This window comes from Lepeophtheirus salmonis, chromosome 4 (genome assembly GCF_016086655.4).
Source record: "Lepeophtheirus salmonis chromosome 4, UVic_Lsal_1.4, whole genome shotgun sequence".
Lineage (NCBI taxonomy): Eukaryota > Metazoa > Arthropoda > Copepoda > Siphonostomatoida > Caligidae > Lepeophtheirus > Lepeophtheirus salmonis.
Window position 1 is genome coordinate 37,990,188 of NC_052134.2, and position 140,044 is coordinate 38,130,231.

General features: G+C 29.8%; 2 protein-coding genes across 7 annotated transcripts; one reads left to right on the forward strand and one right to left on the reverse strand.

Moving 5' to 3' along the window:
• The first annotated feature begins 53,438 nt into the window (after positions 1-53,438).
• On the forward strand, positions 53,439-92,895 carry spz6 (Spaetzle domain-containing protein 6). The gene is made up of 7 exons (XM_040710065.2): positions 53,439-53,716; positions 72,259-72,536; positions 72,986-73,138; positions 82,135-82,351; positions 92,117-92,319; positions 92,383-92,536; positions 92,593-92,895. Exons 1-7 carry the CDS (start codon positions 53,699-53,701, stop codon positions 92,785-92,787), a joined length of 1,218 nt encoding a protein of 405 aa, XP_040565999.1. The 5' UTR covers positions 53,439-53,698; the 3' UTR covers positions 92,788-92,895.
• LOC121115893 (sodium/potassium/calcium exchanger Nckx30C) lies at positions 92,560-113,636 on the reverse strand. Of its 6 annotated transcripts, none has more exons than XM_071887889.1 (11): positions 113,223-113,636; positions 110,133-110,304; positions 109,870-110,063; positions 109,604-109,805; positions 102,850-102,949; positions 102,596-102,661; positions 100,822-101,024; positions 100,625-100,690; positions 100,109-100,277; positions 99,005-99,257; positions 92,560-93,213 (listed from the first exon to the last, which is right to left on the reverse strand). In XM_071887889.1, the coding sequence occupies exons 1-11, from the start codon at positions 113,423-113,425 to the stop codon at positions 92,973-92,975; spliced, it is 1,869 nt and encodes a 622-aa protein (XP_071743990.1). In that variant the 5' UTR covers positions 113,426-113,636; the 3' UTR covers positions 92,560-92,972. The 6 variants fall into 6 exon arrangements, with proteins under 6 accessions (XP_071743990.1, XP_071743992.1, XP_040566000.1 ...); XM_071887891.1 differs by lacking the exon at positions 92,560-93,213 and adding an exon at positions 97,084-97,271; XM_040710066.2 differs by lacking the exon at positions 92,560-93,213 and adding an exon at positions 98,069-98,835.
• Positions 113,637-140,044: the final 26,408 nt, after the last annotated feature.

Sequence of the window (140,044 nt, forward strand, 5' to 3'; positions counted from 1 at the left end):
TATCCTTTTTATTTACATTTTACTAGACTATGAAATTACGTAAAAAAATAATAGATTTATATGGTTGATCTTTTGTAAACGCTTCGTTATTTATTATCCCTCTTTTTTTTTTAAATATACCTAGGCCTGATTTTGTATACATGGTATTTACCATGGTGGGCCTCGTGGATAACTATGGTCTTAAATACAATAGTTATATACTTTCTTTAACTCAAACTTATAATGAAAGAAAAGAAATTAATAAATGATTTATTTATATAATTGATTATATAAACCTTCAGGAATTACACTTTAAAAAAATTATAATTAAAAAATATGTCAAACTTAGACATGTGATATCTTCTCACTTGAGAAACTGCAAGCCTATATATCTTCTAAAAATTCACGTGCTGGATTTAGTACAAATGTGAATATAAAAAGACTATAAAACTAAAAAAAAAAATGATTGACCATATTCCAAATAAAGGTTATTCTAGAAATAAAAAGATACATTATTTCTTAAGAGAAACATCATTTGATAAATATCATAAAATATATATATGTTTGTAGAATTGCTATTCATTGTGAAATCCTAGGGGGTAACAGGACGAGGAGGGGGACTCTCGTCGGTAGTCCATGGAGTAGGAGATTAATCATGGATTGTGCATATGGGTTTTGTTTCGAAACAACTAAACAATGTGTATTTAGATACAAGGCCTAATTCAATTGAACTCTTTTTCCTTCAACATCCCTTTTATATTAAATCAAGGGATCTTCTCATTAAACATAATTAATTTGATATATTGCAGAGAAAATGTTTTCATTATTTGAAATTAAAAAAAGAATCAATGAAGCATTTTGGTACTACTAATATATATTGCCGGTTGTAGTCTGTTGAGCCTTTGCTTGCTTGCAGCTCCATTCTTTCATTTAATATGCAATCATATGGACCATACCAAATGCTTCATTATAATGAGCTTTTTATGCAATATGTGATGCATGCATACAATATATTATTAAAATTAATATTTCCCATTTTGACTCGTTCTTTTTTCTTCTTCCAAATTTACAGACATTCAGTTACTAATTTTTATTTCAACTAATTAATTTATTCACTTTTTTTAAGTTAAAAAAGAGAAATAACTTTATTGAACATTGCTTGTAAATTATTTTGTGAGTGAGACTAAGTCATTTGAAGGAGTAATATCGATGATCTAGGGGAGTTGTAGGCCACCAGGGGGGTTTTATGGCGAGGGGGCTTGTGGCGAAGACCCTCGTGCAGGGCATTTTTCTTTCTTTTCTTAATTAAAATTTGACTCTTATTTCAGAAAAGAAAAAAATATTTTGAGCAGCCTTTTTCGGGAAAATGTTTTGCGTCCAATTTTCCTAGAACCCTCAAAACTATACCAATCCACTTAATCAAAACTTTTAACGTGTTTTCTTGCGTATCATCAAAAGAAACATACTCTCGTATTCAACTTCTTTGTGCTACTTTGCACTCTTAAGAAAATTAAATTTAAGTAATTGAATATTCTTTTCACAAAAGAAGAATAAATAATTTTTTTTATTTAGTTTTTATTTATATTATGAAGAAAAAATGATATATTATTTTATGTCTTTGTAAGGAATTTATTATTAATTTAAGGATATATTATGTACATACAATGTGAAGTGTACATACATACATTACACATATAAGAATAATGAATACTCACGACTCTGAAGTTCAAGCAAGGAAATTTTATGTGTAAGAACGACAATGGAAAGACAAATTGGTAAGGTTATACTTCAAGATTTAAAGTAAAGTAGCGAAACGCGCCTTTTAGCTTGAGGAGATACATGGTCGTGGAGTTTTTTGTTTCCAACGCAAGATATCCCTTTCAGTATGGCATAGTTGCATCTCCGTTTATTTAAGTAACGTTAATTTTCTGTGATTTTCAACTGAGAAATATACAATTGATTCGGGCGAGCTTTTTTTATCGTAATTCATTTCAGCAACATTTTCATATAGCAAATAATACAAGATGAATGATTTCATTATTAGAAGTAATTACTGTCATGGAAGAAATCAAGCATGAGTAACTGGGGCTCTTACCGGATTTTGTCTCTACACATTTTGGAGGGCTGATTTTACAAAACTTATTGTGTGGGATGGCATTCAAACATTTCCATAGTTAGGTACTTGTGAAGTAGGAATTGTCAGATGTTATGATAGTAAACCTTTGATTCATGAGACATTTTTGACTGTGCTCAACACTATACGTATTTTTTTTTTTTTTAGGAATAGGCTTCAGGGAGTTGGGACGGATCTTTTTGGGTTCTCCTTTATCACTCCGTTAGTTTCATGAAACAATATTAAGCATCTTGAAAGTACAAAATAAACTAAAAATAGTCCCTGTGGTCTATAGCTACTCTTGGTTTACTATATAAAAATCTTGGGGGAAAATTTGGCCCAAATAAATACTTGCTCTAATGAATGTTGCTAAGACGACGCCCACTGAAACTACTGTTGCCCAAATGAATTCACACCTAACAAATGAAGTTTAATGATAATTTGCTTCGTTTCCCCTCATGACGTATACAACTTCTTATTCCCCTTGCAGAATTTACCTATTTTATTCAGTTAAAAGGGTAAACTAATAAATTATGTATAGTATACAACACACATAGCGGGGAAAAAAAGCGTCACTTGGACCCCTACTTTGTACAAATATTGATTACGTGGCCTTCGTTTTGTTACCTTGTTTTAAAGATTTTGATGAACTTATATTCAGATGATACATAAACATCATAAGATTATTCCGTGATGCACCGGCAATTCCACGCAAATTCAATTTATCCCCATTACAATTAAATTTTTTATTGATATAAAATATACAGGGTGCCGCAACATAACCTCCTTTTTATGATGCGTGGCAATCAGGCATAAGAAGTAGTGGCAGGGTGGGTAAGATTCTAACCTTTTTTTTGGAAGTACAGTACGTTGGTTAATGCATTGCTGACATGAGGATCATGCGTTTGCCCTATAAGATAAATATTTTTAAACAATGGTTCGACAGAATATTAAAAAAAGAAAAATAATAATGAAACTAATTATGAAAATCAGTCAACAGCTTCAATTTCTGGTTTACAAAAAAAGATTTTTTTAATGATTTAAAATTTACAAAATTATTGGAACACAAATAACTCCACGGGCAATTATAGTAAATAACTACAACTTTGTCCATCAATGTTATCATTATTATCTAGATATTTCACAGATTTCAAATCAAAATGCGTCCATAACAATACCTTTTTTGGACGATTATAGGTTATTTTCTTGTTTAGATGAATAAAATACAAATAAAAATATCCTGCCATACCAAATTCCGAGGTTTTGTCAAGTAGACACATAGATCTATGTATAATAATTTATTTCAAAGAATTTTACTTTTTATAATCTTCAAACCTCAACAAGTATATCTTTAAAAATGAAGAGTTCCATGATTTAAAAGGTGTTTTATATGTAGGAAAGATAAATTAACTCTTGGAAGCACGAAAATGAGTAACGCACCATCTTTTTTCCCCCAAACAAAAAAACAAAAAAAATATTTTTTTTTTCCTTTCTAAAAAGTTAATTTTTGATAAGACTATCTTAAAATTTATTATTTTTTCTGAAAATAGGGAAAGAAAAGACCTAAACTTAGTCACCTAGAAAGACTACTTTTTTTCATGCTGATTTTCAGTAATTGTAACAGCGTTAGAAAACATTCTTTTCTATTTTACGACTACTCATAATTATTAATAAATATTTAGTCTAATATTCGTTACGTCAATAGGGTTTGACAATGATGAAGTCACTTAGGCAAAAAGAATAAACAATCAGCGGATATTAATACCGAAGTTTAGTTTATACAGTGTATGGAGGATGGAAGACGTCACCTATCTGATATGATTTTAAGAACTTTATTTTTAAATGAGTACTATCCTTATGAAATAAAAATAACACTTTTGAGGAGTGTCCGCAGAGTGTGCCCTTGAGAGGCTGTAGCCCCCCTTCAAAAGGAATTTTGCATTTTAACAGGGGAAAACAACCTAATATATTAAAATGCATCATGCAGTACATAAATACATCAAAATGCTAATTATTAACATGATAATCTGGATCGTTCAAAGTACACCAACGGTCATTACAATACCCATGATTCCCCATAGTATCATTCTATTCGTGAATTTAGTAGAGGAAACATGCTTGCAGATATCTTCAATGCTTTTGAATCCGAAGAAACTGTGATTGGGTGCCTTCAAGCCCGAGGACTCTTTCACTCGTTCGTTATTTGTTCGTGCGGCAGGAATAGTAAGGAAATATTGCGTGCAGGTTTCAACGGTTTCTACTACTGAAGACTAAATCAGCCTTTCTAAACGTATATTTGTAGATTGGTATAATTTTTTGCGTGAAATTTGTAATAAAAAAAATTTGAAAATCATCCTGTAAGGTTAGGTGGGCCTGGTACATTGTTGAGATCGAAGAGTCCAAGTTCGGAAAGACAAAGTATCATAGAGGTATGCATCAACTAAGGCACTTGTTTTTTGGTGGGTTGATAGAGACAGTGGGGATTGTTTCATGGTTGAGGTTGAAGACCAAACAGCGGCTACTCTGTTGTCATTCATCGCAATGCACATCGAACCAGGAACTACTGTCATGTCTGACGATTGAGAGTCCCATAGGTGGATACATTCCTAAGGTATGCAACACTTTACTGTGGTGCATAAGATAAATTATGTGTGCCCCTTGACTGGAGCTCATACTCAGACTATTGAGTCTTTCTTGGAGTTGAGTCAATACGTAAGCTAGGAGTTTTAAACACTTTAAGATATCTCTTTCCCACCTATCTCCCAAAGTATATGTGACGAAAGAAATTCTCAAAGGATAAAGTTTTTGATCACATTTTGGATCATACTATTGAGCTATATCCACTACAAGTGTCGGTTCGAGTAAAGTGATTGAAGAGAAAATACAGATTAGTAACTTGCTATTAGTATTGCTTCTCTGAACCTCTGATAAACAGACAAAAAATATAAGGAGTTGAATATTGGATAATTAAAAGGTAAGAATAAATCATGTTATTGCTTTACAAAGATTATATATTTTTTATCTCTACATATAGGTGAAGTATATTGGATATTTGTCAGAAGTGGACTTAAAGATATTAAAAAAAAATCTCCTTGTTATTACGGATATATATTTTAAACGTTTATCTTACTTTACTTATTTAATTTAAATATTATGATATAAATAAAACTTATATATATATATATCAAAAATTGTTATTTTATTTATATCAGGGTGGTGAAAGGGGTTGTTAAAAATATCTTGGGTTTATATTGAAAATATATAAATTAGTATCTTTCATTCTTAGCTACTTCATTGATTCATACTCATTCAGATAAAAATGAGAGAATTTGCGGTATTTAATTAATTAATACAAGGTTACCGTGTCCATGGCAAAATGGCTTTTGATGACATTTCGTCTACGATCCAACTATTTAAAATAGATTATATTGTCAGGAAAGTGAAGTTAATGTATTCAACGTTGTGTATTGAAATAGGTCCAGGATATCTCTGGGCCTTGACAGAATCGGAGATCGAACATTGGACATCTTGGCAGTGTTCGACGAAACAAGGGTTGAGACTTATGAGTGGGATATGTTGATTTTGTTTATAATCACTATGTAAGATCTACAGGAATTTATTAAGGGAGGTATTAATTAGCGCTCGCTTGCCTACACTTTTTCCTTATTTTTTTTTCTTTTAGAAACAAAACAATTCATATTTAGATAACTGTGTATTCTTTTAACATATATTTTACTTATCGATATAATATATTTCTAAAAAGTTTAATTTTTTTATTATATAAAATCATCATAATTATATTACGGTACTTAATTTATGATATCCTATATAATTAAAATAATTTATTGGTGTGTGTCTCACTTTTGAAAAACAATGATAAAAATGAATTTTTTTCTAAAACGGAGACAGAAACATTGCATAAAAGTTGTTCAGAATTTTGAGTTATGTTCGTAAGGCTATGTTTAATTCTGACCAATTCCTTGGCTCTGTATAGCAAGTTTGATTTTTCGCTAATAAGTTGATATTTTCATAAAACAAGATCTATTCCCCGTCTCCCAAAGTTTTTTTTAAGGTATGGGTTCTAGATTCGAAAATTCTCCAAAAAAATAAAAAATCCCAAAACGAATTATGTAACAAATTGAAAAGAGAGATAATTTATATTACATACGAATAAGAAAAGGAGATTATGTCTATGGGTACGGCACAGGAAGGAGGGGATTAACAAGTTAATCTTAGTATGTATGTTCCGTCTTCATTATGGGTGAAGAAAGAACATGGCAAGCTAGCAATGCCAATGACAATAAATAAATTGCGAGGTCAAACATTTGAAAAAATTACTTTATAATTACCAAAATCAGTATTTGCACATGGTGAATTATATGTTGCTTGTTTCAATAGTGTCAAAAGGGGCTGCAAGTTTGATTATATTTACATCGAATGGACAAAAACAACAAAAAATGTTGTATACAAATGGATTTTACAATATAAATTTACCTCCTATATAATTATAGTTTATAGTAGGTCTTTTTAGTTTAGAATTTTCACATACACAAGCTAAATATAAATAACATCTTTTTAATTTGCTATCTTTAAGATAGAGTCTGCGCGCTGATTCTTTTATCATTGCTATATCCAAGTAAGATAATAAATTCTATCAATAATATTAATAAAAAAAATACCAACTAGAAAAGGAAAAACGGTTGAAATGTGTGCTCTTTCTTCTGTTCTCGTTCAATATTTAATAAGTAATGGTGAAGAAGTAGTAAACATCTTCCTTTAAAAGAAGAATTCCCGAATATCTTTACTGTAAATTGATTTAAAAATGATTAATAAAAAAGAGATATATGAAATTATATATATTTTTATTCGTGTGCAGAACAATGTCCTGGAAAAAATTAACATGGAGGAAAATTCTCCTGGAGAAAATTGCCCATATTTTTTAAAAACTTATTTATGAATAATCAAACATTACAAATTCACTTAATATTATTTATGACAAATATCTAAACATATTTGGATGTTCCATCCCTAAGGGAGTACCTTCAAGTGTGAGTAATATTATTGCAATATATAGAGGGGGGGAATAAATAGCTTAGGGTATCTTAAAATATGTTGGAATACTCCTCCTCCCCCAGATTGGCCAGGGGGCTGTGGGATTTTTAAAAACCACCGCCAATAGATACAAGGATGTTTTTAGCAATCCTACACTACCTCCGGCCCAATCTGGGGGCAGAGGGGTATTCAACCATATTTTAAGAGGACCTACGCTATTTATCCTCCCCTTACCAATCCTCTCGATCCATTTTTGAAAATTGGATTAATTTAAAAAACTGCAAAAAAATTGTATTGCAATAATATTACTCACACTTGAAGGTACTCCCTTGATGGATGGAACAAACAAATATGTTTAGACATTTATCATAAATAATATTAAACGAAGTTATAATGTGCTATTATTCATTATGAAGTTTGAACAAAATAGAGGCCATTTTTCTAACTGGCAATTTTCCTCAGGGCAGTTTTCCTAGTACCATTTTTATGATAATAATTTCAGTGCACTATATTCTATTTTAAATGAAGAAAGTTCTCCTCTTTATAGCCTTAACTGGTTTTCTTCCACCAAAATCATATATCAGTATGCTGATATTAACAAGGGTATTCATTCAGTAATACCATATATCTCACTCCTTCCTTCTCTTGGCGCTTTTACACAAATCTCACTTCTGCTTATACCATCTGATTCAAGATGGTGTTGCAACCACCCTTGGCTACAGATGCTCCATTGGTCTGTTATAAGAATGATAAATTTTATCTTCTTTTATAATTAAAGCATTTTAAAGAAGGATACTAAATACAAATATCCCTACAACATATGCTTGATTTTTAAATTCTTGTCATCTGTTGATTTATTAACTCATACTTGACATTAGTGCACGAAATGTTGGTCTGCTGAAGTCAAATGATTTATTCTTAAATAGTAGTGAACATTCCCTACTAAATAATATTTATAAATAAAGCAAAGTGTGTCTGTCTTTGGGTGACTCATTTTTGAGTATGTACAAATATTTTAGAACTGTGTGACCATTTGATCAAAGAAATAACTATGTAGCAACGAGCGTGTAGACCCCTCAACGTATCCTGTTAAAAATAATAATAATAAAAAGTCATGGTCATCAAATACGTTGGATAGTAAAATGGGTTTATATATCTTAATGTAAGACGGAAGTACTAAAAATATTGTTTAAAAAGAACTATTTTAATATCTGTGTTTGACAATTTTGAATAACTATTTCGAATTTTATATTAACTATTTTTTCATATCCTTTAAAAAAATTTAATTTTTAAATAAATGTTTTATCTTAAACTTGGTCATAAATATTCATAGATATAAAAAGTGAAATTTTTCCAATGACGACATGTGGGTAAACAATACGTTGAAAGACTTTTTGTTTTAATTTAAGAAATAACTCTTAACAATGGCAAGTACATCCGCTAGTTAGTAATAATCACTAGTATATCAATTGAATCCACTGATTTTGGGACTTTTTCTCCTTTTCTTTCTTAGAGAAAAGATTTAGAGATGCAATGCAAATGACCAGTGATGAAAATAAAGTATAGGATGGGCAACTTAAAAAAAGAGACCGAAAATCAACATGGTTACTCTAAAAAATTAAAGAAGGTTCTGGACGAGAAAAGAATAATGGTAATGGCGTTTCATTAGATTAGCTACAATCAACTGTGACGAGGGAAGAAGAAGAAAAGAATATAAACAATGACATTTGCTAAAATTACTCTGATGTCGATCCTCAATTTTACTCTGATTTCAACAAGGACATACATTTATAACTCAGCAACAAATCGGTAGGGGTATGTTCCGTCCTTTATGAGTACTCACAAATGTTTAAACAGGTTTTGAATTTGATTGAATCTATTTAGGAAAGTATGTTCATGCTAAGGAATTAAATAATAATGACAACTGGGACGGAAAAGAAAATTCATTCTTCTGATTACCAATTGCAAAAAAATGGACCAGCTAAATAATACATCGGATTTTTATCACTGCAAATGACTATATGACATGAATAAATGATATCAATTGAAAGCTCAATTTCAACTCATTTGCAAATGGTTAATATTGTAGCGGACGCTCAACATATTGTTCATTTGTTTTTCCTCTGTTTATGGGAAGCATCAACCATTTGTTTTATTCTTTTAAAAGATATTTTAACAAATATAGTACATCTTGTTTGTTTCTTGGGCTGGCTTTGACACCTTCACACTTTTCCGTTCATTCGCTAACTTCTTCAACAAAATAAATATCAGATAATTTAGTTTTGAAAAAAAAAAAAAACTATTTCCCTCTAGTACCAGAGATGACGTCACTTTATTATTTTCTCTTTATATATGCAATTTTCCCTTCCTTTTACAAAATTGACCTTGTAAATTTATGGAGTTTCCTGGTACCCTCAGCCCCCTAGCGGGGGAAATATATTATTTCAGCCAACAAATCATACTTCATAATTATTCCAAAGTGGTCTGGGTAATTTTCTATATATTTGTGGGAAAACAATTGTTATCAAGAATAAATTCATATACTTCTTGTTATTATACATATATAAGCCTGTAAATGATTTTGAAGATATCTGCTTGATATAATATATGTATATATATATTATACCATTAGGAAAAAATCAAGAGAACCTCTTGGAAAAAATAAAATTAATGGGTAGCCATTAAATGGAGATAAAAGGGAGACATCCTATCAATTCATACTCATAGGCCTATCATATTATATATATTTTGATATATCTGTACTTTCAATCCTTAATCGCATTTCATCACTCAAATTCATATGGATTATAATTTGAGTAAAATGTAATATTCTTATTATTAATTTAAAAAAGATGTCCGTATAAATACAACTGAACAATAATGAAAGGTTAAATTCAATTATAGTGATGTATTAAAAACCAAACATGGATTGAGCCTCTAATTTGACATGACAGAGAAATAATAACGGCCACATACATATTTCTGTTTTTCTTGATATCCCTTTGCCATTTTATGATCTTTTTGTAGGTCTTAAGAAATATTTTAATGGGGATTACTTCAAGAATCAGTCTGGTTTTTTTTTTTTTTTTCCTACTCTGTTGAAATTTTAAGATCTGTTTGTTATTCGAGGGTTGGGAAATTGTTGGAAAACTCGCAATAATTAATATCTTCATAACTGTCTTAGTGATGATGTACTTATAATTGTTCTCTCTATAATATTTACAAAAAGCAAACTTATTAGCCAGGAAGAAGGACTATGGTTAATGATAAAAATCCAGTGAAGAATGGGCATGTTAAAAAAAAAAGAAAACAAAAATCAACATGGTAACCCTGACAATTTGAAGAATGTTTTGGAGAAGAGAAAGAAAGGGAGGAAGGAGCAAAGGATATAACAAGGAAATTTGCAATAATTACTCCAATGTCGATCCCAAATTCAACTCTGAGTCCAACAAGGACTTACAATTATAACTCCACAACAAATCTTCATTATCCTCTTTTATGAGAACACACAAATGTTCATTCTGGTTTTGAATATAATTGAATCTATTTAGGAAAGGATGTTCACTACTCAGGAATTAAATATTAGGGACACCTGCTAAGGAAAAAAAATTACTTCTTTATACTACGAATTACAAATTAACAGGCCAGCTAAAAAACACACCGGATTCACATAGTTAACTATGGTGATCTCTGTCAGTAGCCTACATAATATACGAGTATAGATATACAAAGTTTTATATTTTAGCAAAGGACTAGTGGTTTTCCAACTGTTATTTGACTTCCACCACGCTTTTTAATAGTGACGTGAAAGAGTATAGCTGTTACAAAGAAGAGCTATACATATATCACATGTCTTAACTTTTACTTTACCCTTCTTATACTCTAGTTACTAAGAGGAGCTTTTTATTTCCTTCATTAACTGTTACTGTTGAGTACCGTAGTTCTACTCTAAAGCGTCAAAATCTTTCTGTCTTGCCCAAAAGTCGGTACAGTACATCAAATTGAAAATTATAGCGAACCCAATTAAATGAAGGTTTAATCTTGTATTTCTATTAATCTTAGAATATTCCATTTTTTTACATCTTCCTCACATGTTTTGTAAACTCTTCATCTTATTTTTTGTTAGCAACTTGTACAATTTACATTTACAAGTTACAAATATAGTATTATACACCATTATGTATATTAATATGATGTGTACAAGCTGATATTTTATACAAGCTGGTTGTGTGTGTTACAAATCAACAAATTGTATGAAGTACATGAAAGGAATAATAATTTACTCTTGATAAAAATTATAATTTGCGAGAGTTGAATTTCCATTGAATTTTTGTTATATTAATTTATTTCTTGTTAAAATTTATATTTAAATTTCTAGTGGCGTAGATAGTGGAGAGGGGGTGGAGGAAATAGATCCTGTCTGATCTCAGAGTTCAAAGAAGCAATCTAATTTGATTTTTCTTCCATAAATATTACTCCAATTTCATCAATATCCTATACTAAATTACGTAAAAAATATTAATTTACATCTTAAAATTTCATAATATGTAGTCAGACATTTTACTTCAGTAGGAACAAATCATTTCATTCGAATGCTCAACAGTTTTTCCCCATTTTCGTTGTTCGTTTTTATACTCTAAAAGTAGCTCCTATTTACATAGGACACTGTTGAAATGTTGCATCTGTGACATTAAATCATACAATAACCATGCCCTAAATTAATTAAGTGTCTCTTTTTATGGCATTTGCTCAGGCGTGGTTTTTACTCTCAACACAATTTTCACATTCCTAGTAATTATAACTTAACAAGAGCTGAAAATAGCAAAAAAAACAACTGTTTTCTCACATCAGTAAGCTAACGTCAATTACCAATTCAGTCTAATTAGAGATATTTACCTCAAAGAAAATCGTTTCAACTTTCTTTTCATGCTCCGAAAAAGGTCCTACTATACGCCTCAGTTCCTTTACATAATTAAATAAAAATAAAGAATGTCGTAATCACACGAGAATCTTACAACATATTTCTTTAATTTTTTTTACTCCTTATCAACATAATCGGAATTGTTTCTACTTTGATCTTCAAATTCAAACAATTTTCTATTTGAAAATAGTTAGGTTTTGTTATCACAACTGTTGCACGTTTACAGAAGGAATTGCCTCGTTAGAGACTGACTAATAGTAGGTACATTACAATTTTTCAGTTCGTTTCGTAGTATTCTTGTTTAGTCTCAGTTCTTAAGATTGATTTCTTCTACGTTTTATCAAATTTGTCTCGTCCAGTCTTGTTTCGTTGGACTTTTTTATCTCATTTTGGTTTGTTAAATTCAATCTCATTTTAGTTTGTCAAATTTAATCTCATATTTGTTTTGTCATATTTCGACTTGTATATATGTATATATATATGTAATTCGTCAAGAAGATAAAATAATTATTTGTACATATATTTGTATGAATTATAAATGTAGCCATGCATTTAGTTAAAATTTTTGTCTGATAATAACGTCAGTAGTACCTTGGAAATCCTTAAACCTTGAAGTAGTATTATTCTGGCCTAATAATATTCGTCAGTCCTAGGACCGCTTATAATCGATCTTTTATGGAAACTACAATAGCTGTTACCAATAGCATGACTAGAACTTATTATTTAACGTTGATTATTTTCTTGGTTTTTACATTCTTCAATCCAAGCTAGGAGTGAAGAAAATAAAAAGATAGCTAGGAGTGTAGTACTGAAAGGCCGATGTATCGGTCCTTAGGACCTTTGAACTGTAAAAAAGATCGGATCGTTAAAAAAAGGACTGGAAAGTTGGCGGTGGAAAGACTAATTAACAAATTAGTCCTAGGACCAATCCAACACTATGTACTGATTAAGTATAATTAAAAATTATCATGTATTTTTTCGAGCAGCATTAATTTCAGCGAGTGTCATCTTAGTAATATTCAATAAGCAAATATTTATTTATGTGAACTTCTTTTCATCGTCGTTCATTACAGCGACATTTTCATATTGTAAACAAAGAGTAGCTGTAGACTAACACATAGGGAATATTTATAGTTTATTTTGTCTTTTAAGAATGCTGAATATTTCATCATATAATGAATCTAACAGAATAATAAACGAGAACACGAAATAATCCGTTCCAACTCCCTTGAAGTATTTTTCTAAAAAAAAGTAAATAAATATAGCTTTAAACATAGTCAAAGATGGATCATGAATCAAAGGTAACATTTGAGAACGAAAATGATGGGAGAATGTACATTCTTTTTTAAAGATCCTACTCCACAAGTACCTATCTATTGAAAGTATTTGAATGCTATCCCACTCAATACGTTTTGTAAATTCATCACAAGCATGCAGAGTTGAGAAGAAACCCGAGAAAAAGCCACAGTTGCTCCTGCTAGATTTCTTCCATTTGAATTTAAACACTGTTCTGTCTTTTAAGAATCATCTTGTATTTTTTACAATATGAAAATGTCGCTGAAAAAAAAAATCGCCCAAATAGGTTATTGTTCAAATGAATGTTGTTTAAATGACACTTGCTAGAATTAACGTTAAAGGACACAGTCAAAATTATAGTATTAAATTTACTAAATTTTACCTAGGAATTGTCTTTGAAGTCCATATGTATATATAAATAATATTTTCTTCTTTAAGAACGACCGAGACACAAACCTTCGTACATTGAGCTCCAGAGCACTTTGTCTTTAGATCCCGGATTTTGACCTTTTCACATTTCTGTTTGTAATTTTCTTTCAATTTTGGGGTAATGTTTATTTGGTTCACTATTAGAGAGTTAAAGTTGAGTATTCCCTGTCTATTACCACCACTTTCCTTTTTGAATCCCAATTGCTCTTCTCCTTCCCTCTTTCAAACTCTTTTTCTATAAATCAAGAACTACTCGTGCATTTCTCTCCATGGACTCAACGGGATAATAAATATTTATTTTTTACCAATAAATAGAAGCATAGAATTGGACGTACTTAATTAAAACTAGGGAATCTATTCAATATAAAACTGAAATTTTGTGCAGATACTTTCCATTCATTAGACTTCATTTATTTTATTTATAGCTGTCGAAATTATAATTGCTGCGAAATAAATAATTGAATCAAATAATGGTAAAATTACAATAGACATACGAGAAAAAATTCTCCTTTCCTTAAATAGATACTTTCATATTTCAAAATCATAATGACTGTAATTAATATAATTATATATTTTCCAAATAAATAAACTGAATTACCTCTTAATACAAATATTATTCCTAGAAGTAATTTTGCTAGGGAATATAGCAACGATTGAGATAATTTCGATTAATTTCAATATAAAAAACATTCCAATACGTCATCATTTTCACTTGATCCATCTTCTTTTGGATTGTTTTAGCTCAAATGGATCTTAATACTTAATTCAAAAATTGATATATCCTATATTTTCATATTCTTCTTAGAACATTGATCTATGAAACTCTAATTATATTTTGCAAATATATCGTCTATTAGATAAAAAATAGTCTAACATTTGGGAAAGATGTTGTGACGTAATTAACATACTTCCCACATATTGCGGACGTTCTAAATTATAATGGAAATATTAGGAGAATTGCATATAATAGATTTTTGCTTAAAAATCAGAAATTTTAACTGGTCTTTTTTTGTTTAGAAACTGAGTGAAATGAGACACACACTAATAACTGACCAAACTAAATTTTGTAGACCCTATTTCACTTATTTTAGACGTAATATAATAAAACTGATATTAAGACTTGACTGACCTGTATTTTTGGGAATAAAAATAGGCCATAACAAATTAATCAACCGTTTTTTTAATTATCCCTTGAAAATTTTAGAGTAATAATCACATGAACGTTTGAGCATCGACACTTCAAAAATATTTCATCACAATATTAATATTCCTTAAAGATTTTGAGACATCCTAAAGAGTGGGGACCTAAAACTTGAAGTATTAAGAAAAATTTGATTTTAATGGAATCAAGAAAATATATATACATAATTTATATATATTTTCTATTCAATTTTTCTATTCAATATATCCTCCCTCCTTCACAAGAAATAACAGCCTCAATACGCCGACAAAACAGATTTGGAGATGTTACACCATGCTATCATGATGGAGGCTTGGGCAGAATCCAAATTTGTATGAGAGGTGTAGCAGACATTCTTCTCTATGTGTCTTTAAACAGCAAAATCCAGGGGATTGAGGTCAGGGATGGAAGAGGGAGACCAGAAGTAAGCTATATTGTTGATGCAGAAGTTTTGGTTCTTCTTGGCTGTACAGGGCTGTAATTGATTTTTTGATGTCGTAAGAAGTCCGAATGGAGATGCTAACGGTGTCTGTACCCTTTTTAGTACTCACAACAGTGCAAAGGAGATTGCACACATGTTACCTTTTTTTTTGTTGCTCCGATATTTTTTCACTTATACACATTGGATAAAACCAAAATTTAATAATTTTGGTTTTGATTAGGTAATAAAATCTAGCAATTGAAAACAAAGGTGATAAAATCGAAATTAAATGCAACTACAAGTTTTTTATTTCTTTCGAAAAAAGGCTATTTCTAAATTTGAGGAGAAAATTGCAAAAAAAAATATTTTGAAATAATTTTGCAAATAGCAATTATTGAATTTGTAAAGAAGATCACAAAATTACAAATATTTTTTTTCCTTTTTTTGAAAAACAAAAAAGTTATGGAAAATAATGTCGTTGAAAAATTATCCCTCGATAACTCGTTCATTTTTGTAAATATTGCAAAAAATTGTAATAAAAAGTTTGGAAATTGCAAATACTATATTGACAGTTGGAGATTAAAATTTTATGTCCAAAAGGCATCATCGTATTGTGGCATTTCTTTTTTAAAAATTGAAAATTGACGTTCGATGAAAAAAATGAGAAAAAAAAAATAAATTATAAAATGACAGATATTAAAGTTAAACAAAATGTTTATGTAATTTATTCATGTAAAAACGAATTTCCAGACAAATTTCTACAAACATTATTTCTTCTACAAATCCAATATTCCATTGAAAATCTATTGAAACTGCAATTTTGACCAATTTATTTTTTTTGCCCATAACTTTTTTTGATGTTGAATAAATTTAAAAAATGGCCGTAGTCATATATAATATGTATATATATATTTTTAAACACCAGTCACTTTTTTATTAAGATTTCAACCCTTATCGAATCTCCTTGAGCTCCAAAAAACAGTTTTGGTGGGTATAGAATAAGCCACCCTTATATGACCCCCTTCCGAAATTGACACCCCGTCTTAGCCTGACCAGGTTCAAAATTGGCACCCATGCAAAATTTTAGCCTCCTAGGTTAAACAGTGTGGGCACTCAAAAAGGTCACTCACAAATGCAAATTCTATCTTAAATATATACATATAATGATCAAGATACAGGGTATATTTTTTTGGCGGGTATATAGGGGGAAAATACTCTGTCTCTGTCCATGATTATAAAAAATAAGGCCCTTGTGCAGGCTAGATTAAAATAAAAAAATCTATCGCTTCCTGGAAAATGCCTTTTTCTAAAAAAAGGTCATACAAATATTATGTTTCCCCAAAAAAGGTCTTCAGAAAAATTAAAAACAGGGACTTTTTAGAAGTCCTGTAGAGATGTGCCAAACGCATTTAAAAATATTTATTTATTCCTCTAAGAATTTGAAATTCTTTAATCACATTCTGCATTATTTGTCTAATTAGACGCAAAAAAATTTATATATATTGCAATTTTCAATATGAAGTGGAAAGTTATTAATAAGATAATTAGAATATATATCCTACTATGATTTCTAACTTCTCTTTTACTTCATCTCCTACCACATTATTTTTTGTTCTTTGGTTGTAAAAGAAATGCATTGAAACGGGAACCACGAATATTTATGGTTGACCTACTAACTTCCTCTATCTACCTATGTCGATTCATTTAGTTTCTTATCCTACTTCATAGCTACCTTAAGGATATTTACAATTTGACTTTGAGAAGGGAAAACTACAGTTATAAATTGAATTTAATGAGTGAATTGGAATCATGTGATAGAAAGTTGTTTTTCTATTTCCTCCTATTAATGTATATTAATGAAGCATTTTGTAGGTTGATTCTTGGCGTTGTGGATTTCTAAGAAATTCATTTATTTTCAAAAGTGATTCAATATTTATGTCATTTTGTAATTCTAAGAATCTCTTTTTTTTTTAACCACTTTGGAAAGTACTTTTAATGCAAGCAAGATATTAAACTTTCATTGGATGTTATAAAGAGAAGTTTACATCACATAAGAGAAAATGGGGTTAGTTGTCATATTTTTTAATATTTTCAATGACTATGACCAATAGTTTTTTTGTATACCGCTACTATAGCCCTACCAGAGTATTCACATATTTAAAACGCAACTATATTAAATTGATATTACAGTGTCATAACAAATTAAAAAGTTATTCCTCCGAAAAGACCCCCCTCCCTAAAACAACAATATACGATAATAGTACTTTATGACGTCAACAAATTTCTGAACTGACTTCTACTACCATGCCTTACAAAAATTCTAAGGACACCTCTGTAAATGCATACACGACATTTTTACCTCCACTAAAGAAGATGAACAGAGTTAAGGTTTCCCCCTCTGTTTGTATGTTGGTCTCCAGGATTAAGTCCAAAGTTATAAATCGATTTTGATTCAACTTGGTACGAACTCTATATATGCACAGAGTAAGACACCATTAAACCTTGAGAGGTCAGGGTAGCATAAATCGTTAAACATGCAACACTGTTCAATGAAATGAAGGTCTTGGAGCGCCCTGAGGCTAAAACCAACATTTATTATTGTTATTTAAGATGTAGAATATGGAAATTACCATTAAAACTTTCAACCTCTACAAGTTTGGCCTTCACATAAATGCAAATATTTCAGAATTTGAAAAATGAATCACTTATTACTATATCTTCATTAGAAAAATGTATATAACCACCAAGTAATTGAGTAAAAAGAAGGAACCTTACTTAGAAGCTAATATCTTTTTTTTTCTTCAAGTGCTTTATATCTTAGCTGAAGTTATAGAATAGACCTTACATTTCAATTTAAAAAAATACCTTTAAAGAAGAAGAATTTTGCCACAAACATTATAAAATGAATCTTCCTTATTTTTACACATTTTAGATGCCATGTTTTACTAATGTATAATTATTCACAATAAGTGAATACTAACCAAATAATTTGAATATGAAGTATCTATAAACTTGCTTCAATCCCTTTGTATCTAAATAATTGATTTCTAAGATAGTTATAAACTTCTAAGCGATTCCATTCCCCCCCCCCGGAATATTATTGTAATCTGTATTCAACACAACCTAACCAGCTAGTTTCATTTTATTTCTTAATAAATATTAAAAACTAAAGTGACCAAAAATTAATCAAAATCCACATTTTTTAATGGTTTTTAAAAAAAATTGAAATATAAGGTCATCTAAGTAAGTATTATTTATTTTACTCGATTTTTTTGGTGGTTATATACATTTTTTAAATTCTAATCAAGATAAAGAAATAAATAATGAAATGCTGAAATGTTTGTTTAAATTTGTTAGTTTTGATTTTCATGTATATGGTTCTTTCATGTTGAAATATGGCACTGAATCGTAGTGAAACCCTAGAAACTTGATTTTTTACAACGGGTTTAAATGCCAAACCTGTATCAGTTGAAGTTTTAATGGCCATTTTTGTGTTTTGCGGGTGAATTAATAAAAATAAATTTGGGTTTCAGCCTGTGGCCAAAAATGCTGTTGCATGGGATAATCGACAATAAATTTAGAACATTTTGAGGTATAGAGCTAAAATTGAAATCATGATGTAGATTTAAAAAAAATAGATCATATAGCAAAAAGTCCAATGTGAAAGACTCAATATCAAACATCATATTTTAATTCAACATGTTAAAAATTGCACATTTTTTCTTTAACATAGGAAATAAATGATTTTTGATTTAGAAAAATGACGATAGGCGAAGGTTTGTTTTCTATTGAGTGACCATTCTAGTTGTTTTCTATTTTTAGTAAAAAAAAAAGTATTGAAATATTAGCACCCGTATCAACATAATTTTGATACGATATTTAACTCATAGTCAGTGAAACTTCAAAGTTTTGTCAATTGAAATTTGAAAATATATCAATGAACCATGTGACCCTTCAAAATAATTAAAACCAAGTTACAATGAATGATGTTAACAGAAGCGCAAATCCTAACTTACATAAGAAACTATGGAATTCACATGCAATAAATGGAATTTCTTACCCTCTTGCCAGACAGTTATAGTATCTTAGTTACAGGATGTGAATTCATCTTTAATTCTTGAGCAGATGATTAGTCTTAGACTCAAAATAAGAATAAATCAACTTTTATGGAATTGTTGACCTCACTTTTCAAGATTCTATGACATAAAGAGCTTGAATACCTATTGGAAATATGATAAATCTATAAATGACATTTCCAGATAGAACTATAATACATAAAAAACTGTTAAACTTATAGAAAGGATATACCAAACTTGAAAAATAGAAGAATGTTTAAGTTTGAAGTTCATAGGAAAAAATAAACTGAAATGATTTTTGTTGGTCAAAACCATTTACTTAAAAAAATTTTAAAGGCTAAAAATAAAGCTATATACTCGTACATAATTTATTAAAGTTTCTCGTTCATAAGTGGTTTCACATAATTAAAAAATGTCATTACCCATCTGTACAGGTATATAAGGAGACCGTGTTTCCCGTAGGCCTTTCCGGTATACCACCAAAAACCCTCTTTAAAATGAACCCAGTATCTTCTAACTACATATTTACTTAGATGATAGGTTGAGCGATATTTAAGATAAGAAAAAACTAGAGCTAACCAGACGAAATATGCTCATAGTAGGTTTTTTTTGAGAGGCAACTGCCTATGAATCAATTAGCCTTTATTGTATTCTTTCATTTGAGAACACATCATATGGATTGATATACCATAAGTATTGAGTAGTTACGTGTGAATGTGCTCATGAAAAACGAAGAGTAACACTCAGGATTTCTTGGGGATTTATCTTTTTTATTATTGAAGTAAAATCTATCTTTTAGTTGACGCCTAATAAATCTGGGGAATGGTAAATACTACCACCAGTATATAATAAACATATAATGTAATTTGGTGTTTTCCTAAAATTCACTATGCTAACATTTCTGTTGCTCACACTGTACATACATATAGTTTAAGCGATCAAATCTACTCTGTTAAAGAAGAACATTATTTGAGAATTTGAGGCGCACATATATTATGTATGCTTACATAATACATATATGTATTCGTATGTACATACGTGGTGAATGTCAGATATATCAATAATAAGACTTTATAGCAATAGAAAATGCCAAGGATCAGATTTGTCATGGATGAGTAACATCATCATAAAAAGAGGATAATAATTAATTAATGAACCATAAAGAGTAGTGTTAGATCGGTCTAAAAAACTAAAAAAACACTGTATTCCTATCAGTTCTCTCCTAATAAAAATTTCCAGTCCTTATCTGTCTTTTATGCTAACTAAAATAGCTGAAATGACCTAGTTACTAAACATGTCTTTTCAGTCTTTCGACATAAACTATTTCAAGGTACAAGATAGCTGAAGTTTAAAGTAGAAGGTGTGTGGCTAGAACTAGCTGTCATTTATTATTCTCTTCGTTTTTATTTGATCCATTAATAATAAAGAATCAAGGAAATAATAAAATAATGATTAAATATATTCACTTGCGAATTAAATAGTTTTTTTTGGAAAAAGATATGATAAATTTGAGAGCAATGCAAAGGCACAACTTACAACTCCCAAGCTGTAGTACATGTATACACATTTTGTTCTATGATGCCTCTCTTTCTTTCTCCCATGTTTACATTTCCCGTGAGTCTCTTTATACAAAAAATATGTTTTAAATGAATATGTAACTTTTTCTTAATAAAAAAGTTATAAAAATAAAACGGGGAAGGGGAAGTAAAAGGTATGTTGCAAGCAGAAAATTTCTTGAAGTACCCAAAATTCAGTCATTTTTTTTTACCAGTATAGTACCTAATAAATAAAGAAAAAGTTTAAACTTTTTGAATTTAATGGCCTCTACAATTATGAACCTAGATATTTTTCCAGGAAAAGTTCTAATCAGGGGTATCTGCAAGATAATATTTTGAGTGGGCCTTACTGTTTTTTGAAAAAAAAAAAAATTAAAAATTAAAACTTTCTGAAAAAAATTTCTAAATTTAAATTTTTTGGTAAAAAACTAATTCAAAAATCGAAAGCTATTTCCAAAAAAATTCAAAAATCCAAAACTGTACCAAAAAACTTTCAAAAATCCATAGATATTAAGTTTTAAGGAAAAAAAATTGAAATTAAATTATATTTTAATTTGAAAAAAAAAAATTAACATAATAAATTTTCTAGGATGAATTCAAAATTCCTTAAATTGGGGGGGGGGTAGATCAGCTATAATTTACCTATGAGCTGAGCTCATTGAAGGACTCAATTGGCAATTTTCTTTTTTTTACGTTTTTTAAATTTTTTATTTGCGTCACTTTATCTGTGAACGTCGTGTCTAACGGCCTCACTTTTAACGTGAACTAGAATTTGATTGCTTTTTGCACACTCATTGACTATTCCAGACTTTTTTTGTCCACTGGGGGTAAATTAGAGGGGTGGTAGACGCCATCCAAATTAAGGAATGTTTGTTTTTTTACTAGAAAATTTAATATTTGAAATTCGATTTAATTTTTCAAATTCTCCAAAAAATTTAGTTCATACTTTTCAAAAAATGTTATATTTACAAATTAAGTTACGAATTTTTTTTTCGTAAATAGCTATGAGTTTTCAAATTTTTCTCCGAAACATTAATATTTAACTGTCTGTGAGTAGTCGTAGATTTTCCAAAATATTTAATATTTCAAAATTTCCCCCTAAAATATTTAATATTTCAAAATTGTTTCAAAAAATTTTTAATTCTAAATTTTTTTCCAAAAAAATTATTATTTTGAGAACTGTGGAGTTTTGAATTTTTTATCCCAAAAATTACATTGTCTGTGAATAACAGTGGTTTGAAAAAAATTAGAAAAAAAAGAATATTTGAAATTTAAATTTTAAAACTATTTTCTAAAAAATTAAATTGTGTGTAAAAAATTTTGGAGTTTTGAAATTTTGAAAAAAACCACACACACACAGAAACAATAAACAAAAAATAAATGAATTGATATCACATTGTTATAGTTGAACTTTATATAATTAAAATTGCATGTTATTGATATAATCCAAACTCACCAAGATTATGAGAAGATTAAACATTCATATTAATGCCAAAGAGATCAATGCCTGTAGTCTTACAATTACTTTTTAGGCCACACGAAGTGTTTAACATGTTCCTTTAAAACTATATAGTAGCTCGTGTCTAGAGAAAGTCCTTCCAATCCTCTCTCCAAACCTATTTCTACAGAATACAATTATTTTATGACGGAATACGTGTGGGATAACTTTGTTTTGTTGCATTCTGGACAAACAGAATGTGACTCTTTAAAGTGTTTTCCTGTAAAAAATACCACCGACACTGTTCTATTTTTAGATACATTTGGTTTGAACTAAGAAGAGGACCCGAAACGGACTTAGGTAATGAAGAACCTTGTTGTTTTTTAATTTTGTATCCACAAACTTTTCCCTAAATTTTCTTTAACATTCATTCTCAAATTCAAAATGTTATATGGATTTCCTCGGATAAGTCTTGGGTTAAAGGAGTATTGTTGAAGGGAATTTTTAAGTATGTGTAAGATGTTGTTATTTGTTCCTTCGTTAGTCCTGGTTGGAAGAGCATGAGTATTCCCTAAGGTTAAAAATATATGAAATTTGAAAATGCACTCTTATTGTAATTCTGGAAATAATATTTTATTTACCAAAGCTCTTATCATTATTCTTATGAGGACACGATAAGTATAAAATAATCACAAGTGCGTGAAAGAGGTAACTTTGATGATTTATTGTTGAGTTATAAGTGAATGTCTTGGTTGAACTCGTAGTATAATTGAGGATCAAAATCGCCAAAGTTCCAACCTATGTCAATGCTAGATACGGAGTGGGGCTTGTGTCTCCTCCAAGACATTCTTCTGATTGTCAGAGTGACTACATTCATTTTTTGTTTCTTTTTTTAAATTATACCGACATCGCCTTTGTCTAATGTAATATTTAACTATTTAACATGGTCACATAAATAATTGTATTAATTTAACAGGTCGATTTGAAGGATAGATGCTATATATTAATGTATATTTATATTATGTCTTGATTTCTCTGATAAAATATATACACTTATTAGTGATATTACGATAGATTGAGTTGTAAATTAAATTATTAAACCTTAATGTACAAGTAAAAGATTGATTGGTGAGAAGATGTTGCATTATGTATTAAAAGAAACTATCATAAAAACATTGCAGGCGGTTATTTTTCATCCCAAAGATACCATTGAGTTTTCAAAAACAAAGGTTAGTTTGAAAAGGCTTCAGTTTCATGTAAAATTGAGTTTTCCTATCATAATTTTCTAAGGTCCAAGTATTTCAAGTTATTGTCTTGGATTGGTCAGAAATATGTTTTTATCATATTTGATTATTTGTTAGATGGTCAGGAGTTGATAGTAAATATCTTAACGTAAGATGGAAGTACTACACATATTGGTTAAAAAAAGTCCTTTGGGGTCTGTGTTTGCAATTTTTAATAATTTTGAAGAATTATATATTAAATATTTTTTTTAAAGTTCCATTAAATATTAATTTTTAAATACGTTTAATGTAAACCTGGGCATAGTTATTCATATATGTATAAATTTCAAGTTTTTCAAATTGACTAACAGTATTATGCATGTTGTTAAAAAGGGTGTTATATTTTAAAAAATAACTCTGAGAATGCTCCTGCTAGTATTTATAATTTAAACTTAAATGTCATAAGATAAAACCTTTTATCTTCTTTATATTTGGGTACAAAACACCATGTCAATAGAACCTTTTAAAATTTTGAAAAAATGAAAATGTGTTGACTTGTATTGTCTTATGTTTTTGTTTGATGTCCTGTTAATGCATTAAGCCAGATAAGTCATAATAGTATGTGTCACAAATTAATTCATTCTTATTGTTTTTACTTTGGGTATCAGATTTTTTCTAGAGTGAAAAAAGTATAAGAGGTACATTAAGTATGCAATGTAGAAAAAAGAAAAGAAAAATTAATTGGAATAATAAAAAAAATGTGCCCCCCCCCCCTTTTTACTACTAATTGAAACATTTAATCTTCCTGTAGTAAAAAAAAAAAATACAAGCTAAAGACAGAATATAGTTAAAAGCATATAATGTAGTTATATTGATCATTTAACTGCACAAATAATTTAAAATGATATATGTAGCTTTGACATTAGTACATGTATGTTCTCACAAAAAATCAATACATGAGTTGCATGTTACCGAACTATTTATAAACATTCTAAAAAACCCTGGGAGTTTGCACTTTTAAAATTTACAGTATTCTTTTTTCTGAACAAAGCTTTTTTTTCATCAAAGTTTATTTGGCCGGGTTTTTCCATGCTAAGATAATTAATAAAAGACTCAAACTACTGGAAGTGTGACTGAAAATCGAGTGTGTTATTTTTTTATTTATATTAACAAACTAAGACCTAGTTTAACAATATTATATTTAACAAGAGAAAATGTGGCTTAGAAAAGTGTATTTTTAAAAGTTCATGGTGATATACAAGTCATTTGCCTTTGTTTACATGCAAGGCTACAAAAACATTTATAAGGACTCTGTTGTAAGTCCTTCTATAGACCATTAAGAAAAGATCCTAAAAAAGTTAAAAATGCCTGAGTGCTATTCCAGTTGATGGAAGAAACTATACACCAAAAGTGAGTTTAAGACTAGAGACTAGTGCTGAATCAGTCTAAAAAATTAAAAAGACTACAGTTCTATCAGTCCTTATCAGTCTTTTATAGTAACAGCAACAGCTTAAATGATGTATATAGTTACTATCTACGTTATTTCAGCTGTTGAAGTTTTATCGTAACCTATTTTGACGAAATAACTTAGGCTAAAGTGTTAAGTGTCTGGCTAGAACGTATGATACTCAAGTATTATACTTAAAAAAGAGATCTCTGTAAAGAAAAATCTAAGTTTAGTGATTAAAGAAGGAAAAAAGGTAGTTATGTGTGTGCTCCTTCTTCGTTTTTTGTTTGTTATTTAATAGGTCGTTGTCGATCTAGTCAGTTCTAGTACCGATAATCCAAAGGACCAACGGTCTCAATGACCAGTCTCAAGGACTGATAAGACTGGTCCTAAGCCTAGATTGGACCGAGTAAATAAGGATGATGGATTGATGAATGGTAAAAAATACGGAACCGATTGGAAAAAAAGACTAAAAGAGGAAAAACAGGCGCATAAAGAAGGATAGGATAGATCCATCACTCACTTCTGACGACTCATGTTATGACTACATCACAAGGGAAAGCCCGTAATAAAGGAAAATAACTATGGAAGGGTATTTGACCACATTTTGAAGCGTGATCTCAAAACTAATGTCAGTTTACATTCTACATCACTAAAATAAAATATTACTTAATTAAGCTGTTTTTTTATTTCAAAGTTTATTAATTTATCTCATAAAGCTCATTGAATTATAAAAAAATAGAACAAAAATAAAAACATAAATATTGTATATACGATATAATATACACATTATACATGCACTCACACGCATACCGCATAAATACACAGGAGAGCTAATCCCATAATATAATTACCAACAAACAAAAAAATGATCCCTTACATAAAAATACATACACAGAAATAATCATAATATAAAAAAATTGATAGCACAGCTTATCCTTAAAATCTTCTTTAAAACTCATTCTCGAATTAGAAATATTATATGGATTTCTTCGGTTTAGTTTTGGTTTAATGGAGTATTGTTGAAGGGAATTTTTAAGCATGTTTAAGATGTTGTTATTTTTTCCTTCGTTAGTCCTGGCTGGAAGAGCAAGGGGTTAAAAATATATGAAATCTGAAAACGCTCTTTTATATTATTTGAATATCTGATTATGCATGTCACATTCAGCGGTTTGCGTTGACAGCAAAAACGCTCATATACCGTTTCTCAGAAAAAAATAATCCGTTCATTTGTATAGTTACGTCAAGTTTTTGACTAAAGATGATTATCAATTCAATAAAAGAAAAATTGTCTTAAATTTAAATCTAATACCTGTCAACCTTTCAAATATTTTCTTTTTTTATCAATTTCATTGGGAATACATGAAAACTATTTCTTTAAATACTTTCATAAAAATGCGACGTATTTATTAAAAATTTAGTTCATATGCACATAGTTTTACATTTTAAGTAGAAACTAAGTAACAAATTAAACAAGAATAATGTTCAGATCATTTTTATCTCAACTATCAGTGCTTGAGCACTTGTTCTACACACAACAAAAGTAAGAGTGAGTTTGTAAAACTTGTTTAGTACACACTTACATTTGAGTTATTTACACAATAAAACTAAATAAACATGAAGTAAGTCTGATTAAAAATTGATCCTAGGATCCTTTACATTTAATTTAAAAAGACAAAAATCTGTCGATAATAGTTAATTCGAAATTTTGATTTTTCTTTTTACTTTGTATGAGTTCGGTCCTTTTGAAAAATGATTTAATTATTTCATTATGGACGCCAATTAATTGTGGTCAAAAACATGTTGACCCTCCATCTCACTAGTATTATGTCTTTAATTCATCGATGAAATATCATATTGGTATTGAGTGAAAATGATTGTGTTGCTAAAATTGCAATGCTCCAATATAAAATTTGAATGGGCGTTTGGTAGAGCGCAAACCTCCACCTGTGGTCATTTTCCTTAATGAAATATTATTTCTTCTCTTGCTATTAATGTAAAAAATGAGCGATGTTGAACATGTTGAATTTATTGAAATTCAATATCCATTACATTCATGTAGGTATACGAGTAAATATATTCATACAGGTATATATATATAGTCATAAAAATACAGTCATATATATATATGTATTATAAACTAAAAGAGATTATTTCAGCTCTCTATCTTAATTATATAGGAATAATCTTTATTAAACCTACACGAGGGCACAAATTTGAGCTCTGTACCTCAATATGTTTCAAAAGGTTAGGCCCATTATGTATTTGTAACGTTTTGCACTACCTTGACCTCTCAAAATCTAATGGCCTCTTACCTTTAATAAATATAATCTTTTTACCAAGTTAAATCAAAATTGATCTGTAACTTTTTCCGTAATCCTGGTCACCAACAGACAAACAAATAGAGACGAAAATAAAACGTTCAACTTCGTTGACGGAGGTAATGATAAAAGTCCATCAATGAAAGCTTCTCATAATACAATTTTCACCATGTCTGAATATGTTGATCTTTTAAGCAATGAGTTGATTATGAGCAATGATAGTCAAATTTACTAATTTAAATTCCATACGTATATGTTACTATGGTATACGAGGCTGGTCTGAAAAGTTTCTGACTTAACAAATATATCTTATGAAAATATCTTTTCAGAAATAACTTTTTGTACTGTATTTTTGTTTCAGGCCTATAATGGTGTATCCAAGTTTCAACTAAAGTAATTATTCGGTGCCAAAACTCGAATTTATTGCGTTTAAACTGTGCCAATAGAGTTATACTCAATTTTATCCATTTTCACAAGAACACTCCCATTAGCTCATTCAATGACTGTTATATAACAATTGCATGTCCTAAATGGGTTAGATGTGACTAGCTTTTATTTACGAGTGCTCCCATCTTGACGCTGATGTTGGAAACTTTTCAAACTACCCGCGTATCAGAAATCAGATTGGATACCAAAAAGCTAATTACAAATCCATGATCAGTAGGTAAAGTTCCACTAGAATTCAATATTAAATTTAATTTTTGTGAATATGTTCTTTTTTCTCATAAGTTCCATATGTCACGTAGTTTTTTCTTCACTCACTTCCAAGAACTATGTGTTTTTTGTTGCCCCGCACTCCTTAAACGTAAATTTTACCACAGATTTTATTTAATGACGGTTTTTATAAAATATTATTGCATATGTCGTCATTGACACGTTATTCAAGTCTATGTGCTTTTAAGTTAGCGCCCTCCTTCCCAAGGAGGATTGATCCAAAAAAATATATAAACAAACAGAAAAGCCAAGGGTTAGCTGAATGAAAGGAGTGAGCAACAGAAAAAAGAAGACATTCTATAAATGAAAGTAGATAGTTTTTAATAATTGTAATTGTAAGTCCTTGTTGGACTCAGACTAGAATTGAGGATCTACATCAGAGCCTTTTTTTATTTCCTTCTTCCCCTTTTCCCCCGTCACAGCTGAATGTTGCTGATCTAATGAAGCGTCATGACAGCTAAGCTGCTCTCCTCCAAAATATTCTATCAATTGTCAGGGTAACTATGTTGATTTTTGCTTTCTTTTTTTAGCATGCCCAACATACACACGACTTTCAACACTCAGTATAAACACTATTAATCGTATAAAAAGTAATTCTCGTCCAATAACATTTTGACATAGATTTATTCACGAGATATATCAACATATGTATTCGAATATACATTTGTCTACATATTTTGATTCGTAGAAAGACTGACATTCAAACACAAAAAGAATGATTAATAGTCAATATTTCTTCATCATTCATCATAATTTACAAATTATGCATGCTATTAATTTTAGTAAATGGCTTAATAGCTCTTTAAAATGAAGGAAGGAAGAAGAGAGAGAGAGAGAGAATAAGCAAGGAATGATTAATTAATTCTTAAATGTATCATTTTTTTTAAAGTGAGAGTATCCAAACCAACCCGGCATGTTCCTATTCTTTTGCAGATACGAGTACAATCTTTCACGACAACATCTGTGTTAAAGATATTTAATATTATATATCAATAGAGGGGCGTCTACAGAATTATATTTTAGGGGCACAAAAAATTTCAAAAATCACCAACTATTCCCAAAAACTTATTTTTTTGGGAAATAAAATTCATAAATCAATAAAGCTGGTCACATAAAATTTAATTTTTTGGAAAAGAGATTAAAAATGAAATTTTAAATTTTAATTTTCTGAAAAATATTTTAGAACCCACATTTATTAACCAAAAAATTTCAAAAAATAAATTTTTAATTTACTTTTTAAAAGGAAAAATTCCTTAATTTGGGAGGGGCTGACAGCCCCTCCAGCCTACCTTCTACAGACCCTCCTGCAATGTATATTAGTGACTTTATACCTTTATTTCTCTGGATGTAAATGATGTCTTGCAGATTTTGTAAGGGGAAACTGAAATTTTCCATAAATTAACAGGGAGTTTGTGTTGTAGTTCAGGTCATGAACAGTCAGTATATTAACAGTTGTTGCCTCCATTCCTAAGTCCCTAAAATTTTCTATACCCTCGAAAAAATATTGTTTGCATTCCTTTAGTCTCACGATATCCACTGTTGACGTAGAATCAAAGACAGGCTGGCTCATATAATTCTTAGTAAACTGCACAAGTTTGAAGATGGACTCAAAAAACTGAACACTTTATCTCATTGTCAGCTATTCCCTGCTTTTTTTCCTCATATCAGTTGTCTAATTAATGATTGAGTTTGATTTATCTCTTCTTAAGCTGTAAACAATTCCTCATTTAAAAAAAATATATATATATTTTCATTTTTGGACTACTACTGATTTTGGGCCTTTTGTCTGTTTCTTATTTGAAGAAAGGTTGCCATATTCAGGATGCGGCAACATGACTTCCTTGTCCCAAGAGGCAATAAAGAAGGTTTTAAGAATCAGAAATATTTGGGTTTAAACAGTTTTGAAAATCATATCAGATGGATGACGTTTCCCACTGTCCAACTACCAAACTTCTGTACTTTCAAACCCCACGATCTTTTTTTTCCTACTTAGAATAATTTTCATTTACAGGATTTATTGGGATAATTATAAAATACAACAAGATCCATAGTTTAATTACCAACATATCTAATATTTAAATTGTGGATTTAATAATGATTTATTGGCGATTTCGTAAAGGTCTTAAAAATGTTAGTTTTTCCGAAATACATCTGTTTCCCCTTCCCTTGATTTGGACAAGCTGCACCAAATAAAAAATCCTTGTATGGCAAAAATTAATAGTATCAATTTAAGCTCCTCAGTGGAGTTATTTGTATTAAAATAGTTTTGCAAAATTACAAATGATGAAAATGAATTGAAATAATAGTTTTTGTATGTTATAAATTGAAATAACTAACTGATTTTCATAAATCGTATCAATTAAAACTGAGGAGCCGAATTCCAATTAATTATATTATTTTTCCAAACCCTTGTCGATAATATTTATTTTCGATGGCAAACGCCCGTTCCTCATTATTCCAAAGCATGGATGAGACCAACTGTAGTTTTTGAATATACAATCTTGAATAGCAATGTACTAATTTCAAGATATTTTATATAAACACCTTAAAATAGAAAAAATAATCTTGTTTTGGATATGAAAAAACCCTTGGATGTTGAGGGTGTACTTTTTGTTATATTTCTTCGGATGAAGCCATAAATTTATTTATTGGTGGAACGATAATGCGTCAAAATTTGATGAGCAAAAAAGTAACAAGACGCAGATGACACAAAATGTTATATTGGCAACAAAATGGAACGTCACAAAATAGAATGAGATTAGACAATATGCGACAAAATAAATTGTGATATGAAGAAATGTGTCTAAAGGAATATGATACCATATCTGACAAACAAGACTAGACGAAGAAGTTCCGAAATTGAATTTTATATGGAAGAGACGGAATGTGACAAATTTGAGGAGATGAAAGGAAATGTGACACATTTGAGGACATGAAACGAAATGTGACAAATGAAATGTGCACTAATGCAAGACAAAGAAGAGACGAAATGTGATGAAATGAATATGAATGCAAGACGAAATATGACAGAACTTTATGAAGAAGAAACGAATCGTCACAAAACTAGATGAAGACGAGACAAAATTTTACGAAACGAGACTTAACAAAGACGGTCTAAACTTAATGTAATATAAAGAAGACAAAATGTGACAAAAAAAGACGAATACGAGTCGAATTTTGACAAAGTAGACAAAGATGAGACATGAAAGCGACAGATCTAGATGAAGTAAATGAATATTGAAATGAAACAATGTAAAACGAATCAAATTGAAACATAAATGACAAAAATTAACATAGCAATAATCATCTAACCTTTTCCATTCGTCTAAAAAAACACTATTCATGAAATGAAAGCAAGTAATTGATAGTCAACAAACTGAACAAAGTTTAAATGTATGTATCTATTATAACAAAAGCAAAAACAAAAATCCTCTTTTGTTCAAACTTTCAAAACAAAACAATAACTTTGTTTTTGTTTCATGACAAATTAATTATACATATGGCTCTCGAAATGTCAGTTCCTCGTATACATATTTACTATACCTATAATGACGACAACTATTGTAAAATTAATTAAAATGGAAACGGGTATATTTTCATGCATTGTTTGATGGGTACTAGAGCACTGACCTATTTAAAATTATATTGATATTTGAGCCGATAATTGCAGCTCCATTAAGTTAAAAAATAAAATAATAACCCACCTATGACGTAACCCCTCCAATTGTTGACCCTCTTTATACACAACAACAACTGTGCATAACAAAAAATTGCTCGAATTTCTGAGCTATACTCCACCCACATCAAAGTCCTAGGGAGGCCCCGTTAACTGCTTGCTAATTACTAGTGATGGGACGATTAATCTGAATCCGAAAATCGGGTGTTTTTTCTGGAATCGGGAAAATAATTTTTAATTTGCAAATCCGATTTGTATTAATAATTATTTATTACTTTTCTAAAAAAAAATAAATAAAGAGTTGTTGCTTTTTACTAGAAAATTTAATATTTAAACCTTTTTTCAAAAAATTCAATACTTGAAATGAATTTAATTTCTCAAAAAAATTTGGAAATAATTTAATTTTTGGATTTTTTTCAAAAATTTGAAACACACCCCTTCCCCCAACCCCCACCCACCCAAAAAAAATAATTATATATATAATACTGTGGACGTTCCTGATAGCAAAATTGCGTTTTTAACTATTTAAAATATTAAAGAATCAGAATTGGCATTCGGAATTTTCACTAGAATAACATCTGAATCGGCATCTAAAATTTTTTCGAATCGTCCCATCATTACTAAACACCTTAACGATGTATTTTTTTCTAGAAGGTATTTAATCATACACATTATAAATATACATACATATACAAATAAAAAAGAAATTTGCATTGATATACGAAATAAGTAAGCATTTTAAAGCTTACATTTAAAATTTTTGTTTTATATTATTAGTCAAAAAGTCTCAAGATATTGATACTTTTATCGGTAATAGTACAAGAATAATGTTATCGTTACAACACTTTACAGAATATTCCATAATATATTTTTCAAAAGGAATCTTTGCCTTTTTTAACCAAAATAAAGAGAAAGTTGCTTGTTCAGAAAGAGAAAGCTTGAAGAAGTTTATAATCTTTTGTAAGCTTTTTTAAAAATGTTTTAGATATCTTGATAGAAATAAAACGATACAAATACTTACTTTAATAGAATTATTTTTGTCTTCCTGATTGCATTACCAAGAAGCAACCATAAAGAAAGCAAGTACATTTTGTTCATATCATGTAAACATGACTAATGTTATGTATGTAATTTGAAAGATTTTCTAATTAAACAATGCAGAATATCCCAATAACATGTCATAACCAATTAAAGATAATTCAATATCTAAATTATGAAAATAACATCTAAAGTTGTTTATTATGATTATTTTTAAGGCCCATAGAAAACCCTGGATTACCTTACATAACCTGATTGATATAAATGTAATTAGTATATGTAGTACAAAAAATTATGTAATTTCCTCTCCATCGTTATTATCATAGTAAGATAATTAGAATTATCAGGATCTTTTTCGATAACAACAAAACATTCATATTACATTTATTAATATATAAAAATAATAGAATTATTTTTCAATTTTTTTCAATTATTGTGACTATTGTCAATGTGATTTCCTTCTCCCTCCTTGGCCCGAGCAACACCAGGTAATGTTTTGCTTCTAAAAAAAATAATGAGTATACTTATAAAAGAAAAACTGTATTAAATGAATTAAATCTCGGAAGCGTTTAGTTCCACTCATATTAATAAAGGAACAAATAGTGGGAAGTACTTTACATAAAAAAATAAATAAAATGAATGTGACTTTAGACGAAGTTAGCAACTCCCTGGCTCATCAAATATTATCATTTTTTTTTTCTCATGCTGTTGTTATCATTATTTATTCTTGACGAAAGAACGTCTAAGTTTTGAGTAAGAACAACGTGTGAGTGTGCTCGTGAAAACCGGAGAGTAAACCAAGGATTTCTTGTGGAGTTACCTTCCAAAATATTAAAAAAATGTTATTATTTACTTTTTTTATTCTTTTTCTTTTCTTCATATCAATGATCAACCTACAATGAGTAAGAAAAAAAAATCTTTATAAACTAAACCGGAACCTTCTAAAGTTCTCCCTATTATGGCTGTAAGCAAATAGATTTTTAAAAGATGAGATTGGGTTGTAAGTTATAAAATATGTGCGTTGTAGGTATGCAAAAAAGAAAAAAGAGGGAAATAAATACAAACGTTTTGTATGAACCTCTTGAGTGAGGAAGTAATATAGATTTCTCATTAATTTTTTTTGTTTTATTTACATTCACCTGGAAGAAGTTTTTATTCATGTCTCTGATTACCAAAATTTGTTAAAAGGTTGGAAATAACCAAAACGAGCGCCATTTTATTTTTTGTCATTCCTGATTGGTTTAAACTGTCAGATACTGCAAATTTCTTATGATTCAAGTGTACAAGTATGGTTCGTAGTTTTCTATTTAATAAAGCATTTGTGTAAATATTAATAAGATACTTTTTATTTATTTGTCATTTTTTGGGATGTTACGAAAAGAGGAACGCAAAATTAAGCAAAAGAGTAGAGAGAAAAAAAAAAGTAACTTCTAATTAAGTTGTTAAAAGTTTACTTAAAATTGTTTTGACTATGATATAAATAAAGCAATTAAATTTATATGTCAACTTTTTTTCTCTTCGATATTCTTAATTACATAGATTTTATCTTTTAAGCACTTATGCAAATTATATGTTGTACACGATGAATAAAAACAAAATCAAAATTCAATGATGGTATCCATTAATAGACGGTAATTGGAATGACGAATTTTGTAATTAAATGACTCCTTTTAAGACGAAGAAATTGGAACTTGTACAGAACTAATTAATTATTAATAAAACATGAAAATAAATTTTGAAGGAAATTTTTTTAATTGCTAAATTACATTAATAACCAGATAACTAAAGAGTTAAGTCACTCTATGAAGATCGGAACCTTTTTTTAAATTTTATTATTAAATTATAAGTTACATAACATATATCTTTTAGTGATGTAAAATCATACACATTTTTAAATAAGATATACTGTATTTTTAAATATGGTGATATTTCAGTTCACTGTTACACTTTTAAAGTATATAAGCGGGAGTAATTTTGAACTTGTTGAATTGATTAATATGTGGATATTAATTTTAAAAACATTTGAAGAACAAGTGTAATATAATTGCAGAATAACTATATATGAAAAAAGATAACTGGAACCAAATTAAGTCAACAGTAGATCAAAAAATAAACCTCTGGACGAGGTTAAATATATAAAAAGAATAGAACTATACAACACTTGTGTTAGTCCTGCAGTGTTTTTTTAGCTAAAGCAAGTCCTTTAGTTGCATAAAAGGCGATTATGGAGAAAGTCTTTTCTTTAAAAACTACATCATGGCCATAAAAAGACCAAAATCTCATCTGAGGGAGGTATAGCCCATTTATCAATTATCCTTCCGTGAATATACTCTAACATTTTTGTAGACATGTTGGGGTATCCCTTACTGGAATAGAGATGGACAATGATCTGAAACCAGAATATATAAAACCCTTATGATGGGAACCAATCTTACCAATGATGTAACCACGGCACTACCTCAAGTGTGGGATGCGGCTCAACAAGTTGTCTGGACTAATGATCCTGTCTTTAATGAAGACTCAGCAGTAGATATTGTTCAGAAAAATCTCAGTTAGAATTTTTTTTTAGGAAATTAAAGGATCCATCTATTTTAGAAAAACATACTATTAGCAACGGCATTTTAGCTAGGCATGATATTCACTCCTCCGATCTATTCAATGACTGGAGATTCAAGTTTCCTCTTGAGAGTAATCCAGGTCTCTATATTATGCCATGCCCTTGGCATTTGAAAATAGCGTTGCCTAATTTTGAAGGTGGGACGGATATATTATGTGATCTACATAGGAAACGATTGAGTCTCCCTGAAAACTGGAAGAGCAGAATCAAGTCCTCGTTGAGAGGAATTAATGACGGAAAAAAATTCAAAGTCCAATTACAGATCTCCACTAATTCTATTTTTTCTCGAGACCGTATAAGGACTGTGGTAAGATATTCAATGACAGTTCATGCATTTGTAGATTGTCCGTCTTTAACCATTCTGGAACAAATTATAAAATAAAATGTAAAAGGTTTGATGGGTGGAGATGAAAAGTTTCAGAAAGTGATTGTACTGTTTGGACTCTCACGGAGAAAAAAAGGAGCTTCATCCGAAAAACTGCAATTGACTTTGCTCTGCTAAACTAAACAGCTCTTATTGCAAGCAGGCTGACGTCATATGAACTGATTGTTGAGGAAGAAGTGAGGGGTATAATTTTGGCCGCATCTGCGAATATTTGTGACCTTATCGCAGAAAATTCAAAACATAGGAACGGATACATGTACCACAGCATCAGAAGTCATCAAGTTTGTTCCATTTATGGGATCCAACAAGGGAAGAGTTTTTAACAGAATAATCAAGAATTTTAGGAAAACCTTGTCATAGTATTGTAATTTTATCATTTTAATTTTATGTACTACATTTAATTTGGAAATTTTAAATCATTTGATGAATTTGTTCTGCATGTAAAATTATAGTAGATGTGGTTCAACTCCGGGGCACTAAATTTAAACTATAATCTTTTTTATGTATCTTTACGTAATTGCCCTGGACTTTATTATTATTATATTTATATTATATTTTTTGTTTATTTATATAATAATATGAAGGAACCGAATAATAAAAATAAATAAATAATTTGTACGATCTGATTTTTAAGCACGTGTCGTAATCTTATGTAGATAAATTTAAATCATATGACATAGGACATTCGTTTTAAATTACGCAATTACCAACCAGAATGTTTTTAATAAAGATTTAATATTGTCTCCTATATATCTTTATATTTGATTGAAAAATTAATTCAATCATCTTAATGACCCACAATATTTATTAAGTCATCTTTCTTTGAAGGAAAAATTTCTTTGGAACTTTATTTTTTCAAACTCAATCAGCCTCAAATAAAGTAATTTTATAAATAAAAGGATTAAGGATACCATATAAAAACTTTGCACAATTGGTACAAATAATTAGAAAGGTTCACACTGTACTTAAATATTCTATTTGTTAATCATGACGAAGACAGTTTTTACGTGGTCTGGACACATATAAATGATTGACATGATTATGAAGAGTGATATAGAGTATTCGGAGTTAACAAAACTGAACGATATGATTAGTATTTATCTAAACTCCAAAAGTGTTTTTAAATGGAGCATTTAGTGATACAAATATAATTCCGTATTCTAGACAGATTCTGAAGGAAGAGTCAATGAAGATAAATAAATATATTTTGTATACAATCTGACAAGTCAGATGTTCTAAAAACCTTTTTTATCCCTGTAGAAATAATTTTTTCTTGTAAATCTATTCATCAAAGTTATGAATTTAGGATTTAGTAGTAGAAGTGAGTTACTGAAACGGAAGAGGCTGGAGGAAAAAAATGTAAAGTTCGAGAAGAAAAGAAAGTATATACATACATTTTATGGGATGAAAAATATATAATAAGTAGAAGTTTTGAGGGGAAAAAATATTCACAAGAAAAGTGCCAAACTAAAGCTTTTGAAGACTTTGATAAATTATCTTGAAAAAGAAGGAAGAGCTATTGTGGTAAAGATTGTAAAAAAAAAATATATATGTCATTCCTATAAAGTTATAAATCCTCCTCTGGGATGGTTTGTTCTATATTTACAATCAGAGTTCGGACTATTTTCCCAGTTATATGGCAGCTGGTCCAACACGTGCGTCACCTTTTGGTAAAATGTGCATACAACTGAATCAGGTGACGATGTCACCAGCATACATATCAAATACCTCTCAGCAACTAAGATTAAGGGATTATTAGGTATCACTAAGAGATCAATCTCAATATATGTGACTGTGACGAGTTACAGCGTTTCTCGACCAGTTTTTCTGCCGAAATTTTATGCACCCCTAATGAAGATTATCCTAACAGAAGAAGGGGTGATAGAGCACATTACAATGAAGAAAAAAGGCATTGGGGACCAATATGAACATGGGCGAATAATGTAGTGAGACAGCATTAATTATAGGATGAATCATGAAATTTCTGAGAAAAATTTCTCTGTGAAAGTCTGTGCATTTCGCTAACTGAGGTAATCTTGAGTTCACTAACAAGTTTGTACCTCATACCCAATTTGATTTGGTTTGATACTGACATTTCCTAGCAATAATTGTCAATGTTTCCAAGTACTTGATTAAATTCATATTATAAATCAACTTGGTACCCCTTTCTCGAAGAAATGTTTCCTTTAGCCTTTGTTTTTTTGATATCATAACAATATTGACTCACTGAGTTTCCAGTAATTTTTAGATCTATAATTATACCTTAATGTAGGGACTCGCATGATTTTGTTTGAGGGGACGAAGCTAGCTCATAAAATGTATTATTAAAAATATGAAAAAAGTCCAAATTACGGTATGTGAAAAAAACAAAAAACAAACAAACATGCCCGATATAATGTCATAAAAATATGATAACTCTGAGAAACATCATAACTGATAAAGATTATAAACTGTAGTTCCCCTTGTTTGAATATTTTTTTAAAAAAAGGAAAGGAATATTAATTCACTTAGTGTTGTGACTTTTGTTGAGATGAGTGAGATTGACCACAATTGCTATTTAATTTCTTCGTTTAATTTCTTGAGATATTTGTTATTGAGAATTAACAGTAAACACTGCTGATAGAACTAATTCCCGTACTCGTACCAACTGTTCTCCCATTAAACTCATATTTTTCTCAACAAAAGTTACAGCCCCAACTATAAGGTATTGAAGGTAATAATTCAACATCTTGAAAATTATAGTTCATTTAATTATTAAATAATACACTTTGATCTACTTATCATAAATTTTTATTTGAAGTTTAGTTGATTTCTAAATTATTATTCCCTTACAACTCACATGGAGTTTGTACAGAAACAAATGACTGATTTAATCATTAAAAAACTTTGACAATAAATATAATGCAAAAACATTGTGGTTTACCCTTTGACATGTCAGATTAACTACCAGTAATTGAGGGGGGAGGGGGAATAAAATTATATGGTCCCCGAGTCCCATCATATGTATGTGTGTGTACATAATGAAGGCTGTAAATGGTTCATAAATATTTAATTGAATTTTGTTTACTCAAATACCTTACATTATTACTTGAATTATTTTTTGACCATTTTTCTCGTAAGTGTCTACATATTATTAAAAGTATTCAAACATTCATACTCATGTACTTTGTTAAGTCTACGTTTATTTACCGTCTTGTTAGGAAACTTTTTCTTAACTGTTTCAAATAAACTATATATCATTCAAAGAAAAACTATTAATCTTCATATATTTATAAATTAAAATAATATATCTACTGGTTACATATGTGACTGGAAACAATTTATAGGCATACTTTAATCAATTTTCTTATATACCTACATATGTAGTTACCTGGATAAATATGAAAAATTAAACACTTATACAATTCAAAATTATGTGGTTATAAGTTACTGATTTTTATTGTTGTAATAATGTTCTTTTAATTTGTCACATAGAGTTGCACTGATTAAGTATAATTAAACAACATATTATTACATTCACTCCATCCGACCTAGGAAATGTATTTCAAGTCCATATACATTGTGTATATTTCATTTTCTATTAACAACCAAGTATCAAACCTAAGAGAAATTGAGTTCAAGAGAATAATTACTACATGAGCGCGTTGTCCATTGAGCTACGTCGTTCCCTACTAATATTTGTTATTTTTTTATAGAGCTATGTATGACATCAAATAAAGGTATCAAGACCTATATTGTGGGTCACACTACATTTGAGATTTTAAACATATGCCAGAAACACAGTAAATTCTGTAAAAAAGAAGTTTGAAAGAGGATGGCAAAATTGAAAGGAAGGAAGGATCACCCAGTAGAGCAATCGTTCTGCCCCAACTTCCCTTGATCTTGGTAGCAATTTTTATATTCTTGATGTTTGATATACTGAGGTTAAATCTGGAATTTTATAAAAATGGGTAAATATCCGGCAATTTTATAAAAAAATATTTTGTACAATAACAAAGGATCATTAGCATCGTTAATCTACTAATCAGTTAGTACAGAATAGAAATATGGAGTGCTAAGCCAAAAGACGAATGAAGAGCATGTATATCTTCAAATCAAAGTTACATACTTATAACGAAGTTTTGTATGCTATTTATCAAGCATTAAACGACTTAAAGTTGAAAACCTCCCTTTAATGTGCAAAAATAGGAAATATCAATAAGCCCAACGTGTTACGACTAAGATTCAACATTTCTATAGTGAATAAAAAAAAATGTTCATCCATAAAAAAACAAAAAAAAACAAATGACAATTACTAAATTTTTTTTTCTTAAAACTCCTATTTATATATGATTAACTCACTAGAAAGGTTTTGTGTTTCTATGAAAAATTAAACGCAACTATATCATTCTTCCCTAGTAATGCCAAGGAAGTTACGTTGAACAGTCTGAAGAAGAAAATAATACTCAAGATATGAAGACGAAAAGAACATTTACCTTTGAACAAAAAGACAAACTTTGTGAAGTTATCTTCATATACCTAGAATAAGAAGAAAAATGGAAACTCCAGGTAATGAAATTTTCACTCTAGAGACAAGTTTTGAAGTTATACTATTCAAGAAAAGACAAAACAGACTTAATTCAGCTCAAACACATTTATCTAGGAAGTAACTCTGAATTTTTAAAAAATCCAAGACCTGGAGCTCTTCACAATGCTCAGTGGATAGCAAAAATGTTATACTCAATTAAAATAATACTAGGTATTATCAAGTCAAATATATTTTTTGGCCCAAGAAACTGTGTTTTACCCTGGCAAATGGAAAGATAAATCAATTTGTATAATATTATATTTTTAGGTGGTTAAATGTGCAATTTTGAACGTTTGCTCCTATAAATGGTTGAAATCTAATTCATACTGTCCAAGAATATAAAATGTACAATAGGGTGTCCCAAGACAAGATTTTTTCTTTCAAAAGTATTTGATCTCAGTTACTCAAATATGTATAAGAAATTCTCTTAGACAACGATAACATGCCGACGAGAGCTTAAAGTCAATTCGACTACTTGATCGTAGGGTGGACCAATAAATTTACATTCAAATAGAGATTACTCAAAAAGTACTCATCATAAAGGTACTTTAACTCCTTGGACTATTAGTATATAGATGTATGTCTGTTGGGTCATAATTTGGTCTGTCTAATTTGGGGTATCTTCAAGTAATTCATTAAAATGGGTTTCAACTTTCTTCGGTCCATCCAAATGAGGTTTTACACATTACATTTTAAATTTCAAATGTGATATATGTTATGACTCGGTTTATACTTAACTTTGAAAGGTAATTACAGACTAGGAACACCAAGATAACATACAATCTGTTAAATTTTTTTCCGAATTTATATCCAAATAAGTATAAACTAATTTCACATGAATTGGAGTATATTAACTTACGTTTAAACATGGGTTTACTTGATTAATTAAAAAGTACTCTACAATGGCTGGTGTATAATTTGTGATTTGGATTGTATTCAAATTGTTGGATTGTTTGCGCATTGTCATTACATATGGAAATAAAGAAAAAATTATTGCTGTTCCAAGGTTGGATGGTTCAAAAATAAGAAAAGAAGAGACACGAGTTGTCTGGAAACCAATCTTAGACTGGAAACTCAAAGGAAATGTGCAAGTTCTATACTGTGATACAACAGCTTCAAATACTGGTCGTATTAATGGTACCAATATGCTACTGGAGCAAAAATTTAAAAGAGAAATGGTTTTATTTGTTTGTCATTATCATCTTCATTCATTAATTTTAAAAAGTGTTTTTGAAGTGAAAATCAAACATGCAGAAACAAGTCCAAATATATGTCTCTTTCAAAAATTAAAAGATTAGTGGAAAAACATAGATTCTTTGAAAATAGACTCCCTATAATCATTAGTAAAAGTAACCTATCAGTTTCGGAAATTGCAAATTTATTATAATATTATTGCAGTGAGCTATTAAAAGAAATTGTGAGAGATGATTACATGGAGCTTATATAACTATGAATTATATTTTTAGGTGGAGATAACTCCCGGTGCCATACACCAAGCTCGTTGGATGGCCGGACAAATATATTCTCTGAAAATATACTGATTAAGTTCCAAGTTTAAAAATAATTGAAGACGATAAAATAGCGTTATTATATAAATGTTAATTTATTGTAACAATGTACGTTAAGCCTTTGCTTTAATTTATTTTAGAAGTCAAAGCACCATATAATGAGTAATCCTTGTTAAAATTATTGAAAATTTACTAAAAAAATGGATCAAACAATATCAGAAGCTCCTTTAAAATCTTAGTTATTATTTATGGTATTTGACTTATGAAGCTGCTGCTCTTTCATTCTTTGATGATGATGTCGATCAAGAAACTTGAAAAAAAAGGGTCGTCAATTTGACTAATAAAAATATCTGGGTACATGGTAAAAGATACGATGCATCGAATTGAGAATTTGATTGTTCTTTGTTTGGTACGTGAATGTTTTTAAATCTAGTGATAAATTTATTTATTATTTCATTAACAACTCGTATATCATTATATGAAATTTGATTTCAGATAAAAAAATATGTAACTTCATATCGGTCAAAAGCATGTTACTGTTTCCCCGTTTAAAAATTGATGATTCTTTTCTCTGTAAAGCTCCGTATTTATGGGATACTAATTCATTTATTGTCTTATTAATTAAAAATAATTCAAATATATGAAATAGAGTCTTATTATATATCAATTCTGAAAGATAAACTTAACATCATCTCTTTATATAGAGTAGGTTGGACCGGGAAAAGTTTAAACACGTGATACTGAATTACTTGAAGATGCTTCAAATTAGACCGATCAAATTCTTACCCAATAGACATACATCTATTTAATAATAGTCAAACGAGTTGAAATACAATTATGATAAGTGCTTTTTGTGTAATCTTTATTTGAATGTAAATTTCTCGGTCCACCCTATAATCAAGTCATCGAATTGACTTTAAGCTCTCGCCAGAACTTGTTATTGATGTGCTAGAGAATTTTTTTTCTTCATATTTGAGTGGCTGAGATGAAATCGAAAAAAAAGTGGGTATGTTGTTTTGAAAAATTACTTTTGATTTTATGGGACATCTTCATGTACACCCTAAATTGTTAGGAGTGGCTATCCAATCAATGGGGTTAGATTTTTAGTTTTTGAAAGAAGAATGGGTTCCATTATCATTATCGAGTCAGTTTATTGATAGAGTGGCAAAATTAAGGATTATGAGCAAAATTCTCAAAATAGAAGACCCTTTGAAATGCTGAAATAGATATGGAACTGGATGTGGAAAACCAAAAATTTTTACATGTACATAACAAAATTCGACTGAATGGAAATTAAATAGTAGCTATATTACTATAAAATTAATCCTGGAAAACCTAAGCGTTGTTAATGATGCTGCAGAGAAGCTGTGCAATGACTATCTAGGCACCTCACTTACAAAACCAGCGAGAAAATCAATCTGATAATAAAAGATGGTATCTAGCCCTATGTGATTAGAACCTATATTGAAAGAAATTTTCTATTAGTCAGATTTTTTAATAATAAAATGGAAATATTCCAATATGTTAAATCCAAATATGCCAATTTTGAAGAATTTTTCTAAAGGTTAAGTCTCAAGACCAGAACAAAGCCCCATCACATCCCGAGGCTTTTTGAAAAAACAGGGTATAGTGATCACCAAGTCTTGGCTAAAAGATACAATTACTGGGAGAAATCAATGTGGCCACCCTATAGCCCGGATGCAAATCCTCTTAATTATTCATTCTGACACAAATTGGAAAGGAGATATATCGAGAACGTCATGGAATTGTAGAGTCAATGAAGCACCGGCATCGGAATGTAAATCGAGTGGATGGGCCAAATTATAACTGATAACTAAACTAAGGATTTTTGAGCCATCGCTAAAAAATTGCTCACTTTGACTTTCTTGGGAAAAACTACTCATTTGCCCTCTTTTTGTGTGAAAATTCCTAATTTTTCTAAACTCGTATCAAATAAAAAAAAAAAAATTGAGTTCTAGTTAGTTTACAGAACTGCTTTTGATGATATTTTACGGTGGAAAATCTACTTGCAAAAACCCTCCTTCAATAGGCTCTCTTTTTAAGGGGGAAAAAAAAAATTAAATAATGATATCAGGGTTATGATTACATGATCGGATATGAAAGGGAACTAGATTCCGAGAACAACCAATTAGGGGAAAGACAAAATTGACTATTGAATTATCCTTTTGAATCTTGCAACAAAAGGAAAAATACTTTTTTGCCAAATTGCAAAATCCTTATGATCCATTTATGCAAAAGGTTGGACGTATAATCAGTCGTGGTGATGATGAGATTCCTCCATCTAACAAGACTCCTGAAGATCACGCCAACTTCAAATTTGCTCTTACTACTAATGTGCAATTGAACGGTCTTTTAGTATGTTTAAAACTACCAATACTCACCCAAGGCAAAAATTATTGGAAGAAAATCTTTATAAAATCTTGATTTGTTGAAATAAGATAGCAAAATTTATGAATAAATTAACATAAGTATAAAACGACACTAATTACTTTGAATTACTCTAATAAAACTATATTTTTCTTTAAATATTTATTGCTTTACTAAATCTTGTTTTCAGATGAGACCCCTTTAAGCATTGGGGAAATGTTTGCTAATTGCACTGGTTACTACCTGCCTCAGTCTAAGGGTTCCTGGGATGATGATGTTGTCTATGTCTGTACGGAACACCACTTCGACAATCTCGAGGTGCTTGCTGTCGTTGGATCTAATGGACAAAAGTGCGACCCAATCTTTTTGGAGTGCAATGAGAGGCTTAATGGTGATACGTATTTCAAGTCAAGTACCTGAATAAGAAAGTGTTTTGGTGGGCTTGCCACACATTCCATAATTCCTGCTGGTAGCAGCAGGATGATTCTTGGTCTCTGCAAAGTCCCAACTGCTCCCCCTTGAACTTTTGTATTTTTGGGCACCTTTAGGGGAAGCTTTTGGGAGTTCAATTCACAACAAAGGACCAATTGAAGGCCCCCATCATCACTTCTAGAGCCAAGCTATGAAAAGAACTGCTGTGCAAATTTCCAAACCAGGCTGGAACTTGTCATTAAGGTAAAATGCGGCTAGATTGATTGAGAATTTTCAAAAATTTGATGATATTTTGCAAATTATATTAATTTTTGTATTTTTTAAAATGTGTTGGATTTTAGACTGTATATGTCGTCATATTTCTTTCACAAACATAAATATGAATATTTTAATTTATACTTTAAAAAAATAAAAGAATGTAGTCTCCTCTCTAATGATTTACTTAACTCTACCCCCAACCGATACAAGATATAAGGAACTTCTATTGATCCACCGGTACTATCATAAAATAAGCAATAACCACAAAATTTATTTACATTACAATTGCATAAGATAATGGGGATTATTATTTTTTAAAAATGAATAATTTTTGTTTACTTTTCTTTGAGAGATTGAATAAAAGCTGTTTTTTTGGGGTGAAATAAGTAATTTTTGGGAGAGAAATATTTTGATAGGGAAATGTGGTCAGTTTTTCATTATTTTTGCAATAACTGATATTATTTCAATTTTTCAATCTTTTGCTAACAGTTTGCTAACAATTTATCAAAATTAAAGCTCACTCATTTAGGAGAAATGTCATATATTGTTATGCACAGTATAACGGTTTAGTAGGAGCAAGTGATCAAATTTTCCTTGTATTCTTAATTCTTCTATACTATTTCATTTATTCAAGCATGTGCCAAAGTTGGGCTCTGAAGCGGTTTGTGTGAGTGAATTTCTTTGATTTATAATACAAATACGTGATTAACCCCTATTACGTTAATAACATTCAAGTAGAGATTTTAGTATTTCCCTATACCTTGGAAAGGCCCTGTTTACTTGCTTTTATTTTAAGGCAATTTGCACTTTCAAGTAAGCTATTCTGGCCTTCTATGATTTTGCTACCAACCTTGTATGTGGATGAATATTCCATATATTAAATATGCTCTTTTTTACTTATTTGAATCAAAAGAAAAATCAGTGTAGAAAATCTACCATTCTGATATCAAGATTTTGATGAAGGCCTCTTCGGTTCTATAATGAACTTTTACTGACATTATTAATCTTTCTCTTTATAACTTCAAAACCATTAAATGTGACCCTTGATAATCTGAAAGAATAATAAATCATAAAAAAAAGAATAATAAAAGGATATTTTTATCTGTATGTTTTAATCAGGAATTAATGGAGTTACAATAATCTTATAGATATAAGATTTAGTTTAATGAAAGTCTACAAATAGAAATATCACAAAATTTTAAAAACATGTTATATTTTTTCCTTGTCTTTTGGTGGACAAAGTATTCATTGTTGTTGATGGATTAAGCATCTTTCCAACATTAGATAGAAACTTAGATCACACAGTCTATTTCGTTTGTATTATGTACGCCTTGCAAGCTTGAACAATAACATGCATAGGTATAAAAAATATACATGATTTATGAATATATTGGGAATGGGTCTTACAGATGAGGTTTATTGAGGTTCTATAAGGAATGGGTAAATACTCCAGAGTTCATGATCGGAGTCTTTAAAGACTCATGGAATACAGGCAACGTAGGTTTTCATCAAATGTTTATTAAAGCTTTAATGAATTTATCTATCTTATCTTACAAATCATTATTATATGGAAAAATTATTGAAAGGAGACTCACTTAAAATAAGGAGACACGATCAAAAAAATCAAAGAAACTGAGTGTTATCTATTAATCATTTATAATGAATTCGCCAAACATTTTTGAATTGATTAAGGATTTAATGTGAAGAAGTCAGCAAACTTTTTAATAGAAGTGTCACGCTAAGGAAATTGAAATGTTTAAATTACCGCATTCAGAAAAACATAGTCTTTGTAGTTATATTTAAAAAAATGATAATATGTGAAAAACCAAATATAATATTTATAAAAAAAATTGATTTGAAACAATGTTGTATCCTCAAAATCATCAACTACTACAATCTTTTTGATTTTTTGTCAACTGTTGACTTTCTCCTTTTTCTTATTTGTGTTTACTAAGTCGCTGTTGTTAAACTTTGAAAATTTATCTACTATGTATTCAAAATGAAGAATAGTCTCCCTTTAGGAATGAATTGGCTATCTAATAGGTCATTTTAAATTTTGAGTAACTACTTGCGAGTGTGCTCACGAAAAACGGAGAGTAACACCCAAGATTTATTGGGGACTTATCTTCTACAGTAATAAAGCAAATTTGCAATGACTAAAAACATGGGGCAAGTGAAACTAGACGGTGTTAATAAAAGAGGAAAGGGTGGGATAAATTATAGATTCAGGTCCGCCACCAAGTTTGTCGTGACCCTTTAATATGATAATTATAATATTTCTTAAGCCAGTGCTTACCAAACTTCCCTATGTCAAGCCCCCCTACACTAATACATATTTTTAGCTTTATCCAAAAAATTTGTAGTATGTATGTGTAGGCCGAAAGCAATGCTCAATTCTCCATCTTCCTGCGTCCCCTCCCTAACCTCCCATTACATCCTTACATTGAAAACCATTATCTTAAGCAACCTTAGTTTTAGGAGCCCTTGTTGGAACTTGGGGCATTATGCATTCTGTGTATAAGATAGCTGCCGTCCTGTCTGTATCTAATATAATTCACTGGGTCCGAATTTTCTAGCAACGGATCTTGTTTTAAGTGCATGATACCAAACTGAGCCTGTATAAAAAAGAACCAAGACCAAAACTGTTTGAATGAAGGAACTGAGACTGGGACCAATAGACCAGATGCACATAAACTGGGTAAAACCTTGATAATGAGGAGTATCAATGGATAATTGTGTCCTAAACATCGTCATAATATTAAAATGCCGTTTGCACATCATGTGACATACTTCATTCTATATATTTTTGTCTTTTTATATTTTAATAGCAATAATTTAAAGTGAAACCCATTAAAACAAAAAAATATTTTTGTTATATGTTTGTGTGTAGCATACATACAAACATAGAATGAGGCGTTCTTCGTGTGTGCTATTAATTTATTTTTGTTGTTCTTGCTTTTGCTATTAAAAAAATGCAATATATAAGCAAATTTAGAAAGAAGAAAAAGTAAGAAAGCAACACAACCAAACTAATTAATATTCAAAACCAAACTTTACATTAATTTATATCTATGTATATGTATGTATGTAACTTTCTTCAAACACATAAAGAGTGTAAACGGACTATGAAGGAACGTGGGAGCCACGCTTTTATTATGAAGAAATGATGTGTTGAAATATTCATTATCAATAGTGTTGGGTTTCGGTTGTTTGTTTAAATTCAAACTAGTTTAGTTCAAATTGGTATACAGAATGGGTAGTCCAAACTTCCAGTAGTAGGTAAATACGATTTTTTCCCCTCCTAGACTTGACAGTTTTGGGTGTCTTGGAGAAGAATGTATGTTTCATATAAATTTGGATTATCTCCTAGCTCCCAACATGACCTTCATTGCCACGAGCTGCTAAACTGTTTGCAGGGATATCGAGGCTGTTATTGCTCGTGAACGGCATATTCCATAAAAAATATATCTAAATATAGTATTGAAACATATCACTAATTTGGCATAAGTTGTATCTTGTTGATTCCATCAAAATTACGTTTATTTGTCATTTAGTCATGCTTCTGCAAGTTTTGGGTCCCCACTCTGGAAACAAAATAAAAATAACTATTTCTTAATAAAGACAAAAAAAGCTGTAGTTTTAGACGGTCTAGAAAAAATCACTTAAGATACAACAGAGAAAAATCCGTCTCCAACCAAGTCTCAACACTAATGATTATAAAAGATACAAAAAATATTACCGTTGCAATGTATAAGTAGTTGATGATATATTTTCAAAATGGCGACTCCTTCTGCATATCCTTACATGATTTGCATAACTTATCTTTCAAATATAATTTTTCTTTTTAGTAATAAACCTATATACTTTCACTACATAACATACTAAAAATAAATTTATCTTTAATTAAATAGAGCTCAAATGCAAGGAGTTTTTACATCCTTAGAACTGAAAATGAATTAGCTCATCCATCAATTGCCTGTTGTAGGTTACTTACATACAAACCATACATTAAAATTGCCTCAGAAAAGTAATGATGCATCGATTTGTATGATTCCTTAAATAGAATTCAAATGATAACATTCCGATTACTATGAGCTAAATGCATTTCTATGAATAGGTCTTAACTAAAGTTAAGTATAAATTAGGGTTGTATCGGTTCTAATTTAAAATCCATCCTTGAAAAACGTCTCAACATTAGAACATCATTTTTTCTCATATTATAATAAAGCATTTACAGGATTGCTGATATATATCTAGACAAAATTCAAAAGTGTCTTTCCAAAATTGTAAACTAGATAGAGATGTAAGCAATAAAACAATAATTATTTGTTTGACATTTATTTATTATTTTATTCAATGTGACTGCCCTCAGCGGCAATCCCTTCCTCGATCCTGGCCCTGAAGATCTCGCAGGCATTTTTCATCATCATCTACAGCCAAGATTCTCACCCAATCCTTATTCATGGTTGTCCTCAGGATGTCCACACTGTTGTGGTGCTTTTAGCAGACCTCCCTCTCCAACTTTCCATAGAAAGAAGTAATCCAACAGATTGCAATCAGGAGAGTTGGAGATTGCTAAGGAATAATTCACTATGAACTGCTCAAATTGGGAAAAAATTTCCACTTATACTGACAACAACTGACCAGATTGAAGCAAGTGATCGACCAGAAGTGGCCAATGTAAAGGGTGTTGTATTCCATCAAGATCATGCCAGGACACACACATTTTTAACGACGCGCTAAAAGCTCTGAGATCTTGGATGGGAGGTTCAATCACTTCTGCCGTATAGTCTAGGCCTGGTACCAAGCAATTATCAACTTTTCAAGCATTTTGCAAAATTTTCTTGATGCTATAAAAGTAATCTTAATAGAGGCTTGTGAAAATGAGATGGCTTAGTTTTTTACCAATAGAGACAAAGACTTCTTCAATCGCAGAATTATGAAATTGCCTTCAAAATTGAAAAAAAGTTATACAACAAAACGGCCCATATTTGATCTAAATCCGATAATCCTAACTTTGTTAATTTTATTGTCAAAATAAATCTAAAAAACACTCAGAACTTTTTACTTCACATATTATTAATTCTATTTGTACAATAACTTTCAACACTACACAGTGGTGTTTTGTTCAATATTACTATATTCGAGACCAAGGCTATGAAGAATCAAGACTCTAAAAAGTATTGATCTTGCTTTTTCTTCATAAAAAAAAAAAGGAAAATTGTTATATATTTCTTTGATTTTGGAAAATTATATTTGGGTTTTTATTCAACTAAAGAATCTATGAGTTTAATAAAAGACAAAATATAACATTTAACATATGTTATGTGAGAGCTCACATCAGTGATCCCATCAAACCAATGGTAATAATTGGTAATTAATTAATCAAAAATAACTGATAAATTAAGATATCACTGGAATGGGCACTCGGTAGAGCGCAAAACCTCCACCTAAAATCAAATTGATTTATATATCTCAATTTCTTCTAAATTTATGGTCGATTATGCATTTTTTACGTTTTGTGTTACCTTGACCTTTGAACTCAATATCTCAAAATTTAATGACCTCTTATTGTGACCATATATAATCTTCTTACTAAGTAACATCAAAATTGATCATTAACTTTTTCCCTAAACGTTGTGACTAATAAAAAGAACTAACAATCAAACAGAGGCAAAAATATAGCCTCCGTTTAACTTCATTGAAGAGATTAAAAAATCGTTTATAATATATTTATGCTAAGTTCAGCAGTACCCTCATTTCCAATATTCTTGGCTCAGTAGTTATCATTGATAAATAATGAAAGAAAGTAATGGTATTTATCTGTAAAATAGAAATAAAATTTCCATTAACAAAAAATATGTTTTTTAAATAATTAGATTAACTAATAAACATATATTATATAAATATAAGAAGATAGACAATAAATAATGAATGAAACACAAATAATTATTAATTCAGATAAAAATATCTGTTAAAATCAAATAAGGCCTTATACTTTATGTAGAGACATCCAATACTTAAAACATGCAGTTCATATGAAAAGACATTAAATATTTTTAAGGGTTTGGTTTGGAAATAAAGAGTTTTTTATTATGAACGCCTCATTTTTTTTCGTTATGGAAAAAACGACGCCAAATTAATTTTCTTTGTTTGACACATAGAGCAATATACACTTGATCAGCGATTGCAAACTATCCAAATTTATTATCAAAATAACTATTCAATGTTGATCCTGATTTTCATTACAAAATCATCTTATGTGATGAAGCTCATTTTTGCCTCAATGGCTTTGTTAATAAGCAAAATATGCGTTATTGGTCAGATAGCAATTCAAAAATGCTTTACGATACATCATTGCATCAAAAAAAAATTACTGTTTGGCGTGGATTTCATACTGGAGGAAGCATTTGGCCATATTTTTTTCGTTGATGATGATAATTGTTTTTTTTTTGTATTTTACCCCAATTGTAAGGTATACATGTGGTTTCAACAAGACGATACTACGGCAGACGTTACAACAGATTTATTATTATAAAGCAAATTTGGTGAGTATATTATTTCGAGAAATGGACCAGATGATTGTGCGATTTAAAGCCTTTAGCTTATTTTCTTTGGGGTTACGTGAAGTCATTGATCTACACCAATAATCAAGTGATGCTAAAAGAGCTCAGAAAAAATATCAAATGCAAAATTGCTGCAGTATCGTTCAATTTATTGGAAAAAGTAGTGAAAAAATGAGGTCACGCTAGAGAAATCGATTTTCATACATAAATGTATATGTTCATAATTTGTACTGAAAAAATAAATTTGGCAAACTCTTTCACCCATTGTGGTTTATTAATAAAAAAAGTTGAAGTGCTCTTCATGAATAACCCTATAATAGTCCTAGATTTTTCATTTGCTTTGAAGCATAAGCAGTTTATTTTACATATAAATTATTAATGTTTTATTTAAAAATTTGGAATTTGGTTCTAATAAATCAAATTCAAAAGTAATATTGTGTTTTTTCAGTTATAATCAAACAAAATACACTCAAGATTTTTTATATGATTTTATATTACTTTTTAATACAATATAATTTATGATAACATAATTTTTTTTTTTAAATCCCCATTTTACCTCTATATATATCTACATAAAATAATCAAGGAGATTAACATACCTACATATGTGTGGCGACGACAAAAATACAGTATTTGAATAAATTAATCCTTATTAATCTTTTAATTCATAAATATATACAGCCAAATATTTCACAATCATATTTTGTTCAACTACGGACATTATATTCAAATTTCTGGGATGAAATGATGTACCCAATAATGTTTCAAATAGTTTACAAGATTTGTTTGATTTATGAAATTTTTCCTGTCAAGTAGAACCAATCATATTATATGTCTTTAACTATAACAGAGAATTTCTGCAACTTTTTTGTATAATTTACATTGTATCCAAAGGATCAATCAGAATATTATGATTTTTTGAAGAAATCGAATATAATTTGTTGAAGAATGCAAATGTAGTCGAAAAATCATTCTATTTGTTTTAATGTTGATATACAAAATATGTTTTAAATACATAGTTATCCGCAACATAATTTTTGCTTTTGTTTGTTAGTAATCAGGAGTAGGGCAAAAGTTATAGATCAATTTTGATCAAACTTGGCAATAAGATTATATATTTGAGAGGTCAGGGTTAAACAAAACGTCAATTAAAAATGCATAATCGACCACAACTTTGGAACATTATGTAGGTCTAATAAAGATGTTGCATATTGCAAAATATACAATTTTGTAAAAAAGGACCATAGGTGGAGTTTTGAACTCCACCAAATGGTCATTCTAGTTTAAATAGCTATATCCTTACACTAGGAATGACTCAAAATATCGATATGACGATTGAATAAGTCAAAGCCAAGACATAAAAAAAACCTTGGCTTGTAACAGTAATTTGTTTTTTGCCTTTTTTTACATTCCTAATGGTCTTCACTGCAACATTTTTGTTTGTAACGCCTCACTAACACTGATGAACATTCATGAATAAAACCAATTCGACTCCTCTTCCAGCATCTACATAGGTATGTCAGCTTCATAATTATATACCTACCATATAAATACACATGCATACATATGGCAACCATCATTTTTGTTTTTCCCCTTCATTTTTGTTATTCACTTTCTCCCAATCCTTAGCAGGTCTGAAGCAGGAGTTTGGATATTAAAAATAACAAAAGTATTTTTATTTATAAATTCTTATTATAACAGCTCAGTTGGTTAAAAAAAATACGTAGCAGGTACGCGAAAATCCTAGTGCTGAGCGCACGTCAGTCCACCAGCAATAATAATCATAAAAACAAATAGTGGAATATCCCCCCTCTTTTTCGACGACGACGATGAGTAGTAGTAGTAGTAGTACAACCATTTGAAACCATCATTTGAATTTTCGACTTTCTCTAATTAGGACAGAGTCCGTTTCCATTATTGTGAAATTACATTGACAATGTTTTAGTCATAGCCCGTCCCATAAAAGTGTTGATAATATTTTTCTCTGTGATCCTTGTGAATCTAAATTTATTTTTATATAAACATAATAATATTAAAATTGTAAAGTGCTTAGTCTGTCGAATTACCATTTATTAAGTGCGTAAATAGGTTTCAAATATGCGGATTTGTAACGAGGTAAGAAACATTTTCTTAACTAATAGATTTGTACAGATAGACAAATGAAGAGAAACAATTGTAGGCACCACAATCTAGCTGCTAGTTTCTTGATTTTCTCTACTTGACCTTGACACTATTTATGAGAATATAGGTGAGCCGGGTGGCTGACTTTTGTTTTTTTTTAAAGAGAGAAACATTAAAAATAATTGTAGAAGGTACATTTTAATATAGTGTATTACTACTACCTATGTGTACATAAGTATCATATATTATATAAAAGGTAAAACCGTTTCATTCCAATTCTCAAGGATGGAAATGATGTAATCTCTCTCCTTTTTATGAAGACCAACTGGTTTATTTATACATACATAAACGTATATCCTCATATGACAAAATCATTCATTTCATTCTTAAAATATGTATGATACATATATTAAAATCATTTGGAATATTATTATGACATCATCTACTGGCTGATGACCTTAAGCAAGTGGTGGTTGGTAGAAAAGGGTTTGTATGGTATATATTTTGTACATACACACATACGAGTACAGGGAGAGGAGAGAAGGGAAAAACTCTACTTAATGAATAAAATACCCTTGAAAATCAGTGCCAAAAAAGCTTTAATATTAATATGTATTTATTTATGAAAAAAATAAAAATAACAAAAAACCTTTTGAAAGTTGTAGTTGTCGACTTGTACATACATTGAATACCTAATTGTATTAAAAGTTTGTCAATTATGACTATATACATAGATGCAACAGGGCCTCTTTGTATTATGTATATTTTCTCTCTTTTAATGTACCCAACAACCAACCGAATATTTATCTCATTATATTAGAACATAATTTACCTAGCTACAAGAAATGATAACTGTATATGTATTTTTACAAAACTAAATATTTTCTATTTCTTTTCATTATGAATCGTCTATAGATATTTAATGTTCGTACACTACTGTTAGATTCTGTGTACTCAAGTCATAAATGGGCCTTTTCATCATTGTGTATCAAAAATAAAGAGAGGGGGAAAAAAGAAATCTCTGTATCTTTTTAAGTGCATTTTTACTTTTTTCTTCTCAGAGCAGTCTGACTACATAATGTATACCTTTTTGTAGCACTATCTACATATGTATATGTTTTGTACAAGTTAACACTTGTACAAGTTGTAACCCAAAAATGAGAGGAATAACTTTAAAGGAAGCATTTACAGTATACCACCTAATAAGGATTATGAATTAATTGAATGGTCGCTCCATGGATGGTCATTTACTAATTATGTAATTTTCGACTTATTGAGAAGTACATATGATGTAGCACATTTTACAGTTCAAGAGCCCACATTTATATGTATTACTTCTAAATACATTATGAATCCATTATTTTAATGGATCATAGTCAAATGATATCATCAATATACAGGAAGGTCCACATAGGATGCCCCCCCCTTTAATTGAGGAACTTTTGCTTTTACTAGAAAATTAAATATTTGAAATATTTTTTCCAAAAAATTTCATTTAATTCTTCAATTTTTTTCCAAAAAATTTAATATTAAAAATTTAATTCTAAAAAATTTAAAATTATAAATTTATTCTAAAAAAAAATATTATTATAAATTTAATTCTAAAAAAATTTTTCCAAAAAATTTAATTTTTTTTTTTTTTTTAAAGCTGCTGATTTTTGAAATTTTTGAACAAAGATATTAATTTTTGCAAATAGCCATGGATTTTTGAAAATCTTTTCGAAAAAAATTAATATTTTAATTTAAAGAAAAAAATTAAATACTTGAAATTCAATTTTCCGAACAATTTAATTTTTTGTGAATAACTGGGGATTATTGTAATTTTTTACAATAAAATTCCATAAACAAAGCTTCTCCCATAAAAAATAATATATATATATAATCTTGCTGACACCCCTGATATATGTTTAGTCGGTCATTTATATGACTCTTGATGTAACTCAATAAAGCGTAATGACACGTATAAATTATATGTTGGACACAAAATGTATTTACAAAATAGACTTATTTTTTGTCAATTTCTTTAAATATCTTAAGGAACTATTATACCTTTGAAATAAAACTATATATATATATAAATAGTATTTATACCTAAGTATGTGCGTAGAGAGGTGAAATTCATAACCCGTTTTATATTTTGTACAAAGGTATTTCATTTAATAAAAAATAAAACTTTAAATATTTTCGTCAAATTGGGTCAAAATTTCATATATATAGAAACAGAGAGGGAGAGACGTAAGACAGATGCAACACTTTTCGTTTAAGGTTCAATTACTTCAAGCTGACTTGAATTGAACTCAGTTAATCTTAACACAACTTCTTAAACATACAAAAATAAACTTTTGAATTTTCCGCCTCCTCTTCCGTTTTTTTCTGCCTAGCAACAGTTTTTGTTCTTCACTCTACTATTACAAATTCGAAGGGAGGGGAGATTGTATTAACCAATTAATTCGTCTTGGATAAACACTTATGAGAATTCAATCTGTTTAATAATTTTTCAGGTTGCATTAACCAGTTAATCCGTCTTGGGGTGCTTCTATTCAAATGAACACTTATGATAATTTATTCTATTCAATAAATTCAAATATTGATATTGTATAACTAATTTGACATATTAAATTGCTAATATTTCTTTTTGATGACTTAAGACAACATCCACTTTCTAAAGTGGATGCGGGACAAACATCACACTTTCATTATCATCCCCCATGCGTACGTGGAACGGGCAGTCTCATACTAGTACACAATACATATTTGTTTCAATATATTTAAAGGTTATACTAAATTTGAATGCGACTCATTAATTATTGCAAGTATTCCCAATGCCAGTAACGATTGCACCAGTTAAAAAGTTACACTGTCTACTATTTTTGGATCAATAAATAATTGTAATTTTGATAATATTAAATTAATTAATTACAATGTATGTATTATAGCTGATTAAGATATAATAAGATTTATATTATTGATCATAGAAGTACCAAAAGGAGCGTAAAGGACCTCACCTGACGTCTCTGGCGTTGGTCTCATTTTCAAAAGGGGGGAAAAAAGGAGAAGGGGGGGATGAAAGAAAATAATAATTTTATGTTTTAGATTTAATCAAAAATAAAACTGATTCATATTTAGCCAGGAGTGGATGGTGGAACTAAAGCCCCAAAAATCCCAAAATTAAGCAAGTTTTCCATTTTACTATAATTTTTTTTCCAAAAAATTAAATACACTTGCAATTTTGCAATTTTTGCAAACTTGTAAACTTGTGACAATAACTATAAATTTTGGATTTTTTTTCCAAAAGTTTAATATTTCTAATATAATTTTGAATTTTTTCCAAGAAGTTTTGGTTTCCTCAAATATAATCCTAGGGCGCCCTGTTAAATGAGTTGTTCTTTTTGGAATTTGAACCCATTCCATTATACACATATACCGGGTGATTAAAAATTACTTTTTTGGTATATCTATTGTAGGGCTTAAATAGGTGTAGGGCTTAAAATAGGTTGTGAGCTCCGAATGTCTATGTTAAAAATCAATGTCAGTGATATGGATAACATAAATTCATCCTCCCATCCCTCTTCAAAACCCTGTTCTGGCTATAAAAACATGTTTGATGGGAAGTATAAATAGCTATAATAATAAAAAATTCGAGTAAAGTTGCAACACTTGTTGCAAGCAACCCTTTTGTGATGAACATTACAATACCTCAAATGTTTTCCTATATTTACACGATAATCTGTGATGCAAATTTTATGGCTGTAGCTTTTTTGATGTTAGAGGGATGGTTCTCAACCTTTTTGGTGCCCTTATCTCTTGATAACATTTGCCAAGTTGCAGTTACCCTAAAGATAAAATTAGTTGGATGGAACCACCTTCCCTGAATATTTGGAGCTAACTTGACTTCTAAATTTATAAAAAATTATAGGACAATGTTTTTTATTGACAATTTTTTAATATTAGAATCATATTAATTTGATCAAAACAACAATTTGTTATATTTTAATTTTCTTCTGCAAGAAATATCCTCCTGTATTTAGATTTGATAACAAAAAAGTTTTAAACTTGCTGTTGACGTCGTTTTAAGTGGTTTGCAAAATAAATAAAAACTCATCTTCGAAACTGCCTTCATAAATAAACCTCACGTAAACCATTAACTGATAACAGCTTGCCATATCTGTTGATTCATCAAGTTGAACACTAAATATTTCAAATAGAGCTGATTTCATTTCCTCTATTACTTGCTCCATATTATCAGCAGACATGTCGTCTATTTTTCTACTGACGGTGTTATAGGATTCAATTTATAAACATATTCAGCTTCAAGCATAACTCAAACAATGTATTTAGTTGTAGGTAGCAGCAAATCCTCGGGAGTGGCTTGAGGTTTCTTGGGTTTGGCGATTTTGAGAGCGTAAAATTATGATGCTGCAATGACTGTCATATTTTGCTGTTGGTATTTGCCACCAAAATCAAGCCTGTTTCTTTTTTTTAGACAACGACCGTTTTTTTTTAAATACTAGACATACTTGCCCGCAAAGTTAGGATGTTTAGTGTCAAAATGAATTTCATTTTGCTCGGCTTCATCGATTTACCTGGCATTTCGTTGCAAATGACACATTGTTGCTTGCCATTATTTGCTTCAACTCCATACTTTAAAAAATTCTTAGTATATTTTCTTTTTCTAATACATATCTCTCGATTAATCATGGGCCATCTGATATTTTACAAAATAAACTTTAGCTTAGTTGACTATTGTAGTTAGAGAATATTGATTTTAACATGTTAATACAACAAAAGGACATTTGGTATCAAACAAAAAAGTTTTAGAACACCTTAGGCAACCCCAGGCAAGTTGTCAACAGAAAAAGGCTATGTTGCGTCACTGGTTTCCATTGTTATATGAAAGTGATTGATGGTCTATTGTAGTGGAATGTCTCCAAATCATGCTTTCTTCTAAATATAACTCCTATATGCTTCTAAGTTTGGTTGGTTCTTTGAAACAACAATTGTATTATGCTCTCACAAAAGGTCAATTTACGTGATATGTAACGAACAAGAGTTCTTTTAATGGAGCAACAAAATGGACTACAGTTGTTTGTTTCCTTTTCTTGGATCATCATTTTTTTTTTTTTTTGAAAGCTCATTCTTCATCAAAAGATCCATTTTGAATTTGTATTTATATTATGTACATATGTATGGTTTGGAGCCTTTATGTATGATACATTCACTTCCCTCTCATTACTATTTTCTAGTACAAGGCAATACGGGATATATTGTAAAGACTTTTTTATACATTAATCAACAAATGAAGAGTGTTGAAAACAGTCTTGAAAAAAACAAACTAAAATGAGTATTTCCCAATTTTTCTGTTTGACTTCTTAAATATACAACCTCCATTATTTCACTCACTTATTTCTGTCAATGATGTCCTTCGAATTCAAACCTTCATTTGATATAAGATACTTTGTTTACTTCCGATATGACATTTCATTTTATCACTTTTTTTTATAACAGATCAATCATTTTGACAATAGTATAGTGCAATTTGCGGCTCCTTTAAATAATTTATAAATAAAAATATAAGATAATTAGATTAAGTATTCAAATGTTCTCTATTCTCACTTTTGTGAAAAAATATTCTAGCTTGTTTATGTATTAATGGGTCATAAATTAGAGAGTCGAAAACTCGTAAGTATTGTTAAGAATTTAATAATAGAGACATTAATTATTATTTGGATTTTAGTAGTAGTTCATAAATATAGATACATTTAAGATACTTAAACCTACATAGAAACGACACTTTTCTTTAGACCCTTATAATTTATTCATAATACATAGTGATAAAATATATGAATAGAACAAAAATCCTTGGAGATGCATATTTTTTAAACAGATTTTTTTTTAAATTATACATTGAATATCCGTTTGTATTATGAATAAGTTATAAAAGTCTAAAGAAAGGTGTATTTTTCAGGTTAAAGATAGAAATATATCAAGTTCAGAACAATATACAGAATCAATAAAAACACTTTTTAATCATAAAAAACCCTTTTATATAAGTTTTAGAAGTCCTACTTTTAATTTGGGGATTGTTTTAAGGGTAAAAAATGACTCTGAATCATAATTTTTTCGAATTACTATAATGACAGATATTTCAGAATTCAGATGACTGAGAGAAAAACTGAGATCAGTTTTAGATTCAACACTTATAGAAAAATTCGATTATTGTCTTAAATTCATGTGTACAAAATCCCCTCCCCCCCCCCTAATTGTTCCGGTGTGTAATTGTTCTATTTTTGGTAAAGTTGTGTGATTCAAATAGATTCAGTATAGAAAAATATTGAATCAAAACGTTGACAACTCAAGTCTAATTGAAACATAGAGACATATTTTACTACAAGACTTGAATGCTAAAAACAAGAGTGTGTTTTTACACCTAAGTGCTATTCAATTTTTCTTTAATAGTTACTATTATAATTGATATATATACTATTTAAGGCTTAGCGTATACCTATTCTATTAATGAAAATCGCCATTATCCATTCACTCTTCATAATCCACAATTTTGCTTGGACTAATTGAATATTAATTTTATAGTCGTAAAATTCTATGTTAGTAATTTTTAAATATGCTGATACTATTTGCTTAGAATCAAGCCAACAATATTATGTTAATATTATGTTTATAAACTTTCTGAGGGTAATTTTTATGGATAAGTTTTCGTGAGAAAATATGAAAAATGAATAGCATTGAATATGACAAACTTTCTTAAACAATTTCAAAGCCAATGTCATTGATCTTTTTTTTCATCAGTGGTTATTGTTCATTGAAGCATAAAAACAGTATCGTTGATGAAGTTATGTATAATAACTATATTATTCTTTAAAAAGTTTATTTTATCTTCGATATAATTAATTTTATGTTTATATTAATTATTAATATCTTTAAAAATAGTACAGGTACTGCTCCAGAATATAAAACTGGATACCCGTCAAATAAAAAAAAATGATACTCATCAAAAATCCCATTACATGCCTTCTCAACTAATATAGAAATGATTAACATATGGAAAAAAACAATTCCAAGAAATTAAAGACCAGGTATTATACTTTTAGTATCAGTTACATCGAAACTCGTTATTTAAGTTAGAATTATTAATATGATTGTTACTTATTTTAATTTATTGTATCTATACACGGAAAAAACTTTGTATGGAATTTATGAACGATGATGAAACAAGGCCATTATTTTTTCCTTTCAGTCACTCAAGTAAAATTTCGTCATTGTATTTATTCTGTATACGTTGAAGGAAGTTGTATTCTTTCAAGTACACACAACACTAGCTATATTGGGAATTCTGTTTTTTTCAAATTGAAGATCCCTCATGATTTAATCCCTGATTTACTTACAAAAGACCATAAAAATATATTTCTTTCTATAGAAAAAGATTAGAGTAATCTTTTAAAATACAGATATTGTTTGTTATCGGTGAATGGAAGGTTTAGCTCATTTGAGAAGGATTTAATCACTCTACCATTTCGCTTATTGTCTCAATATATCTCAAATTGTATTAACAGTTAGAGAAAAAGAGTCAATGACACTTTTCTCATGAAACATATAAACTTTTGATATATTTCATACTTTAATAGTGTAAAAATTGTTTACCTTTTTATGTCATTCGTCTATAAGGTTAACTAAATGTCCTTCAAAGTCATCATATGGAAGACAAAAATCAATCATGGATTAATTTTTCTCTTTTTGCATTTATGACAATCAAATTGATAGGTATGCCTAGATGTTATGTAGATCCTTCAGTTGAGTGTTTGTCTTTGAAATGAGAAAAGATCAATTATTATTCACGCTTCAAATAAATCAATTTTGCTTTTAAAACGAGCCAAAACTAAAGCATCTTCTTAATCCGTAAAACTCTTTATTTTAAATTTTTTTTTGGCCTCCTTATTTTCATAGTTGTCCAATTTATGACGTCCGTCGATATTGAAAATAAGTTTATACTGTACAAAAGATAAGTACATGTTCCATTGAATTGAGTTTTTTATTTCAGAAACTGTAAAAATAATCAGTACAACTTCATCTAACCAATTAAAGGAACATTAATAATAATAAAAAAAATTAGAAACTTTGTCAGATAAAATTTAATTAATTACTGATTAGTAATCGATGCGTACTTATAAAGGCAAGATTCAACTCCATATTAGTTTTTTTAATTTTTTGTAAATTGTGTTCGATGAGTGATTCTCAAAATGTGGTATGAGTAAAGTTGTCATTTTTGTTATGAAAAAGCTACATTTAAAAAAGAAACAATAGTTATGGGCTTGCTAGTTCTCCTTTTTTGTTAATTATTCCATTATGCGTCGTGGTCTTAACTTTTCTCTCTCAAATAAGCATTGTCGCCCATCTTTGGTGTAAATTGTTTTAAAAATGTATAATAAAATAACTATATATGTAAAGGGACCGGGGATCAAATTGTCGCCAAAATATTTTTCTACAAAAAACAACACAAAATATACATTTTTTAACTTTTTTATTGAAAATCAAAACTATGACAAGCAGATAGGTATAGAGTAGCCTCTGAACCGGCTGCAGGCTCTTCTGACCATCTGATTGTCCATGTTGCCGAATACCTCCTTGATGCAGTCTATCAGGCTGGCCTTGGTGCTATGAGGATGTCTGTTGGTATGTCTCTCGACATAGCCCCAGACAAAATAATCCAAAAGATTAAGGTAGGGAGAGTTAGGAGGCCACAAGTCTTTGGCTACGACGTCATAACAGTTCTCGGTTAACCACTGCATGGATATTTTGGACACATGGCAGGGTGCTGAGTCCTGTTGCCACACCCAGGGCCTGTCTCCGGCCACCCCCGGACCTGGTAGGGTCATCCTCAACCATCTTCTTCACCTTGTCGACAAAGTCGGTGTCCCTGACCTTCTTGTCGGCGCCCTCCTCTTTGGGTGCCCTCTTTATGGCGGCATCAACATCCCAGGTGTCCTCTAGCTTCTTATGGATACGCTGAACAGTCCGTAAATTCACTCCTAAGGTTGAAGCAATCGTTGAATTGGAGATTTCATCACCTCCATTATTAACCAATGCCATGACTACGGCGGACCTCGAAAGCTCCTCGTTCCACTTATAGCTCTTTATCTCCTCATATGATGACGGCATAATGCTAACTGAACTACATATCATCAGCTGACGAGAATAGCTTTCCTATTTGGTAACCGGTTTTTTATTTGATAATGTCGTCTTCAAGTTATCAAGGTTTAAAGTAGGCGAAAATTTGATCCTGTATTTGATTATAGTTACAATATTTTCCATGCATTATTGCTAATTTAAATGTAAAAGGGTTCTCCTCCTTATAGGAGAAATTCATTTTCTCCCCCAAAATCATATAATAGACAGCTGGTATTAACAAGGATCTTAATTCAGTAGTACCATATATACAGATCCTACCCTCACTTCCAGCTCTTTTTTTCCTTTACAAAAACGTCAACTTTAAGTATTAGAGTGGGGTACGCGACCTAGTGTTATCCCGGGCCTTATTTATTTGGTCAAGTACAGTACAGTCTTAGGACCGATCCTTAACTACTGGTCATGGTAATTTTTCCTAAAAATATGAATGGCTTATTAAGCCAAATATGAGATATCTATTAAGATTATTGCACATATCTTGCTAAAAAAAAAAGGGTTTTCATTAAATTACAATATAATACGAACATATATTATTGTTCCTTAATTATATAAATTATTCTATTATTTAACGGAATAATTTAAAAAAGTAAAAACACAGTTACAGGGGGATCGATTTTTACCTTCTTTGAGGACCGAAAAGTGGGACTGGACTTCAGTACTAAATAAGGACCTACACAACACTAACGCAACGCAGCTCTCAGCTACACTTTAAATCCTGAAACTAAAACTGTAGAAGGACAAGTCTGAAGCCAGATGCTACGCTAATTCCTCTTCTAATAACGTATTTGTATTTAAACCTGTTGTGAGCAAAAATCTCATTAGTAGATTAACCCCCCCCCCATTATGAAATGGGATTAATGCCCCTTCATATGGATGAGCAACCCAATTCCGTTTGAATATGAATTAATATTAATGCTAAGAGGAAACAGTTTAATTCAAAGCAAAAATTTAAAAAAAAAACTTACATATGATTAATCTCAATTTTTTGACTTAAGATTCATATCTTTTCAAAAATCCATTCTAGGTATATACAATGTATGTAGAATGTAAATATATACATATTTGAATGTATTTGAAGGAACATTTTAAATAATGTTTATTGGAATTTTTTGTTACATATTCTTTGCAATATTGAACATATTTATTTCCTCATGCTAGAAAATAACAGCTTTTCAAAAATCAAAATGTTTAGTATGATTTTGCCTGATAACATGGTCAGAAAATATATTTTATTATATTTACTGCACATATGCATTAAAGCGAGGACTTTGGAGGCCATATGTTTTTATCGCTGCATGAATAGATTTGAATAACATTAAATAAATTTTTTGTTGAAAACCACATTTTACATGAATAACTATTTATGTAAATATTTAGATGTTAATAAACGAACTCTTATTTTTGAATTGGATTCTCTCTGGTTAAAATGTCAAATGTCTTGGATTAAATTATACCACATTCTCTTAGCTTAGTTTTAATCTAATTTATTTTTAGACAGGATACTTTTTATCTTTTTTTAATCCTTCTCTCCTTTCAGTCGTTCTCAAATATGAAAAGTTACCTAAAACCTCATTTGAGACTCGTTATATTTTATGGTTTATTTAATTAATTTTTTTCATCCTATTTCTATATAATTATCATCATTATGATAAATACGTTTTTCCATGAGGGGGAAAAGCAAGATATGGTTAAAATATCATCAAAGCTATTGTGTAATCTAACTACAATACACATTTTTTTGATTTATTTCATACCAGTTAAGAGAAATGAGGAGTTTTTCAAACACAAAACGTCAAAATCCGCGATTTCCCCCCAAAAAACCCCGACAATGAGAATTTTTTTGGGCGATTGCTCACAAGTTCCAAGTTCATTAATTACTAGTGCGTGTCTTCATGAAAGACAGAGAGTAATAAGTAGGATTGGTTGGAGTTTTATAATTGTAAGTCTTTTGTGGACTTAGAGTAGACTTGAGGGTCGACATACGAGTAATTCTTCTTTATGTCCTTGCTTGTGGGATTTATGTGTATTTCCTTCCACTCATAGCTTCTATCAGGCTATCTGATAAAGCCTCATGACAGCAAAGCTGTTCTTCTTCGAAACATTCGTCAAATTGCCAAGGTCATGTTTAGATTTCTATTACTTACTGCCAGGTCATATTTTGTACATCCCTACACACACACCACTCCAATATCAAAGGGAACGTACATCCTTGTTTGGAAATCAATCTCTGATGTTGTGTATTACTACTGTTATCATTTAATACAATGGAACATTCCGCCGCCGATGTGTCTTATTGAACCAAATGGTTATATTCAGTGATGTAAATCGTGTGTATTTTTTAGGAGGCCCGTTTTTTTAGTTGGAATGGTTAATCTGAAGAATAAATTTTATTTTCCTTCATCGTTCCTATTATTATTTTGTTTCTTGATGGTAACTTCCTTTCTTAGTAGATTCAATTATATTCAAAACATTCGTCTTTGCTCATAAAAAACGGAGAGGAATCTTGAGGATTTGTTGGGAATTTATACTTTTAAGTACTAGTGGGACTCAGAATATAATTGAGAATCAACGTCGTAGTAATTCTAAGAAATGTTGTGGCTTATTTTCTTCTCCCCCTCCTTCCATGTAACAGCTGATTGGTGCTGCTCTCTTCCAAAACATTCTTCCAATTTTCAAAGTTAGCATGTTGATTTTCAGTTTCTTTTTTTTAAGCAATCCCATTATATGTACGCACAATTTTCCTCACTAGATATGGATAACTCATGTAGCTATTGAATTCAAAAGCAAGCACATATTTAATAATTCATTTTTGCCATGATTCGTTGCAAGGCTATACACCAAGTGGTGAAACAAATATCAATAATTGTACAAAGTAGGGATTTTATCTACACTTTTTTTGTCCACTAGGAGCGTTTTGTATACTTGAATATTACAATAAAACTGTCATAACCCTGAATTCACTCTTTTAACTCAATTAACCAGGTAAATTCTGCAAAGGGAAAAAAAAGTTTGCAACGTTATAAGGGGATGGCAGAAATGTTCAAGTTTCGTCATATGAGGCATCATAAAAATCAACATCCAAAGTGGGGAAAAAGATATTAGTACGACCGCGAATATATTCAAACTTTAATTCCTTGTAGATGGAACAGGAAGCTGACAACGATATTCATATGTATATAGCAAAAGTTTAATGACTTGGGATATAACGATGCCTGTACGATATAGGTACATGAATGATTTGACTTAGCAAAACTTTTAAGGGATTGATTAATTGATGTTCTAAAATATTAATCATATAAGTTATTGATTATTTTTTAAAAGGTTTAATGAATGTTAAATACTCTTTTATGATGGAAAACATTTTAGCAGCTTTATGCAGGTTGTTTTTTTCTCAGTTAACTTTATAATGTTTGAAAATAAAATATATTTGCCTAATACACTTGATATGTATGTACTACGTACAGAGGTCAATATTTGTTTTACTCTCAATTATTCATTAAACTATCACATATCTACGTTTTCATTTAATAGAAATAGATGTTATTATACTGCAAATTTTTACATGTCCCTTTTTCTAAACAATACAATAATCTTCTAGATAAATACAATATGTTATATATTAATTAAGTTACTTTTTTATTTATAATACCCAATGAATACAAAGATGGTTTAAAAAGCTTAAAAGAATTACTCCTTATATACTAGCTATGAAAATATTGCGCAAAATAGTTTTTACCTTATCATACAATAAATATCTTAATCTGACTATTAAGTATACTTTTTGGAATAATTATATTGCCCTTTTTAAATCCATAGTTACTTAAAAGGTACACACATTGCCGATTTTAGGGAGGGGTAATTTGGCCTTACGCCTTTGATGAGAGCATTTTGAATAATATGCTATATATTTTTTGCACAATTAAATGTCCAAAAGGGAAATTAATGTTGACATTTTTTTTTAAAGGAATTCAAAATGTTTTGCAAGACTTTCTGTCAAAAATAATATATTACAAACTTTTTCAAATTTTGCATTAATGTTAAAAAAAAGGTAACGCCAAATTTATTCTCTAAAATGAAATTGTAGATTTCATTCCTATAGAAAATCTGACTGGAGAAGTACTTGTTGTCGCATTAAAAAAACTTCACATTTTCTTTTGTAGGCCACGTATATTTCACTTCAAATTATTCATAATTCATCAATACATTTATTATTTTCTTAATGGTTAGAATGAAAACTAAATTAATCCTATCCATCAAACCTAAGAAAACCATTATACTAGACTTTTCTACCAAGGATCTATTTTCTATTCTTCTGATAAAACGACAGTAACAGTTTCTTTGCCCATATTCCCTCCTTTTTTTTTTAAATTTACTTCATCCATAACTTTCCGCATGTTGTCTTTACTTTAGATTCTTTTTCATATTAAATTCAGCCCTGGGTACTCAAAACATGTCCTGCTATGTTAAGCAATATGATTTTTTCAGTATATGTAGTGAAGGGCAGTCTGCAAAAGCATGAATAACTGTGCTAAACTTTTTTCCACCGTCTTTGCAAGGAGCATTGAAGAATATATATTTATATGTATCTAGAATTGCTAAGTAAATCGCTTACCATGTTTTGTTTTAGAAATTGAACACATGATTCTCTTCTTGCACGATGTGGGAAGGTTCAATATTTTTAAGAACTTGCCGCAGATTTTGTCACCTTCCTCCTTATAATTTAATGCAAAAGACATTCTCAAATAGCATGGAATGGGCATCATGTGATTGTCTGCGGCTCTCTTTAGTGAAAAAAAAATTGAACATGGAGTCGTCGCTCAAATCATGAAAGGAAATAATACCCCTTGATAAGGCCATTATAATTATTTTGGTTCCATGAGGTTTTTAAAATACAACTTATTTTTACAGTTCTGTCGCACCACATCAATGGTGGAGGTGGATGAAAATGACGGCGTTCCTTTCTAAATAATCCTATATGCTGCTGCTAAAGATGGAGATAATTCCACCGAGTGATCATTTATAAAATCTGTTCCCAGCATAACTCATGTGGACACAGGGTGTGAGGAAATAGTAACTCGCCACTCAGTCTCTGGATGTCTTGAAAGGTAAATTTGCACTTTTTGACACACTTTTGGTAATATTCTCGGGAGCAGAGATAATCCTCCACCCATAAGAGATCTAGGTCGTTTGATTGAGGGTAAATAGATCCTATGAAAAAACATATTAAGCCAGACCCCTTCTTCTTCAATTGCCCTCTCAGCGAGCCAGGAAATAGTTGTTGCCTTATTTTGTACATTAGGAATAATTAGGAAATTTTAGAGGTTAAACCCCTTTTGAAGATTGAAACTTCTCCATTGGTAAATAGAAAACATACATACTTTTTTAAGAATGTCCAGTTTGAATAAAAGGCATCTTTTGTATCCCACTTGATTCCCAATATTTACACTCTGTCCTTAACTGAGCAGCTAGCAATTTGAATATCCTTAATTGGGCTCCATTTATCAATAGAAAAAACAACAGGTTTTTTATAATTGATCTTCAAACAGGACCTCATTTCATACTTCTCGAAGTAATTTAAAATCACTTCAATTCGTTTAGCTCATTGAGCCTCAGACTTAGCTTCCAACATCAATGTGACATTGTCGAGATACACATCAATTATATGACTCGAGGTCCCAAAATCAATTCCAAACCCCTTGAATTTCTTCATAATCGAATCTCCAAGATCTTAAAACACTGAAAGATTAAAAATTAGTCCAACTAAGACTTGTCATTAAGATTTAGAATGACAACGATTTAAAGATAACCCCAATCATTTTGATGGCTTGATAAGCTCAATTTTTTATTAAATATGATGTGCATAATATTATCATGTGCATATGTTGTGGGTTAATACAAAAACAATCCTAAACAAAAATCGAGTAATTTTAGGCTTTGTATTCCCATTTCTGGCGTGGGTTGAGATATCCAAGAATCTTGATTATTGGATAAAACTTTAATTTATTTTAGAAACTTAATTTGGACCCAATTTGGGCTTTCAAATTTAGATTTTTTAATATCTACAATTTGCAGTGTCTCTAAGGGATTAATCAGAATAATTTATTGATGGAAATTGATAATAATTGGTCGGAGATTACAAATATATTCCGAAATCAGTTTTGAGAAAAAATATTCTAGCTTGCTCTTGTATTGACGGATTATAAAAGTAAGATGTATAAAATAGACAACTCTGAACGTATGATAACGTGTTTTTCTTTCTTGCTTTTGAATAAGTAAATACCTATAGTATTTTTAAATAAAAAAATATTCTTCCTTAATAGTTTGAAGTGTAATAAATGATAAAAAGAAAGAAATCTTTATATTTTTCACCCATTTTATTTCTGAGGAGTAGCAACAAACATTTTCTTAGAGATCAATTTTTTGTTTAAGTATTTTGTTACTTCTATTTATGTACATTTTCTTCTTCGAATGCCTTAATCTTGACCAGATTTTTTATATTTTTATGGTTGAAAGCACACAAACAAAAAAAAAAGCTTTTTAAATCTTTTAGAGTTCTATGCCTTTATATATATATGTGTATATTCATGTTAATGAAGCTTTTCTGTTGAAGAGTTGACAAATAAAAATCTGTAACTTAATATATTTACCAGAAAAAAATATTTGTTATTTCTTGAAAGTTGATACCTTCTGAGCGGGTTTTGATTGTAAATATATGAAGATGAATGATTGAGATGCCGTTTGATTAGAATGGTCCAATAACAAGAATAATAAATATAATTTGATTGAAAAAGTATATAGATAGATCTAATATGCAAATAATTAATTAAATACACAATTAAAGCTACATTTCATTCAAAATAAGCTAAATATAATATATACACGTGTTTCGTCTTATAAGTCCTATAATACTCTCCTAAGAGCCCGTGTCGATTACTATTCATTAATTTATATCTAAAATAAAAACTGATAAGTCATATGAGTGACATGCAAATAAATTAAATAGTGTAAAACGGAATATAGATTAAATAAACAAAAGTGAATCATTATTAGATGCAGATTCTTAGACATTCAAAGAGAGTCGGCTTTGTATGAAAGAAGACTATACTAAATTCCAAAATCTGGCTTTAATAGATCGATTGACAAGAAGTCTGTTCGATGTTCCATGTCCAGACTAAAGGTTATGTCTAACATAGACAACACTGGAGGAGTCAGAGATGTTTTTAACAAATTTGTCATAATTTTTTTTATCAAAGCCATATTTTTAATGATCTTCTTTAAGAGAAAGGATGTTAAAAAAATGATAACAATTTATAATTTCAAATTGTGATAAAAAAAATCTTAAATTTTAACAAAAAAAAAAATCATTAACAAACACACACAATCAATGGTCACAGACGTTTGATGTACAGGTTTCCAGTAAGTCATTTTTTATTATTTTAAATGCTTAAGATTCCTTTACTAGTGATTTGATTGCATCCGTATCTTTTGATTTTGTTTGATTTTCATAATTTTCAGATATGCATAGTATTCTGTATGAACCTCAAATTTCTTTTGTAAAGGGAATTTATGAGGGATTTTAGTTTTTTTTTAACAAAATTCATACAGGTATTTAGAAATCCAGACACACCACATAAACTTAGCACACGTATTTTTTTCAGACTCTTCAAGCCTTTAATAAAGTCAGAAAATATTGATTTAGCAAATATATATCCTGTCTAGTAGAGAGTCTGATATTGATGAATTTCCCCTCCAAAAAATAATTTGGAATTGGAAACAAATTTACTGCAAAATAGAACTTTATTTTCCAGCATGTTGGAATGTTTTATAAGAGCTAAGGTTGTGAGCAGGTTCTAGAATGAGAAAAAGAACATTGGAAGCAATGTTGGAGCAATTTCAAGGTAGAAACTTTTTGTAGCTGGTGAAGTTTTAAGTATAGCTCGCTTCATATTTACAAATCTGGAATATATTTAATATACATATAGGTTTATCTCTGGTAAACAATCTCAAAATATATCTTGTATAGAATTCCTTTTTATATAGGGTTAGCATTTTTTAATTAGGAACCCTGAAGCTTTGTACATTTAATAAATATGAACATTTTTTATGGATATTTTTTTGGGACCTATTTCTGTTTGATAAGTACCATGTGCCCTCACCCCTTTACTTTGTGCACGACACCTATTGGCATTTTTTATAACTAATACATAGAAATTGCTCCTAAATATTACTCGAATCCGTAAATCAGCTCAACTCAAGAATGACAGAGGTATAAATTTTTAAAATTAGTCCAGCATGAGATTTTAAAACATACCTATTTACTTATTACTAGAGGTTTGCCGGAAGTGAGGATCATAGTTTAGGCAACCCTAGGTTTAAGACTAAGGGTTCTTGCCTGTAGGGGCATGGATAAAACTATTTTTTCTTTAATTTGAACATATAATCAGTGCAATAATAAAAGACTTGCATTCAGGTCCTTCCATTGAAAATGAAAGTCTATTCAGGAGTGCGGGCAAAATGTATGAGCCAATCAGGAATAAATTGACTCTTGAGTAAGGGGAATAACTAATTTTTAGATTATTTTAGTATCAAATTATTTACAGTTAATCTTAATCATAATTATGAATGATATATTTATGTATTTTCTTGTCAAGCCCAAATTAATAAGAAGTAAATCTTTTTGTTATTTGTTTATGTAATTTATGTATACCTGATCTTAAAAAAGGAATTGGAATTGGTATCGAAACCATTCATAAACAAGTTATTGGAATCTGAACCAGCCTAAATTTTGGCATCGGTACATCTCTGCTACTTACTCAATATCTATCACTATCCAAAAAAAGTAACCCACTTAAAATTCAATTTTGGTTTTAAAAAAAGTTAAATTAAATTTGTATTTAAGACCTTTTTGTGGAAACTATCTCTTCAAATTCAATATTAGTTCCCAAAACCCAAGGCCCTCACTTTAAATTCAAGTTTACTTTTTTTATATTTTATTATGATAAAATTGGCGAATTTCTAGCTTATTGCGATTAGTGACACTTTGGCTGTGTAATTAGTCAGACACTTAATTATAGTAAATATAAAATAAAATTTTAATTATAAGAAGACATACATCCAAAATTGAAGGTCTATTATTAAAAACTGATACAAAATGATAAATATCTTTTGTACAAAAACAGAAGAAAAAATTTAAAAAAATTTGTTAATTTCAAGATACATTTATTAATCCCTCTAAAATGTCCTTTTTTATGGAAATCAAAATAGGGCCACCTAAATATATTGTATATAGAACGTAAAAATTGTTTGTACTCATTATCGATTCCTTTTCTTCATTTCAGATATCCCTTCTTCTACTCTCAGCCTTGATTCCCCTTGCACTACCTGAGCAGTTCAATCAGTACCCACAAGGATACTATCCATTTGAGGAATCTCCAGCCAAAGTCCCTCCAAAAGTACGAAAACCTCCTTATCTTCAAACGCAAGTCCCATGTCCTGGGCAAGGACGAGGATCCTCCTCAAAAGAGCAAACTTTGGACAATCTCTGTGGAGACTTGAATAAAGGCTATCTTCCAATCAATCCCATCAGGCAAAGTGTTCAGGGGGATTCTTATCCTTTGTAAGTAGAATACATGAGCCGAGTTTTTACTTTTCTCTTTACGTGGTGTGTACAATATTTTTAGTTATTTGTTTGTTTGTTATGAATGAGAATATGAAAGTATCAAATTTCGAAAAATACACAATTTTCTGTATGTAAATATGTAGCTATAATTTCAAACAATGCTTTTAAAAAATGGTCTTTCCTTTCTTCGTCTTTAAATATAATAAATATATCTGTTGTATACATATGTACATATTATAATGTCAAATCAAGTAAAAATACAATTTGACACTGATGAATTTATACGCTTTTTATAGTTGCCCATGAATGGTGTCTTATTTTACTTCTCAGCACCCGGGTTTTCTGCCAAATATAATTTAATGCATCATAATAAGGGGGGAAATACGTGTCGTACATATGTTCAATTTACACTAACCTTGGATATTCTGTCTCTTTGTTTTTTTCAGTGATTTAATCAAGACGAAAACCCTAGAGTTCTTCAGTAAAACACTGCCCATCCTCAAAGCAGATGATACCCTACCGAAAGTGGCTAAGTTCTCGGATTCACCTAATTCCTATTCCAGTAATGGACTCAATATTCATTCAGTGGGACAAAACAAGTAAGAAAAATATTTATTCAATATGTTATATAAAAAAAATCCTCAAGCAACGGCTTACGCAGGATTATGCTTTCGGAGAGGGACTGTTTTTTGACTTTAAAAAAAAAATCGAAAAATTAAAATTTTTTGAACAAAAGTTTCAAATATTAAATTTTTTCCAATAAATCTCAAAAATCCACAGCTATTCAGACAAAAAATCAATAAAAAAAATTTCAAGTATTAAATTTTCTAGTAAAAAACAAAAATTCCCCAATTTTTTTTTTTTTTTTTGAGGGAGGGGAAAGATACAACTCCTCCAAACAGTTGCCCTTGTTGTGCTGATAATTGGTCCATTTTCTCCCTATTCGTTCCGTTCCTAAATGATTTTTTTCTAGACTAGTTTGGACGAATATTTTGATCGAGACCGCGGTATCAGATTGTGGGACGAAATTTAATGCATTTCAAATTTAATTCCCCCCTTTTATTAATGGGATTTATACATTTATAAAACACTTTAAATTTTATATGACGTCATACTGGAAAGCAAAAATGGCGTCATCAACAATTCTTTTATAAAATCAATTTAGACCGAATTTCAAAAAATATGATTTTTTATGGGACCGATCTAGACTGAGTTTTTCCCTGGAATCAATCTAGATCAAATTTTACTATGAGACCAGTCCAAACCAAGCTTCTTTAAAATAGCAAATTACTTTGATCCATGAAAAATTATTAGGGTATAAGATTGGTCTAAGATTTACAGACCAATCACTACTAATAACTACATATTCTAAGAATCCATTAGATAAATGATTCCCAAACTGAGGTATGTCGAGAAAGGTGATAAATAGGTTCAGCCTCTGTCATTATATAATCAGTTTGTTTATTTTAGAGGTATTTGGTGATTTTGAATTTTTTTCAGGTGGTACACGATTTACAAAATTTGAGAACAACTGCTTAAGATTTGATATCCTCCTATTATTTTCGATAATAAGCAAACCCTGTCAAATACTTAATACATATTATCATATAAGTACAAAAGCAAAATTGGATCTATTGCACTTTTTTAATAAATACTAATATATTCAAACATGTCTTCTCGTTAATATATATAATTAATTGGACCAATTTTCAAAAAAAGAAATCTGTGAAAATTGTAGCCATATTTTTTGAAGTGAAAAAAAAAAAAAAAAAAATGGAATATCCAATGGAACAGTAGATTCGTAGATGAAATAAAGTTTGTAGAAATCTGTCTAGAGATTCGTTTGTATACAAATATGACACAAAAAATTGAGTTTTAACGGAAATATCTTAATAGCTTTTTGCAATTTTCTTAGCGAATTTCGATTTCTCAATTTTTTGACAGCAATAAAAGATGGACTGATCATCTATACTAATTTTTTCATGCATATATGACGGTATGTTATTTGAAGCTTCTAACACATATATATATATATATATTAATTCATAATAATACATAATATATATTGTAAAGGAGACATATTGTAATGCTCGCCCCTACAGAACATTAAGAAGAAATAACATTGATCATTGTCAAAAAGGTTTTCGGCTCCCTCCTTCGCCTGAGCAAACCTTTGCTTGTATAATATAAATGCTACTTATTAATTTATTAATTCCTTTCTCCTTTTAAAATTCTAAAGTATCAGTGAGCAAGGAACACTACTGCTTATAAATATCTCTATATTTACAAATAACATGCCAGATAGTTGAATGTAATATGATCACCTTGACAATTTGAGAATTTGTGGGAGAAGAGTAGTATAGCTGTCAGACATTTGATTAAATTAGGGCGAGCAGCTATGAGACGAAGGAAATTAACACAAACAATTCACTCTGTATCTAGTAATGATTTAGACAGGAATTAATCCGATGTCGATGTTCAATACTACTACTCCAAGTCCATCAAGGACTTATTACTTTGTAACAAAAACTCAGTGTACTCTCTTTCTCTTACGCATTTGTCAATATTTTATACTTATATATTTCTTCAAGAATAAGAGGATAACAGGTTTGGTAAATAAAAAATTTAAAATTCAAATAGCAACTACAAAAATCGGTACTAGGAAAACTGCCATGGGAAAAATTGCCGGTGGAAGATTGCCTTGGAGGAAAATTGCCAGGGAGAACATTGCCCGTATTTTGATCAAACTTCATAATGAATAGTAACACATTATAAATTTGTTTAATATCATTTATGACAAATACCTAAACATATTTGTTTGATAATCCCCCAATCTTTTAATAAATGGTAAATTGATTGGTAAGGGGGGGGATAACTAGCTTACATTATGGTTGAATACTCTCCACCCTCAGATTGTCCCGGGGGTAGTGTGGGATTGTTAAAAATCAAATCACTGCCAATACATCCAAGGAACACCTCTAACACTAGAAACACTCAAAGCCCTTGGATTGGCTGGGGTCCCAGGGATAGTGTGGGATAGTTAAAAACCCCGCCAAAGCACCATATACATACAAGGCACCCCTCTGATATCAAAAAATAGTTCTAAGCTCTCGGATTACACAGAATACTTGAAGGTACCCCCGTATCCTTAAAAACCACGGTCAATGCGTCACATACATCCAAAGAACCCCTCTAATACCAAAAAACAGTTTAATTGAGTACACTCAATTTTCAATTACTTTTTTATTTTTATTTCTGGAAAGGTTAGAGTATCTAACTGATTTCTTTTTGAAAAAAATAATTTATCTAATTCTGTGTGTAAACCGTAAATGAAATAAAATTTTAAATCTTTATTGTATAAATTCTTACAAGAAATTATACAATAACTTTCTTATAATAATTTTTAAAGACCTAAAATAAATGCAAATTATATGTATGATAAATCTTTTAGGTATAAAATTTCATCATCATATTTGTCATATTTTCTAACAATATTGGGAATACGCTTATTAATTTCTTTATATTTATTATTTTGTTGAAAAATATCACCTCTATCGTGTTGTTTTAGCTTCAATCTGGACATAAATTCTTCTTTTTTAAATGTTTCAATTATATGCAAAAGATTAGGATGCGAAAATGTAACACACTTATTAATTGCACTATGGAATCCCTCCACCCCATTGTTTGTCCTGGGGTCACCATTCTTTGTTCGATCAAATACATTCCATAATTTGATGGGGTATCTTAGTGCATCTCTTCGCATGTTGTTTATTCTTCCTCTTAATTTTATTTTATTTACGGTTTACACACAGAATTAGATAAATATGTACTATCAAAGTAAATACATCGAAGTACTTGTGAGTGAAATTTCAACACTGTTTCTTTCACTTTTGATTAACTTTGCCATTTTGTAGAAATAAGTAATATGATAGTAGAGCTACCAAAAGACAAATGAATATTAATTTTTTATGATGCGTGGTAAATTAAAGGAGATTAATAACAGAGTACCAAATAAATTAATGTGTCATACGTAAAACAAAGAAAAAATCCAGTGTTGAAATTTCACTCACAAGTACTTCGATGTATTTACTTTGATAGTACATAGATAAATCCGCGGATTGTAAAACAAAGAAAAAATTAAGTACTCAGATCGCACTGAAAAGTAAATTGAAGATATTATTTATAGTTACAAACAATTATGTTTAGAAATTTATAATTACACAAGTTCTCGGATTTAGTGGGGTTATCATGACAGTCACAGGGGTTGTAAAAGGACATGTACTGAGGTAATGCCAGAGCCATCTTATGGATTACACAAAATATAGAAATACGAAAGGGACTCATGCTTTTAATCTTTAAAAAAAATTGCGTAATGATTATATTGCATATGCCATAAAGGAGGGTTAAATACAATGTCAACAATTTGTGCCTGCCGAAGTAATATTACAGAAATATGCATTGAACTAACATACCCTATAAGATTTAAAAAAAAAAAAATAGCGAATGTGAGACATGCACCTTGTTGATTCGTCCCGTGACACTTGGCTTTGAACACTACCAAGACATCTTCGCCAAGCTCGAGGTCTTGAAACTATTTTTTTTTATATTAAAGGGTTCTTTGGATGCATGTGTTGCTTTGACAGTGGTTCTTAAGGATCCAGGGTACCCTCAAGTATCCTGAGGAACCCAGGGTCATGCCACTATTTTTTGATATTAGAGGGGTTCCTCTAGAGGTTTTTTTAGCAATCCCCCACTACCCCCGGGACATTGGCCAATCTGAGGGTGGAGAGTTTTCAACCATATTTTAAGAGGGCCGAAGCTATTTATCCCCCCTTACCAATCCTCTCGATCAATTTATTAGAAGATTGGATTGAATTTCAAAAAATGCAATGAAATTGTATTGCAATCATATTACTCACACTTGAAGGTACTCCCTTGGGGTATAGCCCAAACAAATATGTTTAGATATTTGTCATAAATAATATTAAGCGAATTTATAATGTGTAATTATTCATCATAAAGTTTGATCAAAATACAAACAATTTTCTTACATGGCAATTTTCTCCATGGCAATATTCCACTGGCAATTTCCCCCAGGGCAGTTTTCCGCACAAGACAAAAATCTGGGCCCCCTTACAAAATCATATTATTATCATATTTCTATCAAAAGATATGTCGTCTCTAGGTGTAAACATATTTTTTATGACATTCTCTCAGGCGTGTTTTTTTACAATCGCCTCAATTAAGACAATATTTCCATATCGAAATACTAGAATGCTTGTAAGTGGAGGCTTAAGTGCAACCAGAACAAAAGGGCTAGAAAAACAGAGAAATTACTTGAATAAATTAAATGTGTTCAGAAGGTCAAGCATGCTCAAAATAATTTCAGGGATTTTGTCTTATTCTTTTTGGAAAGTAGTTTGAGAGACACCATGAAGATCGTTATAGACGTACCGGAAGGGACCTCTCGTGACGTCCCTGGCTTCGGTCTTAAAATGGCATCAGTTTCATTTTCAAAAGGGAAGAAAGAAAAAAAGAATTTTATGTCTTTGATTTTGTCAACAATAAAACTAATTCATATTTAACCAGAGGCATTGACAGGGGTTGGACTTGAGTGGCTGTAGCCCTTCCCCAAAATTAAGGAATTTTTGCTTCTTATTAGATTTTCTTTTCTAAAAAAAATTAATATTGCTCATTTTTTCCAAAAAAATATCCTTTTTTGTCAGTAGGTATGAATTTAACCCTCCCCCCCCCCCCCACTCAATATAATCCTGTGGACGCCCCTGTTAACTGAGCTGTTCTTTTTGTAATTTGAACACATACTCTCACACATCACCCAGGATATGTATTGTTTGGCTTAAAATAGGCTGTGACTTTCCTAATGTCAGAGCTTCGGTACGTCTTTGAAGAACTCCATCCTTACAAAATTGAAAATAATTTCCCTTTAACAATATATGTACATGTTGTGCGACTAGATATTTGACAAAGCTTCTCTTGCGATCGAAAAAAAGATTGTTCAATCAAGAAATATATTATACCAAATGAAAAAGTTACAGTATATTTTGTTCTTTTTTCTGCTATATATCAATATTTTCTTAAATATAAGTTATATGTTGTACATGTCTACAATATTTGTTCTCCAACTCTTTTGCTACATACGAATATATTTTCACACTCAAAGAATTATTTTTTAAGGTAAATATGGTTGTATGTACCATGCCTTACTATGTAAATACCCTTCTTTTCTTTTTTAAATCAACTAAATGTTCTCTAATAAAAGGTATGATGTTCGAGATACATCATATGTCTATATTAGAAATTCTAGGCCCAAATTTCCCTATGGACATTACAACGGAAAAATTTACATTTAATTTAATATTTTTCATCGAATTTTAATAAAATTTATTATTTAAATTACTCATTATTAAGAAACAAAAAAATGAAATGAAAGATCTGTAATTCAATCCAACTCTAAGTTCTGAGTTTCTTTAAGTAATGAATTTGATCAAAAATCGTTTTATATGTTTACCCTTACGCTTTTGATTTTAGTTTTTTTAAACCAGTAAACTTATAGAAAAATGTTATAAAAAAATGGTTGACCTGAACTATTTTTTTGACGATGAGTAGAGGGGACACACTCAAGTATAATTAAATAAAAATCATTTATTAGACATGTTTTTTTAATTAATATACCTTTTAGTAAATATCTGTATATAAATTTGTATTGTAAAAATTTATCCTCTTCGAGTAATTGAAAAAAATGTAAAGAATTTCCATTGTTCATTAATTCATTCTTTATGAAACTGTGGGGGGTACGGTATTATAAATAAATAATATGAAATTTGTTTTATTTTATTCACTATGATAGCATTCCAAAAGACTTCCATCTGTAAAATTGCTCGTAGACAGAGGAAAGAATGTGAGGATGAATCTATTTTGGAGACTTCGATGCTTTGTCAATTGATTAACAATCTTATAATCTTTGGAAGAATTTTTTTTTGGAAATTATTGCTACTTGTTCCATTTGAACTTTGAAAACGGGTTTTCCAATCAATTCAACACAAAATTTGCTTATATATCACAGCTACCGGCCCGTGCAAAATTTTTTACCGGTGATGTAAATATACTTTTTAAGAGGTTTTGTAGCAACCAATCTGATTGTTTCGTATTTTTACTGTTAAAATAAACAAAAATCCTTCCTGTGAGAGCGTAACAACTTCCACACGTGAGACCATGTCCAATCAGGAAACAAAGAGGATCGAAATTGCAGCCCTCCTCCGAGCGGGAGTGCCTCATAAAAACATTAAGGAACCGGTTGGGGCCTCGTTGAAGACAATTTACAACGTTTCCAATAGCTTGGAGGCTGGGGTGATCTCAAGCATTCCCCTGGAGCTGGCAGGAAGCCACTGTCTCAACAAGGCAAGTAAAGGCAGTGTTCAAGAGGACTCCCAACAGGCCCATTGCCGACATGGCCAGAAAGATGGGAACGTCGAGAACAACTGTTTCAAGCGCATTAAGAAGGGCTGGAGGAAAGTCCCTGAGGCGTACTGAACGCCCTCTGCTAACTGAACGTCAGCGAGAAGTCAGACTTGAGCGTGCCAAGAAAATCATGAATGATATCAAGAGCTCATCTAGACGCATTATCATTTTTTCAGATGAGAAAACTTTTACGGTCGATCCTGTTTTCAACAGGCAAAATGACCGTGTTGTGAGCTTTGGAGATGTGCAAGATAAGCTCCGCTATGTGGCAACAACAAAGCACCCTGCTTCGGCGATGATGTTGGGTCTCGTGGCCTCCAACGGGAAGACCATGAAGCCGGTATGGTTCCCCACTGGCTACAGATTAACAGCGGATGATTATGTGAAGATTCTGGCGTCCAAGGTCCTTCCGTGGATCAAATCCATAGTTGGCAACTCTCCTTGGGGGCTTCAACAAGATGGAGCACCCTCCCACGCTTCCAAGAAAGCTCAGGAGTGGCTCAAGGACAACATGAACTTTTGGCCCAAGGACTACTGGCCCCCTCAGAGCCCAGATCTGAACCCACTAGACTTCTCTATCTAGGAGCACGTGGAGACCAAGGCCTGCAAAAAACGACACAAGAACATAAATGCCTTAAAGGCTGCTTTCAACAAGGCCTGGGCCTCCATGGACGCCGATTACATCCAGCAAGTCTGTGGCAGCTTCAGACGTAGCCTGACCAGTGTCATTGAGTCAAATGGTGGCTACATTGATTAAATTTGATCACAAACTATTTTATTATTCTAAAAATGTATGAATAAATTATTTCTTAAGTCATTCGAAATGTCATTATTGTCCGCGATATGTTCTGAACAAAAATCGGTAAATAATTCTGCACGGCCCGGTATATAATAAAATAAATATATTCTGTATGAACATTTCAAAATTGTTCAGAAGAGGCAAAATGAAAAAAAAAAATACCGCTTTCTAAAATTTATGTTATAGCTTGTGAATTTAAAATTATCCAGGTATGTCATAATTTACAGGTTCTGCCCCTTTTTTGAAAGCGGAGGGGCCAATAACTAATTTTAAATTTTTTTTTACATCTATATATCAAATGACTAACCGTCGTCACAGCCGTCCAAGGGACTTTGTTATATATTCATGAAATGTCAAGTTTTTTTTTAAATGCTCCTTTAATTGGTTAGATGGAGTTTCATTGTTTTAGTATAAGTAAACATTATAGTATTACATTTACTACATCGAAGCTAGGAAACTTTTGGTGAAATCCATATACATAAAGTAGCATATTTTATAGAATATTAGATTCATTAAATTTTATAGAGATTTTATATTGTGAATGGACTGATGAATTTTATGTTTTTTTTTACATATAGTATTTATCTATATTGAGGTATTGTTAAAAAGTTATTTTCTTGTTGAGAGTCCATGTGGTATTTGTGACACGGTCCAGATTATAAATTTTTCAGAACGATTTGATGTAAATCCTGGGTCAGTCATGAGAACAAAATCAGTCTGCATCAGCTATATAATAATATGCTACACTGATGTAAATTTCTGTCTGAGACGATGTTTTATTTTACATATTTTAATGAAGTCAATCGTAATTTCGAATGAGCAAGTACCTTACAGTGACTCACGGTCTGATAACGTGTATTGACCAAAATATTGGTTTAGATCAGTGCAAAAAACAGTCAGAACAATTGTTAATTTACCATAATTCTACACCGGTTGTACGCATATTTTAAATTGTATCAGATAATTTAAATCGGAATGCATATATGTTATATCATAAACATTAATGCATTTACAAAATCACTTATTATCATTAATAAAATAAAATCAATAAAAATTAACAGACCGGATCAAATTGAATACGCTCCATATAATTCAATAAAATTAAAGAAATTACAAAAACAAAGTCTAATCTAATGACCATACATTTATTGGCCATTGAAAAGAAAAAATGCTTTGAGGCTTTTATCACGATGTAGTGTACGATTATTTAGTCAAGTATCAATGTGAAATGTGCTGTCCGAGTATAAAATAATATTACTATTTTTTAACTCAATACCCATTCCATGATTATAGTTTTATAATTTCCTTTCCTTTCAGAATCAACTTTTATCACCATCGAACCAAACGATCTCTGGAAACAGATGAGCCCCCTGTTCTCAAAGAGCTTCATCATGCACATCTCAAATCTGAAGAAGAAACTAAAAATGAAGAAACTCTTGCAACTGCTAAGCAAATCACTCGACAAGGGCGAGGGTGGTGCGATGACTCCTTTGGTGTTCTCTGTATGATTTTCAATGCCTTCAAAGGAGATAAGGTGGGTGGTACATGCATGTGTTACATCCAATAACATCTTGAGAGAGATTGAAGAGTTAGCATACTTATGTTGATATTCAAAATCGGTTTAAGAGGGTCATTAGAGTCATTTCCCCTGCTTTACACTTGATAATATAAATAAGGGCTCTCAAGGAGGAAAAAAAATCAATCTTTCTAAAAAAAAGTCATTTGAAAATATAAACATAAAAAAGGCCGCACTTTATTTCTTACAATGTCCCCGGAGATTCAAAATTTATTTTCTGAAAAACATAGTTTGAAACTTTAAAAAAAAAAATGAAAATAATCCCAAGAACTTTACTGTACCGTGAGACCCCTTCACAGTAAAATCAACCATGATTATGTTATTCCATTATGACATAAATTATTTAATTAATGTTATTATATAATGTTCCTCTAATTAGTCAGATGGAGTTGCCCTAATTAAGTATAAGTAAACGTTGAAAAATTACAGAGTCTTCCTATGACCTAGGAATTTTCTTTGAAGTCTATCTATATTAAGTATATTTCCTTCATTAAAAGCGATCTTGAATTGAATCTACGCACATTGAGTTCAAGAGAATATTTTCTCTCGAGCACATTTTCCATTGAGCTATGTCGTGTTCCATAACATAATTGGTGTTGTTAAGATTCATATATTTTTGTATTGGTCCACGGACCAATTTAGATATTTTTCCGTACTTCTTTGCCTAAAATATAAAGGAAAAAAAAAAAAAAAAAGATCTCTTCACAGTGACAGTACATGGATATATGTAGGATTTTTTTTCGGGGTAGTTGAAGATAGGAATTGCGCAAGCTCAGAAATTTTAATGACTTTAAAAAAAAAAATCATTCTCGTATTTATAATGAGTTTTTTTTGGAGGATGCATGGTCTAGCTATGGTCTATAGAATAAGATCTGGAGGGTAAAATAGAAATAAAAATTTTAACGTGGTGTAAGAAGTTAGGAATACATTTTTAAGGAAATCGTGCTGAGTATCAAAGAATTATTTAAGTATTTATCACAATATTTTTTCGTTATAAAATATAAATTTTAATTAATTTGTATCCTAAAAATACAAAAAAAAAAAATTATATATAAATATATTCCCAACTTCATATCCCAGTTATAATATAATAACACAGCTACATTTACTGAATAATACCAGAATATATTAAATGAATGTTAAAATATCTTTTTTTTGTTTTTGCCCATTCAATTACTAAGTTTTACTTTTATGTATACATTTTTAAGAGAGAAAATATATGTAAAGTATTTCAGCCGAATCGTAAAGCTTTCTCTTCCCCTCTCCCTTAAATACACTATTTGAAAATATAAATAAATGGTTATATAATATATAAATATATATATATATATATTATTACGATTCAAAGACTATTCGATGCGTTTTCTTTTTGCTCAAAGAAGAAAATAAAGGCATAGGAAGTCTATGCCTATTATATTATTAAACTATGCATGCAATAGTTGTTGCTTTTTTTAATAACATTTTTGTCAAGAGCATTAGGTATAAACTAAATCTTCAATACTAAATATCAATACAACACAGTGGAAGTCAGATAAGACAATCTTGAAGGGAATCATTTCTCAACAATCTGTTTTAAGTTACTTCCAAACGATGTATCTCTAAATTCTCTAATGACAAGCTCTTTTACACATTTTCTAGTAAAGTAATGATATACCCCCAAGTACGAGTAGTATCAACTATAATTATATAAAAATCTTATTTTTTTATTTTTGGTGTGTCAACATAAAAGGAATCTTGAATAAAATAAAGAAAAGGAGATATGTCCAATATATTTGATATAAATTCAGTTTTCATATATACCTATAATTCTGTCATATATACTTTTATTTAAATTTCAAGGAAAAAAATGAGAAACCCAAGAGTTGTAATTATAGTTTAGATCTTTTAATGGGTTTATGTGAGTTAATTTGGCCTCTATATGACCTTTCAAATACATAAAATATAGCAATTCCTAGTTTTTTCATTGCAAATATTAATATTTATCACTGTATTGCAATTTTCGGCGTCTCCGTAATCAAAATATATTATTGATTTAATTTGAATAAGAATACAAATATTGTTCAAAATCAATTTTGAAAAAAATAAATCATTTTTGCTTACATTTATGCTGAATGTGTGGGTGTTGTGTTTAAAATAAGAAAGTACAAAGTCTACTAAAGTTTGTTTGAGACACAATAGATCCGAAATATCACGCAACAACTTTAAATAGTATTCCCTATATATCGTGGTACTGTCAATAAATCGCTCGATTGAATAAAATAAGGAGATATATACAAATAATTGCCGACTTGGTTCATAGTGTTACATTTTTTTCTAAATTCCAATACTTTAAAAAAGCAATAGCTTTAAGTTGAATGTGTAATGCCAAAGGAAATGTTTAAAATGTATTGGCATTAAAACAATATTTATTGAGTGGTTCGTGATTTGTTTAAGTAAGAGAAAAATATAGATAGAATAACAATTTATATATATGTAAAGATATTTGAGATTAGAGAACTGGTTCTTAAGATCCAGATATTCGGATTCAAGGTGGCTGGCTTCTACTAAAGCTGAATATACTTTGATCATTTTTATAATCCATTCAAGGGGATCTCACTTAGAATCTCATTTTTCAGGGATTTATCCTAGTTTTATAACCTACGGTAAATTTCAGGGACAGTTTGTGTTTCCTTGTTAATCATGTATGTAATTATTTCATAAGTTCCATTTAAACATATATAACCCCCAAAAATTAGCTTATTCATCACTCTCAATTTGATATTTTTTTACGGGTCGGTTTGTGTTAAAGAACTCAAAAGCGGGACTTACAGCCTTAAATAAACAACTCACTCACGATTATTGATAATGACAAAATGAAAAAATATAAAATTTATTATTTTTCTTAAAAAATAAAAATAAATATTTATATTTTACAATATTTATTATTTATTAACGTGATCCCTTTATTTATTTTTTACCCTCTAGGATTCCGTTCGAAAAAAAATTCCCCGAAAATTAAAAACTGAACTAACAGATTCGGGCAATAAAGTTTGTAATTTCAGAAAATATAAATATTTCAGGCTAAATTCTATAAAGATAATATTTTCTTACACTAAACTAATTAATGTTAATCGTTATTGGAACCTTTCATTTTGAAGTTAGGATATTGACCCCATGTCTATCAGCCATACAAATCCAAAACTCATATAACTGCCATTGTTTTTTTCTACTAAACTACACAACTTGGACTATGTTGTCCATCATCCAATTAGTCTATGAAATCATAAGATGTAAAATTTATAAATACTATTTCATTTTTATTTATTCCCATAAAAATCAAACTGATTCAAATTTGTTTGAAACCCCTTGTCTAAGCTTAAATATGTACAAAGACGTTTCAAGATGTAAGTGAATTTCTAGGACCCCATTTCTCGTATGCAATCAATTTTACTCCATATTTCTTTGAGACACACTACCAAGTCAAAAGGTCATTTGATACAGAGTTGATCTTTTCCCTGGGACGTTGACTCAACAAATTGTAGCAGTATATGTAAAATGTACATAGACTCTTCATAATAGTTTGATAACCTCTAGAAAGCATTCAACAATGTTTTGTAGTCTTGTAAAGGTCTAGAAACAATATTGTCAATAGAGATATGATATCCCCATTATGTGCATATGTGGTGCATCAATATATGATAGCCTTGAACAAAAAATAACTTCAAATATTTCAAATTCATTTGTTTATGTTTTATTTGGTTATTGTTTTTGATAATGTTTTAATTTATTTTTCATTAATTAAATAATATATAAGTTTGAAATGGAGGGATAAAAAAATATGGAACAAAAATCAAGACAAATTGTGATTTTTTTTTCCTCATACATATATTTGTACAATGTACATTGTTGGTAAATGCAACCCAATATTTCAAATAAATTCTATCTAAATATTTATAACTATTCCACTGCGATTTTGATTTTTCCTAATATAAGTGCAATTTACAGCGTCTCCAAATAATGTACAAAATAATTGGTTCATAAAAAACTAGTATAATAATATAAATGTAATGTACCTAGATAAGATAAATGAAAGATAAACCATTTCTACGGGATGCATTGATAATTGCAGTCATTCATATCAAATAGTTATTCCCCAAAAAATGTTTTTTTTTGCTTGTGGATTATTTTTCTTTTTCTTACTTTTGAAGTGGTTAACTAATTTATATGGGTATATAATGTGTAATATGCATTCTTCTTATCACGTGTGAAATTTTATTTAAATATATACAGGGTAGTCCAGAATGAGATTCTCATCAAAGTAAATTACTCACAGATGAAGGCTTGTATGGGAATATGTACTTGTTTACAAGTTTAAAGTTTGTCCTACCAGTATTTCATTGAATGTGATTGCCTTGGTATCAAAAAGCTTAAGCTGTAGCTTTTTTTATGGTCTTTTTTTTCGGTCTGGCCTGGATCCCTATTATGCTGTTTGACTTGGGTAACGAAATCCCCATAAATAACACTCTTAATGTAAAGACGTTAAAGTTAATAGGACTCTAATTCGGAACCTCTCTGTATATATTGTGTTTTCGTATGTATTGTGAAGAGGGAGAAAATAGTCTGTGCTAGGAGTGCTTGCATCATGTATGTAAAGAAAATGATTATTGCATTTTAATACATACACATTTCAAAGATATAAATACATACATAGACACCACATGTGGGGGAGAAAAATCCTTGCTCTTTTTTGTGGGATTTTTTTTTTTTAATATTGTTATCAACTTTCCTTTTCAACAGGACATTCATTCCAAGAATGGTAATGATAATAATGGAAAGTAAAGAGAAAGAGCCGAAAAATGAAGAAACGAACAGAAAAAATAAATATAATAATCTATTCTTTTAAAGATTGAAAACTACACAATTCCATATATTATTAAAATAAATATTAATAACTGTTGAATAGAAAAGTAAAAAGGCATTTATACTAATGACGAGACCATTAAAATTCACTACATACTAGCATAGGCGGGGAAAAGTCCTTATACTGCAAGTTCTAGTCGAGTTTCATGTCTTTGGCCACCAGTCACAGATAAGTCTAATTCTTTGAATATTTTTTTGAAGCTCTCAGGTTTATTTTAAGCTCATTTCAAGTCCATAATTATAATATAGGATTCAAAGTGTTTAAACTTTTCTTGAGTTTAGTATGAACTAGCTTTCTAGTCATAGTCAAATATCGAGTCTTTGATTTTTAGATCAATTCTAGTCGAAAGTCTTCAAAATATGGACTCAATTCCAAGTTGAGTTCTAAGTCTGCATCTGTTGCAAAGGTATAAACTATAAGCCAACCGATGCAATGTGTCTGTTAGCCTGTGAGGATTCTTTGGCAATGTGCTTTTTATGATACCACAGATGGCGTTACTTAATCATTTTTTCATCCCACCATATGCCGTTTTTCCTTCCCTTCGCATAGCTCACCATATGTTAATTCATGGGGGTGGAGTGGATAGTAATGGAGTATGCAAGTATACTCAACACACCTATAGGACAAAAAAATTGTCGTGAAACCAACCGTATTTGCACCAATTTTGATCACCTTATCTACGTTTCACCAATGGGGTTATAACTTCGGATAATACAACTATATACGCATTATGGCAATGCATCTTAGAAAATATTAATCGGTATAAGACTGTTATACTTTTTTATAGCCGGGATCCAAAGCTATAAACCAAGAGGTGCACGTGATCAATTAATGTGCAAATTAAGTTTGCTTATGTTGGCTAACGGCTCTGAAGGTACAACTAATTACTCTATAACTAACTTTGGAACCTCTATTAACAGCAAGATAGATCTGCAAAGGGAAGGAAAATTGGATAGGTAATACGCAATAATGATAATGTAACGTCAACTGTTGTTTCTCAAAGCAACATCTTGCGAAAGAGAAGTTTTATTGTAGCCAAATAATTTTATAGCTGTAAATCGATATAAGTCGATCTTTTGACCGGTTTTACGAACAAATTTGGGTTGGATAAGTGGACTTTGGAAAAGTTTGTTCTGGCTTGGGATCATTTACAATTCAGTCAGGACCGAATTTTTATAAATTATTAATGTCGTCACTTGTGTTTTTATATGAGCAAAATATCATTACCATGATGTCAAAAAATATTTTGAAGTAGAATAAATTTTGAATTGTCATAATTTGATATTCAATGTAGTATTTTATTCTCCTTTTGTAGTCAATATTCTCAATTAAGATTCTGAGAAAACATTGGTCAACGGTCTAAGGCTGAGGTCTCAACCAAAATATCGATTTAAAAACCTCACCTAAAAATTTGATATTCTACCGAGTATTAAAACGATTTAACCTATGTGATATATTTTGAATACTTTTATAGATTATATTTTTTTTAAGGGAACAATCATATCTGAATAATTGATACCCACAATCAAAATGTTGCAAGTACGTCAAAAAATCAAATTAATGTTCTACTTACATTATTGAAATACTTTTTTTTCTTATAGTTCATATAAAGGCTATATTTTACTTACAATATCATGGATTCTTATATTCGTTTTTTCTAAATAACTTTGTAATTATATTCTTACATAAGATGAGTGTAATTAAGAAGAGAGAAAAAAAAAAAGAAGAAAAATAGTCCAAAATTATTAATTATTTCTTATTTGTGAATTTGCTACGATTTATATGCAGCTTAATTAGGATCAGAGACTCATAAAAAACCAGTTTGTTAAAAAAGGAAACTGATAATTAATGTAGTTCCCCTGACAATTTGAAGAATAATTGAGAGAAGAGGTGCTTAACGGTTATGACGTTTTATTAAATTAGCTCCGAGCAGCAATGAGATAATGAATATATATATATAAAACACTCTGATATAAGTAGTGTCTTGATGGCAGCTTTAACAAATAAAAAATCTTATTTGATAGACATTACAGAAACTGTATCCATCAAAAAATATGCTTTTTTAACTTAGGATTGTAGAATTAATTTCATAATGACTAGTTTTTGATCGGTTAAAGAAGCTGAAGAAACTGCAGTCCTATAAGTCAAAAAAATTTAATCCCATGACGGGCCCTTTTTGGTCTTTAATATTAATTACAACTGCTGAAATGACGTAGAAAATGTATCATAATACATTGTCAGGATAGACACTAAATAAATGCTGACATATGTAATTCGTTATAAACTATGGGTTGCTGATACGTTATAATTTTCAAAATATTTAATAAGAGTATACATATTTTGCTATCAACAACATATATATTTTTGTCTATTTATGCTCCGAAAAATTAAGCCATTATTCCCATTCCATATTCTAATATTTAGAGAAGGGGTTCTCAATAGAAATGAATAGATTTGCAAGAAATGTTGAAACAGTGTTGAGTTTAAGAAATAATTGGTTTTATTAGTGATTCAATCAATTCTATGAGTAGTTTTATTTATTTATTTTCAATAACAAGTAGCTCATAGAATGAGACAGAGGAACCAGAAAGCAATTGCAGGCAAGTTCATTTACCTAATCAAAACTTGAAAACGGGAAACATGAATATTTTGAGATAAAGTGGGGTGAGGAGAATTGTAACCACAGTCCATAAGTGTTGTCAAAATATTTTTATACTGGTTCCAGTACAAAAATATTAATATATTTATCGGTATTTTGATACTCATTCAACAAAAATTTCATCATCTTTTTTTGACGATTTGATGACTTTTTAATAGAATAACATTGTAATTTTGTTCGTTACATTTAATATTTTAATAACGCTTCAGATATTGACTCCAAATAAATTTGGTAGAGTAAGGTTTGAAATGCTTCAGAAATAATACCACTATAATACATATATACTGGATAACATTATAATAAGTTGAGACAGGGATTCCTCGAAGCCTTTGTGCATGGTCAAGAGATTACATAAATAAAACATTTAGTTCAGAATATTTTATATGCTATAAAGTATTATCAAAATACTATAGGGTTCTACACTGGCTAAAAAAAATTGGAAATCACTAATATAAGGTATAGTTAATCTCCGATTATTATTCAGTTAATGGTTTTTCGACAAATAAAGAAAACTTCTGGTTTAAATTCCCATAATTAAATATTTTATTTATCTGCAAATAGGTTTATTAATATTGCTTTGAATTGTAGCCTTTACCTACAATATGTTTTCCGTTTAAAGAATGTACATAGCATGCTGGGAATTTTCATTTATGTAGCAATGTAATAGGAAAATCTTATTATACATAGAGTATGTAGTGCTCTAAGACAATTGCTTAAATAACAAACATTCCAGCCATAGACATTTTATTTATTTCAAATGAATACTATTTACTTACCAAGGACTGGAGAATGGTTTCTAACCAAAAATGTAGTGAGGACCCTCTACGACACTATTGGGATTATTAAATTTATTTTCAATAAGAAAAAAAAAATATCATAAAAAATATTATAGAAAGCGAAATTATAGGGACTTATCTGCGAAAATGTTAGTATCGGTACATTTCAATAATTAACCCTAACAGTTTTTTTTTGTAATTATGTATTATTTCGATTTGTAAATTAAAGGTACAATAAAGGATATTTATTTTCTGAACCAACCTGTCGTTGTAATGTGAATAAGAATCGCAGATATTTGCTAAAGACTTGTGCCTTTCTTACTTCCACATAAGTTTATTTTATGAATATTTTTTGTAGATTGTATTATTCATAGTTGACGGTAATTGAGTGAATATTCAACATTCCTACATTTGTTGCTGGTCAACACATACACACACAAAAAAAAGTAGAATTATTTTTTTTTGTTTTTATTTCAAAACTATGTCTAGAATATATTTGTATTCTAGAACAAATAATTATCATCAACTTTTATTACAAATTCTTTGGAGACACTGCAAATTGGACTTAAAGTAGAAGAAATTCATCGTCACAATGAAATAATACGAAATTGATGAGATTAATCTGAAAGACCATATCGAGGGCAAATTAAGTCTTATAAATCAAATCTATAGTAAATGTCTAACTCATTCAAGAAATTCGAATAGAATGCCTATTATAATTGATCGAAATATGTCTACGAATGACTTCAGTAGTCTTTTTATATGATATTAAATAAATGGAGACAATTTAATTCCTTTTTAGACCCAAATAGTTGTAAATTTAAAAAAAAGGGAGACTTGACTCAACCAACACAATAAAACATAGATGTTTATAGGATCAATAACATTTAATTGATTTCGTCTCCCTTGGAGAACTCTTCAGAAATAATAATATAACAATATTCTTAAATTCTCAAGCTTTTTGTTTTTTGTTGTAAAATGTTACAAAAAAGAAATCAAATCGAAAGGACCAACAAATTTCTATGGCTACTTATCCATAAATAAAATAGGAATTGAAGAAGTGATAGTCGCATAAATATAAAAATCCAATTATTCATATTGATATCCTTTCAAATAAGTCGTGCGCAAATGCGCAATTTATACTCGTAAAAAATATACACGTTAAGATTTGTTTTTGTTTTTTCCTACAAAAATAAAAATAAGTGATATTACTTACTATATATGTATGTGCCTACGTTCAATACATTAAATGATGTTGCTTATATTACCAGAAAGCATTAACAAAATATAAATATCGTTTTTCTTTAAATGTAATGCTTTCAAGATTTTTGTAATATTTGTGTGTGTGCTTTAAATTTATATATAAATACATAAATATTCTTATTTAGTCAAGTGAAAGAGATGCTGAAGGCGGTGATATCCCCTCCCTTTCCTCTCTCAACTCCCTGGAATCTCCCATGACACCCTGCCCCTCCACAGTAGAATATGTCACTCCCGTCTTTGCAAAGAACTATCAGGGTGTTTGGAGATATGTTGTACAAATCCCTTATGAGGGCTACTTTACACAAACTGTCGAAGTTGTCAAATGCTTGTAAGTACTCTATATTTATATGAAACAGATTTTTTTGAGACTTATCATCTTTGAATGTTTTAGGAGCACAAAGTGTGCATATATGGATGGTTCCTGCCTAGCTTCTCCTCGGTGGGTGAGTCTTTTGGTAGCAGAAATCTACTATCCTGATGCAACGTTTCCAGATCCATCTGCCTCTTTTGGGCGAAAGCCGGTCAAAGGAGGCTCACCTCCTAATGTAAGATAATAATCACATTAAAATATAGAAATATTTATATATTTTCCTCCCATTAGGACTATAATAAACTATTTTCAAAGAGGTCTGGAAGCCAAACAGGCACCTCCTCCTCCCCTTCATCTTCATCCAAGTGTGATGGAAATGATGAACTAGGATGCTTTCAAGTTCGTCTCTACTACGATTGGTTTCTCATTCCCGGGAGCTGCAAATGCTGGAAAAATGACTTTTTTGAGCAGTACATGAAAAAATAAGAAATTTATTAGTCTTTTTATCTAATATATATATATATATAAATTTTAATTATGCTTTTTTAATGTATAGCTTATGTTTAACAAATCAATAAATGAACAACACTCTTACTCTATGTACAATTTTTGTAAGTTTTATCAAATAATAATTACAAAAAAGTAAAAATTGATAAGAATAAATATACTATCTAAAGTGGACAAAGAATTAGATCATATTTAAAAGCAAGTGCAATGACAACAAATCCAAGATAGTATATAACAAAAGTACTCCCAAGTCCATTTGATATCTTCAATCTGAATCCAATCAGTGTTGAATAAATCAAGATATGAAAGAATATCAGTATTGATACAGAGCAGATAGCACCCTCAGAGCGTACTTTGAAAGGAATTCCATTGATTAAACTATATACAAGCATAGGAAAAGGACGGCTGGAATAAAATAATCAAATCAATTATTGTAAGAAATATATACATACAAATATATATAAGCATGCTCAAGACTTCTTTTTCAAATAAGACAAATTACATGGACATGTGCGTTGTGTCGGTCCTTATGTAGGACTAAAGATTACAGTCCAGTCCAGTTGAGTCACGGTCTGGTCAGTTAAGTCCTATAAGCTCTTAAAGTTTGGTCCTTAATGATTTCACTCAACTTTCTCTTTTTTTAAATCAGTTCCAGCCCTGACATTCTTAAGGAATGACGATATAAAAAACCGGTCCCAAGGCCTGATCGGTCCTAAAACAGCACTAGAACAAATAAATAAGGACCAACATAACGCTAAGTATAAGTGTTACAAATTCAAATAATTAAAGTATTTGGGTTTATTGTGATTTTTTAAAATCATACATCATCATATAAAATAAGAGCAATAAATCTTAGATCTCAATGAACCTTACTTACATATTACTGTGAAAAGTATTTGGACTTTCAGAAATAATACATTGGTATTTTATGAACCTAATGTATCTATGTATATACAGGGTGTTAAAGGATTAAATTATTTGCACGGACGATTTTGTTATGATGCAGCCTTCTGATTGGCCCGCAGAAAGGTTGTAGTATCAACACACTTTATTAAGTTTTGGGCATAATGGCCATAGCTACTGCAGATATAAAGACGATTTAATTTACAAAGGAAGAACGGCGTTGCATCATGAATATGATTTTTGTCAACACGGAAATTTCAAATCGGGAGCTCTCAAATGTGATTGGTGTACCGGCCAAGACTGTTCATAAGATTTGTAAGATTCTCATGTCTCAGACGGGTTGCTGAAGTGGCTGAGTGTGAACTGCTATGAGTTAATTGGGTAGAAAATATGGCTCTCCAACAGTCCGGATCTTCATTGAATGGCTTATTTTGTCTAGTGCAACGTTAAATATAAAAAAATCGAACATAATATGCAATCAGGGACACAGGAATTGCAACCATCAAGAAGACAACCTCGTCAACGCCTCCTCCTTCTTCTGGGGTCGAATCCAGACTGTGATTGATGCTGTAGGGGGAAAAACTAAATGGGGCTATTTTTAACATTCATATGTACAATTCTAGCCAATTTTTATTTAAATATGGCGAAAAATGTGACATCATTGACGCTTAAAAGATTTTGCACCAATTTTATTTCGTCATCCTATATATGACCTACATTATAAAATGATTATTTGAAAAAATTAATAATACATTTTATAGGGTCTAACTAAGAAGCCCTTGGCTATTTTATATTTAAATTCAAAAAATAAAATATTTGCTTATCTTTGAACTTTCTCAATTAATAGACACACTATGTATATATGTACCTTGGACTGTTCAAAATTAAATTAAAGCTAGGAAGACCATACATTAATTTCTAAAAAGAGAATACTAAACGCAATCTTTTTTGTAATAAGGTGAAGGTAAATTTTTGAAAATAACATATTTTTCCAAAATACAGTACCTTGAGATGCGAGTGTCCAAAGATAACAGATTTTTTTTTTTTTTTTAGATACGAGGAGGATTTTCAGCAATAATTAGTACTGACACAAGAGTTTTATTAAGATGGCAGCTGTCTGAGAGTTGCTTCTCAATTTCCACAACATTTTGAAAATGAGAAACAAACACAACTCTTTGAACAGATTTCTGTTTAAGAGATCTGCTTCTAGAGTAAGTGTCATGTTAGTGAGGTAAAAAAAAGTCAAGAAAAGTAAAGTTATTCATAAAATGCGAAGAAAAAAAAGGTAATACAAATACAAACCCTAAGATTAGTGAATTTATTTTTTAGGATGGAACTGATTAACTTTTTTGAATTATTTTTTGCCGGTGAATCTCTTTGACGTAATAGGGTTTGATTTATGAAATCGTTTCAGGAAGAATTAAACTCCTATTTTAAGGTTTTACTATATTGTTTTCAATGGTAAAGATGCATTGTATCTTGTTGGAAGACTAACAAATTGATTTTGGTTATCAAATATTTTTATTTTTGTTTTTATTATCCGTAAACTGTTTGTCCATTAAAAAATCAGATATTTCAGGAGTTATTAAAGATTTCATTGGATTTGTAAGCATAATCTAAAAAGAGGAAACGTCTGAGGAAAACAATAGAGTTGGTCACTTCATTGGAGCCGATGTAAAAATATGAACATAAGTCCTAAATTACAGCAGAATACAGTTCAACAATTTCGTAGTAGGGTTTTTATTTCCAGCGTTTTTCTGAATTTTACATCTACGATAAATTCCTGGTGAATTATCAGTTCCAGGATATCTCGCATTTAATTATACCATAATATAAGCTTCCTTCATATAATTTATCATATAAAACTTGAATTCATATCAAAGATGCACTTGCAATACAGAGGAAATGAAGTTGCTATATGATAAAATAAATGATTTCCAACGAAGCATCTATATCCAACAAACCTACACATAAATATTTCTTCACTTTCTCATGTGGAAAATGTATAACATTCTTAAATCTGATACGTGTATATGGATAAGACTAATTTAAAATTTATGTTTTCTTATAATTTATAAATTATTTATCTGTACCCCAAAATCTAAAAATCAGTTTCCTGGGATTGTACTGAAAAACTGATTCCCAGGAAATAAAAAACCTCAGAAACCTAGACAGTGTTGAGTAATGAAGTGATTTTGGTTTGAAATGCACAATGGGATCCCAAAAAATTAACAACTTATTTTATATTATTTGGATTTGTCAATGTTTCCCTAATATTAAGGACATTCCACTCCAAAACGTAAAAGAATAAATTACATATCTTGGAATTTGTTACAGGATATAATACTACTTACATACGAAAGTTTGATATAAATAAGTTGATTTATTCCAGAGTTAGCAATATTAAATATACTTCCAAAAAGGCACAAAATTTACGTATTTTCTCATTGCAACATCAATAAGTCAATCAATTTCAGTTATGTTCAAAGTACACCTGTATATATATTAAAGCATATTAATTCCAAAAATTTTAAGTCAATGCCAGTAAAGTAAATAAATGCAGAGACATAACCCCTCCAAAATTCAAAAATACCTTGTTGTAATTTCTTGCAAAAAATTTCAAGGTCAATTTAAGCCATGTGGTGAAGCAAGGGGCAAAATAAAATTATATTTTCGTAAATAATGTATACTTAGCTACACTATGGTAAAAAATTAGTTGGAGAATCTAACCTAATGCCCCTTAATTCAAGGTCATTTTTAGTACATCTATTCGTATTCTGCACAAAAATTTATTGAACTCAAACTTAGTCTATTTAAGATATAATTATGTAATTATATCCCTCAAATATATAAAATGAAGATTAGTCCAACAGTCGGAAGTAGTGAGATTAACTATGATAACCTTTTACTTTTGGTCTTTTTTTTTGGAAGAGGAAGGTTGAGATATGAATACAACGTCCTATCAAGGGTTACCCGTACTAAAAATAACATTTGTGATGTATTGATTGTCAATTGTCGATTTTTGAAGACAAATTAGCTCTTGTTAAGCGACAGTAAACACTTCCCAAAAAAAGCGAACCTACGCACATTGAGTTAAAAAGAATAATTTATCCCTTGCTTATTGTACCCACAATGTTTCCTTATTCTGTTTTTTTTTTTTTTTTGGATAAAAGGTTGAAATATATAATAAAAATATTGACTTGGAGTAGAGCATAAAGAATTAATTAATAGTGAAGGTAATTTTTAATGGCTAAAAACACACATCATTTCTAGTTTGTTTTTCTGAAACTTTATTTTCATGAAAAATATAAATAACTGAAATATTTATAATTGTGAATATATTATTATAATATATTGAAACTTTCTTATAAATACATAGATAAATAATTATATATAATAAATTATTATGATGAAAAAATATGTTTTTTTTTAAATGGCTAAAATAAAGAAATGCCTTTCTTTTTTTTTCATTTGTTGAAGAAAAAATATATAATTATTTAATAAGTGTAATAAAAAGATAAAGATATAATTTTCTTCTCTGGACTATAAAGAATGATCATCTACAAAAAAAAAATCAATAAGTTATAAACATAAATAAATAAGAAGTATACGGTGAAAGGATTAACTTCAATCCCAAATACATACAGTTAAGTTTAGCAAAAAAATTTGTTAAAATAATTTTGATGGAAGCAATAATATATAAATATATGCGTACATATTTTTAAGGAACAAACATGAACTCAAAAAGAAAGGAATTCATTAAAAATCAGCCCTCATCTTAGATAGAATTTCCAAAAAAGTACTTAACATTAAATAAATAGAGAACTACGAATTTATTTTGAATCCCTTATCATAGTGATTCCCTACTGTGGCTTCGCAGTGCCCTAAATATGCCTTCGTTAGGTGTCATCAAGGCCATTAAAAATGTACTTTCTATTAAAAAAATATATTTTTATTTAAAAAAATGTCCTCAAAAATGTATTTTCTATGAAAAAGAAGGCATCAAAAACCGTAGATTTTGGGGAAATTTTAATTGGCTCCCCCCTCCCCCTAAAAACAAAATGCAAAACTCCTAAAATTTGATGAACTGCCTAGTAGGTAGTTTGGATTTAAAATAGCGATGCATTAAATAGTTTTTATTGAAATATTTTAGCCTATAAAGGTTGTTGTGTATGGGAAAATTTCTTTGATAAAAAATTAAAGAGTATCTATTATTTGATGAGTACAGATCCGTTGTAGGGTCCGGTCAATTGATAGAGACAAAACTAAAGTTATGTTTGTTCCTTGTATACACATAAAATGTACATATGCACTAATAGAGAAAAGTTAAGAGATTTTTGAATAATAATTGAAAATATTATTAAAATTATTATTGTAGAAAATTATAGTATTTGTTTGTTTCTAGGATATAATTTTACAAGAAAAATTGTTTTGTATTCATATGATCAAAAATTATTATTTGAATGAGAATGAATCTGCATTATTGTTAATTATATGATACTAATTAATTATTATTATATTGTTACTACAGCAGCTGATGATAAAGAAAAAATATTCAAGATAATAATAATAAATATGGTAGTTCACTATGATTTTTTAAATTTTGTGTCTTCGTTTGTAGGTATCTCTCAATTATATTTTACGGCCTTTACATATTTGCACAAGGTTCTTAATTTTTAAATTGTTAAGCAATGTTGTTAATAGTGGTAGAAGCTTTGTTTTTTGTCATTGTTATTATTGTTGAGAGAATCTACGTTGTATATATATATTTATATATCTACACTTTTATGAAAGGCGCTTTGGTGTTCCTCTGCCCTCATTTATTCTCCCATTTTTTATTCGTCTCCCGTCCTCTTCTGCTCTCTCTCTCTCTCTAGGCCTTTTTATATCGGGCAAGTAATTGTTCCATATATGAGTAAAAGAGATATTATGACAAAAAATACGTATAGGAAAAGCATAACGATCCCCATTCCTTTTGTCATCTTCCAATGGAAGGCTATGATAGATAGAAATACAAAGATAAGCATGAGGAAAAGCATGGCCACTGAGCATCCCACTCCATAACTATTGACGGTCACGGGAGATAAATAAATCATGGAATATAACAGCCATGGTAAAGGGAGGCTGGAATTATAGAAGGTAAAAAAAGAAAAGATCAACTAATTACCTATACATAACAATAGATTAATCTATTAACTCAAAATCCCAACCAAGACGAGATATTTTAATATGAAATATTACAAAGCTTAAAGCCTATCTAATTCGTAAAAAAAAAAAAAGAAAAAAAACTTACCCCACAGTAACGTCGAAGATATTTGATCCGACTGAAGAGCTGACAGCCATGTCTCCTTTACCTTGCTTTGCAACTAAAACACTGGTTATTAAATCTGGAACTGAAGTACCCGCAGCCAAGAAAGTTAAACCCATGACGGGTGGAGGTATTAGAAAAACATTTCCAGCCACGGTTGCCCACCACACCATCAAATAAGAATAGAGAGCAATCCATACTATACTTAGGACAAACGTCACAAAGAAAAACTTCTTTTCTACAAGATAAAATACCTAATGTTTATATGAACTTCAGGAAAAAAACAGTGCTTCTCAAACTTTTTATGCCCCCACCCAGATAGCCTTTGAATGTGTCCTCATTTTTTATTGAATAAATAAAATACTTTTTTTAATTATAAAAATAATTGTATTGCTAAAATTAAAGGGACTTAACATGTATAGAGTATATAATACATAGTCGTGAGACTTGTTCCGAGATAGAGATATTAATCAAATATGAATGTACACTACGGTTTTTTCTGAATTTTTTATATTTAATCCACGGATATTGAATGTGATATTTCGAACTATCGAAATAGAAAAATCATTTGATTAAAAAAAAATGGGGGCTCCTTCTACAAAATGTAATCTAAATAACACATTTCCCATAACAACAATATAATTCTAAAAAAAACGGGCATATTATATTCGATTTTATTTCGGATAATTTAAGATCTATAGAATCGAGACCATTTTTTTAAATTTCGGACTTAAGTAATTATGTTTAGACAAATTTGGATCGATATTTCTTTCGAAACGGTCGTAGACCCTCGACCGTAATATAATTGTCTTCAAATTGTATTGTTTTTGATCTCGCTTGTGCGCCGATATTCTCATTATGAATCATAATGTTATCAACAATTCATCTGTATAATAAGTCTAGACAGGAATTTTCTTAAGAACCGATATAGAATGAGCTTCTTTAGAGAACTAAATTATGTCAGACCAATGAACAATTCTAACCACTCTAGTATTTCCAGACCCAAACCTATCCCTAATCTATACGCAGCATTATTGGATGTGTACGTCGGATGCAGGGTTTGAGAAGCACTTGAATTAAGAATCTTACTCTTTGGGTCCTTTGTATCTGGAAGAGTAAGATAGAGAGGACCCATGATGGGGAAGGATACTATGTAGACAAGAATCTTCTTCCAACCCTGATCTATAGGGAAACTCATGTCAATGGGCTTCTCTTCCTCCTCTTCTTCGTTGGCGGTTGAGGCTTCTCTGGTAAGACCCTAAGAATAAGCAAAGACAAGAGTAATTTTCATGCACACATATACACTAATAATTACTATTACGACGATATAACACGACCCTTGACCATAATAAAAAAATCGAAAAAAGTTAATATAAAGATTTCACACTTAAAAAATCTCATAAAAAAATGAATGCCCTAAAATCATTGTAAAAAAAAAAAACGGAAACAAAACAATGAACATTTTATTTTTATAAATTCCCCAGTGCAAAACTGTGATGAATAAATGAGTGTGTTAAGTGATCCCCAATAAGCAACAGGAATGAGTCATTGAAAACAGGAATGACCCTCCTTTTGAGCTGAATAGGAAAACAAAATATAATTTACTTGAGACTCAGAGGGCACATCATTAGGTTTATTATGGCCATCAAAGAAATAAACCCTTGGAACCAGCTGTAAAAGTGAGAACAAATTAGGACTGGATTTTTGTCAAGTAGTTGATGGTGAGATCATGTGGGGAGGAGTTACAGGTATTTAAAGAAAAACAATTGCTTTTTTTATTTATTTTATAACTAAGAATGTACCTTATTCCGGTTGTTGCCGCTCTTTTCCAAATCAGCCAGTTCGGGATAAGGTGGAGTGGATATATTTCCTTTTGAATTCTGAAGTTCATTCTTCAATTGTGCAATTCCACCACCTCCTACACCGTCCATATTACCCGTAGAGCCCGTTCCACTCAAACTAATACCCGTTTCAGAGCCTGCTTGATTGCTCATTATCATAATACCTAAAAAGACGTATAAATTATCATTAGGAAGCCTAAATGTGATTACATAACCCTCCACATCGACGAAATCCAAATTAATATAAAATGAAAGTACGACTCATTTCCGCATATTTTAGCGTCACATTATAATTTTTAAAAGCATTTCTTAAGGTATAATTTGAAGGTCTCTCAATATTTTAAGGTCTACCCTTCCGTTTAAGATATAAAAATTTTGATGGTGATAATTAAAGTAATTGATTAAATAAGTAACCATCCAATATGAGATTTTTTTTAAACAAAGTAAATCAGATTGAACATTTCTAGAGTTGTAAAAAATATGATCTAAAAAGACTGCGAGATTTTGTTTTAATAGGGTTTTTGAGCAGTATTTTTTCTTTTAATTTTTAAAGGTGTTATCAGTATTCTTTAATTCTTGAAGAGAAAAAAAGTAAATGAATCAATTATGTTTGATACTTAGAAAAATGAAATATGGAGTAGGAACCAACACTAAAAAACTCACTCTCTATTTATGATTTAGATAAATGGTTTATAAAATATTCCATATATTCAGGAAATTTTCTTATTTTGAATATAATATGTGTTTTTTAAGCAGTATGATACATGATATTTCAAATGTTTTATATATTTTTTTAAATAACAGGATATGTATATTTTAATAATATACGATTAGACTTTTAGCCTGCAGATTGGACAGTGTATTTTACAATCCCTAGCTTCATCAAAACCAGGCTCACTATTGTTGATAATGATAAAATAAATAAAATGAGAATATATGGGTAAGACTAATTAAAAATTTATTCGCTCTTCTCAAAGTAAAACAAAAAATACTTTAATTTCCCAATTTTATTTTTTAGTAATCTAACGAGATCCCCTTAATTTCCGAGATCTACAAATTCAAAAAAAAAAAATTTGACGATAAAAGAGATAGCCTAGTAACAATTTGGTTTGTGTGCTCATGTAACACATAAGATTTGTTAGGAAGTTATAGTCATTAGTCCTCATTGTACTCTGAGTAGAATTAAGGATCCACATAAAAGTAATTTGTAACTATTACCTTGGTATAGTCGGAGTGATATTTGAATTTATTTCCTTCCTCACTCTTTAATAGCTGCTTGACACTAATATAGGTACTCATTTATGCTCCTATGATATTTTATATTTAAATAGGTGTGTTGATAATTTTTGGGGCTAACCTATCCCCCCAAAAAAAAAAAAGAGATGATGATGAAAACTAGGAACCTTCCTGCTGGAAAGTCATATGATTTACAACTCTAAAGATTTTCTTTTAATAGTAATGTTTCAATATAAGACCCAAACATCATTTTTAGAAAGATTTTGAAGTTAAAAATAAAGTGAGTCCTAAAAATTATGCCATGAAGATAGATAAAAAAAATTACGCATACCACTAATAAAGATATGTTTTAAGACTTCAAAATATAGCTTCATGTATCGATGAATGGGTGACAGTACCCATTCGTCGTTTAATATGTGCGTCTATTGATAATTGGGTTAAATAAAAAATAAAAGTATAACTCAAATAGAATAAAAATAAAAAATAAAATAAAAATTACCGGGCTTATTCATTGGAACCATCTCTTCACCTTTCTCACCCGACATATCCGTTTGCATTTTCTTCTCTGGATATGTCAATTTATTTTTTGTCAAAACACAAAATATGATTCAAAAAATAAAAGAAAAAAAAACATAAAATAAAAAAAAATTAAAAAGAAACACCAAAAATAAATGATATAAAAGATCAGAGAAAAAAAATATAAGAGCAACAAAAAAATAAAATTAAAAAAAATAACTTTTAGTAAAAACTCACCCAAAATGTCCCTATTAATAGTTTCATTCATCAAATGATACAATCCCTTTCGATTTTGTGCCTTTCGAAGAACGATTCCTTTTTCATTTGCATCTCTATCCTAGAATATAATCATTTATCATCAGTCTAAATATGTTGTCTACAAGATATAACTTTGATGATATAATACATAACTTATGTGAAGTTTATCTTTATATTAGCCCAAATTATTAAATTGATACCATTGATTAAATAAATAGCTGTCTCATTGTTAAGATCATATCACAGTGACTTTTATCTAACGTTACGTCCAATAAGTACAAAATGTTAAAAAAAGTAAAGATAATTTAGGGTCATCATAATTAACTTTATAACGTATTATATTTGATGCAGGAGTTTTTGAAATGCTCAATGTGAGCAGTTTTAAACTTTTTTTTATATACAAACTTAAGCACGCAATTGTAAATATATAACCAACGTTTCATTAAAAACAAAATGCAAAATCATTATTTATACCCTTCCAGTATTGAAAACTAAGTTTTATGGAGGCGTTATGGGAGAAAATCTTTTTTATATAAGCATCCGTTTATTGAATATAAAATTTCATTCCATAAAACACAATTTTTATTATTATTCCATTAATAAATAAATTACTAACAATTTCCTAGATACATACATGAATTTAAAGGGTATTGAAACAATCGTGAAACTGGTCAACTCAGATATTTTCGATGCTGAAATCCATTAATATCTATTTCTAAACACATATTAATACTTTTTTTTATATATATAATAAAGACTATTTTCAGAAATATTGCTCTTTAGTAACGTTATCAGAGATAGGGATAACCTAGTGGGATTATATGGTTAAGTAAAACACTAGGATTTAAGCTTTAGTTCTATGAATGTTTCAAGCTTTCATGATATCGACCCTAGACAACTCGGATAATAAACCTAAATACTATTCCATTATAAGTTGAATTTGTTACCATATTATTCTTGACCCACTCTAGTGAAAACTTAAGAAAATAGATATAAGTAACCAGCAGAGTGATAAAGAACATAAAACAAACGTTTCAGCAGAGTTTGCTTAAAATATATAAATCAGATTTGTCTGCAATGCTTGGAAAAGGGATCATAAAGATGGAAAACCCCTGATTTTTGTCCTAAGACAGTTCCAACTGTAGATTCCAACCATACCTACATATATTTTTCAAACCCAAAGTCGAATAACAAAAACCCAATATTTTTTAATATATTCTAAGACTTTCATTTGATTTATTGAACTTTATTTTGGCCCGATATGGTCTTGCAAATATAATATATAAATTTTTAATTTTGTCATTGTCACAATGAATTTTTGCTAATTTAAGTGGAATTTGTCCTTGTTTCCAAAGGATTAACAATAATAACTTGTTAATAGAAATTGCCCATAATTCGTCGAAGAATACAAATATAATCTAGACTCAATTGAAAATAAATTATGCCAATATACATAACTTTTAGAAGTATCAATAGCATGTACATTTATTTAACTCAAAAATATGATTGAAAGCTCCATCAATGAGTTGGATTCATAACCTAACATAAAATAATTAAAAATGTAAAATTCAGAAAATTGTTTATATTTGAATGTTCCTAAGAGTTTTATTAAGTTAAAAAAAACAACAACGAGGAACTGATCACATCAACACTTACTCCTATGCAAAAGGCAGTAAATACTAAAAATATGAATGAATAAACGCTTAAAGGGAAACTTTTATAATCTAGCAATAAGTGCAGTTTAATTAAAAAATCCTAAATATGTTAATTTCTTTAAAGTAACTCGGGATGAACATTTTCTAATTAAGATATTTCTTGAATTTCATGTATAATTAAATATTTTTATTATAATTAAATTGATATAACGACTGCCCTTTAAATTGTATATTAGTAAGCATTGTAATGTATTCTATGTAGAGATACTGTTTCATGCAGTTTAAAACACATTTTTTTAAATAAATATGAAGGGGTGGAGTGGGAAAAGGAAAGAAAAAAATATTTAATAAACATGATATCACTCAACACAATAGCTGACACTCTACTTTAATAACGAGTACATGTCTTGTAGTCAATGAGTCAGCTCAAAAAATGAATGGAAAACATAGAAGAACAGAATAAATAATATACGCTTTAACTATAAAAAGGCCCATTAAACGAATTCCCTTCTTTATATCGGAGCTCATATACGCTCATCATATTCAACATAAATGATCCTTTAGACAATTAAATATCCTTCTTTTATTTTTTTCTGAGAACGTGATATAATCTCAAAGGCATCCAATTTAAGTTTTTTTAAAAGTTTTTTTTTCTTTTTCAAAATAGAGAAGATTTAAAAAGTAAGACAAAAAAATGTATCAATAAAAAACAAAAAAATGAATTTATAGAAATGTAAAAAAAAAAGAAACCAGAAAATCAACATGGTAATTTAAAAAAAAATGTTTCAGATGAGAGCAACTTAGCTGTCATGTTGTTTCATTCAACATTTCATTTCAACTTCAAGTAGCTATGACGGGAATGGAAAAGGAAGGAATTAAACAAAGACATAGGCGGGAATTACTTCAATTCTATATTATTAAAGAATAATAATAAAAAATGCAAAAAAACAAAAAACCTGTTGCTAGTAAATGCTAAGGATATACATACAACTCAAGAAATGAATAAGTACCAAAAATATAGGATTTTACTGATTGTTGTCGAAATTATGTAAAATACGTAAAATAGCATATGAGTGAAAATATCTAATAAACATATAGAGTATATTCAAATTAACATAACTTTTAAAGCCGTAAGATGGCGTGGAGATCCTGAGTCTAGTAACATACATCCAAATAAATAATCCCTCATACTCTAATAAAGTTTCATTATCCTACCAAATACAAACTTGCTAATTTGTTCAATGATGTTACGAATGGAGGGTGTTAAATTAAAAATAATAGTATGCATTTTTTATTTTGCAGTCGATGCACTCAACGAGAATGGGGTAGAGGTTCACATCCTTTTCTTGATCGTAATTGACATTTTTATAACTCTGTCTTATTCATTCTTGAACAATTAAATAGTATATCGATGTAAAAAATCCATGAACTAGTCAAAAATTTGAATAATACGATAATTTTATTAAGTAAATTAGAACAGCGTTTCTTAAGGGATGGGTAGTAGAAAGCTAATCATAAATTTTCGCATCATAGCATATTGTTAAATTTCTTTCATATTTGGACAAATTAAAATTTATGAGCTAGTACAACCCCTCCCCCCATCAAAAGGCCTTGTAGCCATGTATAAACGTACAAAATCAAGATGCTTGTGCCGACTAAAGCAAAGGCTGGTTAACATTTTTTAACATTAACCCAAAACAATTTGTAGTAAAATTAATTAGCCCAAGACTAGTGCAAAGACGTCCACATGATTATATTTTTTGAAAAAAAATTTCAAAAATCCTATGATATTCCCAGAAAATTAATTTTTTGGGGAATTTTTTTTTAAATTCACAGTTATTCACAAAATTAAAATTTTGGGGAAAAATTTCTAAAATCAAATTTCAAATATTAAATTTTTGGAAAAAATTCAAAACCTATCTATTCAAATAAAATTAAATTTTTTTGGCAAAAAATGTGAAAATTTTTGTTTAGCAAAAAATTTCAAAATCCACGCTAATTCACAAAATTAAAATTTTTTGTAAAAAATTTTAAGATCAAATTTGAAATATTAAGCTTTTGGAAAAAATTCAAAAATCCAAGCTATTCACACAAAATTAAATTTTGGCGTAGAATTTTATCATCCTGACCAAAAAAAATCTATTAAGAATCAGAAATTCTTTCTTTTTTTGGAGGTAGGGGGTACAACCCGTCCAGCCCACCCCCTGCGGACGCCCTTGTAGTAGCATGTTGTCTATTTGTTTATATCATTTAACACTAGGAAAATAGTACTTCTATTACTCCTTAAATTTTCTAAATTATCCCATTGATTTTTTGAGAATAGTTACGGAATTTTGAATTTTTTTTGAAAACCTGTGCATTTTTAAATTTTTTTCCAAAAACTAATTTTTTGTAAATTACTTTGGATTTTTGAATTTTTTTTCCAAAATATTTAATACTTTAAATTTAATTTTTGAATTTTTTTCTCAAAAAAATTCCTTTTTTTGTGAATAGCTTTAGATTATTTAAATTTTTATTTATAAAAATTCAACTTTTTGTGAATAGCTACGGATTTTTGAATTTTTTTTTATGAATAGCTGTGGATTTTTGAAAATAGATTTTTTTTAAATTACTATTTAAATCTTTTCTCCAATGTTGTATTTTTGAATATCCAAAAACCAAGGCACTCCCCTAAAATATGTCCTGAGGACACCCTTGGATAAGGACTTCCACTTATAGCTTCCCAACAATTCCTTCGTCTCACTCTCCATCTTTCATAAAAACGGGCACTTGTGATTACAAGAAAACTAGCTTTTGAAAATAAAATAAAAACTGATCAGATTGCTAACTACAAATAATTTGACACAAAGGTAAGGTCATATTTTTACAACTCTATCCATAAAAAAAAATACTGTTGAATATGTGAATTAATGGATCCCTTACGTGGGCTTATATTTATAAGTATTTCCAAGGATTACGCTATTATAATCCCCTTTCAATTTTGGTGGCTCTTAAGTATCAAAATGTGCTTGGCGAAAGATCCGGTTGAAGTTGGATTCAGATTATGTAAAAAGGCATGTTCTCCTTTTTTTCCGTTAAAACTTTAATATTTAAAAATAAAATAACCCTTTTAGGTTACTCAAATGTACTCATATGAATATATATATCTACGTAGATAGATATGAAGATATAGAAAGGCTTATAGAAATAAATGATTTGTAAAGACAAATCTCAGCCCATTTGATCATATACCATACACATATGTATGTATTCATTGATGTCACTTTTATTCTATGATCATCTTTCATTTATAGAACCTTTTTTACATAAAATACTACATATGTAATTTATATCTACGTTCTATATTTATTATTCGCCTAATTTATTCGAATAAGATAAAACATTGGATCATTCAGATCTATGAATGCAGGAATATATTTTTGAATGTTTGAAAAATAGGCATATTTGAGCTACAAATAACACAAAGTCATATTGATGAAATTTTGGAATTGTTTAGCATGCTGCATCGAGAGTGAATACAGGTTGCACTGTATATTGTGCTCCCTGATGTATATCATATATAGAGCTGATGTATTTGTAATGTAAAAAGAGTGAGAGAAGGAGGTGGGACGGACATATATGCCACTCCTGAATTAAGAACATTGTTAATATCAGCTGCCTGTTATATGATTTTGGGAGTGAGAAAATGAATTACTGCTATAAAAATGTTGACCTTCTACATTTATAATAACATTTGTGAAGGAAAACTATTGCACATATATATTTACTTTATTATGGATTTTTAAGACAAGTTGCACTAATGACAGGCGATACTTCTCCTTTACGAGGGAGATGCAAACCCAAGGACGACGTACTAAATAATGAACAAAAAAGAGGAAAGAGCATACAAAACAACCTTGTCTATTTTGTAAGGGTAGTTTTTTCATTGCGAACTACTGAACTCTAATCCCATACGTATTTTTGATCTAAAAAACAAGAATGTCGTGATATTAAGGAAATCTTGCATTCGTTTGGTATGTAGAATAAAGCGTTTATGCATGGTACACTCTCTGATGTCTATCAGAAACGCATTTTTGAACAAAGACATATTAATGTAGTCATATTAATGATGCCTTTGAGGCGTTTTGCATGTAGTATCGAGTGTGTAACAGGTTTCATTGTATAGATTGCTCCCTGATGTACATTATATGTAAAAAAGAGATGTAAAATATACATTAAATATATTATACACTGTATAGTATTGCTCTCTGATGTATACCATAATTCATATACATTGACAGTATACGTTAAGAATTGTATAAAATATGCAACGTTGGAATGTAAAAATGAATCAAATCTCACAATCGTGGAATTCAACTCATATTAAAAAAGCAAAAATAGTGAAGTACTTTCTAAGGCACATAAAAATGAATGTGAATTCATATGAGGTTTAGCAACGAGGTTAAGTACCATGTGGCTCATCAAATTATATATTTTTTTAAATGGGCTCATGAAAAACAGAGAGTAACATCGATGCTTTGTTGGGGGGGAATTATTTTGTAATTTATCATCAAAGCAAAGTCGATCCTAATCACTCGGGACAATGCCGGGTACAGCTGAATGAATCTACTTGTATTTTTTATACACAAATTTAAAGCCAGATAGTATTTTTGTAAGGAATTCTCCACACGTTAATAACTATTTTGTTTTTTAATAATCCTTACCCCTATTTTACATTGTTTATAGTATTATTGATTAAATATCGTAGAATGCTATATTTCTATTATTATTAAATATTTCATGTTAATATACTTATTTGTCTCAAAACATGTGTCCACATTAACAATTTACTATTCTATACTTTAAAAGATAGGTTGAGAGATATCATAAAAAACTATTTTCATTCACGCACAACTTATTAAAAGTAATGGATTTTTTTTTTGTTTTATGAAGGAGATTTTTCATATATTTTTTTGTACGTGATTGCATTGAGGACCAAAAAATATATTTGCTTATTCATTTATTTATTTTTTTCAACAATTGCACATTAACAAATACCCCTTGCTTTCTTTTTAATACAACACAAATAAATTCCTTACCACTTTGGAAAGACGAAAAAGTGATCTTAGGCCGTCTTCCACTTTTTCATTGATAGCCATAAAGCTAACATATAAAATATACACCACGAACAAAATCAGTGACTCCCACCAGGCAATGCTATTATCTAGGAAAAATACGACCAAGAGAGTAAGAGAAAGGGAGTAAAAGAATACGTCACGGATCAAAGGCCATGCAGATAAGCTGGAAAAGAGAACACAATTATACGCATACAATTTATGTGAATATCCATATTTTAAGTAATTACCTTAGAGCCTCTTTTGCAGCAAAGGCGCATGCTGCTATAACAAAAAGAATATTAAAAACGGCAGAGCCAATAATGGTACCGATTCCCACATCGTTTTTAGCAATAAGCACACCAATTATAGAGGTAAAAAGTTCTGGTGCAGATCCTCCAGCAGCCATAAACGTTGCTCCAGCAACATCTGGACTAATACCCAACTATGTAGAATATAAAAGTTAATAATTTTTTTAAAAAATGGGTAAAAAATATAACTGAGTAGAAAATACCTTTTCACTAATTATGTCAAGGGAAGGTACAAAGTACTCATCGCAAACAAGAGCCAATGCATAGAACATATAAATTACACCAATCATGTGAAGTACAACAGCTCCATTCTTGAGCTGTTCTGCAGTGAACAAATCATCAGGTAATAGGCCATCATCATCCGTTTCTGCAGGTCTAAATGTGTAGATAAATAAAATGATTCAGAAAGTGAGAGATTACAAGTATATGCACAATTAATAGAAAATCCCACATGACGTTGTCACTGCTTCGATTATATCTACATAATTTAGAATCCCTTTTTGTTTCTTATTAATGTTCATTTCTAGGTATATGGAACAGAAGTAATAAATCTCTTAATCCATAGGTCCTATTATATAATAAATATGCACATTACAAATTGTTCCATTAAAAGCAACAATAACAAAAAAGATGACATCAATACATGTCTCCCAAAATACATGATTACTAGAGACGTCAATTTGAGTCTTTGTGTAGGAGACACTTCCTTACGGTGACGTATGTACATGGTGGCTCCCAATCATTATACAGTGTACATTATACTTTAAGTTTGTTTGAAGATCAGTGTATCAATCTCAAAATTTAAAAAGAAAAAGACACACATTAAAAGGCAACTCAATACTTTTGAAGCTCATGTAGTTTTTTCCATTGACATCTCATCATTTTTCTTTCAATTTCAACCAAATAGATTTTGATATAATTGTTATATTTAATAACTTTATTTAGTTGCATGAATACACTTAAAGTAATATTAATACCATTTTCTTCCCAAATATAATTTAAATATTTTAATGATAGGATACGAGTAGTTGAAAGGGAAAAATAGATAGCATGAACAACATTAAGGGATATCACAGGAACCCCTACATTAGTTATAGCATGTTTAGAGATCTCAAAAGTTCCGACATGTAAATTTAGAACCTTGTATTCATATGAATTTGCTCAGGAAACCGTATCCAACCCTCTTTTCTCTATTAAAGTTTATATATGAAGTAAAATAAAATAAATTAAATATTATCTCCCCCCACTCCAATTAATAAAAAAACAACCCTAACTATTTATCAAAATGACTATTTGTTATATGTTCCTAATTTTAAATCCGTCACTTCTACAGTACGATAAAAGTTAATAGATACCTTCAAATACACAAATAAATTTTGTCTAATTTTAAATCAAAAGCAAAGCTAAAGAAATTGAAAAAAAGTTTGAGTATCTAGTTTGATCTCAGATGTAAAAATAACAAGCTTTTTCCATTTCATAAGTAATATATATCTTTTTTCGTTTATTTTCTTACTAAATATAGGGGCATGCAATGTTTCTCCTGCTAAGATCGAACTTTAAAAATATATTAAATTGAAGAATTAGTCATATTTTTTTAAATAAATAGATAAGGTTTTTTTATTTATAACACAAAAAAAAGACCTCTTGATATTTCTTTTTATTTCACAAATAAACCTTTCTGGACAAAAGTAGGGAAGGGGGAAGAAAGGTGGGTTGTGTGGGAAAACAAGGAAAATTTATTTTAATGCAAGGATTTTTATTTACAATGGCGACTCTGGAGATGCCTAAACTTGTGATAGCTAATTTTTGGTTCACGTGATACCCCCTAATATACACGGTACAATATAAGTATCTTAAATAAAATTAGGGTTCTAAAAAATAGCTACAATTCTTAAATATTAGGTCAGCAGAAAAGTTTGCTGGCTGACACATATATACAATACTAAAATTACACCCTATAATTTTTAATTAGTATCAATCTTCAAGCGATACGTATACAAATTAGTCAGCTATTGGATAATTAGTTCAGAGATATCATTTTTTTTGTTCAAGATTGTTTTTATGTTGACGCTCTACAGATTGTAATCAATCTTTTTTTAAATAAATATGAACTCAATTATCAAAGTATAAAACATCTTTGGAGATGAAATGAAGGGCTTAGGAAATAAAATGAATCTAAAAAGGAACCAAGAAAAAAAAAACTTGAAATGCTAAAGTATTCGTAGTTAATCCTATATACAATTTTAAAGTTGTAACTTTTAATCCTTTATACAATTCTACTGTTTTAGTTTTTATTCCTAAAGGTATGACAGGAGAAAACTTTTTTAAATAATTTATATATATCAGATAAATTTACTTTTCGGCTAATGTTTATAGAATCGTGAAATGAAACGAAATACAATCAGTGCTGGAGTGGCGTTACGTTCACAAGAGATCAAAGTGTAAATTTTATAGTCTCTTGCTCAAAGCAGTTTTAAGGGAAGGGATTTTCGGAAGACCCCACTCTTGCTAGATTCTTATAAAAATTTAATTATGTAGACCGGGGAAAAATTACTTTAAAAAAAGACAATAAAAAGAAAAGCCCTTTTCTAAATAAAGTTCATTTTCTAAGAATTTAAATTATTATTTTGAAAAAAGGAAAAAAATAATAATAATACTTTTCGATGAACATATGCATACCATTGATAAAAAAGAGGCTGTATTAGAAATAAAATTGATATATTTTCTAAAAAAAAAAGATCATTTGAAAAACAGAGAGAAAACAGGCCCCAATTGTATTAACAAAAAAAAAAAAATCTAATTAAAAAAAAGGCCCTGAAATAACTACAAAAGAAAAATAAGGCCTCAACACTTTTATTTTTTCCCTAAGCCCCACTCACGTAATAAAAGGCCCTGCTCACAGCTTTTGCAATTATGAATTGTACCAATTTATAAAATGTAGGTAAAATTACCAGTTCTCTTTATGAGCAGTCTACTCCACAATTCCTTTATATTTATCAATAGAAGCAAACACTTGAAAAAGGAGATACAATACTTTATACAATTCTACTGTTTTAGTTTTTATTCCTAAAGGTATGACAGGAGAAAACTTTTTTAAATAATTTATATATATCAGATAAATTTACTTTTCGGCTAATGTTTATAGAATCTTGAAATGAAATGAAATACAATCAATGCTGGAGTGACATTACGTTCACAAGAGATCAAAGTGAGTTAAAAAGAAAAAAAAGTTGCTTACTTTTTAAACTAAAACCAACGTGTTTAATACTTAAAATAAGAAATAAGGAACTTACATGGGTGGAACAACATCTTTTGGTAAAGTGTCTGTTTCATTCTCAAAAGTATCGAGCTCTTCATTTCCTTCAATTTGTAGCAACTTCCGACTCCGTAATCCCAAATCAGACTCTTGGGTAAATGACTGTTGTGTTAAGTACACAAATCCAACTGCCAATACAAAAAACCCCGTTCGTAGAAGAACACTTTGTGACTTTTTCATGTTGAATGGCGAATGGGAAGAAAGAGAAGAGGAGGAAATGGGGCTTGAGAAGGGTGGTTAGGTGACGACACCGTCGCTGCGATGATGGGTTTGGACAAAGAGGAAGGGAATAGGGGCAAGACGTCCGTGGTTTCCTCTGTTGTGGATTCGTTTTTGAAGAATGGTTCCTTTGATGTTATAGCTTGGAATAGAGAAAAATAGTTATTACAAATTAATCATTATAAAACAAGTGTTATGTACAAAACATATTAAAATATTAATATGATAAAATCAAATGAATCAATTTACCGATCTCTTCAAATCATGAATTTATAATGCAAGCAAGCAAGGTTTATGTAATGAGATTTTAATAAATATATGTAAGATCAAAGGATCTTTAAATTTAAAAAAATTTATAACATATATTAGATACGGAAGATCAAACAATATCCTCTTAATATAATTAAATTTTCATTTTTTTCCATTGAGTAAACTTCTCATTCGTTATATTTTTTTGATGAAAGTCTATCTTCAAAAATCATTTAATACATTTTCCTAGACCAACTTTATAGTTTTGAAAAAAGAAAAAAATAACTTTTTAAGTTTTGTTCTTTGAATCTGCTTTAAAACATATGTAGGAATAAAAGTGTATGAAGTATGTACAATTATTGGCTTGAGATTCATTAAACTGAAGGAAAAAACTAATTAAATGCAAAAAAATAAAATATAAAATGCATTTTAAATATGTACAATAAATAAAGTCTTTTCTAAAATTCAAATTAACATTTTCAAATGTCAAAACCTGATACACAACGAAATATCCCTAAATATAATGAATGAAAAGCAATTAAGTCTCATTTAGAATAGAAATAGCTTTGCAGAACAGTCAAAAGATCTTAACTAAAGCCTATTGATTTCCAATAATCTTATCATAATAATTGAAATAATAAAACATTAATATATAATATATACAATCTGCATAGTATATATTAGTGCTAAGACTCGGTCCAAGACCGATACAGGTCAAATAAGAATAGTTTCTATTTGGTTTAAGAGTTTCAAACGGAAACCTTATACTAATATTTGTAATATACTATGCTCACAACCTATGACTTGAAGAAATGATGAATTCAGTTGGTAGTTAATCAATTCTTCTTTACTTTGAAATTATTAATAAATAATGGTTGGTAATTGTTTTCAGCTTAGTAAGAGACAATTCAACCAATCAACGTTGTCTAGAACATTGTTCAGGAGAAAATAATCAGAAACATCTACATCTCACAACAAAGTACAGAGTATATTTGTGTGATAATGATGAAAATCACGTGTATTTGGGGCATGTTAATAAAATGAAATCGAAAATCAACATGATAACCCCGGCAATTTGAAGAATGTTTTGGAAGAGAGCAGCTTAGCTGTCATGACGTTTCATTACATCAACTACAAGCAGTTGTGATAATGGGAGGGGAAGAAGGAAGTAAACAAGGGCATTGCCAAGAGTTACTACTATGTTAATCCTCAAGTCTAGCAAGAGCTTACAGTTATATATCTGCAAAGTTACTCTACGTCTCTTATAAGCATACACGAATGTTCAATCAGGTTTTAAATATAATTGAATCAAGAAGAAAATGAAATTTACTACTCAGGAGTTACATAACAACGGCTGAGAAAAATAAAATTCATTCTTTAGATTACCAATTCAAAGAAAACGGGCGAGCTACAAAAAATACCACCAATTCTCATCACTAGTTAATGAGGTACAGCCGTGTGGTATTTCCATTTGTGATGGGTCTTCAGTCAACTACAACAACTCAGCCAATTATACTACAAGTATTATATCATGTAATATTCTCAAATATCCCGCTTCATTAACGTCCTCCCTATATGAAAGAAGGGAGGACAAGTTCCAAAAATAGAATATATAATATTAATAAAAGCCTTTTGGATAATAGTGGATCATTTCCTGTCATTTGATCAGTAGAAATATTGGATATTGGTCCATAATGGAAGTCAAAATTATATATCGTCGTGAATGACACAACCATTCTTTTATTACTCCAACATATACATTAGACTGTACCGAAATGACAAAAATTAAGAATTTGGTATCAAAGGAGATTTTTTTTTTTTTCATTTTATTCTTCTGAATACTAAATTAAGCTTCAATCTTTCCAAAAAAAAGGTCCTCTATGGACGCATTTTGATTTGAAAATCTGTCAAATGTCGGAAAAAATGAAATTTTGATGTTGTTTCCTCAAAATGATCGATTTCAATCAAGTTTCAGCATTTTTACTTAATTAAGTAAAGTAGATGATACATATATATATTTTTTTTAATCATTGTATGAGTATTTTAGGTCCAATCATGTAGCCAATAAATAAATTTTCTCTTTTGGTACTGCGTATTACATGTATTTATTTTGAAGTTCAATACCAATTTATAATTTTTGACTACAAAAACTGTCTATTAAACTTCCAAAAATATAATCTTATTTATTTTCTTATTTTATTTTGAATATGTAATTCCTTTTTTTGGATAATCTTTCAAAAAGAAACGATAAATGAATAATAGGTTCTAATTGATTTTTTTTTTTTTGTTTGTTTATCAAAAACATCGGACATGATTTTAATTTTGCTCTGATATAGTTATCTTATCCATCAACTTGACCTTGGTTATTTCTTTTACTGCATGTTCACGTTCATTTTTGTGTGAAGAGAAACATCAAAATAAATGAGGGTAATACGTGGTACTAAAAGAGAATATTTATTTATTGGCAACAAGTTTGGAACTAAAGTACTCAAATAATGAGGTAAATTTGACAAAGGTTGTTTAGATATTGTTGAAAAATATATGTATCTTCTACAATACTTGATGAAATAAAAATCCTGTAACTTGATTCAAATCAATCATTTTAAAAGAAAATTACCAAAAATTTTAATTTCCTCTCTCGACATTTTACAGATATTCAAATCAAAACACGTACACAAAATACCTTCTTTCGAAGTTTAATGGTTATTTTCTAACGATAAAAGAATAAATGCGAAAATAAATCTCCTGCAATACCAAATTCCCAGCTTTTGCCATTACGGCACAGTCTAATACATACATTAAGTTCCTTTTACATTGTATGTATGTATGTACACATATTTCCCTTATAGAAACTTGAATCATAAATCTTAATATTATGACGGATTTAATGCTGAGGCATACATAAATATATGAGTATGTAAGAAAATAAATAAATAAAATCAAATGCATATTTTAAGCAAAGAAAGAAAGGAAAATAAGAAGAAAAAAAACTGTCGCTTTAAAATATAATAATAATAAATTAAAAGGGAAGGCATACAAAAGTTTTTCACGAAAAATCAATTTAGATCGTTTGTGTTTCTTGATATGAATGTAGTGTACTCGTATGTTCAGTACACAGATATTTTGTAAAATGGAGAGAGAAAGAGAGAAATTGTATCAAGATTCAAACTATTCTACTATATATGAAAGGAAAGTGAATTATTATTCATTCGAGTAAATACTACAGAAAAAGAAAGTTGATTTAATCAACAACCAAAAGACCTCTTTAGAGACGAATACAAACAAACGCTGAGCTATTTCACAAAGAGCTAATAATGGCATGCTCATTTTGACAATTTGGAAAGTCATTTGTAAATCATATTCAAATAAAGGCATGATACTAGGTGTATCTCCAAATATTCTGACATCAACTTGAAGAAAACATCACTCGTAAATAAAAACTAGTCACATCTATCTAACATTTGTTGACAGTTACTCATCAAAGTTTCAGCCATTTTGGACCCACAGTTGTTATATATATATATATCATAAATGTTATGCTTTAAGCTTTCCACATATGTTATAAAAAATATTTGTTTGCATTATTTTACAATAGAAATGCCGATTTTTTTTGACTAATTATATAATCTATTATACAATTTGTAACTGGATAATTATAAAAAAAAAGAAGATAAATAGCCTTTATTACGTCATAAGGGATCGATCGAGGGAAGTGGGTCTGAACTGGACCACGGTTCTTGATAAAGACGCACACAACACTTCTTTAAGTCGATAGATATGTCTACTATCATAGTGAACATATCTTTTATGGTCTTCTCTCTGGCGTAATTTTTACGCTAATCAGGATTCTAGCTATTTATTTTTTTATTGTTCCTTGAATTGGTTAGACGGAGGTGCACTGATGAAATATAAGTAAGCATTATAGTATAACATTTACTCCATCTAACCTCGGAATCTTCTGTGAAGTCCATATACATAAAGTGTATTTATTTCTCCAGGGATGACCTGAGCGCGAACAACCTACACAAATTGAGTTCAAGAGAACATTTTCTCCCGAGCGCGTTGTCCATGAACTACATCGATTTCATTGTTATTATTCTCTTAGATGCACCCCTAGAACTGTTTACATACTTATATACTATGTAAGCATTTCTAATGCGAATGATAAAAAACAAAAAAAACATAGGTAAGTCAGACACACAATACTTTAGAACTGTGTGTCCAATTAGTTTTTTATGGAGAGGACTGATTCCATGTGTGATGCCTCTGTTTAAATTAATAGACTTGAATCGATTTTAAAAAAATATGCTAAAAACATAAACGAAAACTACGTCAATATATTTCAACTATAAAATTATTTGCAACCTTTTTTTATTACAAACATTATGTCAAACCTCATTAAAAGTTGTATATTTAGAAAATGTTCATTTTTAGAATAGATATTTCATTAATAGAATTAAACAATTTTTTTATAGCCAAAATATGTATAAAAAAGATTTTCCTGACCTAAATATTTAAAACCAGGCCCCCATGCAAAAGGAAATGATAAGTAATGAGACTACAAACCTATATACTAGGAGAATATCCGGTAGATGTAGTTATTAATGAAACCTATTTAAACCAATGAATTTATGAAAATGAATGCTGATATAATGAATATTATTGAATAAAGAAACTGTTATTTTACTGCTTTATCTTGGAGTAGCTTTTCTTCAACTCATTCAAACTTATTAAACGAAAACTATGTAGATATCCTCTGAATGAGAGTTAAGAAAAGTTATAACATTTTAAAATATCATAATAAAAAATATTTATTATTAGTTATTATTTTTGGAGCTGTAAATAAAATAACTTGGCGTTATGTTCAAAAAGCAAGAAATCAATATGGTAACCTTGACAAATTGAAGAAAGTTTTGGAGGAGAACAGCTTAGCTGTTATGACATACTATCAAATTACCTACAAGCACCTATGCGGGGAAAAATACAAATCCACTCTGTATTTGTAGAGGAAGAATGTTGTTCCTGAATTCTACTCTGAATCCAACAAGGACTTACACATAATATTAGATTTGTAAAAAAAATATTACATTTAATGAATGCAATATTTTGTGTAGTTGGCCAACTGAACATTTTTTTTTTTTTTTAATTCTCCAAACTGTTTCATTATTGGTTCATTCTTGAGGAGGGAACATTTAACTATAAAGTACGTGTACTCATGAATGAGGGGTAATAACAAATAGGAATTGTCGAGGAGTTATAAGTGTAAGTTTAGAATTGAAGATCCACATCGGAGATATTCCTACCTACATATGTCTCTGCTAGACACGGAGTGTGTTAAGTGTTGTTCTTCTTCTTTGTATAGCTGTTTGTAGCTAATCTAAGGAAACGTCAGGACAGCTATGCTGTTTTCCTTATTTCGTATTCAATGATTACCGCGTTTCCATTTTCGATTTTTTTTTTCATATTAAAATTACATACAATTTACAACTCTAAGTATCAAATATTTAATTTATGATCATTACAGGTAGAGAAAATGCACTTATTGAGAATATTTTATGATTAAACGACTTAGCTCTTTCCTATCCTCCTTATTGACACTTTAAGCCTTTCCACCGCACATAATAATAATATAGAAAATGAACAAAAAAGATATCCCAAGAAAAATAAGTGATGACCATTTATACATTACAAGATAACCTTCAGGACATTCCATGTAATTAGTGATATATGACAGATAATTATTGGGCAATAATAAAGGAATATATGTTAAAAACTATATATTACTTAAAGAGGAAAGAGTATGGATTTTGGACAGAATCTTGATTAAGATGTGTTTTCATTTATTTATATGTGAAAAGAATGATTCAGAATCTTACCTGCCAAGATTATAAATCATTAAGTTAAGAGGGGTAGAGACGATACAAATACTTCGCAAAATTAACGTTGTGTTGAGAATACAACTTATTTATTGTCATGTTTGTTTCTTAGTTTGAGGATCGACAGTTTAGATGTCGATACTATTCTTTTAAGCCTACCATTATGCCACGATAGAAATAGTATAAAAGTTATAAATAGTGCTGCTTTACTGGTAATGAGGTCAACGATTATCAAAATCTACCTTTTGCACATAACTTAAGGGTTGATATTTTGACATTTCGAATTCAATTGATGAAATTAATAAAAAAAAAAAAAAATGTGTCATGGTAGATGTTGGTTAGCTATTTTTATATTTTTTTACAAGTCCTTTCATATTTGCCTTCAACAGCCGGGTAGATTACCTTGCTGTTCTCCCAGACGTTCTATTTACGAAAATATAAACATTTAGGTATAACTAGATAAGTTCCAGCCAAACTAACTAAAAGGTATGCACCTTTGAAATGAGACTTACGGCTATTGGTCCCTAGGTGTCACCAGTTACACATAATAAACTGGTCCAAAAATATAAATGCTTATTTCGACATGTGTCAACAATATTTAATTCATTGTTTGTATAGTTTCATTCAACAACACACTTTTTTCGCTCGTAAAAATGTCTAATTTTGTCCCTACAAACTACAATGTGCGGACATCATTGATTTTCTGTTACCAATTGAAGAAAATGCTTCTCAAGCCCATCAAATGCTTGTGAAAGCTTACGGTGGACATGTTCTAAGGAGAACGCAGTGCTCCAGGTGGCTTCAAAAATTCCAAAGTGGCGTTTTTGAAGTGAGGAATGAAGAGCGCGGCAGCCACCGAAAAAGTTTGACGACGCCGAATTGCAAGCATTGCTGGACAAAGATGATGGCCAAAAGCAAGAACAGCTCGCAAAACAATTGAATGTTGACCGTTGGACCACCATGCCGTACTCCCCCCCCCCAAAAAAAAAGCCCAAAATATGAAGCCAGACAATACAAGGTAATTTTCCTTGATGACAACGTACCAGCGTATTTAGGCATCTGCAGGCTTATTGAATCTTACAACTGTAAGCCTCTTGTTCACCAGACCTGCCACTTTCCGATTATCACTTCTTAGCATCGATGGGCCATGCACTCAATGATTTACGCTTCGATTCTCACGCTGAAGCCAAAAAATGGATTGATGGCTGGTTTGCAGTGAAAGACAAACAACTTTTTTTGGAAAGGTATCCATAAATTGCCTGACAGATGGGGAAAATGTGTGGCTAGTGAAGGCGTATACTTAGAAAATTAAATTTGTAAGCATTTTTCAACAATAAACATTGATTTTTCTTTTAAAAAGTATCATTTCATAGGTGCATACCTGGTAACATAATTGACCAGTGGGCAGAAACTTTCTTTTATAGAATACAAGGGGTCCATCAACTCTAAAGCAAGCTGACATGACTTTTCTTTAAAGTGATTACGGATTATGTTTGCATTTTTAATCCAACTATATTATATTACTATAAATGAAAGATTATGATATATCTTTTTGAGATGCTGTAAATTGCACTTCCAGATTGTAGATAATATGGATCAATAAAATGGGGAAAAAAATGTTGATTGATCGACGAAGTCCGAATATCCTATGTGGAATCTCGATCCTTGAAAATATTTGGGATCTTACTTAGTCGAAACTTTCACTTATTGATCATTGGAATCTTTTAAAATGTTTAATGAATATCTTCTTCCTTTTTCTGGAGTTTGACTAATTGATCACATTGTTCGTTGTATTTATAATCATATCTTAGTTTTTAACCATAACTATGACTTACTCGAAAATTTATCAAACTAAATGGTCATACTTTATATGAACACATAAAAGAAAACATTTGTTTTTTCTTTATATAACTGTGATAAATAAATATGATGAGTGACACCAAAGACCATTAAAACTTATTCATAAAACAAATAAATATTTTTTTCTTTTGTTCGCAAGATCCTTTTTTTCTTTGTGTCTCTACAATTTGTAACTATTTTAAAAATACAAACATACTTATGTGTACGAAAATGAAGAACTACAAGGACAAGTGGTCACTTCTCATATTTTATTTTAGAAAGCTCCCATCATAACCTAAATTTCCTTTCGCTCCTGCTACATCTTAATGTACATATTAAACCTCCAATAGAAAGATGTTTTATTTTTTATGATTCTTTAAATTCCACACAACATCCGGAACACAAAAATATTCTTTTTTGTTCAGTTAAAATAGAGAAAACTAATTACTTTGCAATTATTAATTACAAATATGATATTTTTATTCGGCAAAAAAAAGGTGCGCATTGACAAAAAAGAAAGTTGGGTAAATAATAAAGAGGGAGGTGCCGAGGTACCTCCCTAGAGCTCAAATGACAAAAATATAATGTTACAAAAATAAAAGACCTTTTAATGCTCCATTGGGTTGCTCCATAAACCCAAGTCAATATCTCAAAATTATTAAAGTCATTCGTTTCAACATATTTAAGAACCACTAGACATAATTCTAGAAACTTTGATGTACACAAATTTTACAATCCCCAATTCAAAAATTGATAGGATTTGAGATAAATAAATAAACTTATAACCGGAAATTTAGAAACACTTATTTCATAAGAGTACTTCTTGAGACAATCTTTTCACATAAAAAATTCACTTATTTTCAGCAAACTTCTATATATTTCCCTTTTGTTCCCTCTAATATTTAATTTTCTGCCTTTCTAAAAATGTTCTTCATTTTGTTAAATAATATCTTTTTCTTTTTAGAAAATGCATTACGCGGCCTTTTTATAGGGAAACTATTTTTATTTTCGAAAATTGCCTTTAATTCTATGATATGAATATTTCATTAATAAATTATATTAAATATAATTAATTTAATTCCTTTTACTTTTTTAAAATGACTTTATTAATCAACGACAATTTAACAAAAAATGATTTCCATTTCTAATTTTTTTTTCTTTTTTTGCAAAAATGGCCCCCTTTCACTTTTGATGCCCTATAACATATTTTTCGAAAAGGAACCATGGACCTCATGGCACTCCCAACACTCAACTACTGGGCGTGGGAACGTGCACAACTGTTTCATTGCATGGATTAGCTATTGTAATTGAGTGAATATAAGTATTGCCACTTCATTACAACTGAGTAGTTTAAGGGGGTCATTCAAAACTGCCTGCATTCAATCCAGCCTTCCAGGGCTGAGGCTATAGTTTATTTTAAACACTTACAGAGCCGCAATCATTAATTGCCGGTTTGTTTGTTTTTTGTGTTTTTTAAACACAATTTCTTTATGTCAATGGTTGCAATAGCTTATCCCCAAATCGACGGTACCCATTTTGGGCCGGATTATCACAAAATAAGGAAACTTGGGTTTAATATTACTTTTTTCCCATCAAGATCAATAGTACTATTTACTTCCACAGACGGTAATAGAACGATAATAACTTAGTTTCTTCCTTGCTTTCCCCTTATTAAACTAGAATTTCATAAGTTCGTGGTAATATAAATATTCTTATTTTTAATAATTCTTTCTCTTTGTACCGCAGAGATATTTTGTCTACCCACAAAAGAGTCTTTTCAATCCATATTTTCTTATTACAAGTTATATTAGAGAAAGACTTACTCCACCCTCTACTTCCAAGTCTCTTATATGAAATTCTCATTAAATTGGGTTGTCTTCTTTTCTCGTTAGTACATATATAGCATAATAATTCACAAAATGAAATGAAACAAAATAAAATGTTTAGAAAAATTGTCAATTCTAAAACGGGTTTCAATCATGTATTCTGAATAACTTTGACAAATAAAGTGAAAGCCGATTCCAAACATTTAAACAATCTACAAAATCAACAAATACAAATTTTAAATATTATTACAGTCAATAGATAATACATTTTGGATTATGCTCTACTTGTTCCAACATGTGGATCTTTCTAAAAAAGAAGAAAAATCCGTAGTCAAAATGGGACTCATAGGAGTGAGATCTAAGGGCAAAGCATCTTAAGAATAACCTGTTTTCAGCAACTATGATGTAACTATAATTTATATATATATATATAAACTCACAATACAGTGTCAAGATGGATTAAAATTTAAAAGGGGATACCAAATTAAATCAATTTACTATTATTTCATACATGGGCACAGTCAATAAAAAAACAAATGATTATTACGACTATGGGAGTTTTTAGTGAGTAATAATCATTAAATTATTTTCTTGTGCCCATTTTACGTCGTAACCTCACTCACATTAAAATTACACCTTATTTGCCTGTCAAATTTGAATTTTTCTACTTATTTCCCCCTTGTCAGTATCCTGAACGTTTATCAGTAGAATCCAAGTTAGCATTTGTGAAGCTGTGAATAAGCACCAAACAATTATTTAATAACAATTTCATAGTTGGAAATAATTGGCTCATTAATACCAAGTGATTATGGGCCCTTACCTGTTACTTTTTGGGGGAAGGGTTGGAATATACAACATTAGTAAAAGCGTTATATATATCTACCTATACAACACACAGAATGCGCAAACTTTGGCGCACTCACTTGTGCAAACGCGGGTGCTTAAGCAGCTGATTCTTTTGTTAGATATCTTGTTTAAACTTGAATCAGTTGTAAAATGGAATCAATTGACGAATTCGTGGTCCCAAATGTTTGAAAAAGGCACGGAGCCCTCCAGGGAATCCGCACCGAGAGCGACAACATACCAATTGCTCAAACTCTGGGACTCACTGAGACGTTCGTTTGAAAGGTTAGGGGTGAATTTGAGGCCTTTTAAGGGTAATTTTGAAGCAACAGCAATGCTAGAGGAGTTAACAGAACAAAAGTCATGCCATGCTTCCTCTTGTGTTCCACCAAGGGATCAGTTGACCCTGCTGCCTGGACGTGATAGAAACTAAAATGAAGCCCCGAACAGACATGGCTGCCAATGGGAGGTCTTAAATGTGGCAGCAGGACTCGGCTCCGTGCCACACCTTGAAATATCGAATGGCTCCAAGACAATTTTGATAACTTCATGTTGTCAGACTTTTGGCCTCCAAATTCGCCAGATCTAAATCCAATGGATTTTTTTTTTGTAGAATCTACCAACCGAGCCCCCTGCAATACCAAGACAAAGTTATTAGTCAGATAATGAAATAATTCAAAGATTTGGCAGGTGGCGAAGGCCTGCTTTCGCTTTCAGCCTCTTATGGATACTGTAATTGAGGCTGGAGGTGATTTTATTGAATAAAATAAATCAGAATCCATCAAGCTATCAGAAATTAGATTTATTTTTTTAATTGGATTACTGATGGAGATAAAGTTGAATTTGAAAAAAAAAAAAAATCATTTTCGCGCTACAGATAGTGTATTGAGGAACAATTTTCCATTGAAGAAGTATGCAACAAAAAGAGGGTTTGAACAAAAAAAATACACACGTTTTCCTACAACTGGGGTCCTCAAATACCCCCACAGAGGTAATGAAGAATATGAATCCAATAGGAAATTTAATCCAGAAGTATTAATATTGCGGAAAAGTACTCAACCTTTAATTTATTTCTTTTTTCACAACAGATTTCTATTGCTATCAAGGATAATGAATGACCAATAAGAGAAAGATATATTCAGAGGATATAAAGGTATATATTTTCGGCCTCTTTTCCATTGATGATGATGATAATAGAACAACTCCTTCTATTTACTATTTTACAACATTATTGCTATATATATATATATATAAACATACGCCGTGTGTGAATTATTTATGTATCTTATACATTATTTTCTAAATCATGCAATATATAATTTATGCTTATTTACTACAAGGCAACATGTTCGTTCCTCTTCTTCCTTCTCTTTTCTTCTTTTTCGAAGGAAAATAATTCTATGTTTACAACCTTTTTTTCTCCGTGTGTAGTGTAGCATTAGAGTTTTTTTTTTGCAAATTTTTATTACCTTCCGTATTATTTAGTATATATTTTTTTTGGTGGGCTACATATTTCTTTCTGAAAGTAAACTATCCTTCAGTAACAGCAATCCACCCATAAGTTAATAAAAATTTAGCTTAGATAATAATAATAATTAATTAGGTAAATCCCCCCACCTACACTAAATCTGTAGTATTTCAAAATAAATCAACCATTATTATACAGCGTACAATGTATGCAATCAATATGGAAATACAAGGGTGGTCTGAAAGGTTTTCTACTTCAACATGAAGATGGGAGCACTCGCAAGTCACATCTATCTAGCATCTATTGACAGTTACTCGTCAAAGTTTCAGTCATTTTGGACGCGCAGTTGTTATGTAAAGGTCGTTTGAGGGATTTGATGTGACTATTTTTGTAAAAATGGAAAAAATGGAGTTCGAAAATGTCATTAAATATTTCTTTTTGAAAGTGATACCTTTAAATAAATTCAAACAATAGTAGACTTAAAAAAGTTTTTTTTTATATATATATATACTTGACGCGTATAAATCAATCCAACTCGGAGTAATTGAGCCAAAAACAAATATGTCTCGTGAACAATTATTTTGCAGAACCCCCTAGTACTATTTGAACGGGTGACAGACATAAGAGCATCGCAGGGAGAAGTATGACTATGCTGAATAGTAAAAATTCAGAAAAAATGTATTTTAAGTCGGAATTTTTTCAGACTACGTTCGTCGATATTATTATAACTTTTTTACGAAATCATTAGAAGTTCGGGATAGTAAAACTATCCGAGGGATGGTTCTAAGACATTTTGCCGAAACCCTTCTAGTAAAAAGCCCCTTGGGGAATTATTATTTTGCCAAACAAAATAATAAATATATTTTACGATGATTTATGCAGGAATAGATAGATTGTAATTATGATTTTCATTCACGTTCCTCCAATTTTAAATGGTAAAATTGTTTAATTATTTAGATAGAAATTGCAAAAATGTAGTGTTCATTAAATAATTGTCTAAACCGACCATAGTTCTTATGATGGTTTTATCATTGGACGATAAACTTACACTACACAGGGAGAAAAAGTCCTTTCGAAAAGCAAAACAAATCTATTCACCTATGAAATCCAAAAATAGACAGCTGACAAAAAAATACAGTGTATACTTTTGTGTTAGCGAGGTAACGCCGTAATTTATTGGGTGATTGTCATGAGTTTTGTTTCAACGGTTCTAAAAGTAATTCGATCCAACTATTGAAGCATTCTCATAATAAAATGACTCAATTAATTACACTATACGATAGTCCGGCTAAAATCTCCATTTAATATTGTTATTTCACCCATTGAACACAAAAATGTTCATTAAATTTGCAATCGTAGTAGGATAGCCCTTTAAAGTTTTTTTTAAATCACCTTTTTGAGTATGATTTCGATTCAGAGCCATATTTTGAAAGAAAGTAAATATATACATGAAAATTAAAAGAAATAACAACTTTAAAAAACAACCCATTCTCATATTTGAAAGATAAAATATTTATTAAGCTATCTTGAATAAAGTTCCTATAAAATGTGTCTGATTATATCGAAATCCAGTAAAATTAAGGATCATATAAGGTTGGGGTAAAAAGTAATTTCCCGCCCTTTTTTTAACCCAGAATTTCTTATCATTATTGGTCATATCGACTCATACAATAAGATGTTATTACAAAGGCGTGAATTTATACTACAAACACTTTTATTCGTGAATTATTTTGAGTTAAGTATGGAGGTCTCAAAGAAAGAAATTAGCCATAATTTACATTTTTACTACCTGAAAGGAAAACCCCTCAAAAGTGACAAGGAAAATTTGCTATGTTTACAGGCCAATAGTTTTTCGGTTCGTGACGAACAACACTGGTTTGAGCATTTTTTTCCCCGCTCCATTCTGTTCTCGACTTTTCCAAGCTGACGATCGAACAAATGCACCAAGCAATGGTGAAGACAACGCCATGTCATACATATATTCGATAACGCGCCAGAATCTCCGGGACCTCGGATTGGATGTTCTTATACATCCATCCTACTGTCCAGACCTGTCATCAATGATAATTACCAAAGCCATTAAAAACAATCAAATCAAAAAGCTTGACCCAAATTATTAAAATCAAATTGCTCATCAAAAAATCTAGCCATTTAAATAGTTTCAGCAAATATGTGAGCATCTTGCGTAGATTTACAAACGTTGTTTACCTCTAATTTGTAATTCATTGCTTTCTATAAAAAACCACACACGAACATTTGTGCAATAAATCATATACTATCATAACTCAAGTTACATGTTTTTTACGTTCTTTTATTTATGTATCTTAAGAAAATAAATATTCAAAATAAATATATTCTGTGATTCAGCATTCAAGCTAGATATACATAAATCTACCACTAAATATCAGCAAACTCATCAATTTTAGGGCTCTTACCAATAATGTTCCATTCTTCAATAGAAAAAAAAAAAAAACTACTCATCAGTATATATGCTCAACAACCCAACTAATATTTATTAATACTTGAGTGATCATCATATTAGGTATTTGGTTATAAAAACAAACCTTTCCATCCTGAGAAATACGTTTTATGTTCTATAAATGAAAGAAATGATAAGAATATTTATTCTTTTGTTGAAGTTGATTTAAAAAAGGTTTTTATTATCATTGACGAGTTTTCTTTAAAGGGTGAAAGTTCAATCAAAAACGGTTATTCATTCTATGAACAAGATTACCTTAGTAAACAACAATAATCCAATGGTATGAAGGTACCACTTTTAAGTATGAATGCGGCATGTCTAAGGATTAATACAATAGTTTAATCTTCATTCAAGTCTTTCCAAAAATATTTACTAAGATTTTAACTAATTTATTATGAGGTTGCGATAATATATTTATATCAGATAAAAATATTAATACAACAATATGTCCATAAGCCATTGTCAAATGCACACATAAATTTTGGTAACTAATCTTGTTTCAATAAGATTTGAACAACACGAAATGCTTTTTTCTTGAGTCATTTTTAAAGTTAATGGATTTTTGAGGATTATGAATAATTTGTTTTGTTGATTGTTTGTTATTTTTCTACAAAGGGGATTTGTTCTAAAATCAATATATTATTGGAACCTCATGCAAATCACAAAATTTAATGCTTATTTAATCTGCCGTATTTAGTTATCGACTTTTTACAAACGAACTATTATTGCATTTTGACACAAATATTAAACTTCAATAAGGTACCCATAACTAAGGAATATCCATCTACGAGTATAGAGTGATGTTAAATGGTATACCGGTATTTTAGTGATATTGGAGCACTGACACATTTAAGCCAATATTATACTAAAATCGGGATGTAACCGGTAATTGCAGCCCCATTACCCCCATTAAAAATATTCACCTTGTGACCACTTAACCCCGCAAATTGTTTAATAAAGTTGTCCTTAATTTATATAAAAAGCAAGAATGAAAGTTGTCCTACATATATGAAAAGTCATTAATTTTGAAGGAAAATCCTACAAAGACCTCTAAAAGTGCATGTGATTACTCCGTAAGGACATTTTTGTTTTATATTTTTCATTAAAAAAGTATCGAAATACCTAAATCAATTTTGGTAACTAGAATTGATACGGAAATGTTGATATCGTGAATGAATGGTGGATTTTAGCGAATTGAAATGTTTCAAGAGACAAAGCTTCTCTACTAAAAATCCTGAAATGCAACCTATGCAACGTTAGAGGGATATATCATTATTTTCCTTTCATTTTATTTTAGTACAACAAATTATGTAGAATGGAGCTAAACCTCAATCCATGAGCTTTAAATCTGGTACTGACTGAGTCTTAAATATGTATGTGCATAGAAAAAGCAACCTTGAGCAATAATTTCACTGCTCCCATACATATGTAGAACATATGTGTATGTAATATGCAAATAAGTTTCTACCAATATCTTCAGAATTCATTCCGTATCTGACTTTCCCTTAAGCTCTGTACATATTCCCATATTTATTTGTATTTTTTAACTAGCAAGAACAAATAGGGTAAAGAAGTTATAAGAAAAATAAAATAATGTGATGATTAAATTATATGCAATGAACAACAACACAATACAACTTTTTAATAAAGAAAGAGAGTGAACCTTTCATTCGTTCGAACAAACAAACAATCATCAGCCTATTGATTAAAAAAAAAAGACTACTTGAAGTATATGACTTTGGAACATAATATAATCATAAGTAGGAGGATGATCAGAGTTGATTATTGAATTAATGTACTAACATATTACAAAACAACACGTATCATCCTCATCCTTACCATACGACGTTGATATTCATAATGAATCTCATTATGGACTAACATTAGAAAAATAGGACAATGTATAGATATTGGTTTGTTTGATTGATTGATTGACTACTGATAAAAAATCATCAGTATTAATAGATCCTTAATTTATTACATACCCAATAATGATTGGACACGATTGATGTACGTAGAGGTGTTGTTGATTTTGTTTTTGTCTCAAAGGTGAGTAGTTCATTAGACTGTCCCATTATCGTCTCATTATAGCAAATACATTTTATGGTGAGGAGAATCAAAAAACTTTTTATGGGATTTGTATGTCAAAATTGGCCAGGCCATTTGTAGACCCCTTATATCCGCTTTAAATGATGTCATGAGTGAAAACTTCTACTTTTTATTTTTTTATTCTTGGTTTATCAATAAAAAAACATTGTACATCTTGTTTTTAATAATTTAAGGTGTATAAAAGACGCTCGTTGGCTTGTTTGATCAAAAATAAAAGATACGTATGGTCGTAAAATTGAACTTTAGTTTAATTGAAGTTTAAATAAAATATCTTAATGTTGAAGGGAAAAATATTCACCGAAAATATATGTTCAAACAAATAAGTACATTTGTCCAAAAAATCCCAAAATCGAAAAATGACAAGATTCAAGGCTAAAGTCCCATTTACCATCTTTGCAAAGCATTTTATTAGAAGTATTATAACTTTTAAGGACTACTTATATCATGTACATTTAAAAAAACAAAATTACAAAACCATCCCCCTTAAAAAATACGAGAGGTTTAATCATAAAAAGTGATGGGAAATAATTTTCACAATAAATACATTTTGAAAATACATTTCAAAGTCAAAGATAAGTACCACTCCTCATCTGAACTTCTTACAAGGCTAATGTAGAGAAACAATAGCCTATTATACATTAGAATAGTAACTAAAAAATACCTTTTACAAACTTTAGATATATTTTTAGAACCATATCGAGCCCAATAGTGACCATTTTTGGGTAGTATAATGGAGGAAAGTGTGATAATATATGGATTATTTTACATATACATAATCACGTAAACTTTTGAATATTGTGCTATACTGTTTTGATTCTATTTTTTTTTTAAATACCTGATTTAAGTATTTTATGTAGTTAAATATATTTAAATTTGATACACGTGACTTCTTCATTTCTAACTTTTTTTTTTCAGGTAATGTTGAGCTCTCATAGGTAAAAAATGTGTATTTGGGTAAAAAACAATGACAGCAAATTTTGAAACTTTTTAAGAGTGCGCCTAAGCCCTTAAAATTTTGAAAATTGTAGATTTTTTCGAAATTTTTGTGTTCGTCTTTTATTATCTACCACCTACAAGCAGAAATGATTCAATATTTTTATTACTTTTTTTACATAAGTAAATTATCCTTTTAAAATTAGTATTTTAATTAGGTTCTTTGGTATTAAACAGATAGGAGTGAAGGATATGGTTTTAACCTATTACTTACAAGCGCATTATCTATCTTTCTTTTTTAATCAAACATTGAAACTTTTGAGGTAAAACTACTCTAGATTAAGAAAAGGACATTGATTCTTCATTTATGGATGGTAATTGATTATAATTAAAGAATAACTATGACGTGGATTCTAAGAGTATTTTTGGGCGATCTCTAAAACTTTTTCAAAAAATTCCCCTCATCGTTTTTTACTCAAATCATATTTTATGCCTATGAGAGCTCAACATTTCCACCAAAAAAAGTTATAAATGCACCAATCTAATGTGTATCTTACTAATCAATTCTCATACCCTAACGTTCTTATAGATAAAATATTATAATTCATTTCGTCTGCAGTTGCTTTGGCAATGATAATGACTTGTTGCATTTAATCTAACAAAGGAAATACTAATTTCATTTATGTTTTTAAAACATACATCTTCAATGTTTAATCCGTATTAATTAATTTTACAAGAATGAACCACAAGTTTGAACGGCGTTCTGAGATCATGAGACCAAAATATCCATCCAAATCGGTCTAGAACTAATCATTTAAGATGGAGTCTTAACACTTATTGCTAGGTGTTCTACTGTTACATACTTTCATTCAATTGAATTAATTACCCCCCCCCCCTTCTTAAAAAGAAAGACAACATATCTCTCTTAGTCCAAAGTTTTAATTAAATATGTATAATTACAATTTATGTGTTAAACTTGGAATTTTACTGGGAATTAAATTAAATACAAAGTCGGATTTAAAAAAGTATAACTTCACTTTACATATAATATAATGACAAAAAAAAATCGATTAAAAATTTCCTTCTCGTTTGCTTGAGAGGAAGAAGAGAAGGGCTATTAAAAGAGAGAGAAACAGACACACGGAGGAGCCCCCAAGTCATTTGGTTTAATGAAAACAAACTCTATAAATAGAATTGAGGACTCGCTTTAACACAACTCCTTGTTGGTTTTCTATATCACTATAAATCCTACCTACATATGTATATAATATTAAATTTAAGAGAACAATTCCCATGCTTTGACCTTCAGCATGACTATGCACATACATATTTTCATCACTCGCCTCCTCCTTCTCCTCAAGGTCCTAATTTTTTTAATAATTGTTTACTAAGGAGAGGTCAATACACTAACTCTATGTATAGATATAATGTTTATGTCTGATACACAATAGAACATTCATGGATTATTAAATGAAAAATACGCAGACATGTCTAAAACCATAGATAAAATGGAACAATAATGATAAAAAATCACGTCATGTCATCATCCCATTTATGAAAATCACCAACAACTATGTGCAAAAATTATCCTTTCGGAAAAAAAGGTAGTGTGATACAATGAAGGTAACGGCGTGATAAGCCAATGCCGTCAACTAATCAATATCTTGGGAGTTATTAACATCCAATAATATTAAGAATTGTAAATACTTAAAGGAAGCCTTAATTATGCATAATATATATTTTCGTGCATGAAAGATGATGAAGATTTTATTAAACGAACTGGGCAAGAGCGTTGTTTACTTATAGTAGTTTGTAAACAAAGCGACAGAGAGAGTGGCAAAATAATAAAACTCCCTGATTGATAATATAAAATATAGGTGTATGCTACTCACAAAATAGGGTGCTATGAAAATTATTTTCAGCATGTTTGCTCATGCCTTATTAAACTACTAAACTAACAAAGGTACTTTAATATTTGTGATAATCATGTCATTTACAAATACATAGATTACATTATGAAACGTTTTCCAAGTACAGAACCGACATTAAACTTCACATTAAGGACAAATATAATTCTAATTTTGATAATTATGACTCTTTTACCAAAGAAAAAACAAAAGAAGGGTATTGAAATATAAAATTCAGCTTTAATTATGTAGATCATTTTTTTATAAGAAATGGTAAAGTACTTATTTTGTTCAATTTTAAAATCCCTAACTTATTGATTTAATCACTATCTAGGAGGGCATATATTTGACAGTCGCTTAAAAATACAATATTTAAAACATCGTCTACCCCAAGGTTAATAGAAATACAAAGTTGTACCATCATGTAATCAGGCTTACTAGAATTTTCAATTTGATGCCGTACCGACTTCCAGGTAAGACAGACAGATTTTGACGTCATAGAGTATAACATCGTTACTCTAAAAGTAACAGTCAAGGAAGGCGATATATATATCTAATCTTGGTAACAGTTATAATCTACTATTACACTATTAAAAAGCATGGATGAAGTCAAACATCAGTCAGAAAAAGTTATGGTATAACATGGTATTTCTATTAATCTTGCTCTACCCTTGTCTTTATTTGTTCAGAAACTCAGATAAGATAAATGAGACGCCTATCCCAACATAACCCTTCCCTATTTCTTAATTTGGGATATTTACATGATTAATAACCTAGTCATCAGAGCTGAGAATAAGCAGTTAATCAAAGAATGTCCCTACTAAAAATTAAAGTATTAGTTAAAGAAAGAAACCAGTTGTAGGGCACTCTATTAGGGAAATATTACTAGTTCAATATGTGTGTTCCTTTCATACTAAATAGCTTCACTCACACACCTCTCTTCAAACTTTGTAATAATTATTAACTTTTCTTGTATTTTCAAGGTCACAAAAGGATTGAAACATGAAGCAATGAAGCATATTTCAGGATTTTAAATAACCAAATACGTCATTTCTTTGAAGAAGGGGGTTCGGGGGTTTCTCCTCCGTGTTTTTTTTTAATACAGTTGATTATAGTGAATATTATTATCTGTGAATATATGTATATATCCAATAAATAAATATATCTATTTATAATAAAAAGTGTGACATATGTTTTAGATGTGAACTTTTGCCGAAACGGAGACGGATACAGACTTTAGAAATTCAATGAATTTTGTCCTAAAATATGAGTTATTACGGGAGGCTATATTTTATTCTGATCATACTAGATTACTGGGACCTAAGGGCGTGTTTGCTTTTAGCTAAAAAATTGATCAATTATCCGTGTCTCAAAGTTTTTTTTAAACTATGGGCTGTTGCTTCGAACATGCACCTAAAAAATTAAAACTCCCAAAAACGTATTATTGTACTGACGGAAAAAGTGAGAACATTTTTCGAAAAGGAAATATAATTTAGGTAAATAACTAATACAACAAAAGAAAAAGAAGATGAATAAGATATTGAGATAGATCTTTTGTAAACAAGCAATTCAAACTTTCAGGCAATAAATGAATTTTACTTTTGTAACATTGATATGTGTCTTAAATTTGGTGAAGCCCAGTAAAAGGCCGCCGCCCGAAGGGCCTAGCTGGTGGAACCTGGCTAGTGTATGAACAATGAAATATTTTTTTTCAAATATAAACAACGATAGGAAATTCCTCCCTGCCGTGGTATAATTATTAATATTCAAAAGAATAATAATGATTGGAGCGACATGATACTGGCATTTTATTGTTAAGTAAGGATGGTGTGGTTGTTTTGAGTTCAGATACTCTCTGATCAGGTACCTTTACCAAGAGACTGCAGGTCTGAAATCATTTTACACCCTAATGGGACTCTCGTCAGATAAACAAAACAGTATTCCACTATTATATAACTATGAATATTTGAAGATTATATTGTACTACATCAAAACTTATCCCTTAGTCATTTTCCACTAAATAGTTAAAAATTACAGCATTAATATAATAACCATCCGTAGAATATTCGCATATTCCTATCACAAGTACTACATATTCTTCAGTTAAAAATATTTAGCTAATTTTTGGCGTAAAATTTTTCTTATACAAGTTACAACGTGAACATAAAGTAAATGCCTTAAAGCAAAGGGTTATTGATTTATTGAGTCCATTCATGTTCACAAGAGGCTTGTCAGTTGGACGGTAAGAGCCATTCAAAATTCATTAGAGTCATATATAATGAAAATTATATTATTTCATTAATAACATAGAGATCTGTAAATAGATTGAAGAATATATGTATTGTACGTTATGTTTACAAAGCACAGTTTTTCAAATTGATTTTACAGGCAAGTAAGATAGGGTTATGAATCTGTTAAGAAACTGATTTCTATTCTTGGATGATGAGCAACAAAAAAGTTTAGTGTGGCAAGTCTCTCAACAAGTGGGACACATTAAGTATCCATTGATTGTCTAAAGATCAACAAAAAAGAATGAAATCTATATGTACACAAATGAAAAGAGGTTTACTCGTTACTAATATTCTATAAGTACACATCACCACAAGGTTTATAGCCAGGAGCTTTACTATAAGATATTAAAATACATTATGCACTACAATAGTGAGTCCAGTAGTTCCTAAGTGGGGGGAATTAGAGTATCTATGTGAAAAAAAATACTATTATTACTAATAAAATACGATAATAAAATTGATAAAAAATTATTTTCCAAAAAAGCCTCCATTAAATCATGAAACATTCATTTAATTAAAGTCCATAAGGACTTTAACACACGTCAAAGTGAAAAATGTGAAAGGAAAATGCTTCATAAAGATTATAAAATTGGGTAATGTAGATAAAAGTGAAGAACCACTGCCATAAACAATAAGAATTGAATTTTTTACCATTCGACATAAACGGTTTTCCAGAAGATATATGTGAATATCTAGAAGATTTATTATGTCGACAAATGCCGAAAAATTGAAAGAAATATGGGTTAAATTCAACTAGCTTTTCTTAATAATAATCTAGATCAGTGGTTCTCAAACTGTTATATACAAATTCCTGCAGTCAAAAGTCAAATATTTAATAACAAAAAAAAAAGTTTATATATAATTAAAGTTGTCAAAGAAACAAAAACGCTGTCTTTTAAAATAAAAATATCATCCAAATTTTATTCGTATAATATTTGGTCAAAAAATTTCAAAATCTCGAAATTTTGTCAAAAAGTAAATGGTGGTACTTGGGGATATATCATTATCATTTTCTTAGGTAGTACACACTCTAAAAATTTGCAAGAAACACAAGTGACTCCTAAAAAAACTCTGTACTTCAAGATACATATTAAACTCGTATATCAAAGTATTTTTGTATTTCAATCTCTAAATTCCAACCTATTTTTAAATATGCGGCTCACATAGCTATATAAAATAAAAATCAGATGTCTAATGCAGGATGAATCAAAACTCTTTAAATTACAGTCTAGTAAGGAAATTGATTAATCAATCTGCTTCAATAATTAAATAACGGTATTTTTTTTTTCTAAAGTTATTTTAAGTTCGATACAGTTATGTGTACATATCTATGTATATGGGGAAGTCGATACAATATCTCCAAAGGCATGAAGAATATTTGCACTATAATTAATTCAAAACAAAAGAGTGTAGAGATAACGGAATTGTCAATACATGTGTGTAAGACAGCTAAATAATTACTCTTCCTCAGGTTGCTCTCATAACCACCAAAATAAATAAACGGAGTTAGTTTATGTGTATAGGTATAAAACTGTTTGATCAATTATAATTTAGGTAAAAGTTTGTTTTCTCTATAGAGTATTTGTTGACTCTCTCTCTCTCACACACACACACATGCACCCTATATGTGTACAACACGAGCTCCTTGACAACTGCAAAAATCTATATCTATTGGTTTTTTATATACTTTCATAAATATTAAATGGGATGTTTCTTGCATAATCTAAGAGACTATTAAAAAAAGCACATTCAAAAAGGTATCTACAAATCATAGCAAATCCTTTCTTTATAACTTTTATTGAATATATTATTTTGTAAAAAATGTTCAGTTGAAACTATATAAATAAATTTTTTATGGGACTTTTGTCTAAGTTTTATTTAAAAAAAAGGTATTCAAATATATCACTTCAAAACTTCTTTTTGTTTTCATGTATAGAATCCAATTAAACACCTCTACCAACACTGGAACTAAATTAGATATAGTAGTATACAGTAAACAAAGCTGACTCAAATATTCACTAATGTTTAAGACTCAACTTTTATAGTAGATGCATCTAATCATAAAAAAATTACATCTACTTACATAGCTGAATATTATTGCGAAAATTGAATCAGTAGGATATAGTGATATAAAAATATTGATAAATTATATACCTAGATATGTAGGCAGCCGAAGGTTGCCTGAGGTATACAAAAATCACTAATCATATATTTAAACTTGATTTATTCATTAAACTATAATTTACAGATTGCTCTAAAGAAAGACAAATAAAAATGGGGTTCGTCAACAAAAAAGCAAGTATAGTCATCTCAATTTATCTTAGAAATTAGAATATAAAACCCATAGTTGATTGAAGTATATCAATAAAATAAAAGGACGTGTATACTTATACTGGGAATTACTCATTTTCTTGATTTGTGTTAAAGATTGATTTTGTGTTGACATATCTTACATAAAACTTTCTCATAATAATCAATTTCATATAATGTTTGTTACATTTGTGTACTTAGAATTAGTAATAGTAAAACAATACATATTATTAAGTTCGTTGTTGCCCTAAGCCTCAAATGAAGATGGAAGTCATTTTTTCATAACAGAAGCTCTTACCAAATTTAGTATTCTCCCTTGTTAGCGTTTGGATTTTTGATCAACTGAGTTTGAACTATTTATATGTTAATATTTAATAGTTGCTAATATCCTTTCTATAAGATAAGGAATCACCTTACTGTTTGGTAAAATAATGTTCATGTCAAAGATTTTTCATTTCTCTTTCAAAAAAAAAAAAAAACCGTTGGGAGACGCATTGAGTAATGAGCATCTCCTAGTGAGTTATAATTTATTTTATTGTGATATCTCTCAATTAATAATATCAAAATTGATAAGTAACAGAGCTCGGGAGAAACCTGGAATCTAGACTTGTGACTCGACTTAGATTTGAAGACTTGCGACTCGTCTAGATGTCACAGTGAAAAAAGATTCACAACATGACTTGAACAAGAAAGTTGAGACTCACGACTCGTAACACTCTGGACCCAAGCTTTTAATTATGAACTTAAAATGAAGAATTCTGCAGACTCAATCAAAATATTTAAGGACTTGGACTTGTTAACAAAGACTAGAGACTCGACTTGAACTTGCAGTATAGACACTTTTTCCCATCTTAAATATTTATTTTGAACAGTGATACTAATCGATATAAAATAAAGTGAAAATCAACATGGTAACCCTACAATTTGAAGAATCTTTTAAAGTAGAGCAGCTTAGCTGTCATGACGTTTCATTAGAGAAGTTAGATGTAGTTATAACAGGAGAGGAGGGGAGAAGGAAATAGAAAAGTATATGGGCAATAATTACTAACACATAATCATATATTATAATTGTAAGTCCTTGTTAGACTTACAATTATAACTCCGTAACAAATTGTTAGAATCACTCTCTGTCTTCTATGAGCATATCCAAATGTCAATTCGGTTTCGTATATATCAATGATAGCTTGCACATATGTCGTAGAATAGGAAGTTTACTCCTCTAGAATGAAATAAAAATGGCAACAGCTTAAGTTTCCCAACATAAAAAACAGTCAAAAAGAAGGCGAGCTAAAAAATTCAACCAATTAGCATAACTAATCATGCATGTATATTGTACATTAAAGTAGCTCATCTTTAGAGAAATACATATCATGTTAAGATAAATCCCTAATTATATACTTAAGCAAAATGTAAGCCCTAGGTACATGGATATACACATAGGAGAATAAAGAATACAAAATGATAAAAAACTTTAAAATTAAACGTTAATTTATGTCACGTTATGCTGTGTTCTTGTTAAGAGGGTGATGTAAGTCAACTATTGTTGCATAAAGAGTAGAATTGCAAAAAGTACAATCTGAAGAAAAACTTAATGCATTTTCATTTCCTTTTTGCACATTTAATATAGGTAATCATAATGATGATTTGCCAGTTTACAGCTTTTTCTATAATTTACATTAAAATAGATAGTTATGTTTGTAATTAAATTACAGGTATGTAGTAGTTTAATCAAATCAAATAGATAATTATCTTTGCAGGTATGTAAGTCTACATAGTCAAATTACTTTCATACATGCTGAGAAGAAGAAAGAAAGAGTGGAAAGAAGGATGTCGGAAACAGATTCTCAAATTTTGTGTGTAATCCATCTCTCTGAATACAAAATATTTATAAAATACAGTATTTTTTGGATAGAAAAAATATATATTCCAATTATGTCAAATAAAAGTATATTTAAAAATAACATAGATAAACATATTCAATTGAAAATACATTGAAACGTCTTAAGAAGTTGTCGCTAAGCTAGTTTTTATGAGTCAACGATTCGGTGGAAAATGTTTTTATTCTTTGCAGGTAGAAAAATAATTAAATATGAACTGGTGTGGCTCAGTTCCAGTAGTAAAACGTCGAAGCCCAAAAAAAAAAAAAAAAAATGATAATTATTATTTTGAAAAAAAGGACATTTTTAATATAGTTACTATGGTCTTAATATTGACAACGAAAAATCAAATCTTTGAGGAGTCGAGACCTAGATCAATTTCGTTGGGAGTCACATTACTACTCAGTACCTCTAACTATAGATTGAATATCTAATTCAATACAAATTTGAGACTAGAATTTCCCTTGATGGCATTTTTTTAAATTCCGTTTGTAAAACTTTTTTTTATTAACTTTGTTAAAAAAATATTATTTGCCCCTTTAATGCACAATAGAGGAATTTCTTGTAATAATT

Bases quoted from the DNA above. Each gene is read 5' to 3' on its own strand.
- spz6 (XM_040710065.2), top strand. The intron at 73,139-82,134 runs GTAAGAAAAATA...CTTTCCTTTCAG, and splicing joins CATTCAGTGGGACAAAACAA to AATCAACTTTTATCACCATC. The intron at 92,320-92,382 runs GTAAGTACTCTA...TGAATGTTTTAG, and splicing joins GTCGAAGTTGTCAAATGCTT to GAGCACAAAGTGTGCATATA.
- LOC121115893 (XM_071887889.1), bottom strand. From the start codon at position 113,425: ATGAAAAAGTCACAAAGTGTTCTTCTACGAACGGGGTTTTTTGTATTG. The intron at 102,662-102,849 runs GTGAGTTTTTAC...TGACATATCCAG, and splicing joins TATTAATAGGGACATTTTGG to AGAAGAAAATGCAAACGGAT. The intron at 99,258-100,108 runs GTAAGATTCTTA...TTTATCTTGTAG, and splicing joins AGATACAAAGGACCCAAAGA to AAAAGAAGTTTTTCTTTGTG.